We start from the raw sequence: 140,014 nt of genomic DNA on the forward strand, positions 1-140,014 counted from the left end.
GTAGATATTCTCTTCCTGCTAACTCACAGACGTCACCTTTTTCAGCTTATCTAAGACCAGTGTCCCTTAGCTGTGAGTAAGTCTTCGCCATTGCAAGGGAAACCACAAAACTGTGCTCAGAGCAGCAGGAAATAAAAGTTACAGTTAGTACCCCCGTGTAAAAAGCTTTGTACTACACTGAAAAAGACCTAGAAAAGGGAGTGCCCAGATAACATTTACATACACACACTCACACACAGAGAGAGAGAGATAGAGAGAGAGAGTTACTTCCAGCCCTTGCAACATTGGTATCTTTAAGTCTCCTCAGTGCATTTGTCATTGACGTTCACACAGATCTAAACAGCATGCCTTCCATTAATGGTCACCAGCAGAACTGTTTCAGATGTCAGCATAACAACAATGTGACCATCTGAACTGGTGTGCATTTGAATACTTTTTCATACTTTCATGTGCCACAGTATTGTTTAGCAGAAGGTAAAAGCTCATTTGAGCGCTCGCCTGTTAAGAGAACGGAGCTACAAACATGTCTCAGCCTTGCACAGGTATGACTAATAAGACTGAGGTAATGACTAATAAAGGTGAGGGGAAAGGGGATACGGTTTCACTGCTATTTTACAGGTAATCTAAGGCCGTGGAGAGGTATTAATTACTAAGTAATGTGAAAAACAACAACTTAATTTTTTTAACCCAGACTGCCACAGCTTACATGACAAGCTCAGACAGCGGTGTTCTGTGCCTTGTTCAGTTCAGGAAATGCAACTACTGAAACAAAAAAAAAAAGACTGAACAAATCACCTGAATAGTCTGAATTAAGTTGTGACAGCAACTAAGGGTCTGACCAAAATATCCCAAAATTTAAAAGTTTTCAGTGCCACTTTTTCAATGTCTTGTCGGGGCTTTAGCCCTTTGGTTGGTCAGGGTTTGGCATCTGTGTTCAAGGTAAACACCTCAGAGTCACAACGGGGGACACAAACAAGTTGTGACTGTATTATCCCATGCCCCGTCCCTCTGAAAGGATTTACACTTCCAGTCTCTGCACAGTACAACCATCATCATCATCATCCACTCAGCCTTCCGTGAATTTTCAGTTCTTGGAACTCTGATTTTAACGAAATGGTGATATGGCCAGTTTGAGATAAGGTAGGCCCAAGCCCAATGTACTTCCAACCTTTAAAAATCTCATATCATCATGACCTTCCTGGTTAATGATTGAATAGAGCAGAGGAGACGAACGTGACCACATCTACCACACTCGTCATAACTAAATGTCTTTTGGTGATTGAATCACTACCGCTAAAATAGATAGCATTACTAAGCATATCGTGATTTTATGTGAAATGCCAGCTGTGGTTAGTAGCAATCCACTGACCACAGCACCGCAAGGCAAAGCTTTGTCTGCTTTATACAATACAGCTGAAAAGTGCAGAAATGGAGCAAGCACACGTCTGCGTTTCCCCCTCATCTGCTGGACTGTGATGAGAGCTTCTATTGAGAACATTGATCAGTAGGCTGGTTAGAGTGGGATGGTCGGATCTGCCCTGCAGGAACAAGAGAAACATCTCTCTCTTTCTCTCTCTCCATTCAGTTGCATCATATCAGGTGACCAAAATACTTTGCATTTTGGTTGAAATGATGACACAGTGTACAAAGGGCCTCTCCATATTCACCATGCCCCATTTCCTCAGGACGTATGAAAGTATTACCCTATAAACAGGCCTTGAAATCTTTCCCCCTTATCAGCGAAAACACTGATGCCATTTAGTATTCTTCTGGACAACGTCCATGTTTCCATACCATAAGCTACATTTCACACTAACCAAACAGTATGAGCACCTTTTTGATGCAAGGTACTCTATGTAACTTGAAATACTTTGCAGGGTAGATGGTTTAACAGGAGCACAAAAATGTAAACATTTTGCCAAAGAAAAAGTACACCCAAAGGTGGTGGGTATTGTGATTTAAACACCTTTGCAATTATGCTTTTGTAGCAGCAGGGCCATACTGCAGTCAGTTATACTTACAACCAAAATGTGTGAGAACTGCATATAACACTGCAAAATACAGCTACAGTAGTTATGAATGGAAGCAACACCAGCAAAAACAATAAAATTTTGAATGATTATCATTTTGCATATTGACCATTTATCTCATATGCCAACACAGTACACATAAATAAGGATTTTAGATAAGTAAACAACAGGAAACAACAAAGTCTGGAGACATGATCGTATGGCAGTACAACACAACAAACTGTATTAAGGTGGATAATAAACAGGAAGGATCAGCTGTGTCAACAGTACGTTGACTAGCCAACATACCCAACACATACAGTACATATATGTTCATATTTAAATTCACTTGAAACATTAAAAACAGGCAAAAAGCCACAGGTAGCAGCTGTATTTCTGAGTTTAAATCTATTCATTATTCAATATTACTGGTTTCAAAAAAGATTACTCTTGCAGATGTTAACACACAACATCTGTGAGCATTTGTGATTTCATGGCTGTTTTGACCTAAGCTTTCTCCCAGAAGCCATGTCAGAATTAGCCTCCCATGTTAACTGTTGTATGTTTATGTGCAGAATCCCAAAATTCCACACATATGGATCTAACTGAACAGACATTAATCTCATGAGTGGGATTCAAGTACCCCCAGTTTATGCTGTAACATACTGCCTGTGGTTGTGTTATGAGAGTTCAATTTTTTTTCGTTTGTGTTTTAAAATAGAGCTCTCCACACCACACAAGGAACTACATTTGGAGACTACAGTTCAACAGTGCTCTCATCCACGCAAACCCGGAGTTTACTTGCAAGTGTGTGTATGCTGTTATACCCACAAGATAAATATTACTCTTACCGATTTCATACTTGCAGGAATTCTGCCTTATATCACACAATGGACATAACCCAATATCAATCTCTGGACTTTAAACAGTAATACTGGTTTTTATGCAATTCTGGTTGTATTATTGAAAATTCTGCACAAGGAAATATAAATATGTCCTCTTTTAATTCTGCAGCTGTTCAACGTTTGTTATGGTTTCAGGAAGGAATTCATATGGTGCAGGAGGTTGGCCTGTGCACCGAAATTTGGATTTTGTTTTGAACAACATAAATAAGAGCCATGACAATTATTATGACATTAGGTCACATATATGCATGCCAGTAAACCCAAAAATGTTTGTAATACAAATTAAGACAACACAGACCAGGCAGAATTTGCATTCCTTTCACATTTGATCACATATTCTGTAGAAATAGTTTCAGACAAAAAAAACTGTTGTATTTTCTTGTTCGTGAGTACGTGTATTTCAGTAAGTGCTTGGAAAAAAAGGCGAAGTCTGGTCTTCAGCATGAAAACAAACCCTCGTATGCAGCTCACACGGCGCGCGCACATTCCTCGGTGGTTGTTTTGATCCGCGTGCACCGAGTCAGCGGGTTCACAAGTGGGCGAGGCTCGTGCACTGCGCAGCACACCATCCATCTGCAGGAAGACGGAAAACCGAACCGATCTGCGTCTCGCCTATTACCACAAAACTTCTCTCGTGCTGCTTAGGTGCACAACACATGAACAGGCAATCAAAACTCAGGATTCGTGCACGTTTCCCCGCATCGCTGCTGAGTTCAGCGCAACACGAAAAATGTTGTTGATAATGTGTCCTGGAGTGAACCTGCAGCAGAATAGCGTACATCCCGTCCTGTGATATTAATAGTCCCACTTGCGTCACCAAATTGTGCTAGACTGCTGCGCTAGACACGCGATGTTACTCAACACTCGTAGGCTGCAACACGTTATAAGTAAAGTAAACGTGGATAAAGGACAGTCAGCAGTTGTGCAGGTCACACGGACGTGCGTGTCGCCTGCACGGATGAGACGTCGCCCGTGTGTCTCGTGTTTGTGTATCTGCACATTAACAGCCACGGGGCTCTCCTCTCTTAAACAGTTATTGTACGGCAGTGCTATCAGGAGGAGAGCGTTATAATGGCAATATCTGCACTGCACGACTGCGTTTCCGTAATACAAGCATATCTGAATAATTTATCTGGTCACAGCTCCATGATAAATGTGACTTTCTGGAAATTACTGTCTGAAATTATTCGTTGTATGGGTTAAATCAATAACTTTTCTGAGATTTTCACGATTAGCATCAGTTCTGAATTCAGCTAAGTTCTCTCTCGGTGCGGCTCTTCCGAACTGGATCATCCCATCAAACCCTCCATTTCACATTTAGCGTGTGAGAGAATTTGCCCTGGGGATAGGATCTTGCACAACGACTTGATTAAAGCATGCAAATGTTTCATTTAAGCTTAATATTACCACAATACAACCACGTGTAGTAATTATTTGGACAGTTTGCTGACCATATGCTGACCAACAATAAGGCATTATCCATGGTGGCTTCATCCCTTCCCCCATTTACAGGCTTACAGGATAGCTGAACGCTGGACTGCAGTGGGAGCTTGGCCCAACCCTGGGGAAAAGGGGGAGGATGGTGGAAAAAGAGAGGAAGGGAGGGAGAGAGAAAGAGAGACAGACAGACAGTGGAGGAGGAAGCCCTCGACTAGGTTCTGTGTTGTTCTACGGGGTGTGGATTTGATGCATAGACACTGGCTCAGATCTCTGTGTGCATGGTCCCATGTAGAATATCTCAACGTAAAATTCTTTAAATGTACTTAAATCCATGATAATGGTGGTGTGTGTGAAATGCATCTGTACACCAGATTTTTAGTAAGGGGAACAGGGAGTAGTGTGTTGACACATTCCTAACCACTTCCTCTTAAAGTTCAATGTTGTACGGTGGTGGTCTTCAATGTAATCTTCAACTTCAACAGAATCAAGAATCAAGTGAGATTATTTACATGTCCATCTTAGTCCACTTTGGCATCATTTTATAGGAAGAATATCTCATACTGTATATCTGAAAGGACATCTCGTCTCAGTTCTCCGTAGTTTATCAAACCAGCAATTACAGGCCTAAGTGACCCACATCACTGCTTCTGTACGCATGCAGGGCCTCACAGACGACAGGCACCATGCAAATTACAGTACAACCCCAAGCACACCCACCAACAACTATGAGCAAGACACCAACCCCTATGGACAACATTTATTCTGTCTCTGGACCAGACAGGGACATACTGCAGAACTAGTATGACAACTGTGTATGACAAGCTTTTGAGTCATAGCATGAAAGACGTCAAGGACAAGAGCTTTGTACTATCAGTACATGGGTGTGAAATCTATCCTTAGCAGATGCAAAATGCCGATATGTGTTTTTATTTACTTAAAACCCTCATTCTCAAATTGAATGTCCTCAACTAGGTCAGGCTCTTCCCAAGGGTAAAATGTCTGCCCAGAAATCAATGAATGACATAGAGTTGAAAAAGGGAAAAAAAAAATGCAAGACTTTTGTCCTAAATAGCAGTAAGGGTTATTACAGAGAATTATCAGTTTATAAGATAAACAGGACACACCTGGTTTTATGGCTCATGATTAATTACAGAAGTAGTTTCTTAGGAACCAGTCATAAATTCATAACTGTGTACTGGGTACTTGACCTTATCAAATTATAGAGTGAATGATTTTAAAGTGGATGGAAGGTGTGACATGAAATAAAATAGGACTTTTGTCAACCCAACAACACGTTTACAGCAATTCTACAGTGAGTGTTGCCTTCATATGCTACACATAGATAAGTGCCAGTAAATCAACGCAAATCTATTCACGTTTTGCCCAGTGGGTATTCTGGCAAGTTAAGCTAAATCCTGAAGACAATGTTGTAATAGTCAGGTGTATTAGCAAAGCAATATGCTCTCTGACACAGAAAGGCAATTATACCATTCAATTATGATTCATTTAGGAAAACCCTACTTTGTTAAAGTCATTCTAAAGTAGAACTGTTGTTGTTTAGGGGAACAAAATTATATCTATGATCTTTACAACTGTGTTTTTGTTCCAAATACAGCTGGATACTGAACCAGAATGTGAATTTCAAAGCATGTGCCGTTACTAGTTGTTTACTCAGTATAGCGGTAACCAAAAGAGCTCAGTGGCAGAAAAATGTCTAAATGGTTATTTTCATATCAATATTTTGTTTTGCAAACAGGCAGCAATTCCCATCGTGTAGTATTATTTTACATTTAGTGACACTGGTGTTAGCAGAGCAACAGATACCTTCCCGTTAATTTTACAGCTAGACAGACGGGCAAATATACAGTGGTGGACGGAATACACAAATCACTTGAGTAAAAGTACAGATAAGGTAAAACATTACTCCAGTACAGACGTTCTACTTGAGTAAAAGTTCAAAAGTATTGGCCTTCAAATGTAGCTACTGAAGTACTGAAAGTAAAAGTAAAGGCTCTATGTTTAGCACCATGCTCTGCATATAAAACATGTTAAAATAGAATTTGTTTTCTAATGTAAAGTGTTCAAATGTTTATTATTTCACAATATCAATGCATTTCACTAGCTGGAAGCTCCAAACACTATGAACCATGGTTAAATAAGTAACTAGGCAGCTAGCTAACTTAGCTAGCTACATGCAGAGTGTGTTGCTAAGGCAGTTATCAGTTGTGTACTAACAATAGCCCACTTAGCTAGCATATGCTACACAAAGAAATGGTTTGCTGAAAAATATTGTTAGATTTCTCATTAAGTTAAAATACCAGTAGGTCTATGACAATAACTCTCTATGTGTTTCCTTAGTCTGGAAGGTAAATTCATATAAGGACAAATCTCATGGGACTGAGGGTAGCAGAGAATGCACTTGGAAAAAGGAGTCAGTTTTCTTTTCGACTATAATTTCAGTCAGATAAGGCCATGATAAGGGTTTTGTGGTGAGTTAGTTTCTTGGCCATTTTTATGTAGGGATTTGTTCTCCCGCGTTGCCGTTGAACCGAACGCTGATTGGTGCGCGTGCTTCGCGCTTATTTTGTTGTGCCGTTACTTTTTAAATGAACGCATGCGCGTGAAGGAACGACTGATATCACATAATGTAGTGGAGTAAAAAAGTAAAATATTTGACTTTGAAATGTAGTGGAGTTAAAGTAAAAAAAGTTACAAGAATGGAAATACTTGAGTAAAGAAAAAGACAAAAAAAAAAGTACAGTATCGAATTACATTTATTTCATTACTGTTCACCACTGCACAAGTTTGTTCAAAATGGAATCTAGTAATTTGGATTGTTTGGCAATACTAAACCTGCTTGAGCAGGTAGGCCTATAGATCGCCCACTCCCCTGAAGCACAGCCAATTATCTCATCTCCTCCTCATTTGCTGTGGGTCTGTGCACCATCTGTGCTTGAGCACCCACCTCACTTCCAATTAATACAGCCACAGATAAGACCCCATAAATACAGGACAAGACCGCTATCATCAGCAAGATTAGACAGATGCAAATAGACTGTCTTTTACAAGGGCTTTTTCTTAAAGACTAAACATCTTGAGTAATCAATGCCCTGGAAGGAAAAAAAGGTCTCGGGCTGAATGCTGTTTACGAAACAGGGAGCAAACAAAGCCTCAGTCTAATGCAGAACATCAAAAAATGTGACATTATATTATATCAAATGGCTTTGCCCTTGAATATGTCTGAAAGTTCCTGCAGAACCTTCTCTGCAGAACAGGTTATTCAGTTCTGTGCCTTTCTGATGCTTTTTTGTGTTTCTATTCCACTTGTATCTTATCCTTGCATCTTAACTGTGGCCTGTAACCAAATGAGTCAGGAGCACTCCTCTGATAAACAGCAATTGTCCTCAGCCCTATCTCCACCCAAATGTTCCCGCACTGTTCTTCTGTGAGCTGGATAATAACCCTTCTGCGTGATCACACACATATTGGTCCTTGTTTTAAGCTCCTCTGTGCACCCGCAATTATATGCTTCACATTGGAAGTGTATTCATGTCGGGCCTTAAAACTAAAAAAGGTCAGATCCATGTCAGAACATGCTGGTTTCAATATGGCAAATGTAATATATGGCACAGACCGTAAAGATGTACATTAGGTATATTAGAGGGCAGCATTGATGCATTGCATATTTGTTCAATCACTCTTTGACTAAATCTGCTTTATGTCACAAAGCCTTGACACAAATCATCCTTGAGCTTAGCAGAGCTTTGTGACCAAGCACAGCATACAGATAATCCCTCCTTCATTTAGTAGTCAGGATCTAGGGTCCAGTAGGAGCCTGCAAATGAACGTTTATTCATAAATAAAAAACAAGATGTATTTTGATAAATAAAGTTTATTTGTGGGTTCTTTGTCTTATTTTACCAAGCAGAAACAAACTGTATTTAGTGGTTTCTGTTTGTATTACGGTAAAGTGTAGTATCTTAGACCAATGTTAGATCAACCTAAATCTTGACCTATTAAATTTGTAATGCCAAAGATTTTAATCTTGTACATGTCTGCCAGGCAGCTAAACTGACACAGAGATGGATATTGATTTAGTATAATTCATGTTGACATTTGTTAACATTTACAGTATAATTCCAATGCATAACTATCTTGGACCTTGTAGAGAAACACACGTTTTGCTGAACATTGAAATAATGTTCCAAGCTGGTTTGTAAAAGATGTTGTTTTGCTCTGTTCTTATAATAGCTAAGGTTGAGCCTTGTGAATGGACAGAAGTCAGAAAGCGGAGCAACAGGACACAAATCTGCTTTACAAGCTGCTTGTGAGGAACAGACAGCAGACGGCAGAGGCTATTTTAGCCTGGGCTGTACCATTGTCCCTTGCCACAGTTCACTAGTGACACAAACATCCAGCCAACACATTCAACCTAGTGGCGTCTTAACGTGGAAGATAACCGAGAGACATTTGCGCAAGTTTAAATGGCTGTTTCCACTGGCACCCTTTCAACAGGGCCTCTGAGGGAACAGAACAATGAAGCAGAGGCACGTGAACATAAAGCCCTTAATCCTGGCCTCTCAGGTCCACCATCTGCCTCTGGGGACTGGGGACTCTGACCTGATACTGGAAGTTTACAAAGCTGACATGAAGACTAAGTGCATTGAAGTTCTCTCTCCTCTCCCATTTGTGAGGCTAATTTTTCCCAACTGCACCTTGGGAGTACTGTTATTTAGCATATGAGGACCTCCACTTGACAGCAAAGTGGACTCTATAGACATAGAGTTTATTGGGCCCTTCACACTGAGGGGAGATGGTTCTCCTTGGTTTTCTGGACCACTTGTAAAGTTGAGCTGAATGGAGTGGAAACAGGTTAAAGGTCGTGGTCAAATTCTGGATTAATAGCCTGTGGATGCTTTAACCACATGTCCTGAGTTTGCTTTGTTGGGGAAAATTGGATATTTACTTAAAAATTTGACCTGTTTGTGGTTTCCATCAGAGGAGTTCATGTTGGAGTTTCGACAGAGGAAGCCGGCCCCTACATCTGTGCACAAGGACTTATGCAGGGTCAGGTACATGCAAAGAAGGAAGTGACTTCAGAGGGATTTCCCCCTCCCCTCCCGGCATGTCCTGTAAGGTGTGCAACCTTTGTTCATCTGTGCCATCTGAGGAGAAAGGAATGGAAGAAAAGCAACACAGGCTACTCAGTGAGGTTCTCTCTGGCCATTTGCTCTGTTCAAAGGGGATTTGTCATGTTTTTGCACCCTGGAGCAAACCTGCAGTAACTGTCTATTCTAGTTCTATTGGACAGTCCCCAGGACAGAGGACGAGAGAGATGAAGGAAGACTGCACGAAAGGATGAAATGTAGGTTGATCTCTGAGGTGCCAGTTTCCTTGCCGTCCACAAGGTTCCCGGGCCACTCCCACGTTTGTGAGCCCCAGAGAGGAGTCGTGTGCTGGGCTGCTCCTCCCCCGTGTCTCCCTGCTGCTCCCCTGGTAGCCACAGCCCTCCCCCACCGTGTCTGGAGTGGGCGACTGGGGACAGGGCTCCACACCTTTGAAACTATAAAGCCACAGGCTCCACCACAGTATGAGTTTCACTTCATGCAGCACACCTACTTGGTTCAGCTGGTGCAAACCCTTGGGCAAGGGGTTGATAAATGCTGCAGGTCTTCTGGTGTTGTACATATACAGGTTTATATAACTCTCCCCCCTCTCTCTCCTTCTCCCTCTCTCCAGATCAGTCCTCACAGGAAACACTTAGTCATCCTCATCACTGTTGATTTTTACTGCTTGGTTGGGGCTTGTTGAGCTGCAGCAACTCGACAAAAGCAGCTGTTGAAGAGCCTCATCCTGAACACTGGGTCCTCCCTCCTCATTAGCACGACCGCAAAAACTCACAAATACAAATGTGAGGAGAGACCTACCAAACGTTATGTGCAGTCTCACCTCGTTCAGTACGCATGACAAGGAAGTGGTCGTACATGCACAAGGCATCATTTTCCATCATTTTGTGTCTTGCAGGTTGCTTTTTAAAAAACATGAACTTAGTGGTCAGGACATAAAACAAACTGAAGTCTCTAAATAGAAGGCAATGATCTTTTATCTCATTGAAGATTACCACTTCAGCAATGTAGTCATAAGCTCTCTGTCAGACTTTACTTTTTGAGTAAAAAAAACCAACTGTAATAGCATTATGTCTCTCTCTCTCCCTCTCTCTCTCCCTCTCTCTCCGTGTGTGTTGCATAGTTAGTCCTGGTCAGTTCCTTGACAACAGGAAAACACTGCCAAATGTTGATGTCTCACTGTTGCCAAGAATGCAAGAGGAAATGTTTGCAGATGTAAACACTAAAAACTAAAGTGACCGCATACTCATATAAACCTTTCTAAATGTTGCTGTCAAAAATGAAACTGTCTTGATATTTTTCCAGGGAACGCTTTCTTCTCAGGTGAATGCCAGGGAGAGTGTAAAGTGGGCGTGGACTAATCTCCAGAGAAACATGTCTGATGGCTTCACGTTAAAAACCCCAGTGGATGAGGCAAACACTAAAGACACCACAGTAGAAACCTAAACATACATACACACAGTATGTTATGAAAAATGACGTAACTATGTATGATGTATGAATGTATGATAAAAAAAAAACAAATCTGTGTTTCATAGAAAAACCCTGCTGAGTCACTTTGTGGGAACATTATCACAATACTGCCCAGAATGTTTTTCTTGAAAATGTTAACATCATACATTATGTGTATGACACTAGATTTTATCTTAAAAAAAAACAAAAAAAAAACAAAAACAAAAAGCATTTTGCTCTTAACAACCTTTTGACACGCTATGAACTTTGGAACCAGTCACGTTAGCACCACGTGTACGGGTGGATGGAGCCTCATTATTGTGGAGCTGTGTTTTTCAGCCACTCACTGTAACACAAGAATGACTCGCTGAACTAGAGGTGCTGGTTCACGACCTGCACTCTACTTTCTAGACTGGCTGCGCAGTGAAACTTGAAAACACTGTGTGGGTGACGTGTCCTGACATGTCTGACTATCGACTGCGAGCTGAAGGCTTTTCTCTGCTCTGGAGACACTCCAAGTTGTTGCTGCGTGCCTGCTGTCTGACATACATTCTAAATGACCCTACAGAGAAACCCAAACAAATGCCAGCTCAACTGTTACCCACGTGACCACGTCTCTTACCACGTCTGTTTACCACGTGACCATGTCTCCACGTCTGTTACTGAGACGAAAGCCAGAAAAGGTACCCCCCAAAAAACTGGGTCCCTGCCTTTATCGTATAGGATGTTAGGCAGGGTGTTACACTGTTACATTCACTAGTGTGAGGCCCAAGGTTAATGTACATCACATTCTCACATGTGCACGCACACACACACACACACACACACACACACACACACACACACACGAGAGAGAGTGTGAACTAGAGACTGAACTCACTGCACTCATTGTCCCTGCAGGGACTATAGTCTGTCTCCATAGCAACCAGGTGGAGCTGTCGGCTCTCCCAGGTAAGGCAGACACCTGCTGCATTATTGACTAGGCCAGGCGGGCCTACAGCAGAACTTAACCCCACCAAACAGAGCTAGCACTCCTCTGCCTTCTCAGCCTTTAACCACACTGTACTGTGGGCTTTCATCTGAGTGGGGAGCAATAAACTGCTTTTGGATATTTCATATTAGGACAAAAGTCAGTTTCCCCCCTAAATTAGCCCCTTTAACTGTGCTGTTTTTTGTAGTTTATTGCATATGGAGCTAATTTTGCGTTTCAACCTGCATAACAGCTGTTCCCCATTTTCTCTCCTGGATTCAACCATGAGACATGTCACAAGGAAAAACGTTTGCAAATTAACAAGTAAAAAAACACAACAATGATCCATTAACGTGAACTGCAGGCACGAAAGATGACAATACAGGCCTTTAAACACAGGCTTGGGATGCTTGCTGAAAAGTGATAACATTGATCCATCTAAAGCAAATATCAATTTCTGTTAGCATGAATGCTTCACATTCAAAACTGGAAACAGGAAAAGACTTTCCTAAAAGGTTTAGGCCTAATCAATGAAACGTTGAAGTGAACACATTTGTTCATTAAAAGCAAACTTTAGAGTGGAAGACCTGTGTGTGCTAGTGTTGGGACCTATTCTGCAGAATCATCTCCTGGATGGCCTTTTGCACTACACTGACATTTTATTCTGAACCTTGACCTCTAGTTGCATTCTAGGCGATCACTTCACATACCGTGGACTAATTTTATTTATTTACATACTTTGCTTGAAATTAAAACGGACACTGTTCACAAATACAAAAAGGTTCAGTTGGTGTTAATTGCTTAAAATGTGATTTTAAAATCGTTTTATTGTCTTCCGCCAGAATGACCTAACCTGACACTAAAAACATATATAAGTTCTCAGACAAAGGAGGGAAAAGAAATCACGAGCTCACTCCTACTTCTTTGTGAGATTGAACATGCTGACGAGTCGCACCGCATATGCGCCCTCTTGTGGTTAAAGTTAATACAGCATGACCATGACTTGTTGAAAACATCCTGAAGTTCAGCAATATCAATTTTAAATATTTAATATTTAAAATAAAAATATTTAACTACTTATACTCAGATGTCTGAATGAATGCAAGTTTATGTTTTTGTCACATAAAGTCAAATGTTTAAGCGTATTATTATAGTCTGTCTTTACAGTAACTATATTTTATTTCTTGTATCTTTTTCATGTCTTTAACAGCAGTCAGTTACTTGCTTCTGCTGAAATACATTAGGCTTATTTAAGACAATTCTACTCAATAATACTTACTATTTCTCTTATTACAATATTAACTCTTAAGCTATGTAGACTGTTGAGGTCACTTTTGTGTTTTATTACACTGAAGTGACTTCAACAATCTACATAGCTTAAGAGCAGTACAGTAGTGTACATAGCACCTGAAACATAATCAGAACCACAAAAGGCTTATGGATGTTAAGCATCATCAGTAGAAAACAGGTCTGCACATCCAATCAGAAGAATGATGCATTATATACTTCTTGTTACTGTAAGAATTAGCATAATTTGCATAATGTGTAACCCCATGCAGTAGGTGCCATACCATATTCACACTGTACAGTATTTAAACTTGACAATGACAATCAGGCTTGTCCTCTGTTCCTTGTTTATCTGCAAAGTCATTCTGCATGAAAGAAGAAATGGAGGCTTGGGGTGCTGACGCAGCATAAGTAAAGTCTATTTCACCACATGCTGGACTGCAGGGTCACCAAGGACATTCGTGGACATCTGGACATCCAGGAGAAGAGACAGCAGCTTTGTGGAGGTGCTTGGTCTGAGCTGTGTGTGATGCGAGCCCTCGGGTTGCCACGGTGCTCACCATGGCACCCTCACCTCACACAGGGCATGAGCCTGGGAGAGACAACAGTGGAGCCATCTGTAGCTAATACACCCCCTTTGTGTCTGCTTACAGGGAGACATTAAACATCATCAGCTCTTAAGGCAGTGGACATATAGTCATGGGTGGGGACAGAGGGTCTTTTTTCTCCTAGTACAGGACTGCCATTAGGCACACTTGGGTGAAAGCATATCTCTTATTTTTCATGTGATTTTATAATATTCAAGAATCTCCATGTTCTAGTGATCTCTGGAACATCTTAATTGTTGAATTGTTTAATCTAAACAGGTCTCCGTTTCACCTAACCTAAAAATAACAGGCTATAGCAAATAGCAGTAGAGGTAAGCACAAATACCTATCATCTATACCTACATTGTAGCTGCAGTTACTATAATAACCATAAGAGGGTGCACTTGTGTCTCTACAGATTTTTCTGTGCCAATTTCATGGGACTGCGTTCAATATTTTGTATTGAACGTTACTGTAGGTAATCTAGCGAAGTCATTTGAATTAATGCCACAAAGTGTTTACTGGTTTTAAGGCAATACATTTGTTTTAGATTTACGTGTTCTGAATATGCATAAAATGAGGAATAAACATTACAATTGATGTAATTGTAACTTATGTGAAGGTGATAATCTGATAGGGGTGCATGTCAGAGTGCTGCTCATTGCTTCACCTGTAAAGTGAATGATCAGACTGTAAACGATCAGACCTGTAAAGTGAATGATCAGACTGCTCCATGCTGATATGTTTCTCCCATCAGCTGTACTTTGTGCTACCCAACCGTACCCTTAGGCTGAAAGATGCCCACACCATGCGTTTAAGCTCTTTTGTCAGGGCCATGGTCCTCTAAATCTAAACCAGTTTTACCTTCAATAACCATTTATTAAATCCCCGCCCTTAAGGTCTGATACTTCCTGGATGCGGGTGCATTAAGCCTGATTATAGTGTGACAGGAGGGAGAATCAAGTGCTGTTTGTCAAGCTCGTCATCAAATGATTTTATCCCTTGCTGCCATGTATCTTGTCAGTTAAGAGACAGTGAGCTGAGATAGATAGATAGATAGATAGATAGATAGATAGATAGATAGATAGAATTAGAGAAAGAGAGATAAAGAGATAGAGACAGAGAGAGACAAAGCAGAGTTAATCCTGTCAACGTGACATTTGCTATAGCTGTGCTAGTGGCACTGTGCGCTGTGTCTGGGACAGACATGAGTCTATTAAAGACCAGCTTCCCTGAATCAGGACTGAGAAAAGCTGCATCTTTTAAACAGGCCTCCATTAATCGCACCACATCTGGATCACAGAAGGTAAGATTCTCATACTCTCCTTGACATCTTGTTCAGCATCTAGTATGTGACAGTAAGCTTGCAGTCAGTAGGACAAACCTATGAAATTCAGAGGTACACGCTTCAAGCAAACAGAACACGGGCCATTTGAATTGCTTCACTGAATTTTTCTATCCTATTGAAAAATGATTAGCAGTTAGGCAAACAAGTCTACATTAATTAGAATCATGTCCGCCCTGGAGAGCATGACATTGCAGTGGTATTTCTGACATATCAGCCTAATTGTGAGGGGACATGACGTTTACGAGCATTGATGGATTTGAATATTCACAGTAGACTCTTGTTGAGAGAGAAAACAGAGCCCTTTTAACATCAAGAGCATTTGTTGTATTTGTTCGGTTTCATAAAGTTGTGATACAGTATTGTTTTTTCTTTTTTCCATTTCTGAATATATAAAACAAAGAGAAAGCCATAGTTGTTAAGAACTCAGGATGTAAACAAATCAACTTTACACCCGGAACATTGGATTTTGAATCTTACAAAGGTTTAAAGCCATATTAGATCTCTGGCTCGGTGGTTTATTAGATAGAATCGACTTGTTTACTCAAAACTGAAATCTTTATTTGTATGAAAGAGAAAAGGCAAGCTTGTTTGGCACCGTGCTGGGTCTGTGCTTACGGTCTGAGGACTGATGCTGCATACCAAGGCAGGCCATGTCCTAGGACATGTGACCTGCTGCCATGGTGATGGAGAGAAGAGGATCAAAGGGGTTTCATGAGGAAGATGTCCTTTAGATCATCTGTAGGACTCTCGGGCCAGACGTCTGCAGTGCCTCTCGGGCCAGAACAAAATGACGGCCCTTTCCCTGCAGTGCTACAGCAACTCCAGCTGCTCCAAATCCTCTAAACCAAACGCTGGCAGCTGCAGCAGATTAATGGACTGCCCCATTACGATTAACGCTAGAGATCCACCTGCCTGCTCTCAAAATCAACCAAGGAAGTGAACGTTCATAGTGTGATACTAGCAGTGTAGTTATAATTACTCACTACTTGTTCGGAGTTAGTAACTGAATTACTCTATAATAAAAGTAACTCCTTACCAGGGAAAGTAACTATTTGCATTACAGTTAAAAAAAGTTAAAGAATAAGTATTTTTTTTTAAAGCAGTTTTCACAGTCAGTTGAAATGAGTAGATCAGAAAGGTGTTTGTACATAACCTTTGATATTTATTGCACATCCACAGACCAGTGCAGGATAAAATCCTTTAAAATCCCAAATGTTTGTGTAAAAAACAAAAGTAAACACTAAAGTGCATTTACATCGATCAAATTAAATTAAATTCTCTCAACCTGAGACAACTGGTTTGTTCACAACAGAAGTAAACTTAATAAAATCTATTCTTAAATAAATAAATCAAATACCCAGTCTGGTAGACATTCAGAAACTAAAAGTATTTTCTTAAAACTGTTAAATAATGTTTATATCGCCACCTTGAAAATGCTTATTTTCCTTCGTCTTGCTCCTGACTGGCCAGTTCTGCCTCTTCTCCGTTTGTCACTGGTGTGCTTCGGCACACGTGTAACACTGGCTCCGATTGGCTACCATAATGCTGCCTTATCCAATCGCTTACTGACTTGTTAAACAGGTTACACCGAGAACTGTGACCTATTGAGATCATTGACTGTGTGTGTGTGTATATATATATATATATATATATATATATATATATATATATATATATATATATTATACATACATACATACATACATACATATATATACACATATATACACATATATATACATATACACATATATATACATACACACACAGTCAATGATTGAGATCCGTTACTCCTCACTACATAACGCCATTATTTTTAACAACGTTATTCGCAACATGGATACTACACATAAAAATGCATGTCTGGATAACAAAAACTAACGGAACACATAATGAACAATTCAGTTTTCCTCATGACAATGCTTGAGCAAGATTCATAGGTCCATACACAAGTGCACACACAGGCCCAAAACATTTAACTTTTTGTAGCTAAATTATGTCAAGTTTATATCTAATCCTAATCCAAGTTAGCATGTTTTACAGAAAGCATTTTACATGGTTCAACCACAATGAGTTAAAGGAACAGTTACATTTCACAGTTAAAATGTAAAATGGAAGCACCTGGATTCTTCAAAAAGTTACTTGTAAGGACATTCGCTTTATACAAATACAAACAAAATTATAGTGTTTGTACTTTGAATACATGAGTCTGGGTATTTTACTCCAGTGCAGTTCAAATTGGTTCTTATAACCTCTGTAGATTTTACTGTGCAAGTAGTTTTAAAAGGACAAAATAAGCCAGATATTTTTTTTGTAGAAATAACACAGAGCGAGTATGTGCCGGGCTGCTTGAAAGTTTGTGAACCACTCAAACTTGGTCACTGTTTAAATAACCATTCTTATGAAATTAACATCTAAATCTCAAAATTGTAAAGCAGACTTTCCAAATAAGGGACACAATAAATATTTTCATTATTTATTCAACAAAAGTAATCTCTCTCTCCAAAGAGAAAATCGGTCAGGTACAAAAAGTATGTGAACTCTTAGTTTGCAAGTTGTGGCACCTTTTGCAGCTATTACTTCAACATCCTCTATAACCACAAACGAGTATATCAACTACGTTTTGAGAATTTTGCCCACTCCTTCTTGGAGAACTCTGCAAGTTGAGAGGTTGTAGGGACATCTGGCATGTCTCACCCGTTTCAGATATTTCCATAGCATTGCTATTGGATTTGGGTTGTTGTCTTATTGCATAATCCATTTTTGTCCCAGCTTCAGCTCCCTAACTGATGGAAGGAGATTCAGGTCAAGAATTTGTTGATAAGCCTGGGAATTGATATTCCCTAGACAATAGTCATCCAGGTCCAGACCTTCACAGTTCCACCACCACGCCTCACTTTTGTCAGGAGGTTCTTCTCTTTATATGCAGTGTTGTGTTTGGAAAAAAACATGGCACCTATGATTGTGGCCAAATAATTCAATTTTGAACTCATCTGTCCAGAGAATGGACTTCCAGATAGCTTCTGGTTTGTCCTAGTGTTCTCTGGCAAAGTTTAAATGGGCAATGTTTTCTATTGTGAACAGAGGTTTCCTTCTGGCAACACCCCCATGAATGCCATATCCGTGGATATTTTTCTTATAGATGCACGTATAGATGCACGTACATTTATCCCAGATGCTACTAGAGAGGTCTGCAAGTCTCTGGAGGTGATGTGTGGGGTTTGGCCTTTACCTGAATTATTATTTTTCTGGTGTTTCTTGGTGTAAGTTTTGGTGGTCGTCCACTTCTGGGCAGAGTTGTGGTGATGCTGAGTTCCCTCCATTAGTAAATAATTTGTCTTACAGTGGATGGATGGAGCTGTAATCTTTTGGAGATGGTCTTGTAGCTTCCCCCAGACTGTTATGCTATCACCACCTTCTTTCTGATGTCCTCAGATGATTCCTTTCCTCTCAGCATTGTTGATCTGTGTACTTTATGCCTTTCCACCATAGTGGTTTGACTGGTTTCCTCTCCGTTTTAATCAGTGTGGCTCAGGTCTTTTCCCAAGGATGTCTCATTTGATTGGTCTGCTTTATTGTTTCATTTGATTGGTCTGGTTGATTGCTTGGCCACTCACATGTGTTTCACCTGAGCATTTTACCTAATTGACTTTACTGATGGAGTTGTGGCTAATTTACTTTTGCAAAGGTGTAAATGGAATTAATGAGCTTAAACCTGACATTTCATATACAAAAACTGATGATAAAATAAGAGAAACATGGTAAAACAACAGAAAAATCTAAACTCTCAAGCAGTTCACAAACTTTCAAGCAGCACTGTATATGCACACACACACACACACACACACACACACACACACACACACACACACACACACACACACACACACACACACACACACACACACACACAAACAAATCAATACTCTTGTATTCCAAGCTTCCTTGAAAAAAGTCTTATGACTCCATAGAAGCTCTGGGCTAATTAGTGCCACGCTGTGCTCATGTGATAATGGCTGGACTTAACTGGATTTAAACTCACACAATGAGCCCTTTCAGAGGGAGTTTAAGAAAATCACATTTTTAGACATTTTTAGAGTTTAAGCAAATTAAAGGAAATGCACCCTTTGCTGACACTCAGTAGATTCTATAAGGTTCATCAGCATAGAGAGATAGAGAGAAGAGCATAGAGAGATAGAGAGAAGAGCATAGAGAGATAGAGAGAAGAGCATAGAGAGATACTGCAGGTATTTACACAGTGACTCAAGCCCAACGTTACTCCTGAATCATGAGCAAACTCAGTCTGGTCACTGTTTAGTGTGATTCGTAAGGCCAAACGTTTCTCATGGAAGATGATGTTAAGATGAAATTATGACCGATACTTGTCATTTGTAGGTTTAGAGGGAGATTTTCAGCTAAATGTGAAAATACAAGTATGAATAAAAATTAATGATTTCACTAACTTCCTTCTCCAACATCTTGTTGGTATTGTTATTCTTGTGCAAGTAATTCTAACTCTGTTCAGTAGAACTATGTGTTCATCGTTCAGTTCTACTGAAGACCACAGCAGGACAACATAACTGAGCACGTTGATACTGGGCAGGTATGTCGTGGGTCTTGGTCATTTACCTGAAGCCACCAGATCTGATCCTCCTTTGGTGCACTGTCTGAGAAAAGGCCGTGGGTAGTGTGGCTGTGACTTCTTAGAGGATTTGGGGTTTAATTGCTATGGATAACGGGAATATGTAAGCTGAATTAAGTATTACACCAGTAGACGCTCTGCTCGAGCCAGCAGACGTCATTATCTCCAGCTATCATTACCAGCCTTTAGACCACAGCAGTAGCAGACAGTGGTCTGAATGCTGCTGGTATCTGCTCAGCGCCTGTGGTTTTCACACCGTAGACTCTCAGCTCCACTTTTGAATCATAAAAGTGAAACCACAAAGGACGCATGCATCACACTGTGAGAAGTGCAAAATGTACAATCATAGACAATTACAATACAATACAAAATGTCACCAAAAACTTTGCAAACAGCGGCATAAGCCAGTGACCAGGATGGACAGGATACGTGTCAACTGCTCAGTGTTTGTTAGTAATGTGAAACACAAACTGAATAAATTAACATTTTATTATTATATTACGGTGTTGCTTTAAGGTATTGATTCATCTACGCTGAGACAACCTCCTGTACTTAGCTTTCCATGGGCAGAGGAACTGATGAGCTGCAACGTAAAGTAAACGTTGGCAAAGAGCTCCCACATACTTAAGAGGGAAACATTATTCTCTTTTACAAGGAACATTTGCTTAGAGATAGACAGCTGTGGCATTTGTGCCACCACGCCTTGATGGGATGGTCTTACACCAATACAACATGGCTGGTGTGAAGTAGAGATGAACTGAAAATAATATTACCTGACCTCACCCCCACCAAGGTCCCCCTCACACTCTTTGTTTTTAGCAAGGCCTTTACAAAGCAACTGGGGGGGGGGGGGGGGGGGGGGGGGGGGGCAATTCTCTCAATTATGCAAATGGCGGGTGAAGTCGAAGGTGAAAGGGAGACACATTCAGATTGTAAATTCAGGGAATTTCTCTCACACAGGTCATTCATTCTCTTTATGTTTAACCTCCCAACTCTTCTTCAGTACAACACAAGCTCCGCCATTTCAATGACCCAAACACAGACTCTCACTCTGAGGCGCCTGGTAAGATGAAAACCAGAAGAAGAAAAAATGGTTTCTGAGGAATAGGAAGATTAATGTAGCACGAGGGTTGAAGGGTTGAAGCTATTAAGGCAGATTTGCTGTGCTCCTTGTTCTAGTGAGGGATGAAAATACCCCGTGGGCAAGCAGAGAGGGGTCATGGGACTCCCAAAAGGATTACCTTGAACTGGAGTCATGAGACTCACTCTGAACAAAAACCCTGCTCACATGCTCATCATATGAACAGCCCCTCATAAAGTGGGGAGGTTTCATGTCCTGTGGGACTCACTGGGTGTCGGCACGTTGGGAGAGAGCACGTCCCGGACTAGAGAAGTTACGGCAGGACCCAGAGAGCTGCCAGCCGTGATATCACGGGCTGTCTCTCTACCTCCACAGGTAGGACCTGCTTGTTCATGCTGAAGGGCTGAGACGAGATGGGAACGTGTACTGTAGCAACTGGTTTATAGTGGGGGCGCTCAGTACGGGGGTTTTGGTTTTCATGCATCAAAAAGTGAGCCAGCTGAACGTAAAAACTGATTGTGTAGTTTTTCTATGACAGTGTAAGCTGCTTAAAACAATGCTACATTGGCATTCAGAGCTACTGTTTGAAATGAAAGTATATTGTGGTTTTAATTTAGTTCATCCTGATGAAATATGAAATTCACAAACAGTTGATTCCTCTTAGTGATGACCTGGTGCCAGCCACTTTAAATCATGAACTCACTATTGTGCAAGAATAAATTAAAATGGACAAATCTAAATTTTAATCCTAAAAGAGCTCTCTTTTAAAATTAGCATTGCATAATATTGAATGTATTAGATGAATAAATGTAAGAAACTGGCATTCCTGATAAATTACTTCATCATAAGCTGGACCTATGAAAAGAAATTGTATGGTAGAAAATATGCAAAATATAAGGGGGATGCTAAACTAAATATTACTATGGACAGATTTCTCCATATAGAGAAAAGAGGGAGAGTGAGGACTCTGAATAAAGGAATAGCAGGGGGGTAAGTGATGGGCAGGCAGGTTCCGGACCACCTCTCTCTCTCTCTCTCTCTCTCTCGCTCTCTCTCTCTCTCTCTCTCTAGTGCCTTGTTCATTTTCTCTGAGCTTCCTGGTTAGATTTGCTTCAAAAGCATTTGCCTTAATTAGGTCCGAAATGCCAACAAAAGCCCAGACAGATATCACTTTGAATTAAGGTTATTTTTGTCCAGTATTGGAACATGATCAAACAGCTTTCATGGAAGAATCTGATTTAACAATTTACAGAATCCACTTTTTTTTTTTGAGTTTCAATAATACTTTCTCCAAAAAAAAGATGGCGGTAGTGACCGTAGATCTGATTTCCAATTTGTTGGACCAAAAATTTCAGGCAAAAATGAAATATGACCTGGAATAGAATATGATAAATATATATGACACTTATGTCCCTTTTTTGCTCACTAATTGACTATATTTCTCTCATCATCAACGTGAGCCACAGTCAGTTGACTTTATGGCTCTGTATAATTTATAATGAGTGTGGACCTGTGTCTGTACTGGATACTCCTGGATGTGCAGGCATTTGAGAGGAAGAAGAGACAAAAAGAAATAAAAAATGAGCAGGTGTTGAATACCTTATTTCTTCATTTTCAGTGTGCATTTTTACTCGGCCAGACATACCGTGTGAGATGTATATGTGCGGTTACTTTGCTGCTTATACTTTGGTGAGGATTAGCAGTACTAAGAGGATTTAATGCAGCTAGCTGAGCAAAACTTGAGACTAAAATCACTTCTTAGAGTAATTGTTGTAACACAGAGATGTTCTTGACCGAAATTAAAGTGACAGAGAACATTCTGTATTAAAAGTGCACTACATTTTTCTGGTGCAGTCCTGCCTCTGTGATTTGGTAAACAGTGAAATGCCGGTATTTAAAATTACAGTGTAAGTCTTAGTATACATTTTCTATTTTGCATCACAGGGCCAGAGAGTTTGGATTGAAAAGACCTTTCAGAAAAGAGACTGCATTCACATTTTTCCATCCAAGGATCCAACTCGGTAAGGACCTTTATCTCAGTGTCTCACTTTTCACTCAACTTTTTTTGCACAATACTGAACGGTTAAGATAAAAAGTAGCAGTCCACATATCATGGAACAGATTAAGGATGAGGGACAGTAGAAACACAGTTCACAAGCTCCTGCCTGTAAAAGATCATTAGTAACAATTCATCCTGCATGTTCTTTTGCTGGTCCTGTAAGAGCTTTTCAGTCGGTCTTACATAACGCAGGAGAGGCTGCTGAATTCATCATTCCCACTGCATTGTAGCAGCGTATGAGGCAATAGTGTGGGTGTAGAACGCTCCACCGCCCATAGACATGAAGGTGGAGATCCAGCAGGGTCAGTATAACCTCCGTGCGTGGAAGCACGTGCTAAAGACGGACCACAAAGACAAGACCCAACTCTCTTTTCTTTACATCTCAGTATTCCCATAACTCATCATTGTAACAATGATAACAAATAATTTTAAGCAACCTTTGTACAGCTTACAAAAATGTTAAAGCCTTTTCTGATTATCATGTAAATAGAAACTATTTTGAAATTAGTAATTTGTCTAGTATTATTGTCAGCATATTTTTTATGGAGAATCCCAATTTTTAAATCTGTTTACAGGTTATGGTGGCTGTTTTTTTTTTCTATGGATTATCAAACAAGCTATCAGATGAAACTCTGCTCATTCTCAAAAGGGTTGACTCATTAAGCCTCACAGATCATAAGACCTCTCGGTTCTCCCTCAGATGTGCTTGTGGCAATCTGGTGACCCAACATGCAGCTATCCCACCTGGAGCTGCCACCAGCAAACCTGGAGTGGACAACCAGCTGGGACAAGGGGACACTGTGCAGGAGAGGTGGTCAGTGGCCAAGCACACCCAGACCTCCCCAACAGACGCCTACGGCATCATCGAGTTCCAGGGAGGAGGGTTCGTCAACAAGGCCATGGTACAGATGTTATACCATTAGGGTTAGGGTTAAAGTGCTGAAACTGTGCATCATAACATTATGGTTAAAACTGTCCCAGAGTCTAGAATGTATATTACGCTTGATTATTAATGGAAAATCTTTACTGATACTGCCAGTCAATGATTATAATTAAACGCCTGATGCGTCTTGTCACTCACTTTCTTTCAGTATATCAGAGTGTCTTATGACACCAAGCCAGACAACTTGCTGCACCTCATGGTGAAAGACTGGCATCTAGAGCTCCCCACGCTGCTCATATCTGTGCACGGAGGCCTGCAGAACTTTGACCTTCAGCCCAAACTCAAGCAGGTCTTTGGTAAAGGCCTGATTAAGGCTGCGGTGACTACTGGAGCCTGGATCTTTACTGCAGGAATTAGCACAGGTACACCTAGAATTGGCACTAATGCTCTTCACTGTATATCTAATATAACGTCCATTGTGGTTTTGGTAAAAACACAGCATGTCAAATTCACTAGAAAAGTATGGTGAGATGTCTGTCTTACGGATCTTTAAGGACTGGCTTCGTTGCAGTAACTGCCATGTTTAGGATGGTGAACACATCTTCTGCTGTGTGCCCTCATACAGGGGTCATCCGCCATGTCGGAGATGCACTGAAAGACCATTCCTCTAAATCCAGAGGCAAGGTGTGTGCCATAGGGATCGCTCCATGGGGAATTCTGGAGAGCAAAGAGGATCTCATTGGAAAAGACGTGAGACGTCTCAGCACAACATGCTTCCACAGCCCTACATCTATGGAGCTCCAGAGGCTAGCACTTTCGTGGTGGTTACCAAATCCATGTTTGAACTTCCCCAGGTGACCAAACCTTACCAGGCGATGTCCAACCCTCTGAGCAAGCTGGCTGTCCTCAACAGCAGCCACTCACACTTCGTCCTGTGTGATAACGGCACGTGCGGGAAGTATGGCGCCGAGGTGCGTCTGCGGAGACAGTTGGAGAAACACATCTCGCTGCAGAAGATCAACACCCGTGAGTCTGTCTGAATCAGCCACGCCCTCGCGGAGATCTTCAGCCAACGCACCACTCATCTCCACAACATACGTGTTTGATTACGGCTCCATTTTGACAGCGTGAGCATGGTGCTGGTGACGCTGAAGTGGCTTGTAGTTTGATTGATCGCAGTCAGTTGAGCGGGAGCTTTTGGGCAAGAGGGCAGGGGCAGTGTCTGTGTCTGTGACCTGTGGGTTTCCCTTTGTCATCCTATGCCTGGAGTTTGTGACAAGGCAGGGACAGCAAAGGGATACTCAGCTGTCACCACTCACATCCCCCCTGACCAGGGCCTCTGCTACTACAAAATGAGGTTTTACCATGATAGAATAAACAGATTCATAAATGCTCTCTATTTTCACCATCATCATGCAATAATGTTGTATACTGTTGTGTATAATGTTGTGGACGTCCTCTGTGATATGTGCATTTTTGAGCTGTGGTCCATGCAACTTCACTAGTGCTTGACTTTATGCTATTATTGTTCTGTGCTGCATTTTATGATTATATAGATCTGAAAGCAACAGTCAACCGTAGAGTCCAAACTGAGCTTGGTATGTTTTGAGTAGATGTGTATTGTCCCTGTGCCTCAGGGTTAGGTCAGGGGGTGCCACTGCTGTGTCTGATCGTGGAAGGAGGTCCCAACATGATCACCGTAGTCCTGGAGAGCCTCCGAGAGGATCCCCCCATCCCGGTGGTGGTGTGTGACGGCAGCGGGCGTGCCTCAGACATCCTCTCTTTCGCCCACAAGCACTCCGAGAAGGGAGAGTAAGCACTCCGTCCAGTCAAATATTAAGACGGCATTCGTACAAGGCCAGTAGCTCCCGGGCGGTTTAACGGTCACTTCCCTAATACAAAATAAAAGTCCTCTGATGCAGACATTTAACGCTTCTAGAATAGTCAGTGAGGATGCCCGAGACCAGCTGATGGTCACCATACAGAAGACCTTCAGCTACAACAAGAGCCAGTCTCAGCAAATCTACCATATGATAATGGAGTGCATGAAGAAGAGAGAGCTGGTGAGTACACGTCTGAACCATCAGAGAGCAGGATGCAATTATTTCAGGTGCAAAATGCTCAAAAGTGTCTTGAACTTATAAATAAATAACACCTATGCAACCAATATGAAAAGAAAATTGTGTGTAAGAAAATTGTAAAATTGTAATCGTTGTATATGGCTAGGAATAAATTTTAATCCATTTCATTTTACCATGTTAAACCCTTGTGAGATCATTCCATTTGGTTGTATTACATATTACATTCTATAAATAAACACTGTCCTGAGATTCATTGTTGTGCATCATTATCCATGTGGTGTTTCATGTCTTTCTATAGTTCATTAAAGTCATCTCGATTCAGTTGTTAGTAATTAAACTCATCTCCTCTTCCCTAAGACCTTTTCCCTGTTATGTGTCATTCATTTTGAGATCTTTTATGTATGATGAGCTCATTGAGAGACTCACATGCTCACTTCACCATATGGTATAAACTCCCATACATTCATTATTCAGAGTGAGGGACTAATCCATGTGCAGTAAGAATCTTTGCGGTTAGCAGCTCACTAAATTCCAAGGGGCTTTTTTTTCTGCTGTGGCAACCATTTGTGCTACGGCAGCATGTTTGGTAAATGGTAAGTGATGTGTTAAGTAGTGTTTAATACGCCTCGGGACAGGAGATAATCTGTGGTCCCACGCATCTGGACTGGGATCAGTGCACGGCCACCTGCTCCCACCAGAAGGATGGTGTTGGTTTGTCCTGCCCACACATACAGATGGAAGAGGGGTTTCATCTCCCTGTAATCCCCACAGAGTGTCTCCTCCTCTTACTCTAATACCTGAGTCTCTTTTTGTCATAGTAAATTTCACTGTGGTATCTGTGTCATATTAAAACTCATAGCTTTTAATGTAATGCCTATAATGCCTCTTACAATAAGTTAAATTGGAAGTGCATAATACCAACATTTTAAAAAAGATGAAAAAAAATCAGATGGGAAACGTCCTTTTTGATTTTTGATGATTTTTCTAAAGCCTTAAGTTCACAATCTCATTACATTTCATTAAACATTAAAAAAAAAGCTACTTGCAAAAAACAAGACAGACTAAGGACAAACTAAAGATTAACTAAAGACAAACTAAAGATTAACTAAAGTTAAGGCAAAAATAAAGGCAAGTATTTTCCATCTCCACAGAACCTTGACTTGAATGAAAGACAGGAACACAGTACCTTTTTTGGCAGTGTAATTGTGAATTTATACATAACCGTTATAGTTCACTTTGAGCAGCTGCACCAAATTACTTATAAAATATGCACATTAGCACTCTAAAATCTTTGGCCTAGTGCCACATATGCATACCAACTTAATTATACATAACAGAGTTACACATGTGACTGCATCTCTGAAGCAACTGCCATTTCTACAAGTCCTCTGAAACATAGAAAGCTCTTGTTTAAGGAATAATTCATTCAGCTAAATTAAAGAGGAAGTATAAATGCTCAAAGGGAGTGTTTTTGTTCAGTGTCACAAAAATGTTTCGTTGCTGTCACAGAGAGAATCACATTCTTTCATTCTTTCATTCCCATGTTCCTTTGTTCCATCATTGACTTCTTCTTTAATTGGGAACAGGAACGGTGTAAGAATAAAGACTAACAAAACTCCTACCACAGATTACAGTCTTTCGAATGGGTGCAGAGGGGCAGCAGGATATTGAGATGGCCATTCTCACAGCTTTGCTGAAAGGTACATTCCCAGCTTCACACAGAAGAGCTGTTGAACACAGCTATGACCCACACCGGGTGCATACCCCACACATCCCCACACATCATCTCTGCACCATTTCTGTACACACACAGGAACAAACGCCTCTGCCCCGGACCAGCTGAGTTTGGCTCTCGCCTGGAACAGGGTGGACATCGCACGCAACCAAATCTTTGTGTACGGACACAACCTGCCAGTGAGTGACCTCTGACCCTCGTCTTCGGCACGCAAACAAACGCCCCAACGCGCCCCTCCCATATTCAGCGTTCCTGGAGGCAGTGCACAAGCAGGTGTGTTTGATTTCACAGCCTGCAAGTGCTGTAGCCAGCGCTACGTCCATCAAGGAACGTCCTGTGAAGGAGAAGCCGAAGAGCTCTGGAGGGGGAGCGCAGGGCAAGAGCAAAGTCAGAGGAAAGAAGGGCAAAGCCAGCAAGGCCAAGCCAGAAGTGCCAGAGGAGACAGACCCCAGGAAGCTAGCGTTACTCAACTGGGTACGCCTGACAGGCAGTGCTAAGACCTTGTTTCATTAGTTTTGACAAACTAAGACAGTTTTCTAAATCTCAGTAATTACTTTGATTAACTGATAAGAGCGGTGAATAAAAACAATACAACAACCATCAAAAAGACACTACTGCTACCTTAGCAGTGATGGTCACTGACGTGTAATACTGCATAATAGTTTTCTTTTTGGCGCCCCCTACAGGTGAACTCACTGGAGCAGGCCATGATGGACGCTCTGGTGCTGGACAGAGTGGACTTTGTAAAGCTGCTGATAGAAAATGGGGTCAACATTCACCACTTCCTGACCATCCCGCGACTAGAGGAGTTATATAACACAGTGAGGATTCATATCACTGGGGACTTACTGAAGAGACAGCACAGTGAAAGGAATTAATATCTCAATCCTATGAAGGAATATTCACTATTCCTAATGTTACATGGATTAAAATTTTTCTCCTGTTATTTGCATTTCCAGAAACTTGGACCGGCCCACACGCTAAACATTTTAGTCCGAGATGTTAAAAAAGTAAGCTACTCAAATTAGATCTGTTGAAAGAAATACCTAAAAAAAAAAAAAAAAAAAAAAAAAAACTACTACAGAGTCCTCAAAACAAATCAAAATTGGTTTCTTTTATACAGATTTAATGATTGGGATAAAAAAATACTAATACATTTCTGCTCAAAATCTGAGATAAATACTTTTTCATTTATAGATGCACTTGTCATTTTTGCGTAACAGTATGTTTTATCATCTTGAGAAAGCTTAAGTATAACTAGACAAATTAAATAATTCAAACAAAGGTTAACGCTGGTTGCATATTGCTTGTATGTCATAATAACAGTGATATAGACAATACTACTAGACAATAAAAGTTTTTGATGAGTTGTATTTGAGATACTTTGCGCGTCATTTTAATCATATTATATTTTGGTTTGTGCTATAGGATCTCTGACTACAGCATATGTAGTTTATATCACAGCTGTCTTTTATGATGTCCTAGGGGAACCTCCCTCCAGACTATCAAATCACACTGATTGACATAGGTCTGGTGATGGAGTACCTCATGGGTGGAGCCTACCGCTGTAACTACACAAGGAAAGGTTTCCGTTCTCTCTACAACAACCTTTACGGACTTAAAAGGGTAAGACCAACAAGTCTCAGCGAGCATAGGTGGGATATCTGGACTATTACAGTGACATGAAACTAACGTGTCTAACCATCTTCATATCTACAGCCTAAAGCCTTGAAACTTCTTGGCATGGAGGTATGATTGAAGACCCTACCTCTTTATTCTATCTTTCTATTTTACTACTTGTCCTAAAAAGTTGGTACCGACTCCTCTAGGACGATGAACCAAGAACAAAAGGCAAGAAGAGGAAGAAGAAGAAGGAGGAAGAGGTGGAGGTGGATGTGGACGACCCTGAAGTCAGCCGTTTCCAGTACCCATTCCATGAGCTGATGATCTGGGCAGTGCTGATGAGGAGACAGAAGATGGCGCTGTTCCTGTGGCAGAGAGGGGAGGAGGCCATGGCTAAGGCCCTGGTGGCCTGCAAGCTGTATAAGGCCATGGCCCACGAGTCCTCATCCAGTGAGATGGTGGATGACATTTCTCAGGATATGGATAGCAACTCTAAGTGAGTGTGTGTGGTAAACAGCCTGAAGTGGACTGACACACCGTGTCACTGATTCTACTCTTCCTCAGCCAACACAAAAAAGCAAACAAAACAAAACAAAAACAAAACAAATCAAAAACACAGTAGACGTTCTTGGTGTCAGCTGTAAATTATTTTTGGATCAAATGTGATCCATACAGAGATGCGATCCAGAGGCTGTAAAAGTCAAAGCACTGTCACAAACACTAAACATTGTAGAAAAGGTGTCAGCCATTACCACAGCTATTTATCTCACCTTGCATTTGCTGAAAACAAACCATTCGTGGTGTCCATTAAAGAACATGTTCAGCATCACGTTTCACTTCCAGGGAGTTTGGAACTTTGGCCTACGAGCTTCTGGACCAGTCCTACAAGCACGACGAACAGGTGGCCATGAAGCTGCTGACCTATGAGCTGAAGAACTGGAGCAAGTCCACCTGTCTGAAACTAGCAGTGGCTGCCAAACACAGAGACTTCATTGCGCACACCTGCAGTCAAATGCTACTCACAGACATGTGGATGGGCTGTCTGAGGGTGGGCAAAAACCCTGGAATCAAGGTGCGGAAACACCTGCATTCTGACACTTCAAGACGTGTTTGCCTTTAGGATAAACTTTCACTTTGGTTTTGTGTATTTGCCTTAGGTCTTGCGAAAATGCCACGCTAATCTATGCGTATATGTAGTTTCGCTTACTTTAATATATATTGTTTTAATCTTCATAACCTCCTCTGCCTAGGTGATTATTGGTATAATTTTTCCTCCATCAATTCTGCTCCTGGGTTTCCGTCTGGGTGATGAGACACACCAAAACACTGATGACGGTGAGAAAACTCGAGACAAAGAAGAAGACAACAAATCTAGCAAGGTACCTTAATGTTTGTCCCTTAAGAAACATCATAATTAACACCAATACTCATTATTAGCACCAATACTCTTAACTGAACCAGATATATTCATGTGTGTTTTAGTGTTTGTCCCTTAGGAAACATCATAATTAACACCAACACTCATAAATGAACCAGATATATCCATGTGTGTTTCAAAGACAGAATATCATTTATAACTATGCGAAAATAATATATATATATATATATATATATATATATATATATATATATATATAAATAAACATATTCTTTGCACAGGGGTTATTTTTCAATATACATTAACACTATGTATCACTATGGTTCACAAACAAAACAAATGTAATGTAATAGATGACAGAATGCTGAATAGATTAGCTAAGGCAAGATCAACACTTCAAACTGTAAAATAACAATTCACATTACAAACAATTTTAAATCTTCTACAACCCAGGATGCCAACGCAGACACACACTCCAGAAAAGGCGATGAAGAAGAGGGCAGCCAGAAGCAGAAACGTGTGCCCATTGGAAAAAAGTTCTACGAGTTCTACAATGCTCCATTCACCAAATTTTGGTTTAATACGGTCAGTGTTACGTCCAAATTATTCCATAATCAACATTCATGTCAATATCATCTTACTGAGTGTGAGCTCTGCCTTCCTTTTACACCTGCCGTGTGTCTGGTTTAATTCTGGCAGATATCCTACCTCGTGTATCTTATGCTGTACAATTACGTTGTCCTGGTGAAGATGGAGAACTGGCCATGCATACAAGAGTGGGTTGTCATCTCCTACATACTGACCCTGGGCTTGGAGAAAGTTAGACAAGTGAGCTTCAATGAGTTTCAGTGTAACATCTGCAGTGTGCTGTATCGCACCCAATATAACATTAAACAATTAAATGATCTGTTCAAGGTCAAGGGCAACAGTACAAGGTCAAATCAATAAGGTCAAGTGGACACCAAGTTAATAAGACTATGCTGTAAAAGTACAAATGAAGTGTGAAAATTTTAGTGTGAAATAGAATAAAGACATACAGCAATACATATATTTTGGCTCATATTCTAACTGGACTGCAGCAATTAGAACTGAAGCAGCTTTAGTCTGTGCATTTACTCATAGCATCAAGGAACCCACTTAAGGAACAGAATAACACACAAATTCCTTTTTTTAAGTTAGTGTACTTTTTCTCACATTAAGAAAACATGACCCCTGTTCAGGACATCCTAAAGTGAGAAAAAGTAAGATATGTTATGAATTAAGGAGTGTAACTTCACTCCTTAATTAGAAATCTAATTCCATTTTTAGTAATACATCAAATGGTTAAAAGGGTAACATTTAAAAGACAATTTTATACAGGTACAGAGTCAACCAACTTACGATGAGATCTGATTGACCAAGCTCTTTAGTTACTATATAACACACTCTCATTTTGTAGAGCTCATGGATATATCACTCGAGCTAATCTGGCAGTACAGGAGAAATCAAGGAATATAAATACAATGAATGCAAACCTAGTAATGCAAGACTTGTCTGGTGTCCATCAGATCTTGATGTCAGAGCCTGGTAAACTCAGGCAGAAGATTAACGTGTGGCTGGAGGAGTACTGGAACATCACAGACCTGATCGCCATCTCCACGTTCATGCTGGGCCTCCTCCTCAGACTGCAGGAAGCGTATATGGGCTACGGCCGGGTCATCTACTGCGTGGACATCATCTTTTGGTACATTCGCGTGTTGGACATTTTTGGAGTCAACAAGTACCTTGGACCGTACGTCATGATGATTGGAAAGATGGTAAGAAATGGATATTGTCCACAGAAGGTAAAGCAGAATTCATGGGCGTTATGCATGTGTCCATGCAGAGACATGTGGATGAATATCTCTGGCATGTCTCTGTTGTTATTGAACCTCATGCTCATTAGACCTGCGAGAACTAATGTTTATGCTTTAGGATAAAGAGAATTTTACAAAACGTGCAACGGTTTTACGTGTGTGTGTGTGTGTGTGTGTGCGTGCGTGCGTGCGCGTGCGTGTGTGTGCAGTGGCGGATCTAGCCATTTTGGGGCCCTAGGCAAAATATAAACAAGGGGCCCTCATTCTTGAAACACACACATAAACCAAATAGCCATCCCAATACCCTTGCTTTAAACTGAGATTAAAGAATGGCAATAAACCAATAATGCACTGCAACTAACAATGGTCTCAAGTCTCCACAGTAAAATCAGTTTCCGATTGCTCCAGCATTTGCAAAAATGATATGTTTATTATTCAGAGCCATGTTTTAATGAAACAAGTACATGTGAAATCAAATAATATATCCACTGCCAGGGATACAAAATGTTACGCTTAACAGAACTAGAATACAAAATGGATACAAGTCTATGAAATTCACCATTTACATTTAAACAGGACTGATAAAAAGATTTTGTGTGTGGACAGGAGTAACACTTTGTGTGTGAGTGAGAGACAGGCATCGCAGTGGTTGAGTGTGTGAGTGAGTGAGTGGCAAAGCTGAATATGTATATGTGTGTGTGTGTGTGTGTGTGTGTGTGTGTGTGTGTGTGTGTGTGTGTGTGTGTGTGTGTGAGCGAGACAGAAAGCATTTGTAAACACAAAGTCCTACCGTTGTCGTCTTCTCAAAAGCCTCAATACACTGCGTTTCATCCATCTTTTCCCTTGTTGTCTTCTCACTACGACAAAAATCAACACCAGGTGAATCATGGAGCATTATAAATAAATATCCAAGTCAATGTTTTTTTACGATTACTTTCTCTTTGTCCCTCTCTTTATTTTCACTGTCTGTATCCCTGTTATTCTCATCTGTGACCCTGTTTTTCCTTCCCCATTATAAGGTCTCATTCTCTCCTTTTGCCTGTCTTACTAGTCTGTTCTTCTTAGGGCTGTCCACGACCAAGGATTTTTTTTGGTCGACCAATGGTCGTCATTTACTCCGACTAATCGACCAATCGACCCCCTCCCCCCCTAAAAAAAAAATCCCATTTTGACCGGGATACACATTTGTGAAGTTTTATCTTTAATGCCGGGCTGCCGCATCTATGCGCATTTACCACTAACGCCAGGAGTAACCTTGTGTGACTAACAATGTTTCCTGGTTCATCTAAACACTAGGTCTATAGCCTACACAAAAATCCGTTATCTGCTCAGTTCTTCTCCCAGTCGAAGAGTTCGCGGCATTGTCGTGTACAAGAGCGACCCTTTTTTCCGCGGGGATTCTAAACTCTGCCATTACTTCGCTGAGTCTCTCCTATGTTAGCAGCTGTGTGGCTCACTCCCAACTCTAGCTCCCAGCACGAATGAATGCATTCGGCAGTTATCAGAAATAAAATGCGCTGTGACCGTCATGTAACTTTCCATCTGGTTAGTCCATATATCCGTTGTGAAGCTGAGTGCTTTACAGTTTTCGATCTTGCCCTGAAGTGTTTGTTTTGTTTTGCTGTATTTGCTCTTAACCGCGTGCATCACTGTTTCACGTCTTACCAGGCTATATCCGGGCTCGAGGCATTCAATTAGATTTTTAAATCCCTCACCACTGCCGATATTCACAGGTCGCATGTCCAGCGCTGTCCTTGTCAAACAAACCACCAACGGTAAATTCGTGTCACGTCTTCCTTTGTCACGCCGTTGAAATTAAAAGTCCCAGAAGCCCTTTGACGAGACGCAGCTTTTTTTCCCTTCAACCAATCGACCAATGGAATTTGGTCGACTAGTAATTTTTTTGGTCGACCAACGATTAATCGATTATTTGCCATCAGCCCTAGTTCTTCTTGTCCTTGTCTTTGCCAAGTTTCTATTGTTTTTGAACTTTCTAAATTTTGAACTTTTAAAACTTTCTTTTCAAGTCTCATTCTCTCTCATTTGAAGTTGAATCATCTGAAATCAGCTGTGTATAGCTGAGAGGCCTTGTGTACATTCTACAGTCTGACCCTGTGAGCTTTGGCTTCTGCAAATCCTGTGATCACTGAGTCCATGTCCAGTGTTTTTGTGTACAATTGAACAACGCTCAGAGTCTGTCAACTTTTCTGGCCAATGTGCAGGGTCAGGCTATTATTAAATTGTCTCCACTGCTCCTGGTACACCGAAAAAACATTACATTATTGATGCTAAACCGATATAATGTGCAGCCCAAAAAAGATATGTTTATTTGATTTGGTGCATGTATTTGTTTTGCTTAGTGCATGATACAGTAATGTTGGTGCATGTTTTAAGGCCTTACAATAAACATGGTCTTTTACGTTTGTAGTTTTCACTAAAGCAAATGTAGCTTTTGTGTATGGGGAAAAATAAGAAATGTTATTGTCCTTGGTTTAGTAAGTTTTCTGCTTGTGACTAATCAGTGTAGGACTTGCTCACCAAATAATCTTCATCTTCCTCTGCTTCAGCTTCCATAGACACCTCTTCATGTTCCTCAACAGCGCAGCCTGAGCATGTCGCGGGTTTGCACGAGGTGTAAATAAGGAGGTCAATTTTGGCAGTGCATCTGCGATTACTTTGCTCTCTGCCCGTTTCTTTTGTTTAGCAGAACCACTTTCATAACTCCGCTTCATGTTCACTGTGACAGCTTTCACTCTAGTCGCGTACACTTCCCGCTGTTTTGGTTTGAAGTCACGTCGTGTCGCACATTGCTACGTCGTCATATTATGGACTAGTTCAATGCAAGCAACGGAGGGGGGTATGTGTGTTTGGACAATTAGTATTTAGACATTATTTCGGTATTCTACTGATATTTCTGTTGTTTTTTAAATAGAAATATGATTTTCTTTACTTTACATAAGTAACAAATTAACATTGTTTTTTGTGTATTTACTGTTGCTGGGATGGTCAGATTTGGGGGCCCCTATGGAGGACAGATTTGGTCGGGGCCCTAGGCAAATGCCTAGGTTTTAGGGATGTATATCTTCACCACTAAGCTAGATTCGATACACATCTCGATACACTGCCACCGATGCGATATAACTGCGATACTCTGAAACCCCTTGTCGATACGATGCGATACAAATCACTCCTGTTCACGATATGATGCGATTCAAGAATGATTGGTAACGATATGACTTATTATATGAGGATTCGGTTTGATAAGTGATCATTCGATACAGTTAGTTGAGGTTTGAGGATATATTGGCCTAACCCATCAGTTTTCTTAACTCAATAGCACAATTCTACTTTACTCTCTATTAACATAGTGAATATTATGATCTGCAACACTACTGTCTGCTAGACTTACGAGGAGGTAGCGGCCGCAGAGATGTCCACACCGTGCCGTCTTTTCATGTGTGTCGCCAGGTTCGTTGTGCTACTAACGTATTTGCCCCACGGCATTGTTTGCAGATTGCGTCAATCTTGTCAAGTTGACCACCTCGCTTAAAAAACTCGAAATATTGCCACACGTTTGATTTGTGTGTCTTTTGGTGCCTTAAATATCTTTGTTGTTGCTAATGCTCTCGTTTCCCTCCATCTTTGTTGTGTACGTCTGCGTGTTTGCGTCAGTACCTGAGGACACGATGGTGCATTTATGTTGCCTCAAAAAAAAAAAAGAAATCAATAAAAATAAAAAATATGTTGCCTCTGAAAATGTTAGAATAAGGAATAGATACTGGAAAACAAAACACCCAATTTAATCATGGTATTTGCAGATGCAAAAAGTCTAGATGCGATGCATCGTGAATTCGCCCGCAAATTTAACCCGATGCATGTTGAATCTACCGGTGCAGTCGAATCGCAGACATGTGTACCGTCAGAGTCAGGGATGTGAATCGGTGAATCTCCACATCCCTACTAGGTTTGCCTAATTAAAGAACCGCCTCTGTGTGTGTGTGTGTGTGTGTGTGTGTGTGTGTGTGTGTGTGTGTGTGTGTGAGTGTGTGTGTATGTATGTGTGTGTCTGTCTAATAGACACTGCTGCTGTGTTTCAGATGATTGACATGCTGTACTTCGTGGTGATCATGTTGGTGGTCCTCATGAGTTTCGGGGTGGCGCGTCAGGCCATTCTGCACCCTGACGAGGAGCTCACGTGGCGTCTGGCCCGAAACGTCTTCTACATGCCCTACTGGATGATTTATGGAGAGGTGTTTGCGGACTCAATAGACCGTAAGACTAGAATTGATAGTAAGATTCTTTTTGCTGCCTCCAGGGTAGATATTTGGCCTCATTAGTGTTTTCCTATGACATACCCATTGACATAATTATGCAGTCTGTCATGATTTACATATTCATTGATTTCACATTATCCTTTGCAATTTCAGATAATATTCTGTCTGGTATGTCATTGCAACTGAAATGTTTAGAATGAGAGCTTATGGTTCAGTATTTTTAGAGCTCTCAGTAAAAGTTAAAACTGTTATTAATATCACACTACTTGAATTGGAGGTGGATCTGTTATGGTCTATATCTGATATAGACTATATAGCATACACAGACCAGAGTCCAACAACATAAATCAATAACAATGCAGGTTTGACAGGTGTGGGCTGCCTTGGTATTTCTTTTCCTTAAAGTCACACAACTATTACTAAAGTCTAACAATATTTCCTTATAATGTACATAACTGCCCTACCAATTGTTGCAATTTCTGTGCAATTTCTGTAAAGAACTGATATACTTATAGTTGTTGCAAAGTTTTAATTCACATGTGATTTTATGTGTTTAACTTATCAAGTCATTACAAAATATATGAATTAATACATCTTGCATTTAAGTCTCAGAGATTATTGCAAGAACACTAAACCACTGGTGTATAGAACTACTTTTCCAGCCATTCATGACATTTTATGAAAACTAACCAAGGAAATTGCAGATTTGACATGTCCATCAAACTTATAGAAGTATAAACCCACTGATTAAACTATATTCAGAGCTGTACAACAGACTTCATTTAATAACTGTGATTCTTTTGAATACACATTTCTGTTGGTTGATTTTCAATCTCAGTGTCTCTCTCTCTATTTCTCTTTTTTTCTCTCCATGAATTAAATTCTCTGGAATGTTTTGAAGTTTATGCAATGGAAATAAATCGTAAGTAGACTAGATTCTTCACAAAACGTTATGGAACTGAAGTTAGCACTAGAGTGCAGGAGTGAGATGTAAGGTGTCTCCCTCTAGCCCCTTGTGGAGAAAATAAGTATGACGAGGACGGGAAGAAATACCCACCCTGCATCCCCGGGGCTTGGCTCACTCCAGCCATCATGGCCTGCTATTTGCTAGTTGCTAACATCCTCCTCGTCAACTTGCTCATTGCTGTCTTCAAGTAAGTGTATTCATCCTTACCAACGTAAACCCTAGAATACCATGACAAAAAGGTTTGAAAACGTTCTGTAAGACGTACAGATATGCTAACAGCCTAACAGGGTACCCATTACATTTTCTCACCTGACAGCAACACCTTCTTTGAGGTGAAATCCATCTCAAACCAGGTTTGGAAGTTCCAGCGGTATCAGCTGATCATGACTTTCCATGACAGGCCAGTGCTCCCCCCCCCTCTCATCATCTTCAGCCACATCTACATCCTTTTCAGAAGGTTATGCTGCCGCTGCAGCAGGAGAAAGGATGGAGAACTGGACGAGAAGGACCGAGGCTTGAGTGAGTTCGCAAAGTCCATGGCCCGGTTCCTCTGAGCCTTGGATAACGACATTTAAGATGTCTGTGTCTGCAGGGTCATTTCTGCTGCACTAATGTATATGATCGCTTTCACCCATTTGAAACCAAAAATGTTGTACTATATACAAAATATAATAAAACATACATTTGCTGTATTGCACACCCATTATTTGGCAGAATGAAAGGTATTGATCATATTTATTTAAGTCCGATTTGATTTTCAAACAAAATATTCGAGCAAATCATCCATCACGTTAACTTTTGTGTTTATGTCGCTGTGTAACTGGATGATCACAGTTTCAACGTTTTACTCCCAGAGCTTATCCTGAACGCGGAGGAACTCAAGGCTCTGTATGAGTTTGAGGAGCAGTGCGTGGAGGAGTATTTCAGAGGGAAGGAAGATGAGCAGCAGTCTTCCAACAATGAGCGGATAAGGGTGACGTCTGAAAGGTTGTGAAAGAGACATTCCTGAGGCTCTGGTGCCCCTCTTATCATGGCACTGAAAAGCACCTTTAAACCTCGTGTGGTTCTGTTGACAGGGTGGAAAACATGTCCATACGCCTTGAGGAAGTCAACGAGAGAGAGAACACGATGAAGGCCTCCCTGCAGACGGTGGACCTCAGGCTGGCCCAGCTTGAGGACATCCACTCTCGCATGATGAACGCCTTGGAGAAGCTGGCGGGCATCGACCACGCCGAACTGACCCGCACGCGGTCGGGAGCGTCCTCGGTCTGCGGGGCCTCGCTGCTTCGGTCCAGCAGTGTGAACAGCGCTGACGGGTACAGCCTCTATCGCTACTATCTGGATGACTGCTCGCCCTCGGAGGAGAAAGACGGGACCAGGACAGGACAGCTCAGCCCAGCAAGACAGTCTAAATTGGGGAGGGCACCTAATACCAACACGATCCCTTCAAAAGAGCACGGTCAGAGTTTGGAGATGGAGGCGCCAGGCCAGAAGAGCTCATGTGTGGACATATGGATCTCCCCTTGTGAGCAGAAAGCAGATAGTGGAGAGGGTCATGCTGAAACATCCACGCAATCTCTCACAGCTTGTCCAGCTCATCAGGACACGTCCGCATTTAAAAGTGGCAAAACATTTGAGAGGTCCAAGCTGGATTCTGCTATCTCGTTCCCCTTAGAAAAGGTGAGAGCATTCAAACACTATCCAGCAGAAGATCTGAACACTTCACCCACTTTGGCACGGAAGTCTAGGAGCACCATCTTGTACGACCCAGCTGAGAAGGAGACTGATGTTCAGTGGACCACAGACCCCAGCTCTCCTGAACAGATGAGTGGAGGATCACCAACCGCAAGGCGGTGGAGTGATGGCTTTGAGTATAAGGTTCATCCCAGCCTTTTTGGCCAGATGCCTAAAGTATCAATAGTCCAGCCCCCGAATATACACATCAGCAAGGCCAAAGATGAACACAAGGCAGGTGACTATGAGAGGAATCTGAGAATTCATACAAAGAATGATAAACAACCAGAGGGAAGATGCCAGGGAGATACACTTGAGGAAATCCAGAAAAACTGGAATAATGTTAAGCAAGACGGAATTAAGGACAATTGTCCAGAGGAAAGTCAAAAGACAGACACTAATACAGGTAAGAAAGCCAGAATCTCAACTGAAGCACAGAGACACAGTATGGAAGAAGGAAGGATGCACTTATATGAGGACGGACTTGATTTTTGCCACCTTCGTGTACCTGAAGAGAGAAGTTTCCTCCAAACAAGATCCAAGAGCTGGAACAAAAGTCACAAAGCCTTGGGAGAAGGTGTGAACAAGCCCAGGGGCTCCAGCAGTGAGAGAGACCTTTCAGCTGTGGGGTCTACCGAGGATCCTGAAGAAAACTCTGGAAAAGAGTCACACGAGGTGGAACCTGAGAAAGAGCTATATCGGAACATGGTAGTTTAACCAGACTCCGAGACATAATGAGGGCAGATACAGTGACTGATGCTCCTGTAATGTAATAGTCATGCTCACAGTTACAATGTTACCTAAGACTTTATGACTTCAGCTCAGCAGGGCATTAATATACAGCTACAATGCTGTCTTTATTCCCTTCATAATAGATGTTTTGATGTTTTTGTCAATAACCCTTAAAATATTAGTAAAACAAAAATATTGAGGGTTTAGGATTAAGATTTGCTTATATTTTCAGCTGTATATTCTGTAATAAAATGCATACTCATGTTTTTCTTTTGTGTTGCACCAAGTTACTATGTTTCACTGTATATCTGTATATCGCGGGAGTGGCAATAAAACCCCTTTTGACCTCTCTGGACCTTGATATTCACAACACAGCTTTATGGCTCCCCAGTCTACATGCATCAACTGCTTGACATTCTGTTATGAAGTTCAACATTTGATCCCTGCTTATCACAAGATTATAACTGAAGTCAAGCCTGCATTGTTGCTCTAGACAATGATAATAATATATACCAATCTCTTTGCTACTCATTTGAATATTATATCAGCTAAGTAATATTACTGCAATTGTTCCTAATAGTTGTTGTTATATATAGAAAACGTACCTTCAAACATAGTTTAACCACATTTAATATATACCATGGAATATGTGTCTACTCAATCCACACAACTTCAATGTTTAGAACAGATCAGTAATAATCTTAATCAGATCTAAACTAAAGACATGGGGCTTTTTAGAATAATTTACACAGCACTATAGCACCTCTCGTGATTAAATAAGTGAACTGCAGGTATGTATTTTCATGACAGGAAAGCATAAGATAAAGCAAAAAGTACAAAATAAAAGTACAAACAATGATATTATGTAAAGTTTACTTTCATTATATGTAGTATAAAATGTGCACATAAAAAATGACATTTAAAATGACGTTAGGCTTTTATTAAACAATCAGCCTACTAGATGTGCAGTTTTAGAAAGCACTTCATTGTTGAATTGAAACATTGAAACTACAGTGATAGCAATATATCACAACAATTTTAATCAATAAGATCAGTTACAGATAATTGTGCATAGCAATGGTGCCATATGAACCTCAGGGCTGTAATAATATGCTACATTGGCCTTTATTTTATGACAAATTTTTAAACATATTTTCATATCACTGCCACAGCATCTCAGATTGACCTTAAAGATGCAACACCAATGCATGTATAGGCCATGTTTTCAAGGCTTCCACTGAAGAGGTGGCATTTTATTGCTAGCCAACTTATGCATCTCAGTCTTTTTCTTCTTCTGAAAGTCCAGTGCAATCAACATCAACCAAAACAGATCAGTATTGTGAAATAGCAGACTAGGATCAACATCAAATGAACTACACAGTGTCATTTGCTCCTGTGAAATGAATGCTACGACCTGTGCCATGTTAACTGGGTACAGAACACAGACATGAATTCACTCCATAAACACTGACACACAACACCCATATCCTATAATACCCCTTTTGGCAAATGCATTTTCCTTTATGAGTTACTATACATATGACAAGTTATGTAATTTGTTAAAATAAGTACTTAAAGCTTTTGTCACACAACATTATGCACAGGTGGTGCTATCACAATACACAGTAAAAATGGCAACAGACAAAATGAGATATCTCACTGTACAACCATGAATGCATGCATTAGTGATTATCCGATACATTCACATACAGATACCGCATCCCGTGTTGTTTCACAAAAAGATGTAATTCACATGTATTTCTGACTGACTCATTCCCTTACAAGGCATCTCTGAACGTAGCCTATGTGTATTATAAAGTGAGTGATTTGAAATTCAGGTAAAATCCGATACCATGTCCCTATTACGTGTGATATAGGTGTCATGTGTCAGATGACTGTTGCATTCTGGGCACATCGGGCACACTGTGGAGTGTACTTTAACCCATAATGCACTGCAGCTGTCACGTTCTATTTTTGAGTCTCCTCCCAGAGGGGGGGGGGGGGGGCAGTATCTCTGTCAGTGCTCCATCAGTTCTGCGTGTGTGCCTGTGGGTATGAGCCACAAACTTTATCAAATTAGCGAACCCTGAGGCATTCTAAGATCACCCATGGCTGTCTCATTTAAAACTTTCTCAACCCCTCAGGAATATATATTTGGCTGCTAATTCTGTACTTCTGATTTTTACAGATTATCCTCTGCTCTTATTCTGTTTCTTTTAATGTCAGTCCCACAAAAGGGACACTATGTTAGAATGATAGTGAACACAAAATGCACAATAATATATATTCACACACAAACTCTTTACTCAGTAAAATTCAGTTCTTCCATTTATAGATGCAAATATTTAGGACATGTGCTATGTTTATGAAAGATGTAAAAACAAAGTTCTAACAGTTATAAAATGAATAACTAATACTAGCTTTGATTTTTTTAATGGCTCAACTGAGATAAGTCAGCCAAACTCAGAAATTAATCTTGATTATCTCTTTATGGAACAATATGGTCCAAGGGAGCCCAAAGACATTTCACAATACCAGCTAAATGTTTCCAACACTGCCAGCATTCTTTCTGGCCAACTCGCCTTTCGGGCCGTTTCAACCGGAGTCTCCCCGCACCTTGGGAGCCAGAGCTCACAGCCCTCAGGTGAGGGTCACATGACCTCTCTCTCCTATCAGCCACACAGCTCTGCAGGCAGAGGGCGAGAGTTCGTGTACGAGTCCGGCTCTCTGCAGCCCATCATAGCAGCGTGCACCTGAAGAAGCTGTGCTTCTTGGAGCGCTTCTCCGTGAGCTTAACCGCCGCGCCACCCTCAGAGTTATTGCCATCATTCTACAAAAGGCAGCAAAAGAGACGATTCAATAACAACGACACAGCAGGAGATATATTTGCCTTAGCTGTATAGCTAACAGCATGACTCACCATTTTTCGGTTGAGTCTGGCCATAATGTCCCTGGCCAGGGTCAAAAAGGCCTCTTCCACATTTATGCTGGTTTTTGCACTGGTTTCCAAAAATTTTATCCCATAATCTATTGCCAGCTACAAAAAAAAAAAAACACCATAACAACACTATAAATAATCAACACTATAAAAAAAAAAAACATAGAATATAAGAAACGATCTTGGAACCTACTTGAAAGAGGAATCACTGAATAGATGCAATACAGTAAAAGATCATATGTGATGTCAGTATGGTACTGTCATAATAATCACTATGTCTGTCCACGTGATTATCTCAGTGGTGTGCAGTGCGTAAAAGCAGGTGCCTTTACTGCAAACCACCCCCCCTCACACATACAAAAATAAACAAAACAAAGCATACTCGTGTGCTCAAGTTATGTGGGTTCCAATATACAGTTCAGCAGTCCTCAAAATGGAGCACACATACAAATGCAAACATGTATGCCGCAAATGGAACATGTATGCCGCAAGCTAGTTACTAGTTGCTTGCAAGGGTCTGTGACTGTGACATACAGGGGCCTTGAAAATGATTTTGATTAATAGGGGGGAGGGGCCTAATGCACTACCTGTTCCCGAGGCCCAAACTCCCTGCCAGAACCACTGCTTACAGAAGCCTTCCTGACATCAGGAGCCACACACAAACACAGGCATACGTCTGCAAGTCTTCCCTGCAGCCACACCTCTGAGCAGCTTTGATGAATACAACTCTTTGGATAGATTTGTGACATATTTAGTAACCTAGGGTTAGAGTTAGGGTCATTTGGAAAGTGGCCCTTATGAATATGTTGATGTTTGATTTATATTTACCTTTTTAAATTAAATATGTTCATATTTGTTTTTTTCAGTCCACCTGTTAACTCTATCTCTAAAGGCCCTGACTGCACACCACTAGATGATCTTATCTGTTGTGCAATAAGGAATGGAGTGAATGAACAGGAGAAGAGTGTAATGAGTCATGTCGTGAAGCACCACCTTCTCTCCTCTCTCCTTAGACACCTGTCTCCTGTCATTCATGTCACACTTGTTTCCGAGGATCATGCGCTCTACGTCGGACGATGCGTGCTAGCGAAAGAAATAAACGTGCAGCACAAGTTACTGAAGTCATAGATTCCAAAAATCGCACATTCATAGTCTGTCCATAATATGAAACCAATATAAAATGTATGAGAGAAGTGTCAGAGACCACTAATTAACTCAAATTAGCTTAATTCCTATATATACATATTCCGATATAATTCCTATACAAATAACATAACATCATAATTACAACATACAAGATTAACTTTATGATGATTCAAGGTTCGAACTCACCTCCTCAATATTGCGAATCCAGTTTTTGATGTTTTCAAAGGACTTTTCACTAGTGATATCGTACACTAACATAATGCCCTAAGACAAAGAGCATGGACATAATGTAATACAAAAAGTAATCCTAGGGTTAGATAAATGTAATACTATTAATTTAAACAAGCAATGTGATGGAAATGAAGACATGAACTCACCATTGCTCCTCTGTAGTATGCCGTGGTAATGGTTCTGAATCTCTCTTGGCCAGCTGTGTCCCTGTAATCAGGACAAACAGCTTATATTTCCAATCAGCCCGACATGGACTAGACAGAGAGCCCATCCTTCATCCACCCTGACAACACCAGCCCCCACCAACTACCCCACCACCACCACACCCCCCAGACCTCCCCCTCCCTTTCGGGCCATGTCTATCTTGGTTTACAGGGAGGCCAACCCTTCCCAGACCCAACATTCTCCTACACTTCCTGTAAACATAGCAGACTGTCTTCACTGCACGTTTGTGTATGTGTACTTTACTTTACATGAGTCAACTAATGTCAGAGCCCAGTGAGGGGGCTCCATGATCCTCAACAGGAAGAGCAGTCTGATCCCTGACATCACTTCCTTCTTACTTAGAAACTTAACAAGCTTAGAGGGAAGTACCAGGCATGTAATAAACAGCAAAAATGTAGGGCCTTGGGGACAACTGACGCCTTCCTGAACCCTCTACACAATCCAAAGGCAACGCCTACTTCCGCCACTACAGAGTTTTTCAACCAGGATTATATGTGAATTGTGACAAGGTTACTTTAATGGATTTTTATCCTTGAGAATGTGATATAACACAATTCACTGTGTTTAAATGAAAAAATAAAACAATCAAATATTAGGATCATACTTATGTCATTTCTTTATATTTTTTATTTATGTAATTTATGTAATTAAGTAATTTCTTACCATATCTGGAGCTTGATTTTTTTCCCATTCAACTCTACAGTTCTGATTTTAAAGTCAATCCCTAAAATAAACAAACATAATAAAACAAAATTATGCCAGACTTCCTCTGTACTAAATGGATGGGTACAGTTCAATGTTCCTGTATCTTTTGACAGTGATAATGGCACCGAAAATTATTGAAAACACATTCTCCATTGGCCCTATGGAAGACAGTCACTGACAAAGACAAAGCTAAGCTGTCTGACGCCGAGTTAGATTGGTCATGTGTGAAGGCCTATTTTCTGAATGCCCAACACCTCGCAGAGTGGAGATAAAAGTACCTTCCATTACCGGTGCTGTCCTGGACAGACTCATTTCTTTAGGTACAAGAAGATATTACAAAGGCTTTTTTGATGACTCATACCAAGATTGGGGAGTTCCAAGCTGCAGAGAGGTGAGTACAAGTGAAATCTCTACACAGGGTAGTTTTCTTAGCAGTCAAGGCAACCATTACATACACATTTTCTGCTGTATAGAGAAAAGGATGTTTTAGGCCTTCTTTCATCCACTACTTCTTTACAACTCTGGAGCCCAAACCCTCTGCTAAATGCCACTACTGATCCATCATGCTGGCAAACCTTCAGGGCTGACAAAGAAAGCTTGGGGTAGCTCACATATGCTTAGCACAGCCGCCCACAACACTTTCCAAGTTCGTTCTAAGTGTCTTTACAAGAGCACCCAAGAGCACCTCATATGCAACACATGGGACTGTTAAGATGGATGACTGGAAACAGCAGCATAGCTTTTGGGGTATTCGCAAAGCCGAGGAGAGTTTTTTAACCAGTCGTTATGAGGATGCTCAGAGCAGAAGGTTTAAATTGAGAACACGATTACACAACTCCAAAAGACACAGGAAGTGGTAGGCCGGGTAGCTGTTTATCTAGATTTCCTTTCAGTAGAAATGAGTGAAAACTCTTGATGAGTAGATGTAGATGTAGTAAACTACATATTGGCATAGCTGTCCTGCCTCGAGAGACTGGGAACTGGAAGGTGACAAAGTTAATGTGCCCACCATCATACCCGCTAATTTTTGGCAAAGAAGTGCTTGGCGAAGGTGGTGTTAAAAATTTAGTTACGTTCATGCTGCAGCCAACAAATTTTATTTTAATTTTAACTTAATTTGCTGTGTTAAGAGAATCGTTTCAAACACGAATGTATGAAAATCAATAACCATGCTACAACCAGGTTCCGAACAGCATAATCGTGGAGACTGATGTTCAAATAAGTCACAGGAAGCTAAGCTGGTGCTGCAAAGGAGTCTGGGAAGTCTGCAGTGTGGCCACGGTTAGGGTCAGCCACCTCCTGGTACAAGGAAGTAGCTGCCCATCGGGCCCCTGCATACTGGACTGTCAGTAGAATGAAGGCGTAGCTGAATGTCACGAGACCCAGAGGTGGCTTTAAACAGAGTGGCCTCTGTTCGTGGTCAAGCCCGTTTCTGTGGGACAGAAAGCCTCTCCCATCCTAACTGGACTTGAGTAATGACAGAGGAATTAAGAAAACATCCACGGACCATTGTTGTCAAATACTAGTAAAACATCTGACTTACATCTGACTGGTTTAAATGAGAGAAACCAGACAAGCACAATCTTGGGCACATTAAACAATATTAATTCAGAACATCAAGCTAAATAATTAGACCAAAATGGAGGAATGACACATCAACTTAAAACAGGGTCTTTGAAACAGTATAATACGTTTCCCGCACTGTGCGAAACCCTTTCCGTGCTGCTGGAAATTCCAAGGCCAGCAGATGACCCTGGTTCAAGGCAGCATCTCAAAGACCAAGGGGATGCTGACAATTTAAATATGACCTGCTGTAATCAGCTAATCCAGTGGAAATGACCTTCTGCTTGGTGTAAATGTTGGGTCCATACAGACACAAATGCAAGCACTGCACATGTCATGGGCAAACAAAGGTTTTATTATAATGAAGTAAACAGGCAAATGTTTTATGATTGGACTTGCTTCTGTGCTCCAGTTTCCAAGTGTTATTGTAGATACACAAACATCTCTTTATTACTCAGTATTCCTTAGTAGGTTTAGTATACTCAAACTATGTCGCAACATGTGACTATATAAACAGCATCAGTGTCGAGTTTGTCTTATTAAACCATATTTTTCAAAATATTGTTATACACATATACACACATAGCAACCAGAATTCTATAAGAGAATATCCAATAATTTTATGTTCAAGATGTTGTTTGGGCAGGGCAGTCATGGCCTAGCGGTTAGGGAACTGGTCTTGTGACCGGAGGGTCGCAGGTTCGATCCCCAGGCCATGACTGAGGTGCCCCTGAGCAAGGCCCTTAACCCTCAATTGCTCACTTGTATAAAAAATGAGATAAAAATGTAAGTCGCTCTGGATAAGGGCGTCTGCCAAATGCCATAAATGTAAATGTAAATGTTTGATAAGTATGCTAAAATGCACAATTCTGGATGCCCTTTAACATGGTTTAAACTAACATTCCGTTCCCAAAATTTAGTAACATTATGGCTTCCTCATAAGATATAGGCCTGTGAAATGTTCTGCAGTTGAGGTTAAACACTGCAAACTGTGCCCAGATGTTTAATTTATCAGAATCAAACGCCCACGAGCCTATTAGCTAAATCAGCCCATTTCTATAATTAATATAGCAATGCCAAAAACAAGGTGCCGCTTTCGTTAAAGCATTTTAACATGCACAACATGCTGGTCAGATATGTGCTAGCCTATGGAAAGAATCTAAATGAGCCTATGAGCAGTTCCACCCCGAAAACCCGGTAAACTGACCGATTGTAGAAATGAAGGTGGTGTTAAAGGCGTCTTCGCTGAATCTGAACAGAAGACATGTCTTTCCAACTCCGCTGTCTCCTATGAGCAAGAGTTTGAAGAGATAATCGTAGGTTTTAGCCATTTACTGGGACTGTGCGCCTTCCGCGAGCGTCAGTACACGATTCCTTGTTCGTGCCGCTGACACAAATTCATGCGGTGCAGAAACAAGGCTGGGTGTGTGACGTCACGGGCGTTCTACGTCGCGCGCGCCTGGACGTTCGATTCTGTGTTGTGGGACTGCAGAGAGAGTCATGCAGAGAGAGTCATGCAGAGAGAGAGAGAGAGTCATGCAGATATGTTGTGCTTCATCTGAACGAGAGCGTTCAACTCGTAATCGAAAATATGGCTTAAATAATTTATGCACGAGCGTTCTCTGTATGTGTGCATTTTCCGTGCATATGACCTTCCAAGACAAAATCTCATGGCTGCTTTTATGAAGTAGGCTATGTGGAATTTATAAACAAAAATAAAATACTAAAAAAATTTTAAACATTTTTTTTTTAATTAAAATTATTTGTATTTAGCGTTTCATGTTACGTTCTGTTAGGTATCAGCTGAATTACTGTACTGGTTATTTAGTCGCTGTCTTTTGCGTGCAGTTTGATCCCTCAGTGTAGACAAATACTGCGTAGTTCGAGGAAGTGAGGCTTGTCATTGAGGTTGCCAGATATTACATTATCTCTGCATTTCTGGAAATTGTCCCCAGTGGTGGACAGTAACGAAGTAAATGTAATTAGTTACTGTCCTTAAGTCATTTTTTGTGTTTCCTTTCTCAAGTATTTACTTTTTAAAACTTTTTACTTTACTTTTACTTTACTTTTACTTTTTAGCTACATTTCAATGTCAATATTGTACTTTTTTACTCCACTACATTATGCGATATCAGTCGTTATGTGTCAACGGTAACGCAAGAGAACAAATCCCTACATAAAAATGGCATTAGAAATTGTAACTCGCCATAAAACCCATGGCCTTATCTGAGTGAAATTATTTTAAATAGTTTAAAACAAAAATGACTCCTTCGTTTTCAAGTGCATTCTCTGCTTGCCTCCGTCCCATAAGATTTGTCCTTACCTTCCAGTCTAAGGAAACACATAGAGAGTTATTGTCATAGACCTTCTGATATTTTACCTTAATGAGAAATCTAACAATATATTTCAGCAAATGGTTTCAATGTGCATGTTAAACTAAGTCCGACATTAGCATCGTGTGCATGGTTAATTAGCTAGCTAAGTGGGCTATTGTTAATACACAAAAGAAAACTGCCCAAGTTAGATTTTTAACATGTTTTATATGCAGATCATGTTAGAGCCTTTACTTTTACTTTCAGTACTTAAGTACATTTGAAGGCCAATACTTCTATGGAATTCTGAAACCATTACACACACACACACACACACACACACACACACTTCAAGTCACTTTGCAAATCTCTCTCCTCTAGATTAGATAGGTAGATTTGCACATTTGTGCTTATCAATACAGTACACAGACATTCCATTATAAAAATCCTTGTTCGGATAACACACAACATTATCCGTTCAGCATTACTATGCTCTGTACAGCGGTGCATGTCTGGACATGTTTTCACATTGACTTCTATTGTAAGACGCTATCACGAGGAGTTATAAACGCGTCTGGCAACCGGAGAGCGCAGTTCGCTTCAGGTACCAGTAGATCAACCCGACCACGGCGTGGAAACCCGTCTGCTTGTGAAAATGCCTGTGAGTACACACGTTTTTGTGAACATACGGTTCTGACAGTCGCATTCACTAATATTTTTCTCCTTCCCGATCTTAATCATCGACCGATGTAATTCATTTGGGTGAATAAGAGCTTTTGCCCCCTGCACATGGCGTGTTTGAAAGAGCTTTGTTGGGCGGCCTTGTTTGCACATTTACTTTAGATAACTAGCCTTAGGTATTAAATACATGCGATTTATCTTTGAAGGGATCTGTGTTTTGTTCAATTTGAAAACAAAAAAATATTGTTACTGTTGAACTAGTACGTCCAATAAAAACGAATAATTTGATAAATATTTGTGTTATTTTGATTATTATCATTATATTCATTATACGAAAATTCTCAGCCTCACTTCAAAAGTCGTAATAATTGTCAAAGTAACAATTGTAATTCTTTTTGTCGTTTTGATATGTTTTGGTTTTCTTTTGTTTAACTGTTGCATTGCCAACCGAGGAGGGTTATGCTGTACTAACGTAGCTTTAATGACAAGGGTTGGACTTAGGAAACGTTTTAAATATTTTACTTGGACGTTCTGACGTTCACATGTTTTTTTTTTATTAATTTATATATCTTATTTTTTTAAGATAATAAATTGTGATACAATTGTGATTTTAAATGGCAACATAGCGTTGAGTTTAATCAGTTTGATTCGTCGAATCTTTTGTGTGCAACAGCTGGCCAGAGATTTACTTCACCCTACCTTTGATTTTGAGAGAAGGCAGCATAAGAAAAAGAGACTTGTGCAGAGCCCAAGCTCTTACTTCATGGATGTGAAATGTCCAGGTATAGACACTCTTTAAAGTCGACACATTTGTTATGAATAATGCGAATCAGGGCCAGTGCTGGATGGGGGGGGGGGGGGGGTTGATTTTCTCTCTGCCCCCTCAAGCACAAATCTTCCCTCTCCCCCAAACACCCCACTGTTACCCTGTTACACCCCACATACACATTGGCTTCCAGAATATGATGTTTCCGAAACGCAGTGTAGAACAGGGACTGCTGTGAATGATGGCATATGAAAGATTTATTTTCTGTCTGCAGGTTGTTATAAAATCACAACCGTGTTCAGCCATGCACAGACTGTGGTTTTGTGTGTTGGGTGCTCAACAGTACTCTGTCAGCCCACAGGTGGGAAGGCCAGGCTAACTGAAGGTGAGTACCATTGTATGTAAGCAGTTTCTAGTTCACTCAGTCTTGTGACTCAGTTGAATGTACAGCTGCAGATGTCATTCATGGTACTGAAACCAAATTGACAAAAATGTTCCTTCTTTTTCATTAACAGGGTGTTCTTTCAGAAGGAAGCAACACTGATGGGAGAAATTGAACCTGACCATTACAATTAAATTAAATGGTCAGTTTTTTTCTTCATTGATTGCAATGAGTACTGTTATGATGATCAAGTGAAAGAGAATTTTCCATAAAATTCCAGCAGTGTACCTCTTTTGGTAGACACTCTTTTTTGGAAATATATGCAAGGCAGGTAAATTTATGCACTCAGAAAAAAAAATTCCCTACTTGTTTATAGTGTACAGGGCAAAAAATGCTGCTTATATGGTTTAATCATATTTGTAAGTATGTTTTGTCTATCACAGTTTTTTCTTTTCTGCATTTAATCAGATGTCTGTTCATTAACTCCTCCTTTATGAATATTCAAGTATGAAAATAATTCTGAATGCACATCCCTAATACAAGAATGGGCAGTCTAGGACTTTTAGAATAGGTACTCCTTAAATATTAATATTAAAAGTTTTGCACAGGAAATACACTGCATATACACTTATTAACAAGTTGTTGCAATAAACAGCCTGTAAAGTAAGCCTTATCTTAAAGTGCAACATTGTAGGTCTGTCAGTGCATGGAACAAAGTCATAAAAGCATATGTAAAAGGCAGATGCTTTTTAATGCAAGTGCAATTACAAAACCCTTCACATTTGTGGTTATGGGAGGCATAATGATTTAAAAGGTTAAAAAAAGAATATGTGACAAATTGGTGAGCCTAATGCCAACATATGAAAATGTCAGCTTAAATGGTTTTAAGAATAAATATAATTTTTATTTATTGCACAAAAGGTATAACCTATTTGGGGGGAAAAATGAATCAATGTATACCTCGACTACTCGAAATTAGCAGTCAAATCAAATGTGGGCAATACATAAAACAGTAAAACTAGGGCATCTTTGGCATTGTTTGGTTTTGACCTTAGAGAGAAATTGCAAATGAGTAAATAAAAGCATTAATAACAATTCTCTTAATTGGTTGATATGAATGTAAAATATGCTTTCCTGTTTTTTGTTGTGACTTGAAATGTTGTATTTTTTAGCATCGTACTGCTATAGTTCTTGAATGTTGTGGTTCAGGACATGCTCATCAAACTCTTGTCCTTCATCCACTTAACCACTTTATTCGGCATGTTGTAGGTCTTCTAGTTCCTGTGTACATGTTATTTGTACAATTACAGACTGTAGCCCTTCTCTTATACAATTTTGGCAGTGTTGATTAAAAGTGGTCCACCACCCAAAAACTATCCAACTGTCCAAAAACATAACAGCTCCATGTTCATAAATGGACTATTGATGCTAGATGACCAACACAATTTGTACATGGCAAGTACAGTTAACATCCAAATAAAAAAAAACCATACTAATTGGTGCATTCTGTGCCTTTATTCTTACAAGTTTAGGCATTTATGTCCTTTTAAATGAACATAACCATAATGCATCATGTACAAAGGAGGAATTAAGAGTTGAGAAACCATTTTGTTTTACCTTCATAGAAAGCATACAAGTTACCCATCTTAAGTATTGTTTTTTTTTGTGTGTACAAGAACAAAAAGTGAACAAAAATGTGCACACAAACTATTAGGACTATGAAATCAACTTCAGGAAATAAAATGGATGGAACGTTCATCTGAAGGAGCTTTAGCTTTAAAAGCAATACTTATTACAGTATGTGCCAGCTAAGCTTTGAAATTTCAATATACAGAAAATCCCAGTTCCTCTATTGTGCCTCAGTAAAGGTCATTCAAGTGGATAGTGCATTTATTAATGAACATCCAATGAAGTACCAGATCTCTTCAGACCTGGATATTACCTTACATTTCGACAGCTTTAAAAAATATAACAATTATAGTACAGAAAACGGAGCACAAACAGTCGAAAAATAGGGTTACACTTTACTGAGTCTGGCACTGTACTCCATGGCTTCTGTGACCTTCATCCTCCTCATATGCTTCTCCACTATATTTCCTCCTCTGGGATTGAGTGTCCATCTCACACAGGTCCACCTCTTCCATATCATCAGTCACCATTACATCATCCCTTTTAGGAAGCAGACACTCCAGGCGGGGAAACATATTCTCAGGGAGCCAGTAGTTCTCAGGGAACTCAACCTATGGAAAAACAACTTCTTGTGAGGCAAAGTACTCCTCATTTAAACACAGTAATAGGACAGGCAAGCATGTAATGTTGATATCCAGGCTGAATACTCACTTCAAATTGAATGATGAGCAGTCCTTTCTCATATGGATCTCTGAACACAGGCATCCCCTCATTCTGAACACACTTGAAATCATTCTGTTTGACCACTTTCCCTTATAAAACAGAAGAAAAGCATGTTGATTTCATTACACAACTAGCCATCATTCACTAGAACTTTACCAAATATAATTTCACTAGAAATGAATTGGTAATGTACCAGGAGGTGAGTTGATGACGAGGGTCCTGTTGTCTAGTGTGCGTATGGTCTTCCTGAACCCACACAGTGCTTCAACCAGTTTTATCTGCATCTTCACAATCAAGTTGTCTTCCTGTCTCTTAAATACAGGATGGTCCTTTTGGTCCAGGACAATCACAACATCTCCAGGTTCCAGACCTGGTTCCTGATCACCTTCTCCGTGGAATGTGATTTTCTGGCCATCTTTCATACCTATGGAAAACGATTGGAGAATTGCACAACACTGCTACTGAACTACAGCTCATTTGATATAGCCAGTGTTAACTGATTAATAAAACGAGACAGATTGGCTTGTTAATAAATCATAATGCAGACCTTTGTCAATGTGGACCTCGAGAATCTTCTTTTTGCGCTCCACTTTGTGTCCATTACAGCTTTTGCAGCGATCCTTGGCACTAAACCTCTCACCCTGTCCCTGGCATTCGGAGCACATGCTCTGGATCTGCTGAATCATTCCTGGTCCAATCTGTTGCACCTGGATTTGAACTCCTCTGCCTTTGCAGTTGGAGCATTTTTCAAGAGTCCCCTTCTTCCCTCCATAGCCTGTGGGAAAATATGCAATTCAAAGTTGAGATTATTTTCTTCCGATTGTAGCTCCCATCATAAAATTCCAGTGCCAAAATAGTTACAAAGTCGCTCAACAGATTTTGTTCTGCCTCTAGACAATATTTCCATACTGGTCCACCTCTGGGCAATGTCTATTGAACATAAGAGTACTTACCGTCACATTTCTCACAAATTACATTCTTCTGCAGGCCAAGTTTCCGTGTTGAACCATTGTACATTTCTTCAAGAGTGACACCTAGCTGGTGGACTACATTCTTACCTAATTTAAAGGAATAAAAACGTGTTCAATATTGAAATTATTTGAACAGTTAATAATGTTCTGTATTTTACTTTGGTAAGGTCAAAGAGGATAATCATGTTTTTATTTTATGTAAAATCTTCACATTTATCATTAGTCTATCATATTTACTGTAAGCTGATACTCTGCATAGCTTAATGCCGTTGTGCTCATGTAAAAGTGTGAAATGTGTAAATTGTTAAGCTACCTCTTCTTTCCCTCTGTGTTCTGCCTCCACCACCAAAGAACATGTTGAAGATGTCCATGGGAGAAGAGAACTCTCCTCCACCCATCCCCCCTTCCTTGATGGCTTGTTCCCCTCCTTGGTCATACAAGTCTCTCTTCTTGGGATCCGACAGTACTTCATATGCTTGCGATATGTGCTTGAACTGTGGAAATAGTGCAAACGTGAGCTAACTTGGGCTACAAATAAAATGTGATTATTACATAGTTAGTAATTATAGTAGTAGTAGTATAGTATAGTAATGGTCATACAACTGTTGGCAAAACATTCATTCAACAATTCACATACACTGCTCAAAAAAATTAAGGGAACACTTAAACAACACAATGTAACCCCAAGTCATCCACACTTCGTGTTCAGATAGGAAGCAACACTGATTGTGAATCAATTTCAACTGCTCTTGTGCAAATGGAACAGACAACAGGTAGAAATGAGAGATTTTCAACTGATTTCAAAGATTTTTATTAATTGAGATCTAGGATGTGTTATTTTAGTGTTCCCTTTATTTTTTTGAACATATATACATACACATATATACATACATACACATACTACCAGCACCCTACCTAACCACATTTAAATTGAGTACAGATGCTACAGTACAAAATAACACATTTTAAATGTGCACAGTGGCCCGTGTTTAATGGTAATATCTGCCCCACTGGTGAGGAGTGTCTACAGGTTCATGTGAGCCTGCAGCTGCCTGAACCCTCCAGAACATTCCAGAAAGTTCCTCACGTTTCTGTCACTCACCCGGCGACGTGTGCTCGCTAAAAACGGGGCGACACGGACACTCACCTTCTCCCCTTCGTTGGGGTTTTTATCGGGGTGGTATTTCAGAGCCAGTTTTCTGTACGCCTTCTTGATCTCCTCGGGAGAAGCTGCGGGGCTCACCCCGAGAGTGTCGTAGTACCCGGTCTCTCGAACCATCTCTGAGGAGACCTGGAGCCTACCAAACACCACTAAACGGAGAACTACCCGCCTGTCTCGTCAGATACGAGAAAATGCAGACTTATCAAAACAGATAACTAGCTAAATGGCCGTTTTAGGCAGCAAATACGACAAAAAGAATGAGCTAGCTAGCTGGATAGGTCGGTCAGTCGGTCGGTCCGATCAGACTGTGCGGCTCCGGCTGCTACTAGCGAGTAAATAACGTTGCCGGAGAGATGGCGGGTCTATTTATACGCGCACGCGCTGCAGAACTTTCTGGACCTTCGCGCGGAAGACGCGAGAGAAAGTTCCACGGACCGCCTCGCGCAGTCTAGAAGCGTCTGAACGAGTTCACGCGCCGGGTCTTTAAAGGAAGTGCTAGCTAAAGTGTGTTTGTCCTGACATAATAAACATGATATTGCAGTAGAATTAGCAGGCTGCATTTTTATATCACCGCACGATGGGTGTGGACATAAATCCTAGACAGGCCAACTTAGTTCAGCAGTTGTAAGTTTTATTTATTCATTAGTACAAATCTGGATCCACTGTTATATTTAAAAGTTACTGGATTGGCCAGTGTGTATATAGAAAGGCATGCACTGTATAGACAAATATCTACAAACATAGTTGAAACATGAACTGTGTTTACTTTTAAATCCTAGCCTTTGCATGGATCCATATAACAACTGAGCTTAATGGTTGAGTGAAGGATTTCCATTTCTAACATATAGGTTTATGTATTTATATCACCAGTTATATCACTGAAAAATCTGATGTATTGCATTGCTTGTCCATAGTGTAGATACGCAATTCTAGCATGCAGCTGCACCATGGGTTATAAACCACTGACAACGTGGCAAGAATACATATGGCACAAGACTTGATTTTATCATTGAACTAATGTGGATAAGCTACATCTAAATATGCACAGTTCTAGAGTAGGTCTACCTAAAAGCGACTACCTTTATAACTTAATAAATTTACCTTTACAAAGTATAGTACAATATAACCTGTTCCAGTTTAAATTTAGCAAGTTGAAAAAAAAAATCACTGCATAGCTCAGAGACTGTAAGCAGTTTGTGGCATACAAAAATGGCCCCAAACTCATTAATATGCACAAAGTAACACCCCACCAATTCCTTGACAACAAGCTGCAGAACAAACTTCAATACAGTAATCTATACATATTCACAAAAAAATAATAAGGTATTGTGATAGCTTTTTTAATCATTTAGAAACGTGATTATCTCTTGGGTATAACAATTAAAAAACTAATAATTAATTTGCTGGAGACTGGATTGTGACTCTATTCATTGGTGCCTCATGACTTTTCTGTAAGGGGAGGGAGTGTATTCGTTTTTCCATCATTATGCCAAGAACTGGAAGGTGTCTGAGCAGCACAGACCATCGTAGCAGCCAGCATGAGCGGTAATGGAATATCTGAACAAACAACCTGCAACAAAGAGAAACTTCAAAACAGGTATGAAGATTTAGTAGGGGGTTATTTAACCTATACTAGCTGGCTAAGTTTAAAGTCATTGTAGTGGTACTATTTATTGCAATAATACAAAAAATAAGACTAGTGATTAAATAATTGCATTAAGTGCTTTTCAACAACTACCTGTAATTACATTTTAAAAGAACTTGTATTTATGGATACAAGTTGGGAAAGCTTAACTGATTGTGTTTAGATTTCAAATTGGTATCTAATTACGTAAATCTAACTGTGGGAAAGTAGTGGGCTCTATAAATTGCAAGTACTGAAGTGTCCCAATTAAATTGATTCAGAGATCAGTAGCTACAATGGATGAGAAAATAACATCTTTAAAGAGAACGTGTCAGTATCATTCAGTCAGAAAATCACTGGACACTTTAGTGTGTATGTAGGCATTCATTAAAGAAGTGCCAGGAATGCTGGTCCTGCATATAAAGAGAAAAGAGCGTGTCAAATAAGAATGGAATTGTTTTCAAATGTGTGTGTGTGTGTGTGTGTGTGTGTGTGTGTGTATTTTAATTAATAGCTGATAACATATTTAAGGGAAAATGTTTCCACAGCTGATGGGAACGAATATTTCTCATGTATTCTGTGAACTACATAGTATAGCAAAGCCACGGGGGCTTTGGCACTTAATAACTCAAATCCAACATTGTGTGAGCTTACAATGCTGCACTGAAGCCATGTGATGCCCTGGTGCAGCAGTGGCACTGTGCTGTGGGGCTGGGTCACCAATCCTCCAACAATGTCCCCCCCCCCCCCCCCCCCCCCTCCTCTCTCTCTCTCTCCTGCAGTTTGGAGCTTCCGTCTCCAGGGCTCATGACAGACTTAAGAAAAGAAGGAGAGGATCAGGCTACGAATAATGAAGCACGTGAGTAAACCAGCTTCAGTCTGCACACCATTTTAGCTACTGGTGTCTACGTTCAGCAACTTTTTAAAAAATAAAAAGCCTGTTGGTTGGTTACACTCCTAATTGGATTAGTGTTTTCATGGTATGTTGTACATCAGGTCTGAGGAATTCTCCCTTTCACATGACTGAAAGAACATGAAGCCTTTGGTTGTCGTTGTGTTGTGTTCTGTATAGCAGAGACACAGTGTGTTAACGAGGTTCTGGGGAGGAGCACTTCAGCACCGGCCCATTCTCTTTGGAGCACGGAGGCGAGTGGATCAGTGCGACTCAGAATTGATGAACTTTGCCCACAGGAACCCATCACAGTACATCAGATGTTCATGACCTCAGTTCAGAAATATGGGAATTTGTCTGCCCTGGCAACTAAAAGAAATGACAAATGGGAGATGATTACATTCTCAGAATACTACTATTTATGCAGGATGGCAGCCAAGAGCTTTCTAAAGGTGATCTGAATGAAAACACAATCTGCTTTAATTATGTTCTGTTGAAGCTGATTATTTTCAAAAACGTATTCCTGGATTCAAGTGATTCAAAGATCTTCAATCTAACTTATAACAACACCAACTAATGTTTATTTTCACACATCTCTAGTTGGGCCTAGAACGTTTTCACAGTGTGGCCATTTTAGGATTTAATTCCGCAGAATGGTTCTTTTCTGCTGTAGGAGCAGTTTTTGCAGGGTAAGAGAAATACACTTCTGTATTCTGTTTAAAGGGAAATAAAATGTTTTTTAACTGCTATCTTTATATATTTATTATTATTTCTGACTTACAATTCCATTAGGGGTTTAATGACAGGGATCTATGCCACAAACTCACCAGAAGCCTGCTATTATGTGGCTAGAGACTCAAGAGCAAATGTCATTGTAGTGGAGAATCAAAACCAGTTGGATAAAATTTTGCAGGTAATGCAAATGTTTTCCTCTCTTTGTCAGTATGTAAATGCTTTCTCTAATCTCACCTCCTTTTTATACAGATAAAAGAGAATCTACCACATTTAAAAGCAATTGTGCAGTATTCTGGACAACTGCAGATAAAAATGCCCAACCTCTATTCAGTGAGTAAGATGATATGGTCTGCACACACATTTGTACATACAGTACAGAGAGCAGAGGTGTATAATCCAGGTTCAGAAAGTAAAAGTCCTCACCAGGATTTTGCTCAAGCTTGCTAGATTTTCTAATTAGTGCAGTCCAGGTAAAATGAGTGGAATCAACACAGTCCAGGAAGCCTGAGCAAAGTCCTGGTGAGGACTTTTACTTTGTGAACCTGGATGATACACCTCTGACAGAGAGCACCTCAGAGTAACTATTGCTGTGTTTGTGATAGTGGGAGGAGTTCATGGGTCTGGGCGTGGACATTTCTGACAAAACACTTGATGAGGTCATCAGCAGTCAGAAACCCAACCAATGCTGTGTGCTCATCTACACCTCTGGAACGACAGACACGCCTAAAGGAGCCATGCTCAACCATGACAATGTAGGTGTACTGTGATGAACGTGAAACATGGAAATAATACAGAAAATATTTTAGAAACCTTCTTTATTACAGTAATTCACAGTACTAGGCATAACCGTTCTGTTACACTTTACATTTAGGAAGTTGTTATAAAAGCAATTTTTTATATTATGTTTTGTCATAGATTTGTCATATACCATTTGGTTAACCACTAAACCTGTCTAGTACTTCTGTCTTAAAAACTATCGCCTATGTCTAGATCTGGAGAAAAGGATTACTATTTTAAAATATTAGCATTATTATTTTAATAGCCTAATTGCTATTAGAAATAACTCTTTTTGAGCAATGTTTTTATATTAAATGTCTTATTTGCATTCTTTTATACTGCGGATGTTGGTAGATCACATGGACAGCTCACCATGCCAGTCGGGCTGGTGACATGCAGCCTGCTGAGGTGAAACAGGAGTCAATAGTCAGCTACCTCCCATTGAGCCACATAGCTGCACAGATCTATGATCTATGGACAGGCATCCAATGGGGGGAGCTGGTCTACTTTGCCCAGCCAGATGCTTTGAAGGTAAAGGGGAAGGAATTATCGTACAATTTTTTGTAAGGGACTGTTCAATAAACATGCCTTGGTATGCTTATGCAGGCATTTAAAAATGTTAGTGTCATTAAGTAGCACTTGTGTAGTTCTCTGGTAATATCAGTATAATGGCATTCTGCTCCAGGGAAGCTTAATAAGAACACTGAGAGAGGCCAACCCTTCATCACATATGGGAGTTCCTCGTGTTTGGGAAAAAATAATGGAGAAAATAAAAGAAGAGATTTCTCACTGCACATACATTAAAAAGAAACTTGTGACCTGGGCCATGTCAATCATCTTGGAGGAAAATCAAAGGTCCCCAAAGTAAGATGAGCCCTTTAACAACGCAAAATATACAGTTATTACTGTGTTATTATCAGTTACCCTTAAGTTATTGGTCTCTGTGTTTGTGTTTTTGGAACAGGCATGAGGAGAAGTCATTTCTCTTCACGTTAGCAGATGCCCTAGTTATGGAGAAACTTTGTGCTGAGATGGGCTTCTCTTGTTGTCAGAAGTTCTTCTCTGGTGCAGCTCCTATTGGAAGTGATACTGTCATGTTCTTCCTTGGCCTCAATATCTGGTTATATGAGGCCTACGGGATGACTGAGAGTGCGGGACCTCACTTCATGTCTGGCCCTAAGGCCTACAAACTCCCAAGGTACATTTAACTCAACATTAACTTAACGTTTATACAGGGTTTAATATGTTCTATTTTTGAGTATTGTTCACTGTTTTACTTTTAACTTCTAGTTGTGGGAGAGTAGTTCCTGGCTGCAGATGCAAACTAGCAAATATAGACGCGGATGGCGTTGGGGAAGTGTGCTTTTGGGGCCGTAACGTTTTCATGGGGTATCTCAACATGGAGGAGAAGACAATGGAGTCCTTGGACGAGGACGGCTGGCTACGTTCTGGAGACTTCGCAAAGATGGATGAGGAAGGCTTCCTTTACATCACTGGAAGGTTAAAAGGTGAAATAAGCTGCATACCAGTATTATACACATTTTTGATATTTCTACTCATAGTTCAGATATCATAACACTGTCTTAAATAATTGTTACACATTTTTTTCCTGTAAAGCATTGTTACTGTACAGTCCTCTCTCTATTCAGAGTTAATAATTACTGCTGGTGGAGAGAATATCCCTCCACTTCCCATAGAGGAAGCTGTGAAGAAGGTGGTGCCCATCATCAGCAATGCAATGCTAATAGGAGACAGGAGAAAGTTTCTATGTATGCTTCTCACGCTGAAGGTAATCTTAGAACAGGAACACCTAAACTGTAGAACACATCAGAAGACTTTGGAAATGTCTTGGACACAACTAGTAATTTTTCCTCCCTTGACCAGTGCGTCATCAATCTCGACACCATGGAGCCCACTGATGACCTTAGTCTGGAGGCTGTAGAATACTGTCAGCAGCTTGGAAGCCAAGCAACAAATGTTTCAGATATAACTGATGGGAGAGACAAGGTGGTGAACCAGGCCATTCAAGCAGGCATTGCTCGGGTCAACGCTAAAGCCACGTCCAACGCCCAGCACATTCAGAAATGGACCATCTTAAAGAAAGATTTTTCAGTCTCTGGAGGAGAGTTAGGTAAGTATAATTTTTGTATTGGATAATTTTGGTCTGTTTAAGGTAAGATAAGTGGAGCTCATATTTTTGTGTTTCAGGACCAACAATGAAACTGCGACGACCCATTGTTTTAAATATGTACCACAGTGAGATTGAAGCCTTCTACAAAGAATGAAGAAAAATGGAGCTTATTAATCTTGAAGGGTCTGCTGGTTGTTAACAGGCCAAACATCTTTTTCCCCCCTTACCATAAACTTCTTGAAGTAGCATTAACCTTTAAACTAATGTTAATACCATGTGCCTTTTTTGTTTTGTAGTCTATTTCAGGATTCAGAAAATGTTTGTTGGATGTACTTGCATATGTAGAATATTAGTTTTTTACCCAAGATGACCAAGCTTTTACTCTTCTACCTACATCAAATAATCAGGGTGCATATAAGGGCGGGTTTTGTGGGTATGTCTTTAGCTGTGGTCACATCTGATACATGTGGTCCCCAACATCACTGGTAACTATCTGCAATAGAACAATGTCCGTGTCCCTGTGAGATTTAGCAACATGTGTTCCTAATACACTTGTCAGAGAATTACTCTGTGCTTTGAAACACAGGAATGGCTATTTGAATCATTGTAAGATTTGTGGCAGATTCATTGATTTTTATATACATCATTTAACATTCAACACAAAACAAGACCAACAAGTGCTTACATTCAAAATATGATAACTTTAATGAATTTGATCTTTTATATTGAATGGCAATATGCCTGCTATTAACCAAATTACAAATTGGTACAGTATTTTAAAAAGCAGACAAGAAACACTTTAAGTAAATAAATAAAAGCTATTTTACCAGTGCAATTAGAGACAAGAAAGAGTACACCATAAATGAATATATCATACGACATGAAGACACATTACCCAAGAACCGAAAATCAAAACAGTAAAAGCATCATTCCCCAAATAAACCATTTTTGCTTTCATGGATACATATAGTAATACAGTAATAGTAGAATTGTGCGTAAATATTATAATGATATGAATGATTTTTTGGTATGTGTCCTCTGGTATAGGAACCCATAGACCGTTAACCGCTGACATCATCTCAGTCCATATCTTGTACTCGTCGACAGATCTCTGCTGTGAATTCCGAACATTTTGAATTTCCACCAAGGTCTTTAGTCAAAACCTATAACAATAAAGTAACACTAGCATGAGGTTGACAGTTATTTTAATTTATACACTTTAGCCGAGATTAAATATAGCATTAAAATGCTAACCCTAAGCCTTTTCTTATACCCAGATAATTGCATTCTCCATTCAAGAGTCACATTACTATAGGGGCTAATTCATTAGGAGACTTAATCTCACCTTCTTGTCTCGGATGGTGTCATAGCAGGCCGTCTCGATTTTCTTGGCGTGTGTGTGCAGCCCCATGTGACGTAGCATCATCACAGCACTGAGCAGAAGGGCGGTGGGGTTGGCCATGTCCTGGCCTGCAATGTCAGGTGCAGTTCCATGTACCTGTTAAAAAGACACAAATCCATATCAGTGTCCCTGAGACAGTGTAAATCTGTATTGGGTGAGCATGTAGTTTATTATTCTGTTGGGAGCAACAGAACATCTCACATACCGATTCAAATATGGCAACACCATGGGCACCGATGTTGCCACTAGGAGTCACTCCAAGACCTCCGATCAGACCCGCACAAAGATCACTGAAATGAAAAGATCACGCATCATGACACTGTTGGCCATTATTCAGAGTAACAGAGTATCCACGGTCGTCACATCACTAGGAAATAATTTAGGCTGGCAGTTCTGAACCGACCTCAGAATATCACCATAAAGGTTGGGCATGACCAGTACGTCAAACTGAGTGGGATCCTGTACCATCTGGAATAGTGACACAAGACCACAAAATCCTCAAACGCCGACACTACTAACCAAAATTCCATTCACATTTACAATCCTGCTGATAACCATCAAACAGTAAAGAATTTGTCTAAAAGGTTTATTAGATGTGGGACAGCAAATCTAAAACCAATCATCTTCCTGCAGGCTTACATATAGGAAAATCATAAGTAATAAATCTATTACTATTATTATTTTGTACTATTATTATTATAATTATTAATAATAAATGCATTTTGCATGATTCTGGCTGGTAGTCCTAAAGTTACATTAACTATGCTCTATAGTAATTATTCCAAATGAAGTTATTAATTTTGCCTTGGCTGATTGGCCAAGTGTGAGATTTGTGTAACTAAGGGCTTTTAAATGAAGAATACATACATTGAGACAAACGGTATCTAGGTACATTTCAGTGAATTTCACATCCTTGTAGTTCTCGGCCACCTCTCTGCACTTCCTGAGGAACAGGCCGTCAGACATACGCCTATAGCACAGACAAGAAGACACAGCAAGATCCTATAATATGATACAGGTGACCTCGTATAAAGCTGAAAGATTTACAGTCATCTAAAAGTATTTAGCCGTTCACAAAAACAAAACAGTTAGCTTACTGAAAATACCAAATAAAAATTGAGCTTCCAAAAAGGTGCCCAACGTCCATTAAAAGGTTCCGTCTACTCCCAAGTAAATGAAAACTACATGTGATTAACAGGTAGAATATAGCAGTTTTGGGTTTAATGAATATTGACAAAAGATGCAAATGCCACTGACATGATGTTGGCCTTGTGAACCGCCGTTACGCTACTTCTTTGGTTATTCCTGGCGTACTCAAAGGCATACTCGGCGATGCGATGGCTGGCCTGCTCTGTGATCAGCTTAATACTCTGCACGACACCATCCACAATCTGGTACAGAGAAACAGATGAACAAAGGCTACTGCTACTGGCTAGCCACACGATACAGACATCACAAACAGCCCTCGACATCCACGCATCCAGAAGGTCCTACAGTCCTTCACCAAAACCAAAGGTGTCAGAAGTATTCACATTCATTACTCGGGTAGAAGTATAGATACTAGGGTTTAAAAATACTTCTGTAGAAGTTGAAGTATCAACTCAAGCTTTTCACTCAAGTGTAAAAGTACTGCTTTCAAAACTACTTAAAGTATAAAAGTAAAAGTAATGTAAGGGAAAAAAGCCTTTAAGGACAAAAGCTTAAGTCACACCACAGGGGTCTATAGTGCACTAGCCCACCTCCCCAAAAACCCCATTCTTCTAAAAGCCATAATGACTATAATGAAATATTAAAATGTTAATGTTGAAAAATGGGCACATATGCCCATTGAAAAGGAATGCATTTTAGTACAAGGGTTGGTTGGTCTTCCTGGCTACCAACCTCCTCGCTGGTGCTTAGTTGGGACACTTCGCTCGAATTCTCTCGAGTCTCTGCCACGGACATCTTTATACTAAGCTACATACGTCTGCTACGTCCTCGCTGGAGTGTGACGTGACGTGTGCAGGTGCGATGGATCACGTACAAACCAATAGGGTGTCGGAATATTATATGTTTATACTTCTCATCCAACCACAATCAAATTCACTCTATCCAGATGGCGTGATTAGGATAGGGTTTTTTTTAAACGATGACACGCCGGAATGAAAACAAGTCAAAATGAAATAGCAGTAACGAGGCAATTTAAAAAATGTAAGGAGTAGAAAGTACAGATAATGGTGTGAAAATATAAGGAGTAGAAGTAAAAAGTCAGCTGAAAAATAATTACTCCAGTAAAGTATAAATAACCAAAATTTCTACTCAAGTAAGGTAACAAAGTATTTATACTTCTTTACTTGACACCTCGGACCAAAACTAGGACATCTACAGTGTTGAGAGCTGCTCCACTCTGGCTGAGGTAGAATTAAGACTCAGGGGTTGGCACACTGTTTTAAAAGAAGCCTGGCAATGTGCAGATACAAGTGCACACACACTGCTAAACTAGAGCGGACAGAGTAGGGGCAGAGGGATGAGCTCAGGTGTCACGCATGACCAACATACGGTGACGCTAGAATACGTCCGATTTAAAGCAGGTGAACTTTACCTGCCTAGTGAAAAACCTGCACTGAAAAATGTTGTCTGTGTGTGCGCTCACCAAAATCTGGCTCACAGCGTGTGGAAAACTGACGAGGAGAGAATATTAGAGAAAGAGTACAAGTGCAGCGCGTAGTAAGACAAGCCTTGGTCCAATGAGGTGAAACGTATAACATTTCAGCTGCTAGTCAGAGGAGCCAGTGAAGCATGCCAAAAAACAGGGTTATACACCACCGCACAAAGAGGAAGAACGAAGAGGCCGATCCTGTATTGAAGAAACACGCAGAAGCAAGATGTGTACAACTTCCATTATCTAGAAATGAAAGGCAGCCACATACCTACACACACATAGTGAAATTAATGGTTTCATGGTAAAAAAAAAAGAATAAATAAAAAAATATATATATTGAAAATCATAGCTCTTTCAAAGGGGAAAAAACTCTTTAAAATGATGACTAAGAATGAATGTTAAAGGCACAAATATTCAGTTACATACCACATGTTCAATCCCACTGTACTCTCCTTCTGTGTTTTCTCTAATGGTAACCAGGTCAACGTCTGTGTAAGGGGTTTTATAACCCTCAATTGACACACATGGGCGCACATTGGCATACAGGTCAAAGGTCTTCCTAAGAAGAAGGTTCATGGAGGGATGGCCTGCAGCAATAGGCGTCTTCAGGGGACCTGAGTATTAGCAATCACGATATGAACAACATAGAATGCAATTAGGATTCAAGATAACTACATATATGGTAAAGGGAGGGGAGGACAAACCCTTTAGCCCTATTTTGCTTCTGTCCATCGACTCTTTGGCTTCAGGAGGGATCATCCATTTGCCTCCTGGTCCTTGGATGGCTGTAACGTTTCTCTCCTCCCACTGTACAGGGGCCTGTTGATGGAGAGAGAGACCACCTGCTGCTAAATGGAAGTCTCACTTACTGCAAGGCTCACAGGAGGGAATTTTTATTTAGGTTTTCATAGTTACGCTTTGACAGATGTTCTCATCCAACAGGACCAACATATTTTAATTAGCAAAATAGTCACAATTTACTGATTGTACTGTACAAATCAGAATGCAGGTGGTGTTGGTTTAGAATTAAATCCAGATTACGTGTAGTTGCATGTAGTAGCACACCTCCAATTTGGTAACTAGGGATTTAAATGAACCTCCAGTTTGATTCTTACTTTAGCTGCTTCAAAAATCTTCACTACAGCAGTGGAGATCTCTGGACCAATTCCATCTCCTGGAATTAATGTTACAGTTTGCACCTGGAAAACAAAAGAAATCCAGAGAATTAGCTGGTCTAAGCCTTTATATTCTGATCACCTGAGTATCCCAACCAATCAGTATTACAATGAAAATTAAATCCAAAAACGCTCTCATAAAACTCAAACTAGCCTTGCTTTTGATACAGAGTAAATGTTGATGTCTTTATCACAATTAACCTAAGCACTCTGATCCATCCAGGCCAGGGTATGAAATAATATGTATATAAATAATATCAAATGACACTACAGCCACCCCACTTATTCTGCGCTGTCACACAATACAGTGGCCACTCACGGTGTGTTTGTTTGTTTTGGATGAATGCAAGACATTAAACATTTGAAACACTTATTTTTGTTTCCAAATAAATATTCCTAAGTGAACTTTTCAGTGTGGCTGGGTTTACATCAAGGACAATAATAATGTACTTACTCCTCTGGAAAAGGTCCTGGGCTGTGTTTGGCTCTTCACAGCACCTATGACACGGGAAAACTGAAGGAAGAACCAGAAGGGGAAAAAATTAAATCTGCATAGAAACAAAACAGATGCCATAGGCCACATGGACTGTTAAGGTTTCAACAGGGTAGTGCAGGCCCAGGCAAGACACCGAGCATGTCTGATGCTGAAAGCCGACTTGTCTGTACTGTCAGAGTCCATCTGCATTTTTAAAATCCTTTTTCAAAAGAAACGCCATTTATCTGACTCAGATCATCAGGACTCTGGTTGTGCTAGGACACCATCAACAACCATTTACTATGCATTGTCCACTCACTAGTACTGTTAGGATGGCAACAAAGACCATAATGAATACGGGAAAAAAGGCTTTTTGGCTTTGGTGCTTCCATAAAAGAAAGATCATACCAGTGTCACCATACAAAATGTTAGGACTGGGACCCTGGCTTCTGATCTAAACCATGCCACCAGGCTCAAAACACACCACGACAAACCTGAGGTCTAGACACTGAAACATCAGAACCATCTTAGAAGCCCTAAGGCACTATGGGGAAGAGATAATGGACATCCTGGCATGCATGATTAAACCCCAAATTTGGAAATAGCTAATACCCTAGTAAACAAGTAGCTAATAGCAAAGCATTTAGGTATTTATATGTTTGCTTAAGATTTCAGTTCAAGTTCAAAAGCATGGCACATGCAGCTATGAAATGCAAAAAAGGCACTCTCAAGACAAGTATTGTGGACATACTTTTGTTCGTAGTGAACATTAAACACCTCAGAAATGTTTAGTTAATCCCTCGTATTGAGTTGGATGACTTCAGAGATCATGGAAGCAGGTTGTGTGTCAATTTATAGAACAGTAGGAGCCAATTGTGCAGGTATAGACCAAATTAAAAACAGACTTTTAAAAATTTCCAATGGTGACTCAGCACTGCCACTGCAGTTTAGACCAAGTCTAGGCTTAAACAGTAAGTCTGGTCATTGTGACAAATCCACACTCCCTGGATCTCTTCATGAGAGGATAGTGGCAAAGCTTTTGCTAATCCTGGATAATCCTCTCATTCCCTCCTTGTCTACCTAACCAAACAGCATTGCACTGTCAGATCCAGACTTATCGAGCCATGCTGTAGGAGGGGGCAGTAGAGAAAATCTTTCACATGTGTCACACGACACCTTACCACCTATTGCCTGGCACCTCTGTGTCTCTGTGGTATCTTGTGTTTATAGTGTCTTCTGTTCTGTATCTTGTATGCTGCTGTAACAAACCTTTTCTCAGGGATCCATGGATGGATGGACCTATTTACATATTTATTTCACGTCTGAGAAAAAGGCCTGGAATTATAAGGCTACTGGTCTGGATTATTATAGATGACTAATAAATTCTACCTCTGCTAAAAAGCTAATTTTGTGAGCCCAATCCAAAAAGGACCAGATGTGTGAGGGTGTAAAACACATACTTCTTAAAACATAAATGCAACTGATGCAACATGACAAAATGTAAGCATTTAAGAGCTATAAATCAATGCTCATAATAACAGCTATATTAAAGGGCTTTCCGCTCTATGCAGTACCATCTTTGCACAGCAGATCTGTGCATGATCTCCGTCAGTTCGAGGAGCAGGTCTTGTGCTTGAAAGAAATGTAATTAAACCTACAGACCATAAACGTCTGCCAACACAAAATGTTACCAAATTAAGAGGAAGTCTGAGCATCATCATCCTCCCTTAGATCTGCCAGACATTTACATGTTAAGATATTAAGCGTGAAGATATACCGCGGTGAAGTTAGTTTCAAGTTGGATATTGGATATTCAAGCTCCGCGGAGATTGCGGCATCTAGCTCACGGTTGATCCGAATCAGGCACTATGAACTCGGCCAGCCGCTCTCTGTCGCTCCCTCCTCTCACGCGCGGAGGTTCACTTAGGGACCATCAATAAATTTCCCAACTAGACACTCTTGAGAAACCAAAATAATTATAAATCATTGTCTTATGACCACCTGAGTGGAAAATGATATCAAATCATGCCAAAAATATTACATCAGTGAGGGACACTCATTTAAATGCCATTTTAGGCTTTTTTCTATTTTTAGCGATTTTTTTATTTGAAAATATCGCGATTTATCTTCAATAGCTTCAAGGTCATGTGACTCACGGACTCAAAATTAGACTGAAAATATTCTGCTACACTGGACAGATGAGGCACACTCACTTATATGCCATTTTAGGCTGTTTTCCATTTTTTACCAAATTTTTATATGGAAATATCACGATTTTTCTTCAATAGCTTTCAGGTCATGTGACCCACTGACTCAGAATCAGAGTGAAAATATTCAGCTACACTGGACAGATGAGGCACACTCATTTATATACCATTTTAGGCTTTTTTCCATTTTTAGCAATTTTTTATAATAAAATATCGCGATTTTTCTTCAATAGCTTCAAGGTCATGTGACCCACTGACTCAAAATCAGAGTGAAAATATTCTGCTACACTGGACAGATGTGGCACACTCACTTATATGCCATTTTAGGCTTTTTTCCATTTTTTACCAAATTTTTATATGGAAATATTGCGATTTTTCTTCAATAGCTTTCAGGTCATATGACCCACTGACTCAGAATCAGAGTGAAAATATTCTGCTACACTGGACAGATGAGGCACACTCATTTATATTGCATTTTAGGCTTTTTTCCATTTTTAGCAATTTTTTATTTGAAAATATCACGATTTTTCTTCAACAGCTTCAAGGTCATGTGACCCACTGACTCAAAATCAGAGTGAAAATATTCAGCTACACTGGACAGATGAGGCACACTCATTTATATACCATTTTAGGCTTTTTTCCATTTTTAGCAATTTTTTATAAGAAAATATCGCGATTTTTCTTCAATAGCTTCAAGGTCATGTGACCCACTGACTCAAAATCAGAGTGAAAATATTCTGCTACACTGGACAGATGAGGCACACTCATTTATATGGCATGTCAGGCTTTTTTCCATTTTTAGCAATTTTTTTTTTGAAAATATCGTGATTTTTCTTCAATAGCTTCAAGGTCGTGTGACACACTGACTCAAAATCGGAATGAAAACATTCTGCTACAATGAACAGATGAGGCACACTCATTTATATGCCATATTAAACTTTATTGAACAAAAAATATACAAAACAAACAGGTTTTGCATTAAAGAACAGCGCAATCAAAATCAAAAAGAATCAAAAGCAATGGCAAGATATAATATACACTGCTCAAAAAAATAAAGGGAACACTCAAATAACACATCCTAGATCTGAATGAATGAAATATTCTCATTGAATACTTTGCTCTGTACAAAATTGAATGTGCTGACAACAAAATCACACAAAAATCATCAATGGAAATCAAATTTATTAACCAATGGAGGCCTGGATTTGGAGCCACACACAAAATTAAAGTGGAAAAAACACACTACAGGCTGCTCCAACTTTGATGTAATGTCCTTAAAACAAGTCAAAATGAGGCTCAGTATTGTGTGTGGCCTCCACGTGCCTGTATGACCTCCCTACAACGCTTGGGCATGCTCCTGATGAGGTGGCGGATGGTCTCCTGAGGGATCTCCTCCCAGAACTGGACTAAAGCATACGCCAACTCCTGGACAGTCTGTGGTGCAATGTGACGTTGGTGGATGGAGCGAGACATGATGTCCCAGATGTGCTCAATCGGATTCAGGTCTGGGGAACGGGCGGGCCAGTCCATAGCTTCAATGCCTTCATCTTGCAGGAACTGCTGACACACTCCAGCCACATGAGGTTTAGCATTGTCCTGCATTAGGAGGAACCCAGGGCCAACCGCACCAGCATATGGTCTCACAAGGGGTCTGAGGATCTCATCTCCGTACCTAATGGCAGTCAGGCTACCTCTGGTGAGCACATGGGCTGTGCGGCCCTCCAAAGAAATGCCACCCCACACCATTACTGACCCACTGCCAAACCGGTCATGCTGAAGGATGTTGCAGGCAGCAGATCGCTCTCCACGGCGTCTCCAGACTCTGTCACGTCTGTCACATGTGCTCAGTGTGAACCTGCTTTTATCTGTGAAGAGCACAAGGCGCCAGTGGCGAATTTGCCAATCCTGGTGTTCTCTGGCAAATGCCAAGCATCCTGCACGGTGTTGGGCTGAGCACAACCCCCATCTGTGGACGTCGGGCCCTCATACCATCCTCGTGGAGTCGGTTTCTAACCGTTTGTGCAGACACATTTGTGGCCTGCTGGAGGTCATTTTGCAGGGCTCTGGCAGTGCTCCTCCTGTTCCTTCTTGCACAAAGGCGGAGGTAGCGGTCCTGCTGCTGGGTTGTTGCCCTCCTACGGCCTCCTCCACGTCTCCTGGTGTACTGGCCTGTCTCCTGGTAGCACCTCCAGCCTCTGGACACTACGCTGACAGACACAGCAAACCTTCTTGCCACAGCTTGCATTGATGTGCCACAGACTGTCCAGGAGTTGGCGTATGCTTTAGTCCAGGTCTGGGAGGAGATCCCTCAGGAGACCATCCACCACCTCATCAGGAGCATGCCCAGGCGTTGTAGGAAGGTCATACAGGCACGTGGAGGCCACACACAATACTGAGCCTCATTTTGACTTGTTTTAAGGACATTACATCAAAGTTGGAGCAGCCTGTAGTGTGTTTTTTCCACTTTAATTTTGTGTGTGGCTCCAAATCCAGGCCTCCATTGGTTAATAAATTTGATTTCCATTGATGATTTTTGTGTGATTTTGTTGTCAGCACATTCAACTTTGTACAGAGCAAAGTATTCAATGAGAATATTTCATTCATTCAGATCTAGGATGTGTTATTTGAGTGTTCCCTTTATTTTTTTGAGCAGTGTATATTATATCTTGCCATTGCTTTTGATGCGCTGTTCTTTAATGCAAAACCTGTTTGTTTTGTATATTTTTTGTTCAATAAAGTTTAATATGGCATATAAATGAGTGTGCCTCATCTGTTCATTGTAGCAGAATGTTTTCATTCCGATTTTGAGTCAGTGTGTCACACGACCTTGAAGCTATTGAAGAAAAATCACGATATTTTCAAATAAAAAATTGCTAAAAATGGAAAAAAGCCTGACATGCCATATAAATGAGTGTGCCTCATCTGTCCAGTGTAGCAGAATATTTTCACTCTGATTCTGAGTCAGTGGGTCACATGACCTGAAAGCTATTGAAGAAAAATCGCGATATTTCCATATAAAAATTTGGTAAAAAATGGAAAAAAGCCTAAAATGGCATATAAGTGAGTGTGCACATCTGTCCAGTGTAGCAGAATATTTTCACTCTGATTTTGAGTCAGTGGGTCACATGTCCTTGAAGCTATTGAAGAAAAATCGCAATATTTTCTTATAAAATATAGCTAAAAATGGAAAAAAGCCTAAAATGGTATATAAATGAGTGTGCCTCATCTGTCCAGTGTAGCTGAATATTTTCACTCTGATTTTGAGTCAGTGGGTCACATGACCTTGAAGCTATTGAAGAAAAATCGCGATATTTTCATATTAAAAAATGCTAAAAATTGAAAAAAGCCTAAAATGCAATATAAATGAGTGTGCCTCATCTGTCCAGTGTAGCAGAATATTTTCAGTCTACTTTTGAGTCAGTGGGTCACATGACCTGAAAGTTATTAAAGAAAAATCTCGATATTTTCAAATAAAAAATTGCTAAAAATGGAAAAAAGCCTAAAATGGCATATAAGTGAGTGTGCCTCATCTGTCCAATGTAGCAGAATATTTTCAGTCCAATTTTGAGTCAGTGGGTCAAATGACCTGGAAGCTATTGAAGGAAAATCACTATTTTTCCATATAAAAAATTGGTAAAAATGGAAAAAAGCTGAAAATGCCATATAAATGAGTGTGCCTCATCTGTCCAGTGTAGCAGAATATTTTCAGTCTAATTTTGAGTCAGTGGGTCACATGACCTTGAAGCTATCGAAGAAAAGTCGCGATATTTCCATATAAAAATTTGGTAAAAAATTGAAAAAAGCCTAAAATGGCATATAAGTGAGTGTGCCTCATCTGTCCAGTGTAGCTGAATATTTTCACTCTGATTTTGAGTCAGTGGATCACATGACCTTGAAGCTATTGAAGAAAAATCGCAATATTTTCAAATAAAAAATCGTTAAAAACAGAAAAAAGCCTAAAATGGCATTTAAATGTGTGTGCCTCACCGATGTAATCTTTTAGGCATGATTTGATATCGTTTTCCACTCAGGTGGTCATAAGACAATGATTTCTAATTATTTTGGTTTCTCAAGAGTGTCTAGTTGGGAAATTTATTGATGGTCCCTAAGTGAACCTCCGCGCGTGAGAGGAGGGAGCGACAGAGAGCGGCTGGCCGAGTTCGTAGTGCCTGATTCGGATCAACCGTGAGCTAGATGCCGCAATCTCCGCGGAGCTTGAATATCCAATATCCAACTTGAAACTAACTTCACCGCGGTTGAAGATATTAGAGGATGCTGGACTAACCTTCCTACATCATCCTCATCCTCACCACTCAGGGACTTAATGATCGCACCTCCCATATTTCACTCACTCATATGTGTCCAGTAGATGAAACACCTGCAGGAGCAGCTCCATGTGTAACACACGTGAGTCTAACGTTAGTTGGAGTAACACTGCTGTCATTACCAGCTGAACACGCCGCTACATGAAACGCCCAGTCAGGTAAAGGTCATGCTAACTAGCTAGCTCTGCAATCATAGTCAAGAACTGCATACACTGTAATACTTCACTAATACTCTATAATGTTGAAGTTATTATCTACTTTATTAGCCCCATACTATGTTGTATAGGATGAACAAATTCACCATTACGAGTGAAGCATCCCATCAAGAGCTGACTGGGACTCTTTACCGCCCTAAACCTTTAACTCTTGCCTATTACAGCCAACATGTTATCAGTCGGCACACCTTGAAGACCAGCATTATTATTCGTATCATTAAATATGCACAACTATATCTACTACACAGTGTTCCTTACCGTGGACCTTATAGCGTGTGCGGCCATGATCGTCTTCCTGCTGTAGAAGAGCAAATCAGAGTCACGTGTCAGAGCGACACCGACGACCCTAATGCTGTCGCGGACTGATGACGTAGCGCGTCTGACTTTTCCAAATCACCTGATCTTGTTATGCCATAAAATTAATCCAGGCAAGGAAATAATCCAGAATACAAACACTAAATACACAATGCAGCAACACATCTACCCACAAAGGACCAGCACGACTCTAAGAGCACCACATACTGACAAGAATCCCAACATTACACTTTTCACTCAAAAGAGGACCTGTCTTTGATTGTACATTGACCTCAGTGGCATTACCCTAAAGTCCTTGTGCATGCCCACTATAACTGTTAATACCTCCCCCCACTATTTTACCTTGCAAAAAGTTCCACTTTACTTGTGACATCTTTCCCCACAAATGCTAACTTGATAATTTCCTTTATGTTGCATTTCAATTCCCTGTCTGGAAGTATGAGTGAGTGAGAGAAAAGAGCTCACAAAAATAAGTTTAAGCATACTTCAAGTAGGCAGGGATTATGCCCACACTGGCAACCCTACAGAAACAATACTTTTTCTACAAGTTGGGTTTCAGGACTGGCATCACCTGCTGGATTAGATGTTACTGTGCAAGAATAGTGTGTTGAAATCAGGTAATAAATTCATCATCATTTTAGGTTTGCAATAGTCATGCCTGAGAAATAACTTTTGGAAAAGTTAGGGCAGTCATGGCCCTAACCGGTAGGGAACTGGTCTTGTGACCGGAGGGTCGTGGGTTTGATCCCCAGACCTGAGGCAATGACTGAGGTGCCCCTGAGCATGGCCCTTAACCCTCAACTGCTCACTTGTATATATAAAAAAAAAAAAAAAAAAAAAAAAAAAAGATAAAAATGTAAGTCGCTCTGGATAAGGGTGTCTGCCAAATGCCATAAATGTAAATGGAGAACAAATTACAATTTAAAAGGTTTGGATTTGCTAGTTGCTTTATAAAGATAAGCAAATACAAAGAAAATCCCACAAGACAGCCATGTAGAACCATAATACACAACAGAAGCAAAAAAGTAAAATGCTAAGACTACAAAAACTCCTGTATTTCCATTCATATAAAGCACACAATAAAAAAAAAAAGTCCAAAATGCCATTAAGAAGTTTAGCACTGGAAAACCATCAATGGTCAATAAAGAAAAGCATCAAAAGGGATTCACAAGCACATCTTGTTTGAATAGCAGCATTGTTCAAACTGCTTGTACAGTTTTGTGTTACAAGTCCAGCAATACCTCATTTGGAACAGCTTAATATGACACTCAAAACTGAACTCAATTTATGATGCCTCCATTTTGAATAACAATAAAAAACAAAATCATAGTTAACTAAACTTTCACAATGCAGTAAACAGAGTTGAGAATTCTGGCACTGGTGATGTCTCAAGCACGAGTCTTTAAAAGCATACAGTCAAATGAGTTAAAAAGCAAAACATTTAAAAAGAGCTAAACTTTCAATTCAAAATATTCAGTGTGTTTATATTAAACGGCGTACTGCTTCGCTTGGTTCTTGATGCAAAGTGTTCTTTCTGTCTGTGAGACGGCATACGATGCTCTGCTGTTCAGCAGCCTGCATTCATGAAGAACATCTGAGGAACAGCAGAATAAAATAACAAAATGAAGGTAAAGAAACCCTAAAGTTAAACTTGGGAAAGAAATAAGAAAAATGTGATTTTAAATTCACAAAATGTTACCATTAAATTGTTTGTATGCTTCATCGACAATGGCATTATTTGATCTCTTTATCTCCCAAAAACCATCTTCTACCCAGGGCTTACAGTCTGGCACCTCTGGCAGTTGGCCATTTTTAAATATGTTCGCTGAAAAAACAAGGTGAAAATACTAACAAATGAATAGCAAGATTTGACTTCTATTGCTGTAAACAATGACAAAATGCAGTATTATCATTTGTGCGCTCAATTTATGGATAGAAATCTTCAACATGCTTTTGCACATTTGAACAAAAACATTTAAAACTCTGGTTTATAGAAAAATTACATTTAAATTATTTACAAGTTTCGAATATGACACACAAGACATGCTGGAAAGCTAGAGGTACCTTTTATTGTATCATCAATATCTTTACATAGTTGGTATAGATCACTGCCACGACCAACCACCCGTTCGCCTACAGCAACACATAAAATGCATTATTTGCCACATTGTTTGGCTGACTGCTTACATTTTCAGTTAGTTGCTGCAATCATAGGCAAAAAGGCTCTCACCATCCAACACCTTGATGTGTGGAAACATTTCAAGTAGCATGTTTCTGTATGAGGAATTCTTGCAAACTGAAGGAAATAAGTGAGGTATTGTTTAAATCAAAAGCAAAACAAACAAAAAAACACCCACATTTAAAATAAAAAGTAGAGTTCCTGTGAAAGACCAACCTGGATTAGTATAATTGTGTGTGTTGTCTTTCAGTCTAATACTCTCTAATGTCCTTAAAGACTTCAGAGGATGGAGGTTATCAGGGCTGTAGATTTAATCAAATGTAATAGTACACTTACATACAGAGGCATAAGAGCAATAGATAAATAAACAATGCAGAGCACACAATGAAATGCAGAGCACACAATGTTTGAACTTGCTCTTTATGTTAGGAACACAGAAATTACCTGGATATAAGATTTCCAGCCAAATTTAGACTCTGCAGGCTTTCACAGCTAGAGATGGGATCTAAATAAAAGGTTTTTGGTTATGAAAACCATATTTAGTCATTACTTATTTGTTAAATTATTTTAATTTTCACTTACCTAAGTTAGATATTCTGTTAGAGGACAAGTTAAGCACAACTAGAACCCTGAGTGATGCTATAGGTGCTACATTTGTAATATTATTCCCAGAGAGGTCCAGTCTCTCCAGGTTTATACATTCGCCAATACATCCAAGGTCATAAATTCCTGCAAAATGCACATATATTGCAACCGTTTAAAACAAGGCCTACTTGATGCAGCTACCTCAAAACATTCAAACTCAATACCCACCTAGACTCCTTAGTTTAAGAAATAAAATGGACTCTAAATCAAATTCACCCGTTCGGGATTTCAGGAGCCCAGGGGTGATCTTTGCACACTCTGGTTCTGAAAAACATACAAAAAAAATGTAATTCTGCATACAAGACAAAGCAAAAAAGCACTACCGATTCATGATTTAAATCTTTCTTTTTGCACAAGGAGTAATATTTTATTTTAATGCTTTATAATACGATTTGTCTGTTTAGTGTTTGTCTAGGAGACACAAATCTTTGTCTTTTTGTTTGCTTTTACGTAAAACAGTTTACAATGTTCACTGTTATTGGCATATTTAATATATTTGTATGCAGGACATGGCCTTCTAAATGGGCCTGAGAAACAGCCTAGCGCTCCCTTTTAATACATGTGTATATGTAATGGGCACCCAACTACAAAAGATGAGCTAGAAATGTTACACAGCGAGCTATTAACCTAAATATTATAATCCTGCGATAAATCACATCATTGCGCAATGTAGCCGGATGGAAAGACATTTGTAGTGTTGGAGCTACTAAAACAACGGGGTGTTCAAGGCACAGAACAAGATAAATGGAAACCAACATGTTTCCGTGAGATGTCGTTAAACCACCGAAAGAAAAAAAGCAAACGTGTTTTTTTTATTAAACTGCATGAGTTAAAGCCCTTTTCTTGAGAAACGAGCTGAATTTGTGCAATATTAGCTAGCTGATGTTAGCTACATGGCTAGCTAGCCTAGATTTGTTTTTGTTTAGTAACCGTAAACAAAGTCTCGGCAGAAACAAAAACAACCCGATATCAGCGCCACTGCAGGAGGACAGATAAACATGTTCACTATAACCACACAAACACACAGAAACACCGTAGAAAAACATCACAGGTACCATAGTGGTTATGCAATCCAGTCCGACAGACCAGACTTAGTTAAACACGTACCGTGGTCTTTGTCCTTCTTGGGCTCCATTTGTTATAAATGTATCAAGTCATTGGAAATACACGGAGATGTTGTCCGGGACTCCAGGTGAAGGTAGTCGGACTCTCATCTGTCGCCTCTAACCAGGTGAAGGTGATCGGACTCTCATCGGACTCTCACCAGGACTGCAGCAGCAGCTCCGGTTAGATGGCTGGGCAGCTACAGCCTTTATGTGGGTCATTCATTAGTTTGGGGGTGTTTTCATTTTAGACACGTAACGTTATTTGCATCACCAGTCTTTTTGGGATGGGAATTGTATCTGCATTTTTGTACTGCGATTTGTTGAACTGCTTTGTTACATCGAAGTTCAGCACACCAGGAAGTTATGTGTCTGTCTGAAGGAAGACTACAGTGGTGCCAGAGCTGATCCTGCAGACGATTTATTCATCCCATCCACTGGTTAAAACCCATATGCCACGAATTGCTTAACTTCTAAGTGCTGAATACGACGAGCAAATATGTCAAGAAAAAAAAGAAAAATTGACAATATTAATTTTGTTTTGGCATTATTTTAAATGTGGACATTCGGACAAGATGCCTTTATTAACATCTGTCCGAAATATCCTGTTTCTCAAAAAAAAAAACCTTGTATACCACATCGAACTTTTGACTGCCTTCTATATTTTACTACAGTTACTCCTTCCTCAATTTAGCAGCTGCCGAGCGGCTTGGCCATTGTATCATCAGTACCACCTAGTGGTACCAACGTTGAATCTTCCTCGGAGCCCGTCGGAACCACCTTTGAGATTGGTAGTACGGGCAGAAATGGACAGCGGTCGGTGCTGAAACGGGAGTGAGTGAGCGGGCTGTGGGCTATTGTGCTATTCATGAAGCTCTACGTTTGAGCGGCGCAGCAACATCGATCACGTTGCACTCAAGTATTTATGGAGAGTGTTATCTGCATTACAAACATCCATAAGTAAGTCGGAGTTCTGAAATTCTATACGTGGTCAGTTTTCTCGATTGGCCACACCGTATATGTGCCATAAATGCCTAGAAAACAGAGGATTCCTCTAACTTCCAATGTGATGCATCTGTCCAAGAGGAAAATTACTCGACTAAGATGGGTAATAAGCAAACGATATTTACTGATGAACAGTTAGACGCCTACCAGGTAAGAGCTTTTTTCTAAATATTCTACCTTTTCTACCAGTTAATTAATCTTAGTGGTAACGCGCGGAAAGAACTGCTGACCATCGCAAAATCGAATAAACCAAAGAACAAGATTGCAAGTTTACATGTTTTCCACGTGCGTAGCGTGTATATGTTTAAATGCAAACACTTGCTATCAAAAACGTTCTCACAATTCACTTTTACGTAAGGTTTGCGGTTTCATGGGGCAAAAAAATTACAAAAGGCAGCAATTTCAGATATAGGTAATGCTGTTGCTAGTAACCACATTTCCTCTGCATGACAATGTACAAATGAAACTATGTGCAATATGTATACATGATTACCAAATTTCCAAGTAGCATAGCAAATAGCTAGATCTCTCTCTCTCTCTCTCTCTCTCTCTCTCTCTCTCTCTCATATATATAACCTAGCTATATAAAATGTACATAATTCATTATATAGAGAGAAAAAAACTGAAAAAATTTGTCCACCTACCAGTTTTGCTGATGAGGATTTTTACAATGAGTGAACCATTCATTTTTTTAATGAATAAGGGATAATTCATGCCTTGGAATGGTAATTAACTCTCTTTCTTGACATGTAGTACATAGCCTAAGATTTAACGTGAACGAACCTGATAAAAGTGTGTCCAGTAAAGACGATGAAGCACCAGTCCAAACTGGGGCAAAATCATCCCAGTTGTTTTCAGTGGTTGTATGACGACGCATTCATTACATAAGACATTTAAGCTTCATCTTTAAAAATGTCTGCAACATAAGACTTTCATAGCATTGTGATGGTGCACACCTCTCACTGTCACTTGTGTTCCCTTAAGGCATGAAATATCAAGGTTAAAACGTGAGACTTTAGAGTGTGAATGTTTTTAGTTTATAAGTTGTGAGAACAATACCACCTTGAGCAGATTGGACAAGGGGTAATGTCTCATGTTTTGACTTACTCATGTGCACTTGTGATGACTAAAGATCTTTCTTTCTTTCTATATAACAAAATCTATTGGAGACTAATTTATTCTTTCTGGTAACATCTTTAAATATATCATTCTCCTAATTTCATTGTTTTTACCACAGAAGTGAAAACTTTTAAAGTGACCAGTCAAGATCACTGGGGGAAATTGAACCGAGTGATTCACAGCAGAGACAGTTAAATAACTTTGTCATTATAGTCCTTTAATTTTGTATTAAAGGCCATGGAACATGTTAGTGTACTTAGCAAGATTGAATTCTTGTTGGACTAGTGGAGTTTATCCATTTAGCTGAAAGGATTATTTAGTTGGCCTTTAGTTCTGTTACCCCTTCATGGGAGCATTATAAGAAACTATACCTTTGCCAGGCGGCCATTTTCTGCCCTGTGCAAGAAATCATTATGTGGGTTGTGTTCTGAACCTGGCAGTAATTTTGCTCTTGGTCATCTATCCAGTGTGCTAATAATTCTCAGCTCTGTGACCTTATTTCACATCACACAGATTCAAGATCCAATATTTCAAATTAACGAGCAGTTGACAATATTCAAAGGCTAAATGTCCATAAATCCTTATTGCTGGGATTGTTCTTAGCATAAGCCATGTGTGCAGGAGAAAGCGGAGTAAACATCAGAAAGAAGTGATAAATCACTAGCTTGTAAACCTGTCAGATCTTGTTGGCACTTGTACATTGAATAGGGATGGGTACATATGGGGCCACAAGGCCAAGAACAAAAGGGCCGTGTATTGGTGGGATTATGTCGGGCAAAAGATCTGATGGTATGTAGACAGGCACAGCCATGCCCCATATAATTTAGCTTGGTTTCATATCACATGTACGTGATAGATAGCAGCTCACAGACACAACATCGTTGTCTATGTGAAACATTAAACCCTACCACTTCCATAGATGAAACGTGCCCACTGTATTCATTTGTGTGTAGTAATGCAATATAAATACAGCCTTCACACTTTACTACATAGTTAGCATAGATTAAAGATCAGACAATGTTTATTTAGAGCAGTGAGGTAGTAAATATTCTTTCAGTAAGCATATTTTTAAATAAATGTTCTTCCTGTCTGCAGGACTGCACCTTTTTCACGCGTAAGGAAATCCTTCGGTAAGTTGTGTGTGTGAATGTGTGTCATGGCACTGTTACAGTCTTCATTTGCCTCATTTCCAGTACACAGTTACACTGTTTTGGCCTAATGTCATTTACCTGTGCTTTTCTGATAGACTAACTCGATCCTATGTAGCCCTAACATATTTACCAGTTTACCAATGGTGAATGAGATCACTGTGACATGGGAGTGTTTTCACGCAGGGGGGAAAGTGTTGATCTGCACTTATGACTCATAAATGTACGAGCTTTGAAAGTGTGATATCCGAACATATGACCAAAGAACATATGAGTTATGAATGTGTGAGCTGTGAATGTGTGAGCTATGAATGTGTGAGCTACGAGTGTGTGAGTTATGATTGTGTGAGTTATGAATGTGTAAACATATGAACATATGATCCAGGAATGTATGAGCTATGATGTCACTTACTTGAGTCTTCATAGCTTGCCGAGTCTGGTGTGTTTTGTTATCAGTATGTTTATGGAATTTTTTCAGAAATTACTTTTGTTTTAGAGTGGGTATGACCGTGTGCTAGTAAAGGGAAACAGAGATATTGCATCCCATCATAATTTATCGCCCCTCCCTTTCTGCATGTCGTTTTTGCACGTGTCACTATGAAAATCTCCACAAGAGCAGGACAGGCAGCAAGCAGCAAAGCGTGTAATTGGTCGAACCACAAACACGACGCTACCTCAGTTACAAGGCACTGTGTCATTGTAAATTCACACATGTCCACCCATATCTGTGCTTTAGCCTCTTGCTACCTTCAGCAGTTGCTGTGGGGGGTGTATGCGTTATAAGTTTTTATCCTAAATGTCATACTGCTGCTAAGTCAGATGTAGCAAAGCCTTTTCATTCAGAAATGTTCCAAAATTTCCAGCAAGATAAATGGGGATCTGCAGCAAACACTGATTTAGAGCCAATCTTTAATTTTCTCTGCCAGGGAAACTCAGACGGGTGTCTGCTCTCCAGAAGTGGATGTTGTTTTATATGGGCATCCTGGACAGTGGTGTGGATGTGTTGTCGTTAGCCACTGTACCTGCTGACATTGTTACATGCATCTCATTTGTCTTGTGGTAGACCCAGTGCTGTTTTGTCGTAGACCTAATTTGGTTATTTTTTTGTGACTTTGTTTACAAAGCTTTTTCCATACTAAAGAAATAGCAGTTTGTCTTGGTGATGAGCAAACCTGACAGCATACCTTTATCATAGACAAAAGCGGATAGAAATACACACACACACACACACACACACACACACACTCACAAATATATAGACATGAACATAGTCATAGCTTGCAAAGATATATTTTAAAGATGTTTTCTGATACTGCTTAAGTAATCAATTTATATGAGTGGGTTTGATATCAGTGTCTTTGCAGTTGCTAATGGATTTATTAGTCATAAAATAATCTTATCTTGGTGACCAACACTGCAACTAGAAAATGTCATCGTTATTTTATTTACAGCTTCAAATTCAAAGATAATTAAAATCTGAGTAATCTGAGTTCCCATGTTTTTTTGTTGTTGTTGTACACTGGTGTTATTGACTTTCCTTCTTGTCCTCCCCTTCGGTGTATCAGGTCTGTCACGGTTATTGATTCAGCGATATTTTACAGCATCCAGAATTAAACAAGACAATCATTAGTTATAGCCTCCGAGACTCCGGGCCAAGCTATCCTCATTCTGCAATTCTTACTGTTCTCACTCTCATTCTTTCACATTTACCGGTGTACAAGAAAGGCACAGAACTAGAGTGTTCTAGAAAGACCGTGTGTGTGTGTGTGTGTGTGTGTATTCTGAGAAAAGTGGTTCAATTTTCACTGAAACCCTTTAACCCATGCAGTGGTCTTCTCACCTGTACAGGTATTGCTTTGTATGCCTTTCAACAGAAATGGAACCCAATCTTCTGGGTAGGGACAGATATTCACACCCTCCCCACCACACCCTCATTACCACACCCTCCCTACCACACCCTCCCCACCACACCCTTCCTACCACACCCTCCCTACCACACCCTCCCCACCACACCCTCATTACCACACCCTCCCTACCACACCCTCCCTACCACACCCTTCCTACCACACCCTCCCTACCACACCCTCCCTACCACACCCTTCCTACCACACCCTCCCTACCACACCCTCCCCACCACACCCTCATTACCACACCCTCCCCACCACACCCTCCCTACCACACCCTCATTACCACACCCTCCCCACCACACCCTCCCTACCACACCCTCCCCACCACACCCTCCCCACCACACCCTCATTACCACACCCTCCCCACCACACCCTCCCTACCACACCCTCCCTACCACACCCTCCCCACCACACCCTTCCTACCACACCCTCCCTACCACACCCTCCCTACCACACCCTTCCTACCACACCCTCCCTACCACACCCTCCCTACCACACCCTCCCCACCACACCCTCCCCACCACACCCTCCCTACCACACCCTCCCTACCACACCCTCCCTACCACACCCTCCCCACCACACCCTCCCCACCACACCCTCATTACCACACCCTTCCTACCACACCCTTCCTACCACACCCTCCCCACCACACCCTCCCTACCACACCCTTCCTACCACACCCTCCCCACCACACCCTCCCCACCACACCCTCATTACCACACCCTCCCCACCACACCCTTCCTACCACACCCTCCCTACCACACCCTTCCTACCACACCCTCCCTACCACACCCTCCCTACCACACCCTCCCCACCACACCCTCATTACCACACCCTCCCTACCACACCCTCCCCACCACACCCTTCCCACCACACCCTTCCTACCACACCCTTCCTACCACACCCTCATTACCACACCCTCATTACCACACCCTCCCTACCACACCCTTCCTACCACACCCTCCCTACCACACCCTTCCCACCACACCCTTCCTACCACACCCTCCCCACCACACCCTTCCTACCACACCCTCCCTACCACACCCTCCCCACCACACCCTTCCTACCACACCCTCCCTACCACACCCTCATTACCACACCCTCCCCACCACACCCTCATTACCACACCCTCCCCACCACTCCCTCCCTACCACACCCTCCCTACCACACCCTCCCTACCACACCCTCCCTACCACACCCTTCCTACCACACCCTCCCTACCACACCCTCCCCACCACACCCTCCCCACCACACCCTCCCTACCACACCCTCCCCACCACACCCTTCCTACCACACCCTCCCTACCACACCCTCCCTACCACACCCTCCCTACCACACCCTCCCCACCACACCCTCCCCACCACACCCTTCCTACCACACCCTCCCTACCACACCCTCATTACCACACCCTCCCCACCACACCCTCCCTACCACACCCTCCCTACCACACCCTCCCCACCACACCCTTCCTACCACACCCTCCCTACCACACCCTCCCTACCACACCCTCCCTACCACACCCTTCCTACCACACCCTCCCTACCACACCCTCCCCACCACACCCTCCCTACCACACCCTCCCTACCACACCCTCCCCACCACACCCTTCCTACCACACCCTCCCTACCACACCCTCCCTACCACACCCTCCCCACCACACCCTCCCCACCACACCCTTCCTACCACACCCTCCCTACCACACCCTCCCTACCACACCCTCCCTACCACACCCTTCCTACCACACCCTCCCCACCACACCCTTCCTACCACACCCTCCCTACCACACCCTCCCCACCACACCCTTCCTACCACACCCTCCCTACCACACCCTCCCTACCACACCCTTCCTACCACACCCTCCCTACCACACCCTCCCTACCACACCCTCCCCACCACACCCTCATTACCACACCCTTCCTACCACACCCTCCCCACCACACCCTCATTACCACACCCTCCCTACCACACCCTCCCCACCACACCCTTCCTACCACACCCTCCCCTCCCTCATGCAAAGCCTAGAGTCAGGGATAAAACTCACTACCTTTTCCATACATACTTAAGATTGAACAGCAAGATATGAGGTGACAGTTGTTTGTGTGTTCAGTCTGACTGTCTAATCGCTCTCTATAATATATAGAGAGAGCAATTAGAGAGAGAGAGAGGGAGAGAGATTTTAAATTGTAGTAAAGTACACAAAGTTTCCAGAGAAACAGGATGTTTCGGACAGACAGAAGTCCTTCATCAGTTGTGCAAGCAAAGGGCTCCTGAATTAATAGAATTAATTTAAAATGTACCAGGTTGTATGTCTTCATGGCAGATTCAACAAGGTACTGGAAACATTCCTCAGAGAGTCTGGTCCATATTGACATGATAACATCACACAGTTGCTGCAGATTTGTCTGCTGTACATCCATGATGTGAATCTCCCGTTCCACCACATCCCAAAGGTGCTCTATTGGACTGAGATCTGGTGACTGTGGAGGCCATTCGAGTACAAAGAAACCCACTCATGTTCAAGAAACCAGATGTTTTTCCTATCTTCTATTCTCCAATTTTGGTGAGCCTGTGTGAATTGTAGTCTCAGTTTCCTGTTCTTAGCTGACAGGAGTGGCACCCGGTGTGTCTTCTGCTGCTGTAGCCCATCCGCCTCAAGGTTTGACGTGTTGTGCGTTCAGAGATACTCTTCTGTTTGCCTTAGTTGTAACGACTGGTTATTTGAGTTACTGTTGCCATTTTATCAGCTCAAACCAGTTTGGCCATTCTCCTCTGACCTCAGGCATCAACAAGATATTTGTGCCCACAGAACTGCCCGTCTTGCACCAACATCCATGCCACGTTTAAAGTCACTTAAATCACCTTTCTTCCCCATTCTTATACTCTGTTTGCCCTGCAGCAGATCGTCTTGGCCATGTCTACGTGCCTAAATGCATTGAGTTGCTGCCATGTGATTGGCTGATTTCTACATTTTTGTTAATGAACAATTGGATAGTTAGCTAATAAAGGGGCCGGGGAGTGTGTGTGTGTGTGTGTGTGTGTGTGTGTGTGTGTGTGTGTGTATGTGGTGTCGTGCCTCTCTTACACTCTCAGGTTTCAGTATATGCTAATGATTGGCGTTGTTTGAAGATGAAGTGACTTCTCAAAGTGACTTCTCAAAGGAATTAAAGTACATGTGTATGGAGCAGAGCACTGGGTTACAGTCAAATGTCTGAATTACAGTCATACAGACTCTGGGCCTTGATGAGTTGGAACAGTATAAAATCAGATTAATACACTGTAGGGAAGTGTAGTGTCTGTGGCCTATGTAGTATTGTATGTAGTTATTTAGGTGATTATAGCGGGTTGCCTATACATGCCTATATGTGGATCACTAAGGGAGAGACGGGGACATGGTGATCTGTGGAGTGTTGGGGTCATCCACATATGGTAGTGAAGATGAGGCTCCATTTCACTCTCCTTCTCCTGGTTGTCATTTTTAGCTTGTGCATTGATTACCATGGACGGACAACTGTGCTGGATGGCTATAGGGTTACAGGGACCGGGTCTCTATATAAGAAGGAGGCTTGGAACTGTTAGAGAGAGGAAGATTCACATTTGCCCGAGACCTCTCTCAAACAAGACCTAGGTGCTTGATTTGATGCTGCTCTTTTTTGTAATAAATAAATGTATATGTAATGTAATACATGTATTATCTTATTATCTTCATCATCACATCATTGCCACAGAAGAAATACACCACATGAGCTTGTGAAGGAATGGTCTACAGAATGTTTTTACCTTATTTTGGTTGATAAAAAAAAACTTAAATATGTCAGTGGCTGTTGAATGATTGATTTGGCAATTTGAGGTTGTGCAGTTGATTTTGTGTCGGGGTGTGCTTTACGTTGTGCAGGGCAGTATCCAAGTTTGGTTTTTTTTTTGTTTGTTTTTTAAAAGTCACACTTTTCAGGAATAAGAGACATTTCTTTAATTAAATTCTTTACATGAGCTCACTTTGCTGCCCGGGTTTCAAACTACAATTATTTTGATCACTGTTTCAGTGAGATACTGTTTCAATTAGGTATAATGGTATAATGGTCTGGTATAATGAATTCTATAGGAAGGCATTTCCTATGAGAGCTTTGACAGGTCGTCTGGATATGGCACAGACACTTGTATAAATAGTTTTTCTCAAGTTCCCACTCAGTAACAGCTATATGAGTTTTTACTGGAACTGTGAAGTGGAGTTACCTGTAGAGTTGAGGTGATGCAGACATCAGCAGTGTAGCATTAGACAGAGGACTAACTGAACTCTGAGGTCAGCCCCAGACCTGACGCTGCTTATGAACGTGTTGTTTTCACAAGTTTCCCTCCTTATTTGATATAATTTGAATGATTTAAAAAATATGCATTGGAAAATCTGTAGTAAAATACCGTAGTAAAAGACTGCCTAATGTGATGGCATTAAGCACACAGTTAAAAAATCCCCGGGTGACTCATTGTGTGACTAATTATTTATAATATCAAACCTCTGGGGGAAGGTTATGAAGTATGATATGAAGTCTCCTTCCTGGGTAGGCAGAACAATCTCACTCCTGCTATCACTGGCATCTTACCATATACGCCCTCATTTCACTTTGTATATAAACACTTTAAGGGATCACATATTGCATAGATTATAGTAGATACAGAGCAGACATTAACCTTGCAAATTAAAATCATGGAGGCTGCAGTGCACCGACAGTTTTTAGCGACAATTAAGAGGTTGTAGGCATAAACTTGGCTACCTGTGAACATGCCAAGCAGTACACCAGCTAAGTGTATGTTTGTGAAAATAGGTAGCATTTGTTTCCAATGTATAAAGGTTAATGAGATGTTTAATATATTAACTGCTAATGGCCACTAAAGCTTCAGCTTATTCCCCACCACTGAACCATTAGGGGCTTTTATCTCCCGGCTTCAGAACGCTGCATCACTGCTTTCATTACTCCTCAGATGGAGCTGTCCACAGGGAACGCTGTCATGCACTGAGGCATTGTGGGTAATCCTCTGCAGCTTCTCTATTGTTTTCTTGCTAAGCTGCGTTTCTCCGTCTCTGTGGTGTAGCTGTGTGAAATCCCAGGGCTGAGCTCCTGTGACTTGGTGAAAGAGGGCTGGCGTAACACGGACTAGAGCCCCGCCCCCTCTTTCATTGATGCTGAGCTGTCCGCAGGTGTTTTAAAGCTGTTCATAGCGCTTATGCAAGAAAAGACACGCCTCCCTTGATTCATGTGAATGAACTGTCCATCCACAGTGACACCGAGATTGGGTTTGATAACAGGGTCAGTGGAGCACAGGAAACAAAATGGACAATCACCTCCCAACCTAATGGAGTCCTATGTTTTATGCCCTTCATAAAACACACTCTTCCTCTTATCCAGGCTCCACAATCGCTAGCTGGGTGACACTATCATGGCGGGCTAGAGAAGGGTTATCACCAATCATTATGGTTTGTCCATCTTTCTCTAGCGTGTTGATTTGGTTCTGATTTGATTTCAGAACATGCTTCTGGCTTCTGTCCTCAGTACAGATTTGCTTAGGTTCTGTGTGTCTAAGGTCATGTGTCAAGATGCTCTTATATGTTTAAAGACATGATGGATCACTTTCCTCAATACTGGAGAGCTGTCCCTTTAGCATTAGCATACTCCATGATCAATGGTTTATGTAGTGCTGCTGTGGCGACAGTGTAAGGCTATGAATGAACAGGATTTGACAGAGTAGAGAACCATCAGAGACCTGAACTGATTTGAACTGATTTTGCTAAATATAAACGAATCAGACGGGACCTTTTGGTATTCCGGCTTTTGGTTTTTGTTTGGCATATTCTTGCTTTGTAACCTTTTGGGTTTTTTACTAGCATCCACATATATATCCTCTTTCAGAGCATCAAAATATCCATTATTCATATGTGGCATATATAGCCATTACTTACATACTATGTTTTTAGATAAGCATAGTTTTCTTTGTGATGTGACAATGAGACACATGTGCATACCTGTTTATGCTGCTGTGTTCTGGCCAGACCGATTGTTATAAAACATCTGTGTGTGTGTGTGTGTGTGTGTGTGTGTGTGTGTGTGTGTGTGTGTGGGTGCGTGTGTGTTATATTTTCCATATCTCATTAAAGTAGGAGCCCCTCTCTTTCTCACCAGTAGCCAGGCTCAGAATGAGTCATCAGATCAGAGCTCTGGAAAGGCTCCAAGTCTCACTGTGAGAAATGGACAAAACAGCCTTGTGAAATCTGCCAGGCACATTATTATTATATTCCCTCCTGTCCAGTGAAATATTATATTAGATCGGAATCATTGATAATTGAATTTCCCAAATGTATGAGAAAAGCATTTTTACAGGTATCCATGAGACATCTGAGTGTAAATGTGAAATTATAGTTGATAGTGTATATACCACATCACAAGATCATAAATCAATAAAACCTATATGTATATTTGTATATATTTTATATTATTAAGCATGCTTCCAGAATGCATTAGTGTTATGGATTCTTCCTGAGAACACTATTGCCTACATCTGTCTTCTTGTAATAATTAGAAAAACTATTTGATAATTTATAGCACCCTGATTGAAGTCCAAAACACAGTGCTGTAAGGCATAAATGGCCTTGTCAATATGTGGCAGCCTGGTTTCCTTTAACTTTGGTGATGTATACCTTATTTATTTTCTGGCAAACCATAAGTTGAGTATATCCAGAGGAGACTAAATAACATCTGATTTATGCTAAAAATGTGGCAATTAGTTGAATCTTATATGCAAAGAAAATCAAAACCAGGGTGTAACAATTGCGTGAAAACATTTCATAAATGTGTAGCTTCTGTTAATGACAATAAAGTGGTTGACAAAAACTTATGGGGCAAAGTCAGACAATGACTAAGAATATAGACAACATGTACACTTAAATACGTAAAAGACAGGAGATACAAATAACAGATAAAACACACACGGACGTGTCCACGTACACCAGCAGGAGGGAGGAGTCTGGGCGCACCATGACGCATGCAAACCTTGTGTTCTCGTCTTTGCAGGTTACATGGACGGTTCCATGAACTGGCTCCACATTTAGTCCCCATGGACTACACGGATGACCCCGATGTTAAAATCCCTTTAGCTCTCATAGTCAACATGCCAGAACTGAAGGTATTTCACCACAACACAGCAACCAGTTCAGCTGCACACTTATCTGAAGACAAATCTGAAGTTTAGATGTAAAAACAAAAGGAATAGACACTTTTTTTTAGAGTGAAATTGATGTTTAATAGGTATACTGCTACATTGCTGTTTATATGATGAAGCACAGGCCATGGATAGAAGGGATGATTACTCCACTGTGCTTGTGAAAGTTAATGCTCCACAACATGATGGTGTTTTAGCATATTATGCTGGCACTTTAGATTCGCTCTGGTTGACGAGAGGCATACTGCTAATCTGAAAATCTGTGACTTCAGTGCAAAGCTTATTTATTTGCAAATAGATTGGTTGTACTGTCCAGTAAAGGGGGATTTATCTGTAAAGCATTATATTTTCACATTAGTGTTTTGTCTAAGCCTGAATTTTGCTGAATGCCATATGAGGAGCAAAGGTTGCTGTAGAATACACGTTTACATTTGGACATTTAGTAATCTTTGTGCAAAACCTGCAACAGCGGGGGCAACCCCCGAGATGAGTCACACGACGAGAACGAATCTCACGTAGCTTCCTGCCCCTGCGTTGTCCTTACACTTTGCACTGCACTCTGGGTAAACTGCCACGAGTGTTTTGCCATATTCATCAGCTGTTACATCTTCAGACCACCATAACATAGTGTCCTTACACGTAAAATAATTGCTCCTCCCTATAAAGATGTCTCATGGGTAGAGGGATATCTGGAGCGGCCTGTATTGATGGAGTCCACTCAAAGTGGAATTTATGAGCTCCTGACAGCACCTGGTCTCCAAAAGTCCCCCTAGACTTCATAAACATAATTCACGGATTCTTTCTCGGGCCTGGCTGCTAATTAGGCTCTTCGTGCTGAAGTGATGTGATTCGCCACACACCGCTGAGTCAAAAGCAGATGCAGTTCACTGGCCCTTCAGCGTCGACCTACAAACACGTGCCCCTTCACCAGATTTTAACCACTTTTTTAAAAATCGTAAAATCTGGTTGAATTGAATGCGTGCTTATTGTAGTAAAGTTCACGAAGCTTTGTTGTGAATGTAATGTGAATGGACAACACTTGTAAATGGGTCAGGGTTTGTCAGGCATCCCTTCTGTGGTCAAAGGAATGCCGTTGGAATAATTTTGAACATTGCATCAAATGCAGTGGTCTAGGTAGGTCCGTGCACGAGGTGCTGTACAACGTTCGTGCCAGGGCTCAGACTGGAAGCTTGACCTCTCTGTGTTGTGCTCACGGCACTGTGCTCAGAGGTGTGGAGTCAGCCAGTTGTGTGGAGCATAAAAATTCTTTGCGGCCATTGGAGAGTTCACTGGCAGAGTAAATATATGGCCGCTAGCATGGAGAGTCAGCCTTTCTCCACTTCACATGCTCTCACTCAGCAGAACTGGATGTGTTATGGCCCGGACCCTGTAAGGGTACATGCAGTACTGTTCAGGCGTCCCGCAGAGCTGCAGGTCTACCTCCTGCGGGGTCTCAGACTCTGCGTTTGGCATCCATTGTCCCGCAGGGGCAAATGTCTGGAGCTCAATGTTGTGTCGGTGCTTTTACCTGGATGTTTTCTGCACTGATTCTCCTCCATGTTCCACAGGAAAACCCATTCAGGGACAGGATCGTAGAGTCCTTCTCTGAGGATGGTCTGGGTAACCTCAGCTTCAATGACTTTGTGGACATGTTCTCAGTTCTGAGCGAGATGGCCCCCAGAGAGCTAAAGGCTATTTACGCTTTCAAAATATATGGTAAAAAATATTCATTTTATTAGCCTGTTCCTACAAATTCCATAATGCCTTTCCTTACAGAAGTGTAACTGCTCAATATTGTGTTTTTTAGTGGCCCTAAAAACTGACATTTATTTTACAGTTTTTTCAAACTGTTTTATTTCATAATAATGCTGTAACATTATAACAGTATAAGAAAAAGCAACCATTAATTCCATATTCCTAATTGCATTTTCTTTGTAGATTTCAATGTGGATAATTATATCTGCAAGGAGGACCTTGAGAAGACCCTGAACAAGCTGACCAAGGAGGAGTTGACTCCAGAGGAGGTGACCCTGGTGTGTGAGAAGGCCATCGAGGAAGCCGACCTGGACGGAGACAGCAAGCTCTCCTTTGCTGACTTTGAGAACATGATCTCCAGGGCTCCTGACTTTTTAAGGTATAGAACATTAGTTACTAAAAGACTTGGCGTGTGGTGTCGAGCTTAACGTGTGGGTTTATCTGTCCATGTGAGAGAGGATCTATAGAACAGAGGGCTGGAATCGAGGGGTGGAGTCTTTTCTCTCCCTCTGTCCTGTCATTACTGCCTCTCCCTGGCGTGATGATGAACACGGCTTGTTAATCTGGCTACTGGTGATGTTAATCCTATCATTTGCACCTTGCCTTCATCAGAATGTAGTCACTGTAGTCACTCATTAGAATGCAGCCAGGCTGCCAGAGCTGCCCTATACACAGTGCACATTCATCACCAGACACGCTAATGTTGGTGTAATGCGAGCCATAGATTAGTATTTAAACCTGCTCTTGCAAGTCTATGTCAGCTATTAAAGTAATACATCACTTAAACATGTTAATGTTGATAATAATGTGTGAAACTTAGTGGCTGCCAGTTAACATTATGCAAATGAGGTGATTCTAACTGCTGCCTGTTTGTTGTTTGTTTGTATTTATTCTTATGCACATTCTGGGGGTTTGCTGACAGTCGCATCATCACTACAGTGTTGAAAACGAGTTGTGAGATATTTGAAACTGTTCCTCTTATTTTGAATGCTCTCCTGCCTTGTTATAGGATAACAAGACATTTTTGCCAAAAAGATTTGTCAATTTAATTGTCCTTAAATACATAGCTAACATTATTAACTGGTAAGAGAATAGTCAGCCCGCTGTCTTTAATCAGCCTGTTTGTGCTGAAGCTTCAAGCACTGTCTGAATTGTATGCCTCCTACTGTAATTTGACTGTGAAGCGTTCCAGTGCGTTTTATGGACCAGCCATTCCTCTGCACGACATTTACAAGCTGCTGGGACTACACAGCTGTGCCTGAGCACCACGGAGGGAGGGACAGTGGCAGAAGGCTGATGGGCCATCGCTCTGTGATGCTAAATCCATGTCTCTGTATCTGAGACACAGGAGCATCACCAAGATTAAATGAGCCAGAGTTAAAATTACTCATGTGGAGGACTTTTATTCTGCTCTCTTTAGGGTATTTAACTCAGATCTAGTAATTTTAGTAAGTACTGACAATTAAATAAAAGGCATTTTTTCATATATTTCGTATTGTCTTGCTGCTAGCATATAGTTTAAAATGAGAAGTTTGTAATGAGGAAAATCACCTCATTTGTTTATTGTGCCTGTACGTGTGGTTGGCAGTAAGGTGACAACTAAGACAGAGAGAGAACAATCTAGAACAGGCGTACTCAACTAACTTTGTCCGCGGTCCAATTTTGGCAGATACCTGTGCCCTGAGGTCCGGTGCGGCGGGGGTGGCGAACGTTAGTTGTTTGGGGGGGGGGGGGGGGGGGGGGGGGGGGGGACGAACGGTGCGCGTTCGGTGGAGGCGTTTATACTTTCGCGAGCGTCACTGCAGTGTTCTCCGAAACGATAGGCGTTTTGTCCGAAACGATATGTGGTAGAAACACCCCTCAAAACAGGGGAATGAACATTTACCTGACCAATTTTAATGTTGCTATATGTTTCAAGTTTGAAAAGTGCTGGAATTTAGGTTAAAGTACTTTAAAATGCTTGAAATTGTAACTACTTGGTTTCACAACAAATATCTGTCTGACTGAATAGTTCTCTTGTATTAGGTTAACAAATACGAGCCTCTTGTAATTCCAGGACGAAACATGAGAGAACGTGAAGACGTGAAGATTGGGCGTTTTTAAAATAAACAACCATTAAATAATGTGATAAAAAGCGAATTATTTCGAGTATATGTATAAATATTTAACTTAATTATGTTTAACATGCTGGGAAATATTGAAATGGACCTTGAAAGTGACGTACAAGTGCTTTAATTCCACCTTATAAAGGTGTATGAACCCTGAAAACGTGACTTTGTTCATTGCGCTGAAGCGCGGCGCGAAGTTACAAAATTCGAGAGGTGCACGACCTCTCGAACCGACAGCGCGCGAGGCACTCGCGCACACGCGGAGCCACAGCGATTACGTCATTTTCGCCGCGCGGACCCTCGCGCCGCTCGCGAAGCGTCAACCAGGCATTCTTGTTGTTGAGGGTTGGTGGCGAACGTAAGTTGTTGAGCGGGGGTGGCAAACGTAACACTCGTGACGGAGTGTTTTTTCAATAGCCCTGAAATAAATGCTACGGTTTTGTTTTGGTCCGTATCCAGTTAATCAGGAATGAGATTGGGTCCGGACAGGACTGCGTTCGGGTCCGGATCCGGACCGCGGTCCGCCAGTTGAGTACCCCTGATCTAGAATGTTCTATAAAAGCGCTTTGCTATGTCTCGTGAAGTATAGCACACTTGTGTATGTGAGATGGCTCGTGGTTACTATGACAGTGCTATACCAAAACCTCTTAGAGAATCCAGCCAGGTAGACAAATATGAGGGTCAAGTAATGTATTACCAAATCAAGACTGAAATAGAAGAATCCATTTTACATGAACTTGTTCTACTATTTATGCCTGGTCGTTTGAACACAATGTATAATTCACAGTGAAATAGTAATTGAAATCCATCTGTTCCTCTTTTAATTTACTTAGAATTTATCTTTATATTACATTGTACGTATGCTGCCAATAGGCATATGGACAACTGCAGTCAGCTGAGTCAGACAGCATTAATGATGCTCTTTTGCAAGGTTATGACTCAGAATATAGCATTTCCTTCACTGTTTTAATGCTTTCACTACTGTTTCAAAACTCGTGACTCGTGACATATACTTCAGCACAACCCTGTTCTAGTTTACTTGGGTCAAGACATGCCATGCCAAATTATTCACCATAAACAAAGTCTTACACACGTCTCTGATTTTTCTTTTTTCTCACTCTCATATGCAGCACCTTCCATATACGGATCTGAGAGAGCCCTCGTGTCCACTGAAGGATTACTCATTTGGAATCCAACTTGACAACCTGAATCCCTCCTGCAAACCTTGGAAACAGAGGCCATAGTAGTGCCTGAGTGCTACAGCTCTGAAGAAGGTCCTGGTCCTGTCAAACAGAGCAGGATTACGGATCTCTTTGACTGCATCTACCTTTTTTTGCTGTTTTCTGTGGAAACCCATTTTACATGGAGGAGGGCTAACAAAACAATAAAACGCATGACTATCTTCTTCCCACTGGAAAAGCTCCGCCAATAGCTCAGATTTTCAGAGTGGAAGACAAAGTTTGTCTGATGGACCTGCCACATGTCTGATGAACCCGTGTGGTGTTTTGCGGAAGGCTGCACTACAATGAAGACCACTTCAATGGTCGTACACTTCTGTATTGGTCAGTCTTACGATACCCATGGCACCAACAGACACACTTCAGATCGTCTCTTCTCCTGATGTCTCCTCTCATTCAGCACTGCTAAAGACATGGTGTGGAGATGAACTGAGGATGGACAGATGAGAGAGAGAGAAAGAAAGAGGGCTAAAAGCACAGCACTGGCATCACAGTCAAAAAATAAACTTTTATACAGCTATGCAATCTTTCACTATGAAATGCATGAGTTAGGTCTACATTAGATTCACCCCGCTATAAATTGCTTTTGCTATATCTAACTCTGTTATTTCTTTTATTGCTTATAGGACTGGAGCATGACAATCACATCAAACTGTTCTCCAGTTGAACGAAGGGCTCTGTCATCTTGTCTTATATTCAGCTATTCGTAATCCTTGCATTTTACTGCACTCTTATTCCTCTTGTCCTGTAGAAATTTCACGTTAGCGTACCTCACCTATTAACGTCAGCCTTTTCCAGTATTTGATGTCATAGAGGGCATTTGACTTAACTTTGAATAAATTATTTTATTGTTTGTCAGCTGGGTGCAGGAGTGTTTCATGCCAACTGAATTAATTTATCCCTCATGCATGAATTTGAAAATATACAATCTCATTTGTTTATCATTGATTTATTTTTTATCTGCAATACCAGGCTTCAGAATTTATAACAAATATCATTATATGGATGGTCTCAATGGCTTTCACAGAAGAAAACCCAAAGAATGCTAATGACGATGTCTCAAGATCATGCATTATGTATCAGAATTTGTCATGCACTACTGAAAAACCTTGTTCTGGTCTGCTACAGCTGCACTAATATTAGTGCACATAATAGCTACGAATAGTACCTGAATTTCTTGTCAAAGCCACGGGTAAAATACACTCTCTCTACTGCTCACGAGGGGCCCCAAGCCTCTCCCAGCCCAAACCCCCAGATCCCACGGCTAACAGCGTCCGGCCGTCCCAATAAAGACAGACCAGTGATTATTCCTGCTCGCCTCCTGTCGTATAGCCCGTAATGACTTTTTAAGTTGGATGAGATCGTAAGGAGGCCCGCTGCCTCAGCACCCACAGAACGATAATACCCGCCGAGCGGAGCGTGGTAAATCTGCAGGCCACTGTCCTTGGCCATATTAGCTGGGCAGATGATTTGTAGGGAGACCCTGCATCCCTGCCCCCTGCAACAAGAACAGGGCAGAGATTGGACCCAACATGAAGTCGCGGGGTTTTTTTTCTCGGTTTGTAGATAAGAGTAAGATTTGTATGTGTGAGACCACAAAAAGCACGGTTAATTGTGGATGATCCAAACGGAGCGACTGGACTGGTGCCTTTCGTGGTCTAGGAAGCTTCTGGTATCGTCGTTAAGGTTTTCATGCTTCTGTCAAAATGGATTTCACAGGAATGTAAAATGTTCTCATTAGGTCAAGTTACAAATTGGATAGCAAAGATGTGGTTTATGTTTACATTCTCGTTTTTTGCCAGGAGATGTACCTCCTAAAGTAAGTAATGCATAGCTAACAGCATTTCCACCTTGAAGATCTAGAAAAAGATCACATTGAAGGTGCTGTCAGGTATATATGACTGAGATGTGAGAAGAACCATTCTGGAGGCAGCGTGCAGCGGTGGGCCGTCATTGGGGGAAGGCAGCCCGTGCTAATATGCAGTTAATTCCTCCACCGCTACCTCCAGCTCCCTTTACGAGGCCCGTGTTCGGACCCGCAGGGCGATGTAAGTGCTGATGATGCTGCTTCATTAATTACGCTCCTCAGCCGGAGCAGCTGCTGATTTAGATCCCGATAGGAAGGCTTCTGTTCGGGTCTGATACAGCCACCGGGCCTGCTGAACTGTAAAGTAGTCATTAAGCCATTGATTCTCCAGCTCCTAGTGCAAAGTGGGCCATCAGCGACTCCACTCAGATGAAGACAGACAGACAGACACACACACACACACTCTCTCTTTCTCTCTCTCGCTCTCTCTCTCTCTCTCTCTGGTCAGAATTGCTGGCCTTGGTTGCCCTCTAATCTTATCTGACCGCGGTATGCACCTCCACTAGGCTGTATAACATTCTGTTTTGGCGTTTGGTGGTTTTTAAAAGCAGCTCAATAGCACTTAGAATTGAGAGCATTTGGTAAGGACACAGTTTCCATTTGTGGGTCAGTGGTGTCTTTCTGTTTGTAATATAAACAACCTGTTGATTTTTTTGTCCTGTTCCTGGTTTTCTTGGTTGTAATGTAAGCAAGAACCATTAGTAAGAATACAATAGCAGCTTAGTTTCCTCTAGTTATCACATGATTAATACAAAACGCGAAAACGAATACGTGTTACTGATCCACATTTACATATTAACAAGTATTTACATGTTCTCATTTGTATCACAGTGCCAGACTTCTACATCTCCCCCCCCCCCCCCCCCCCCCCCCCCCCCACACACACACACACACACACACACACACACACACACACACATGCAAACAGAATTTGGAAGGCTGCAATTGTTACAGCAGCTCGTACTTGGCCTATTATTTATGAGTTCTGCTTCTCACAAAACAAGGATCAGTCATTACAGACAGCTTTACTGCCCTTTACATGAAGGTCTTGTCCAACACAATTTTGTCTCTCGAGTTTGTGCATAACTGTGCAAATCATGTAGTCTTGCATTTCACACAGGACAGAAAGGACACAGTAAATCTCCTTTACCCATATATCACGTGTGGAAATCAGCATGCATGTTCTAGCAGACAAGGTTTCATAAAAAATTGTGGAAGATGTGCCTACTGATTAAGCCTTAAAGTTCTAGTGCATGTTGTGTATATGCATTCAAATAAATCTTTGTGTGTAGACTGAATGGTACTCAGACTTTAGGGATCTCGACCCCTGTTTTTTGATTATGATTCATTTTGACCTCAAATCAACTGGTTTGAATGAGTATAAGTGCAGAACTGGAGAAATCGTGTACATGTGAACTAGTCACATCCTTTAATCCTCCCCTCAGAGCATCAGATGTGACCTTAAATCTACTACACCACTACTAACTCAGTACTACATGAGTCATGCTGTGTGGAAGAATAGCGTCGGGTTTCAATTGATCTAGCAGTGACTGCTACACTTGTTTGTGTTGTTGTTTTGCTGTTTGGTCCCTGCAGGTATCAGTGAATGAATCTCTCTCTCAGTGCCCATCTTACTGACCCTGGTTTGACTTTTTGTATTGTATTTTGTATTTTATTACCATGATTCTATGTATCAAACGCATGGTGAGGGTCTGCTGGGAACGTCTGGCTGAGCACTCTGTCAGAGAGGTCTACAACTGCCACCTCCGGGAAAGCTTTTCCCAGCTTTCGAGGGAGTCGGGGGACATGGAGTCTGAGTGGACCATGTTCTCCGACTCTATTGTTGAAGCTGCTGTACTGAGTTGTGGCCGAAAGATCACTGGTGCCTGTCGGACACCAGAAGTACGGGATGCCGTCAAGCTGAAGAAGGAGTCCTATCGGGCCATGTTGGCCACTGGGACTCCCGAGGCAGCTGATATTATTGGCAGGCCAGGCGTGCGGCGGCTCAGGCAGTGGTAGAAGCAAAAACTTGGAGCTGGGAAGAGTTTGGTGAGGCCATGGAGGAGGACTATCGGTCGGCCTCAAAGAAATTCTGGCAAACCGTCCGGCACCTCAGAAGGGATAAGCAGTACTCTGTCAACACTGTTTACAGTGCGGGTGGGGAGCTGTTGACCTCGACTGAGGATATTGTCGCACGGTGGAAGGAATACTTTGAGGATCTCCTAAATCCCTCTGTCATGTCTTCCATGGAGGAAGTGGAGACTGACGACTCAGTGGTGGACCCGTCCATTACCCAAGCCGAAGTCACTGAGGTGGTTCGCAAACTCCCCAGTGGCAAGGCAGCGGGAGTGGATGAGATTCGTCCTGAGTATCTTAAGTCTCTGGATGTGGTGGGGTTGTCTTGGCTGACACGCCTCTGCAACATCGCATGGCAATCTGGGACAGTTCCTCTGGAGTGGCAGAATGGGGTGGTGGTTCCGCTTTTTAAAAAAGGGGACCGGAGAGTGTGCCCCAATTATCGGGGTATCACACTTCTTAGCCTTCCTGGTAAGGTCTACTCTAGGGTACTGGAAAGGAGAGTTCGGCTGATAGTCGAACCTCGGATCCAAGAGGAACAATGCGGTTTTCGTCCTGGTTTTATACCCTTCATAGGGTGCTCGAGGGTTCATGGGAGTATGCCCAACCAGTCCACATGTGTTTTGTGGATCTGGAGAAGGCATTCGATCGTGTTCCTCGTGGTATTCTGTGGGGAGTGCTCCAGGAGTATGGAATCGGGGGTCCTCTACTAAGGGCTGTCCGGTCTCTGTATGATCGGAGCAGGAGTTTGGTTCGCATGGCCGGCAGTAAGTCAGACCTGTTTCCGGTGCATGTTGGACTCCGTCAGGGCTGCCCCTTGTCACCGGTCCTGTTCATAATTTTTATGGACAGGATCTCAAGGCGCAGCCAAGGGCCGGAGGGAGTCCTGTTTAGAGGCCACAGGATCTCATCTCTGCTATTTGCAGATGATGTTGTTCTGTTAGCAGCTTCGGGCCAGGACCTTCAGCATGCATTGGGGCGGTTTGCAGCCGAGTGTGAAGCAGCTGGGATGAGAATCAGCACCTCTAAGTCCGTGGCCATGGTTCTCGACCGGAAAAGGGTAGCTTGCTCCCTTCAGGTGGGTGGGGAAGTCCTGCCTCAAGTGGAGGAGTTTAAGTATCTCGGGATCTTGTTCACGAGTGAGGGAAGAATGGAGCGTGAGATCGACAGACGGATTGGTGCAGCTTCCTCAGTAATGCGGTCGCTGTACCGGTCCGTTGTGGTGAAGAAGGAGCTGAGCCAAAAGGCAAAGCTCTCGATTTACCGGTCGATTTACGTTCCTACTCTCACCTATGGTCATGAGCTTTGGGTAATGACCGAAAGAACGAGATCGCGGATACAAGCGGCCGAAATGAGTTTCCTCCGCAGAGTGGCTGGGCGCACCCTTAGAGATAGGGTGAGAAGCGCGGTCACTCGGGAGGAGCTCGGAGTAGAACCACTGCTCCTCCACATCGAGAGGAGTCAGTTGAGGTGGCTTGGGCACCTGTTTCGGATGCCCCCTGGGCGCCTTCCTAGGGAGGTGTTCCAGGCATGTCCCAGGGGAGGATGCCCAGAGGAAGACCCAGGACACGTTGGCGAGACTATGTCTCTCGACTGGCCTGGGAACGTCTCGGTGTTCCACCCGAGGAGCTGGCTGAGGTGTCTGGGGAGAGGGAGGTTTGGGTTTCCCTGCTCAGACTGCTACCTCCGCGACCCGGCTCCGGATAAGCGGTAGATAATGGATGGATGGATGGATGGATGGATGGATTCTATGTAATTATAAGTTCTAATTTTGCCTAATGGTTGACACAGACATGCAGTGCTGTTTCATTTGCTCTCGGCGTAGTTTCATGGTTAAGATTCCACTGTACTTGCCCATACATTGACTCAACGTTTCATTACCATGTCAATGTATGTGTATTTACTGGTGAGAACTGAGTTGTAAATCTTGAAACAGGTCATTCTTCATGACCCCTGACAGGAGTGCATGAGGGCACACATCTGTATGGGCCCGGAGCCCGGTGTACACACGGCACTTGTACGTTTACACTTGCTGCACTAGGTTTTTACAGGCATTTTCCAGGCCTGTTTACAAACATAGGCCACAATAGGTGCCTACAGCGCCACCAGCTGGAAAGAGTGCCATAGGGCAGGGAAAAGGCCAGGCATTTAATTTGAAATAGCCCTCAAAGTAGTGCCCAGTGAACCCAGGTGTCCTATAAACAAACCTGAGCTCACCCTGTTCTTATAGACCTCTGGGCCATTACCAATAGAGCTGGCTGCCAACAGCACCACTGACCTTAAAGAGAGACATGGAGGGGGCAGACCTTTTTTAAACTGACTGAACTGAAATTGGCTTACTTTACATTTTTTTATTAAAAAAATAATGTTTCAGAAAGTGATTCACTTATCATTATGAATTCACAAATCATCCAGTGAAATCACAACTGATAATCTCTAAAGGAAAAGGTCATATATTAAAGCAGTGGTACTGTGCCATGTGAGAACATTTAGCTTCAAAGGCCCCGCTATGTTACAGAAGGACACCATAACCTTTAAAGGTTTTGCTTAAAAAGTAAAATTATTAATTAATACACAGAAATCACTTTTTTCACAGACTTCTACCTGTTCAAAAATTGCTTTGTTTTATATTTGACATGCTACTAGTTACAAATTGTAGAGGAGACATACACACACAACATAATCCGTATGAGATATCACCTTGGTTATCCTATGACCTATGACTTCTTGTAAAAAAATTGTGTAGCCAATTAGGGAAAGAAGGTATCTTTTTTTTCGTCATTTTGAACTATATTGCCTGATGGAAAGTTTGAGGACTCCCTGTGCTCTTATTACACCACACCTCCACAGACAGACTCTGGAAAGTACAGTTAAGATTATTTGGTAGACTGTTAACTCCTACAACTTTCAATTCTCAACTTTTGAGATTGAAATCAGCATTTTTATTGTGTAATTATATAAACCTGATGATACAATATTTTGACATGAGCGACACAAAAGTACATTAAAACGTGCAGAAAAAAAGGCTTTTTGTGACCTTTAGAATTGGACGTGTTAACCACTTGTGCAAGCTGCTTCTTTTGTACTATTATCTATTATCTTATAATCTCAACAGACACTTGCAAAAATGTATTCAGCCCTCATTTATTCAGTGTTTCCACATAGTATTGGCCTCATTTAAGACAAGCAGTCTAACTTTAAGATACACAGATTAAGAAGTTTACGATACCACCAGGATAAGATGGAAAGTGTTTTTGTAACATGCTCACAGATACATACTTTCACACACAGTGAAAATGAAAGGGTAATGCCTACGCTATGGGTGAGTCTATCACCGCTACACCTTGAGACATTTCATCTCTGCAGGGGCCCATCAGCCTGTTCGGCCCACATGGTGTTATCATGAGTGATAGGATCATCCATCTGGTGGCTTACATTGAGATGCAAGACAACCCACTGAAATCCACCAGCTAGCGAAATCGTGCTAATGTATGCAGGAAGCAGTGTGAGACACACGTGAATGTCACTGACTACACCAGACAGGCAGAATCGCCTTAAACCTCAGATTTCAGAGCAGAAAGAAACCATTAAGGCCATCAGTTAAAATGAGCTCTGTTAACCTCATCAGTTTTATTTCTTTGAGGTTAAGGTATAAATTGCCGGGAAGCTTCTCACAGATAGGTGGAAAACTGCAGTTATAATTTTAGTATGTATTGTTTACACATTGTCTTGATTATCACCAGTTTGGTTCTTTTTGATTGTGAGATTCTGAGATTGTTTCTTTTTCTTTGTCTATAAGTAGTCTCTAAGTTCTTTACTAAGCTCTTTTAACATTCACATGCAAGCAGCTGGTAAAGATTTCAGGCAATGTTCAGAAAAATATAGAGATAACAGAAAATATTAGTCAAACAGAAAATGTTAGTCATTAAGAGATGACAAGTAAATGTGTATTTTAGGATATATGAATGATTTAAATATATAATGTCATAGCAATATATATGGTGTCACAAAACTGTGAAGATAATAGGAGACAAGGTATCAAAATGCAGCAACAAGGTTCTCTACACAACTATAATTTTATTAAGTTAATAAATAACAAGGAATATTATTATTAAACTAAACTAAATGTAAAATATTTACACACCATAAAAAGCCTGCAGATTTAGATACAATATTAGAGACCCATATAGGTTTTTGAATGAAAAGGATCAGAAATAGCCCCGCTATAAAGTCTTTGTTTCACCCATTTTAGTGTAATCTTCATTTTGCGTGTGTTGTGTAACAGCTGAAGGTGAGGATCAGGTCATTTTTTCCACTGTTCTGGGAGAAACCGTTTCCATTTATCACCCTGCAGGAAACAAGACGTCAGTTATTACACTTCATTAGGTAATTATCACTCCCTGGCCATGTTAGTCTGTTGTGTCAAGTTTCAACCCAAAATGCAGATTTTTGTAGATAGTGAAGGTGAAAAGTTAACATTTAGGCACGGCAATATGCAATAGCTGAGTTTATTTTAAAACACCCACAAAGACATCATTACAAGGCAGGTTGTGTTTGCCAGTAAGATATGATTGTATATAGAATTCTCACCTTAATACCCAGCAAGGACTCAGTCTGCTTTGGTTTGAAGTTCTCTACCATCTCATAGGTGTTCGTATGTCCAGAAGGCCCCTTGCAGCTGTGAGTGGGCCACGGTTCAGGAATCTGCTCATAAGTATTCTCCACAAGGAAACCGCTCGCCGAGGGTTCGCAAGGCACTTCAGCGTACATGTCGTTATCCTGTCCCGTGGTTTTTGACTTGGCTTTCTTAGTGTCTTTAGGATTGAAGGGCTGGCCAGCCAGCTGATAGAAGGAGTTTTCACATAGCTTATCCAGACTGTGGCTGTAGGAGGGCTGGACGCTGGCACCCTTGGTGTGCCCTTTCAGCAGGTTAGAACACCGCTGAGGCGGGCTAGGAGTGGGTGTGGAGAGCTTGTAAGAACAATCTCCACTGGTGGTGTCATCCAGATGGGGCAGAGATTTACTTCTACACTCTGATAGGGCAAGTTCTGAATACACAATTCCTGGGATGGCGCTCTGTTGAGGTCTGACCCTGTGTGGTTCAGAGTCTTGGCTTGTAAATCCATGGCTCACCTGTGGAGCTCTGGGTTCATTCCTCCTACTCTCCAGAGGGGGCGCTGTTTTGTCCCTGAGCCTCGGCTGATCCAACTTTGCGTATAGCACCTTCACCTCACAGCCGCTATTCTCCTCAAGGGAGTGTGATTTGTTCGGGGAGCTTCTTTTAGGAATTGGAGGTGCTGCCTGTGCAATACAAACGAGACCATCAAGACAAAACCGTCAAATAACTTGTGCAGCATTTTCATTTCATTCTTATTTGCTTTTTGACAAATTATGTTTACATTATTATGATACAGTGAAATATTTGAATATCTGAATGGTTGATGTTTGTTTGTTTGGTTTGTTTATGGTATACCTGGCTCTGTCTCTTGGGTGGCAGACTCGGTGGCAGCTGAAGCCGGTTTGGCGGATCGATATGCTGATCCCAGATGTTTCTCGCTGCTTTCACACTCACTCCTGGCTTCCCCTTTGGTTCGAACTGCACCACATCATATAGCTCACTTGTAGACACCTGTAAGGAAAACAAAGAACTAAATGACTAACTACTTATTGCATATCATTTTGCATATTTATATATACAAATTATTTAAAAAAAAACACTTTTTGTGTTTTAATATATACATGATTGTTGTACTGTACCTCATAACAAGACACAGTTAGGTACTCCCCAAATGGCTCAATAGCGTTAGTCTTATAATGCTCAATGAGGCTGGTAAGAGAGTCATGCATCTCTGTGTCTCCTGTCACGATAAACTGGCCTTTCTTATTCTGGTTGATGACAAAGTGTCGACACCGGTCACGTCCCCTGGAACAGAATAATGAAAATCATTTCCTGCACAAGATTTTAGATTTCACTTGAAGACCCATTACTGCTGTTTCCACGTTTGCATAAAGGAAATGCAAATTATATTGATTATTAAAAAACAGTCAAAGTACAGAGAAGGAGACAGATGAAATCTGTCAGTGTTTTCTACTAGGTAAAATGAGTAGGAAACGTCAGACTCACTTATATGAGAGGATGTATCCTGGTGCTCTTTCACTAAGTCTGATGAGGAAACAACCCAGATCTTTATCTCGTAGGTGATCTTCTGCATGTCTGTGTAATACATTACATATTACATACACATAGTATTTGTAACATCTGTGTAATATACATGTATTAATATATTAATATATAAAATAGGTATTTTATATATTTAATTTATATATAAAATAAATCTATAAAAATACCTATATATATATATATATATATATACATATATATATATATATATATATATATATATACACATATATATACATATATATACAGATAAATAGTTTTTTATTAAAACTTTAAATTATTGCACATTTACATGTTATATTTAACAGGTACATATTTCTAATTTATTGGTGTCACTATTCTCTCTCTCTCTCTCTCTCTCTCTCTCTCTCTCTCTCTCTCTCCATGGTTCTTACTTTCTGCTGATGCAGCCTTGGAACCAAGCAGGGAAGTTGCCTTCGTGGAGGATGAGAGGGGCCTGGGTCTCGGTGAACCATCGGAGGGCCAGCTCTCTCAGTCTGTCCCCTGTGCTGTCCTCCGGCCTCTCGGTGGCGGGCTGAATCGGCTCCATCCTCACGCGTTTCTGGGCAGCCGGAGAGGAGAAGGTCGTGTTAGCGGACCTGAGCTCACACTGCCTGCAGCGGGTCACCCGTGACGGTGTGGATCCTCTCTGTCTCCCTCATTTGCCTGTTTTCCGCCTGGCGTCATTAAAAGCCTGCGGCAGGCTGAACTCGTCCATTGTTCCTGTTTATCTTGCTTGCGCTGGCCAAGGCAATGTGGTTACATTTTACTAATGCTGCCCAGAGTCCCAGTCCCAGAGTGCAAAAGTCCGGCCCTATGTAAATCTCATGTAATCATTACTTTTTTTGAAGTGTTACTGTAAGTGTTATGACTGTTACCGCCTTGGCATATGTTTCTCAGAAAGTACAGTAGTGTAAAAATTTTGCTAAAAGGAAGCATCATATCAAACACCATTAGAAAAAATGCATAAATGCTTTTGGAACTTCATCCAATTAAATCATAAAAATACACGTTACATCAGATACAAACAGTATTAAATGTATATAATGCACTAAATGTTAAGTCATATTTAGGCACCAACATGACTAGTTATATTGATTATAAAATCAGTTATATCAAAAGTCAAATTATATTGATTACAAAATCAATTCACCCTCATGCAGAACTTCAAGCAGGACTGGAACCGGTGCTGTTTCAGTCTCTTCTGCTCCATTACATGTGCTCCACCGAGGTTTCCCAGCTGGGATTTAATGCTACTTTGTCCGAGGCAATATAGATTGTGCCATAGAGTTTCTGAGCCACACAAACGTAAAGAAAATCATAATTACAACACTACATTAATTAATGTAAGGGTCTGTTGTTTCATCTGTCTTACAACAAATATATTACAAATATTATATATATTAGTGCTGTCAATTCCAGGTACCGCGATTAATAGTCCTCACCAGGATTTTGCTCAGGCTTCCTGGATTGTGTTGATTCCACCAATTTTACCTGGATTGCTAATTAGAAAATTTAGCAAGCTTGAGCAAAATCCTGGTGAGGACTTTTAATTGCGGCACCTGGAATTGACAGCACTAATATATATATATATATATATATATATATATATATATATATATATATATATATATATATATATATATATATATATATATAACAAAAGAAGGAAACACAAAACTGCTATCCAGTATCAAATGCTTTAGTAGCATGAAGAAACACAAGTCAGCCAATCTCAAAATCCTGTAAGCAGTGGGGTTACTAGAGACATACCTGGTGTGGCGTGTAGTTGCATATGATGTGATTTGAGCTTCATGGTGCTCAAGGCACGAGTTCTCCTCATCTACTTCAGAAGAAGGCAAAGGTGTTCTGAGGGTGTGCGCACAGTACAGGACGCATATACGCCGCTGACATTTACACTACACGTCGTTCCATGGGGCCTGGAACAATTTGTGCAATGTGAGGGGCAAAGTGAGCAGCTCATGTCTGTGTATGGAGAGGAAAAAAGTACACACACACACACACACACACACACACACACACACACACACACACACACACACACACACACACACACAATCTAAGAGTTTTCACCAGCTGAGAATTTCCTGAAGAGAAATGGAACTAAACAGGCAGAGGAAAATAAATGTGGTCTCTGTGCTCACACACACACAGTGAAACTTTTGCAAGTGATGGATGAGGTAAGAACACAAATCGGCTGTAACATAATGTGAGTAATTTACAGTAATGCTGTTTATACTTAAAGTCGAAACCAGAAATTGTTGTAAGTAGCAGGTAGATAGCTGAAATAACAACAACTCAGGGGGACTAGTGAAAACCCCATGTACACTCCATGTACATTTTCTGTGCTTGAAACAACAAACAACCAACCACAAAAGACACTGAAACAAATATACTAATTAGATCTATTGTTTTGTCCCATTCAGGTATTTAGCAAGACACAAAGAAATCTCCCCTTTTTATTTACAATTATTATAAAATATCCTTTCATCTGCTTAGTAAATTCTTCCTTACTATGTTCCTCTGTTGAAATTCCCACTTGGACTCAGAATCTAGCACCCTTGGAATGAGAGGGTGTTTTTACTGTAATCCCACATCATGGTAAATGTGCGTTTGCTATTGACGTGTGGTGATCTGACCCTTTTTTCCTCAGTGTGAGTGGGCCGGCAGCCTCTTCAGAGCTAATGCGTCACACGTTTCACTCCGAGACCGACCAGCACCAAGACACAAGCTTTTGCTTTTTGTATTTCTATGATGAGTCATATTTAGCTCATGACTTACCAGTGGTTCTTGTTGGAGCAATTCAATGGGTTGTCTAATCATATTGTACCTGGGATGTGTTTGTAAAGTACCGAAAGAGGCAGTATATGACTAACGTGGGATACCTGAGGTTTTATACTATGTCAGTTTTGCTGTGGAGGGGTCAGCATCAGTAATCTGGTTGTTCATGGGGATTATGTGTTCATGGGGATTAACTGAACAACTGAAAGACATAGTTTGGTGAATCACAGGCTAGTTCTACCTGAGCAGTATATCATTTACCAGTACATCATTTATACACTTTTATAACGGTATATTTTATAAGTTAGTTTTCCAACAGTACATCGTTCTTAAATGTTTTGTGTGGACAGTAGGCTATATCATTGTTGAAAGGTCACATTTCAGGTGAGACTGAAGATGTTTCAATATTGTGAGTTAGTGGTCCAGAGTAGAACAGAATTACACTTGAGGCATCTGGACTTAAACATGTCATGTAAAACAAAAGGATGGACCGAGAATACAGTATAATACAAATCAATATGTTTGTGTAATCAAGACAAGACTTACAGTATTGCTTTAGCAAAGCAAATGTGCATAATTTGCTTTTACTTCTACAGGATGCTAGTTATCTGTATAGAAAAAACCTTCAAATTATTTGGTTTTATATTTGTCAGATAACACTTGACACATTTCATGTTATAACGTTGAAAAGGGTTTTGCAGTTATGTCAACATCAAACAGGTGTTTTCACAGAGTCGTCTGTGGTACAGGAAACCAGTGTGTTTCCCTCCTAAACGTCTCTTCACTCAAATAAACAGCTCCTGCCGTAGCTACGGCAACATGAGATTGACGTTAGAGTTAGTGGTGTTCTGGAAACAAACAGTTTAACTTAACATCATGGGGGGAAAGTTCATGTTCTTCTGATGGGCTCTTGCAAGACATCACTTTTTTCACTCGCTCTACAGGAACAGTCTAGTTCATAAATATCAATCCAGAACCAAAATATACATGATTGCATTATAATATGTAGCTTGGTAATAGGACTGGTTAGGATGTGGGGAGATGCATCTTTGTTATTGACTCATGCACACATGTACACAAGTATTTATTGTTATATAACAAACTTATAATAATAGAAATTCCAATAAACATTCTTCTAGAACACTAGAAAACGCAGGTCTCCCAAAAATGTAATACTGATAATCCCAACAGTTATGGGAATGTAGTAAATGTAAAAATTTGCATTTTGCACTTCCATTCCCAGTACGTATATTATAATAAATAGGCCTACTTGTATTTTCCCTGTGTAATGCTTAACCTACACTTCACGCTCTCTAGGACCATAATAAAAAAATAATAATAATAATGCTGAACTATACGTTGATTATAAACTGTAACGCAGCAGTCATTTAAAATGCAAATAAATAACGGAGAACGACAGCATTTGAGTTAATATTTCCGTCATTGTTGTCTGACGCCATCAGTGTTTACATGTCGGTGCTCTTTTGCGCCCCCTAATGGTGGGGATGGTGTACTGAAACTGGCAGCTCCGCATACACACGCATACGTGTTTATTCTTCATAATAAATATCGAGGATTAAAAAAAAGACGAAATATTTTTTATAATGATGTGTCAATGTTAGTGACGACAATTTCACTAACTTTGCGTAATTATAACCACGTCTGTGCAAAAGATACGGCATTTTGCGTTAAATCTACCCCTGTATTTCCGGTGTTACGGTCAATTCAGTTCCCCCTGTTCCCCCAAAAACGCGCATGCGCGAAATTTCAAGGCAGCTTAATAGTAGTTAAAAAAATTATTTAAAAATAAATAAATAAAAATGTTAGATCCGACGCATTAAATCTAGCTAGCAAGCAAGTTAACTAAAACAGACAGAGGCTGAAAAGTAGCGTAAACAACTAAATATCCAACAATTTTTTTGTACATTCAATCCTCTGCTAAAACACCTGATCATTACAGCACAGTTGGTCACAAGCACACAAAGTTTCACAAGCACGCAAAGTTAAATTTAGCTAGATAAACAAAACCAAAACCCAAATAATAACGTATACACACCGAGTAAAGGCGATAACCCAGAAGCAAACTAACGCGTGATGATTTCGCGCATGCGCGGTTTTGAGGGAACCAGATGGGGCGGACTGAATTGACCGTAACACCGGACTACATTTCCCGTGAGCGCTTGCGACCCCGCAGGAATGGACGCCAAGTCATGTGGATGAAAACAGAGGCGTGTGTGTGCGCGCCGAGGCGAAGTTAGAAGAAAGATGCACGGAGAGGATGACAGCACCTGCAGCCCGCCCGGGAGCCCGGCGGGTTTAGCGGGCAGGTCCGTGGGCGAGAGCGACGAGGCGACGCCGCCCAAACTGTGCGGCTACCTGAACAAGCTGGAGGGGAAAGGGCCGCTGCGGGGGTTCCGACCCCGCTGGTTCGTCTACGACCCACGGACGTGTCACCTGTACTACTTCAAGACCCCGCAGGACGCGCTTCCCCTCGGGCACGTCGAGGTGGCGGACGCGTCCTTCACCTACGACCTGGAGGGGGAAGAGGGGCAGTTTGAGATCCGCACCACCGGGAAGGAGTTTTTACTCAAGGTACTGCAGACGTGTAGCCTTGCTAACTAGCTAACTTAACTCACTAACTTGACTCACTAACTTGACTCACTAACTTGACTCACTACCTAAAATCACTGACTTAACTCACTGACTTAACTCACTACCTAAAATCACTGACTTAACTCACTGACTTAACTCACTAACTTACTACCTAAAATCACAGACTTAACTCACTACCTAAAATCACTGACTTGACTCACTGACTTGACTCACTACCTAAAATCACTGACTTAACTCACTGACTTAACTCACAGACTTAACTCACAGACTTAACTCACTGACTTAACTCACTAACAAATCACTGACTTGACTCACTAACTAAAATCACTGACTTGACTCACTAACTAAAATCACTGACTTGACTCACTAACTAAAATCACTGACTTGACTCACTAACTAAAATCACTGACTTGACTCACTAACTAAAATCACTGACTTGACTCACTAACTAAAATCACTGACTTGACTCACTAACTAAAATCACTGACTTGACTCACTAACTAAAATCACTGACTTGACTCACTAACTAAAATCACTGACTTGACTCACTAACTAAAATCACTGACTTGACTCACTAACTAAAATCACTGACTTAACTCACTGACTTAACTCACTGACTTAACTCACTGACTAAAATCACTAATGTAACTCACTAACTGCATTTCTGTGCTGGAATATCTTAAAAGTAGCATTAGATGGACACGCAATTTACATGCATCAACATTGATTTATCCTGGCAGTTAAATATATATATATATATATATATATATATATATATATATATATATATATATATATATATATATAGTTTTTTACATAAATATATATATAGGCTAGTCAGAAGTTTTTGTCGTATACGTTCACATTACTGGCTTAACCTAAATAGTAGATAGTAGGCAAAACTAAGCTTCAATTATCCTGTTCCTCACTGTGCATGTACACACACCAGTGCACCGTTACGCTGATATATGGCTTCAATTCTCGTGTTCCTCACTGTGCATGTACACGCACCAGTGCACCGTTACGCTGATATATGGCTTAAGTTCAACGACACCGAAACGATTATTATCACAGATTTTGTTGTGGGAATCTTCTGTTAACATGGGCTCTCCTTAAAATGTTGCAATGAAAATGTTGAAATCTGAAAGCTTTGCTTTGCCGCACGGGCATGTAGAAAGTTCTTGAATTTGGAACAGGTCTCTGTCTTGGCGTTGGAGTTGAGTGTGTTTTCCTGGTTCACCATGCCATATTCAGTTAGTGGGCTTGTAATTTCACTTTACATTAAGTATGTTTGAACATAGAATTACAGAGCTGTACAGTACACTACTCCAAGAGTGGGACGCAAAGCTGGTGTATCTGACCATTACTAAAGTTATTCTTTAGTTATGTAAATGTATATAAACGTTCTTTCTGGTGCTGAAATGTCTTCACATTATTGTTTTGAGCATATGAGAGACATTTCTACACTATATGTTACATTAAATGTATTTGGGTACATCATGCCAGTGGTCATAAATTTTATCATTACAGCTACGCTATGTATTAGTGCAGCTGAGGTGTGTGATTTTAACAACCCTCAGAGGCCTAGGTCTGCCAACATGCTTATCCTGCCTTCAGAACCACCGTTTCATTGTATACGTCACTTACCTACACTGAAATTAAGGTGCATGTGTAACACGGTTTGATATTGTAGCCTTTTGTTGAGGTTCTAATGAGGCGGGTTTGAATTTATCAAATGGATGGTTTTGTTTGAGCTTTTTTTTTTTTTTTTTTTTTTTAGCATCAAGCAAATCATGTGCTAAAGGCACAAAAAGGTACTTTGTTGTTTCATTACACCAGATACCACCTAGACACTGGCCAATGTGGAACTGGTACTGAAACTAACATGATCATACTCAAAGAGCATGATCACACACACACCTAACCGTCTTCCTCTAAAGGAGACACTCAGACAGACACTTAATTCTCCTACCTGTGTTGTATCGTATAACATCTGTGTCTGTGCACTTCACGGCTCTATGGTCTGTTTCTTTCTAAGAATAAAGCCTCATTCCACAAAACATTTAGAGGAAGTACACAAACCCAAACCAGAACACGAATGATATCTGCCTTGTGAACTGAAGCTAACTTCTGAATCTCTGGTGAAGGCTCAGGCCTGTGAAATGACAGTTCTCTGAGGGACGTTTTGGAATGGCTCGTGTGATTCTGCGTGCGTGCGTGCGTGTGTGCTTGTGCGTGCGTGTACGTGCATGTGTGTGACTTTTGCAGGCCCCGAACAGGCAGGTGATGCAGTACTGGCTTCAACAACTGCAACAGAAGCGATGGGAGTTCAGCAACACGCGAAGATCTGGCAACCGGGACAGCTGCTCGGCCGTCCCGCACCACCCTCACACGGGACTGGTGGCCAAGGACGTGGGTAAGGGCTTCAGCAGAGCGTTTGACAGGACTGTAAGCAGACGTGACACCTCTCTGTGGCGGGGCGTTCTGGGACTGATTCATCTCTTCTTAAGGAGTTCCTAGCACGCTGTTGGAGCAGAGGGAGGTTCCCTGCGTCCAGTTAGGATGTGATATCGTATGGAGATCACCTAAAATACATTTGTTCTTGGATAAAGCAGCTTAATATTTAACCCATTAGCAAGTTTGCTTGGACCAAGAAACACCTTAGCCACACCAGTGTCATGAAAAAGTTACGTAATTTTTTTTGTTCTTTTTACGTAACTTTTTGTGTTCTTGTACAATCTTGTGTAAATACTAACATGAGAGCTTATCATGATGGAATCATCCTCCATCTTTAGAGTTTAGTTTTTGCTTTTTAGTCAGATGTCGGTAGTAAATTTTCAGGCTACTGGGTACTGAAGCCGGGTGGTTCACATGTGTGTACAGTGTGAAATGTGTTAAACACATCAATTCCACCAAAACGTGCTGAAATTGTGAAGTGGCAGTTGACTCATATATTTTTAGTTCCTTTACAGGGCACTAAGCCTAACAACTGAAAAACTAAACTTACCTAAATGTACCTAAAAACCAGGCACATTAAGAAAAGACTGCTCTGCCACTCTTTAGGTGAGTAGCAGTTATGGCTAGCGTGCTACTGTTCCTACGTGACAGACCTCAAAGTTTAAAGTTTGTCAGTTACTTATGTCAGCATTGTTAAAGCTACTGTTGACGTTGGTTAGACCGTGGTGCTGTTTACATTGTTGAGGAGGATCTAACTAGTGTAAATTCTGTTTACCACTGTATATTTACCTCACACCTCGGGGCAAAAACGCCCCCCCCCAGTGTTTGCGGCTCTATAAGTGATGCTGACTCGTGTCAGTGTTAGTCAGGAGGCCTGCTCCTTTAATGCAGAACACAGGCTTGTGATGAGCTCTGGACATGAGCGCGTGTCAGTGACTCTGTTCGTCTGCTCTCCAGAAGGTCCGATCCTCGAGCAGCCCAACGAAAGCATGGAGAGCGTGCGCAGCGATTTCGCCGTGGAGGCAGACGCCAACGGCTTGGTCGGAGCCCAGTCTGCAAGAAACCCCACCGCCCTCAACTTCTCCCTTAGACTCTGGGGCACGGAGCTGAGGTAAGAGGCCACGCTGAGGTGAGGGGCCACGCTGAGGTGAGGGGCCACGCTGAGGTGAGGGGCCACGCTGAGGTGAGGGGCCACGCTGAGGTGAGGGTCCACGCTGAGGTGAGGGTCCACGCTGAGGTGAGGGTCCACGCTGAGGTGAGGGCCCACGCTGAGGGCCCACGCTGAGGTGAGGGGCCACGCTGAGGTAAGAGGCCACGCTGAGGTGAGGGGCCACGCTGAGGTGAGGGGCCACGCTGAGGTGAGGGGCCACGCTGAGGTGAGGGTCCACGCTGAGGTGAGGGTCCACGCTGAGGTGAGGGCCCACGCTGAGGTGAGGGCCCACGCTGAGGTGAGGGCCCACGCTGAGGTGAGGGTCCACGCTGAGGTGAGGGGCCACGCTGAGGTGAGGGGCCACGCTGAGGTGAGGGCCCACGCTGAGGTGAGGGCCCACGCTGAGGTGAGGGCCCACGCTGAGGTGAGGGCCCACGCTGAGGTGAGGGTCCACGCTGAGGTGAGGTGCCACGCTGAGGTGAGGGGCCACGCTGAGGTGAGGGTCCACGCTGAGCGATGGGTAAGCGTTTTTTTTTTTAGCAGGCCATGACAACCAAGCTGGAGAAACGCAGCTGTGGTTTCAGTGTGCTTATAGAGAATGTAACCAGCTTGTGCTGACCTGTCGGTCACGCCCTGCTCAGGCAGACCGTGTGAAGTGCTGGTCAGAACACGCAGACCCAGCAGAGTGGAGACGAGCAGAGCGAATCACGCATGCACACAGAACCTGCTCTTTATGGTCGGGTCCAAACGATGCCCTCGTCCCAGCAGGTACCCTGCTGCACCATTGTCTGTTGGCATGTTATGAGGAGCACAACCTTCCCCTAACCATATCTCCTCTTTTTCAACGCAAGGACACTTGTGTATTTTCATTGCTTTAGTGTGTCCAGCCAGTCATGGATCTGTTCAAATCCGCACAAGGCCAGACCACTGAAATTCATTGTTTTTCTGATCTCGCCGGGCTGCTTTTTTGCCCCTGGCACACAGACTCGCCTTGAACTCCGTGAATACGAATCTAAGCTTTCTTTCCTGCTCTTACTATTCATAGTAAAGTCATGCTTGCAGTAGTAGAGCCACTAGTTAGAGTTTTAGTTCTAATGTCATCAGACAGCCTAGATGTAAACGTGGCGGCCCAATCTCTGCTCACAGTTGCCTACCAGCACTGCTCTGTGTGAGTTTGTACTTTTCAATGTCTTGGTCATTTTTATGCTTGTTGCTTCTGGCAAATTTAGGACACTGAGCAAAATGGCTAGTCTCCAAAATTCTGGTGCATGTTGCTTGTGGGGTATGACGGCGTGGGCTGGGTGGGTTAGCCACGTGCTGAACCAGTGACTGTAAGAGACTGGTGAGGGCAAATCCACTACTGTACATGTCTCTCCATCCCTGGATTGCATCCTCCAGCAGCAAAGACTAACTGACCACTGGTTCCTAAACTCATTCTTCTGTCATAACCCCCCTCTGCAGAGCCCTGCTCAGACCTGTCTGTCTGCTGCTGCTCTGACTTGTCTCTGTGAGGCCTGTCTCTGTGAGGCCTGTCTCTCTGCTGCTGTAGGTCAGTCGGTCGTGGCAGGTTTTTGCGTTCCAAGCCTGTCTATGGTTGGAACAGCCTGCCAGGTCCCTTAGTGACATCAGTTATGAGTCCTCAGACGTTCACATGCTTAAATGCACAGCCACCCCCTTATAGAAAGGTTCTTCTTAGCCCTGAGCTAAGACGTGATTGGACAGTGTCTGTTCGCTTTCATATTTTTAATTTATATTATATTTTCTTTTTTTGTGTTTTTGTCTTTTGCATTTGAGTTTTAATTTGGTTCATTTCTTTCTACTTCATCCTCCATTATTCACACCCATCTTCACACCCATTATACATGTCAGCTTGTATCAGTGTGAGCTGTAACTTCCCTTGTCAAGGCGACTGAAGTGCTCGTTGAAGTCTCTCCGAATGCTCACCCGTCTCACCTCCTCTCGTTGCTCTCTGCTCACTCCCCCCCATCAGGAACAGCATGTCTCACTTGCGGCCAGGGCGGGGCGGTGAGAGCAGACGTAGTGTGTTTTACACAGCCAGCAACGAGGAGTGGGAGATGGTGGACCCCCCCACCAAGGACACGCCGGACAAACCGGCAGCCGAGAGCCAACGCCGCGAAAGCCCCTCCAACTTCCACAGACGTGAGACAGCCGTCATTTCTGTCATCCTCTCTTTCCACTACCGGGGAATAAGAACCCGTACAATGACTGTAGCCTTGTAGAAATGCCAGGATGTGTCCAAATGTCCTGCCCACTGTCCCCGTCACTTTGCCCAGATTCCATTGGCTCGGCGTTCACGTTCGACTTCCGGAGCTCGTCCCGCGTCAAGCGCTCGATCAAGTCGAGCCGGAGCGTGGAGGTGTCGCCCGTGGAGCCCTCGGAGTTGCAGCTACGCCTGGTGACCCAGCAGGAGGAGCTCAGCCGTATGCAGGAGGAGCAGACCCACCTCCGACAGGAGGAGACACGCCTCCAGGAGGAACTCACCAGTCAGAAGGTGCAGGGGGCGGGGTGAGGGTTGTGTGACGTGTCTGACAGGTGCTTAGGTCCTGACGTATTTGGAGTTGTGTGTTGACATGTTCTTAACTGTGCTGCAACACAATGTCTGTTCCTTATCCAGCCCTTTCCTGTGTGATGACAATAAAACCAGTGTGTACCCAGCAGTGGTTGTAGTGACCAAGACGCTGCTGTTTCTGATTCTTGGCTGCTTCTGTTGTAGTCTTTAGTGCCTGACTGGTACCGTCAGCTACCCAGTAGGAGAGGGTGTGTGTCTGACCCATGGACTGCACTGCTGAGGTTCTGACACCTTTACTGAGAGCAGTTCCGTGCTAAAGTAATGTCAGTACTGCGGTTAAGACACACTTTTCAGACACTTCCTCTTTTGTTTCGCTATTGCACGTAGATGGGGGAATCCCAGTAAATGTATGTATGGGGGGGGGTCAGTCTCCAGCCACTGCTGTGTTTCTTCATTCTCAGGTTTCAGCAGAGGTGCTTAGCGGGTGTCTAGTGACCCACAGGACGGGTAGTGTGGATTCATTTACTCTTCTGTTGCACTACTTACAGGTGTTTCTAAGCAGATAGTCTGCTGTTTAACTCTAAAGATGCTTTTCTACCTCTGCTTTAAAATAACCATGAGTGGCTCAGACAGACTAACCTGACCCTAACAGGCTTGATTTACATACATTTGCCTGATTCCAAACACTGGGACATGAAGCATTAGGAATTTGGATGGAAATTAGTTTGAAATTGTCCATTAATGGAAATTCCTGAAATGGATTTTACTTGTTCACTGTTATTAACTGATGTACTGATTTAAGTGGATGTTATTTGTTTGTGCTGGGTGTTCATATAGAGTCTATACATTATGTATTACACGTATCTGTCTGTCTAGTCCAGAGCCTCAAATACAAACAGTAAGAGGAGAGATATATTGGTTGGAAGGGAATCTGTGCATAACTTCAGTTTGGCTACATACTCAGTAAAAAACCTTGCAAGTCACTGCTGATGGCAGTCGAGCTAGGAAAACAAACACGCCTCAGCCAGGGTTTTTATGTCACTCGTAGGATAAAATATATTCACAAAATACTTTTATTTCACTTTTGTTTTCCAAAATTAACTCGCATAAATCAAATATTAAATTGGACTTGAACACTTGCAGCTTTGCTCTGACATTTTCCAAGTAGCTCCCTCTACTGGAAAATGACCCGACGTTTTCTTCAGACCATCGTGATGTGTATAATGTCCGTTGGATTCTAGACTGGTGTGTTCGATCAGGCAGAGTCTAATCTAAGTCTTAAGTTCCCACAGTCCAACACGCTGACTAGGAAAACATGCATTTCTTCTTCTTCCTTTTATCGTCCCATTTTTACAAAGACGCCGGTCAGGACGCCTTAAGTGAAGGGGCCAGCAGTTCCCTAACTAAATGAACTGTGTTCTCGTGAACTTTGGCCCTTTAAGACCCTGATGAGAAAGCACAGAGGAACCTGTACAGTGTTTATGTCCGTCCTGGAGGGTCGGCGTGTGACGTAGCTGTGCTTGCATCTCCGCTAGGAGCTGGTGCGTCTCCTCCAGCAGACGCTACGGAGCGCGCAGTGCGAGCGGCACCTGCTGGCGGGCCCCGGCGGGTCGGAGGCGGCCCTGGCCGAGCGAGACGCTCAGATACACCAGCTCTGTGTTCACATGGAGCGTCTGGCCCTGGAGAAGGAGAGCCTGCGTCTGGAGCTCAAGGCCCTCAAGGTGAAGGTGGGCGACATCAACGATCAGCTGGGCATGCTGATGGAGACCATCCAGGCCAAAGACCAGGTCATCATGAAGCTGTCGCAGCAAGACCAGGATGGAGGTGGAGAAACGGCAGAGTGCAGCTCCCCCCTGGCGAGAGAGAGGGAGGAGCTGCACAGTCTGAGGGTAACGACACCAACATGTGTGCAGGGTTGTTCTCATATTACACCCAGCACTGTCACACTGCTGAATGTGTGTATATTTAAACAGTAGTTTAAGAAAACAAACAGTGGACTGTGTGAAAGTCGTTGGGGAGATGTGAGACTAACGTTATTGTCTTTTATACATTTTAGTGTGTGTTTTATGTGCTTGCCGTGGAATTGTCCTGTGGGGATAATTAAAGTTTTATTGATTGCCTGATTGATTGATGGATAAACAGCACCTACCATTCTGCAGTGTGTGTTGTACAGACGTGTGTGTGCAGGCAAGTGTTAACTTTGCTCAGTGGCACATTTTTAAATACGTGTCCTTGTGGTATTCCAGGACAGCCTTCAAGGCTACAAATCCCAAAATAATTTCCTGAACAAAGAAATCCTTGAATTAACCGTCTTACGGAGGAATGCTGAGAACAGAGAGAAGGCCCTGGAGGCAAAGGTGAGGAACGGAGGAACGGAGGAACGGAGGGCACAAAACAGACGTTTAGGAGGAAGAACTGTAACTCCTCCCTCGTTCCTTCGCCGGTTCGTATGTTTTCTCACGCCTCTCTCTCTCTCTCTCTCTCTCTCTCTCTCTCTCTCTCTCTCGCCCCAGTACATTGCTCTGGAAGCCAAGTTGTGCCAGGTGGAGAGTAAGTACCTGGTCCTGCTACAGGAGGTCAAGACCCCAGTGTGCTCCACGTCCGACCAGGGCCCGGCCCGAGAGGTCATATCCAGGCTGCTGGAGGACGCCCTGCAGGTGGAGAGTTGCGACCACCAGGAGCACGCTGTTCTCAAACCCCACCCGGTCAGGTAGGACAACCCCTCCTGCTCCACACGAGTGAAGAGCGAGGCCAAAACCCAGTCAGATCATGTTTTCTTCCCCCTCTAACACGCTCACCCCTTTAACTGCAAAAGGAGCTGTAATTTAATAAATGTTCACTTGCAAAATGAGTGACGCCTGTGTGTTGCCTGTATTGAGTTGAGAACACTGGAGAGAGGGAGGATGCCGGGATGCACATGTGTTGTGTTTTGAGTATGATAGCAGTGCATTACATTATTTTAGAACAATATGAATGTGTCTGTTTTCCTGGGTTCAGTGTTTTTTAATGAATAAGATGTGCAGGTCAGTGCTGGTTTTGAAGCTCTCTATTCTTCTTCTCAGTGAATATGATATTTATGGCTTCAAAACTGTCCCGGAGGAAGAGGATGAGGAAGAGAAGCTGGTGGCCAAAGTCCGAGCTCTGGAGCTGCGCTCTCTGTCCCTCACGGACCAGGAGGTGTCCGTGGGCGTGAAGTGGGAGAACTTCCTGGCTAGCACCGTGAACAGAGAGCTCGTCCGCTCCCCGGAGCTGAAGGCCCTTATCCGCAGCGGCGTTCCTCACGTGCACCGCTCCAAGATCTGGAGCTGGTGCGTGAACCTCCACGTGAAGAAGATCCGCGAGTGCCAGCCGGCCGACTACTACGAGAACCTGCTGTGCTTGGCGAGGGAGAAGCCCAACCCGGCGTCCAAGCAGATCGAGCTGGACCTGCTGCGCACGCTGCCCAACAACAAGCACTACGCCTCCCCGTCAGCCGAGGGCGTCCAAAAGCTCCGGAACGTTCTGCTGGCGTTCTCCTGGAGGAACCCCGACATTGGCTACTGCCAGGGCCTCAACAGGTAACTGGGCTCCGACAGAGCTCCACCACTGTGAAGAACTTCACTGTGAATGAGACTTATCTGCTTTTTGTTTATTGGCGTGTTCACTTATTTGGCTTTGCTGAAACTCAACTAAGGCTGCTAAGACTGCAGTAGCCGATCACAGCTGGACTGTTTCAGGTAGCGTTGGGTAATAAATCCCTCATTGCAGGAATCTCTTCACATTTCTTCTCGTTTTAGGCTTGCGGCCATAGCTCTTCTGTATCTGGAGCAGGAAGAGGCCTTCTGGTGTCTGATTACCATCGTGGAAGTGTTCATGCCACGCGATTATTACACCAAAACACTGCTGGGCTCGCAGGTACTATTTAAAGCTTCCTCCACGGTTTTTTTCCTGTTTCCACTAGGGGAAGGGTCAAAGTCCCTGATGTACTTCCCAGGTCTGTTGCCAGGATTGTAACATTGGCCACATGGAGTGAGTGTTTTCAGCATGTGACTGAGTGTGATTCACTAGTAGTTGTGTCCACTTACAGAATGTTGTCCCTCATTCATGGGGACTCAGTTGTGCTGTTCTAACATGGGTGCCGGGGTATCAGAACAGTGGTGCAGAGGCAGTATTGAGCAAGGTGCTGAATCATGTGTAACTGTACTTAATTGACTCCTAGTCCTGGTCTTGGCACTAACCCAAACCTCTTCACACATGCTGTATTAACAATCACAGTTAAACTACCCTTATAACGGATTTATGAATGGTTTAAAAAAAAAAAAAAGAAGATTATTAAACAATTGTTAATTAAGTTTTAAAAAACTTAAAAATCAAGCCATAACACAATAAAGGCAACAGTGACCTGTATAATGAGTGTTATTTCATCTCTGATTAATAAGGCTGTGATTAATACTGAATAACAAATATTTAATGAAGTCGGTGAGTGTAGATGGACAACGTAAGCAGCAAGAGCTGAAGTTTACCAGTATACCAGTTTACCAGTTTACCAGTATACTTGAATGTGGGATCAATAGGAAGCAACTAGCCACTGTTGCACATTAATTATTGTAATGTATTTATTACTACAATAATAATAAAGCACTCTGAAGCTTTACTGTTGTGCTGTAACACGTCTGTATTGGGTTTGAGGAAGTGAGGAAGGGTGTGTGTGTGTGTGTGTGTGTGTGTGTGTGTGTGTGTGTGTGTGTGTGTGTGTGTGTGTGTGTGTGTCTGCAGGTGGATCAGCGTGTCTTTAAGGACCTGATGAATGAGAAACTACCCCGTCTTCATGCCCATTTTGAGCAGTATAAGGTGGACTTCTCCCTCATCACCTTTAACTGGTTCCTGGTGGTGTTTGTAGACAGCGTGGTCAGCGATATCCTCTTCAAGATATGGGATGCATTTCTCTACGAAGGACCCAAGGTGAGATTGAAAATCTCAGTGTGAGTCTTTCGTAATTTAGATTTAGCCGTGCTGAGGCATTTGATGAGGCATAAAGGATAATTTGATCATTAATCATTTGAATCTGTGTGAGTGATAATCATCGTAATCTGCTGTTAGGGCATGTTTATGTGGACACTCTTATGTGAGGGTTGCGACTGGCTGACTGAGTTGGTCAGTGGGGCACATTTGCATTAGTGGTATCGCTCATTGACCTGCTCCAAGGCAAAAGTTAAATCTAAACAGTTGAGATTTCTGCACTCTTTAGAATGCCCCAGTGTAGTTCAGGCACATGGTCAGTAAAGGTGAGTCAGTTCAGCAGGACTGTAGCAGGACTAGCAGGACTGTAGCAGGACAGGTGCTTCAGTGCAGTGCCATAGCCAGCCAAAAACCACCAAGCAACCCACTTTCCAATCTCTTTTGTTCACCTAAAACGGTCTGTAGTTTCACTTCTTCGCTATTGTTTCAGTCCTGCCATGTGGCACCACAGTACAGAGCCACATAAAAGCATTGGCCACAATCTTAAGGCTTGACACTGAGTGCACCTAATGCATTGTGGGGTATTAGTTCTTGACCACATAATGACTGTGGATCAGCTGTTCACCTAGAACAAACACAGCGGCCGGTAAACTGATGACGGGTGAAACGTGATCTTCTACATGTCCTTAGTCAAAAGTCTTTTCAGTGAAAGAACACCGTTCATCCTCCTCTTGTTTAAAGAGAGCTTGCTTTGGTTTAAAAACAAGTTTCTCTTGTCTCAGGAGAACACTTCATCGAGATCTCGGAATACAGTTTTATGACTTCATTTATTTTCTTCTGCAGATCATATTTCGTTTTGCACTTGCGCTCTTCAAGTGCAAAGAGGAGGAGTTTTTGAAGTTGCAGGACGCCATGGGTATTTTTAAGTATCTCCGATATTTCACACGTACAATCCTGGATGCAAGGTAACATTTTTATTATTATTAGCTTTTTAATCCGTAATGTAATGAATTATTGACCTGGTGCCTTATCAGGTATCACAATAAGATTCTCATCTTCAGTTCAGTACTTGGATGTCAGTACTCCCCGGATGTAGAAACCTTGAAGTACAATTCCTCTGTATCTGTCTCCTACAGGAAGCTGATGAATATGGCCTTTGTGGACATGAACCCTTTCCCCATGCGGCAAATCCAGAATCGACGCACGTTTCACCTGGAGAAGGTTCGTCTGGAGCTCACAGAGCTGGAGGCCATTAGACAGACGTTCCTACGGGAGCGGGAGACCAGCCAAGAGGGGCGCGCCGTCATCAGTGATGACGAGGAAGACAACTGAGTCCCCACCAATCAGAGCTCAGACCATAGAACTGAGAAGCCAATAGAACACTCATGCATTCCTATATGTTTTTGTCTTGTGTTTTATATTTGTTTCCTTCGGTCATACACCATGCTGTACCCAGCTCACTGTCTTCGGAGTGACTGGTTCAAAGATCAGTCGTTACTGCAAGTAAGGCCCAAAGAACATCAAGTAGCCATTTTGAGCTTTTCAGCAACTTTGAATCCTTTTATTTCTTTGAGTTGTGAATAATGATTTCATATTCTGTATTTTCATTGGTCTCACATATCAGTATTAGAGTCCAGTGTAATGGTATATGTTACATGTGTACAGTAGCAGGTGCTTCTGAGCAGAATGAAGGTTCAGGATCATTTCATGTAATGCTACGCATAGTGCTACAACAGCATTGGTCAATCATTGTATTTCACCTATCAGAACATTACACAGAAGACTCTTGTGTAAATCAGAGCGTGTTTACTATCACTTGTTTACTAGTTTATGCAATGTTTATTTAGCATTGCGAATGAATTTCTGTCTTTTGAAATATATGTAATTTCTGGTTTGAGCTCTTCGAAATTCCATATTCTTGGTACTCCTAATTCTGTTTTCATTGTGTTCTGAGGCACTTAAATCACTTTAAATTACAGATGTACTATTTTATGACATTACCTTTTATTGTAAATTGAGCAGTAGTGAATTCATTCCTTCATAAGTGTCTGCAGAGGCGCAGTTAAAAATTCCTTTTCAGTCATGAGATGACACTTAGCTGCTGAAAAACTATTGTTGTATAATGCAGATCATTCAGTCTGTCAGAGCAAACCACTTATCTTCTGCTTGAATGGTTTTCCATTGTTGGCAATCAGCTGGATTTGGAACTGTGTGATTTCAGAGTTGTCAGGGTTTTGCCATAAATCTAGTGCTGTCTGTGTCATGCATGTTGTCAGTTTGACAGCCAGGCAAGCTGTATTTCACGACTTATTACCAACTGTGGCCTTGAATTCCAGACTAGGTCAATTGATGTGGGTTTGTTCCCCGTGTAGCTGTATTTTATATAATTGTATAAATAGTAATAGCTTTCCTTCATTTTGGTACATTATTTGCAGAATAAAAAGTTAGTTTACCTGGTTAATGTACTTTCATCAGCTGTAAACAGTATTATCTCACTTTTATAGTAATCTAACCTTAAAGTGTGCCAGTGGTCAATGTTCCATTTATTAGAAGTTTCGACTTCTGTTATTTTTATATACTTCAGTAAAATCCAGAGTGCAGTTTGACGTGAAGGGCCCATTTTAATGAGGGACTTTGTACTTTTTTCAGTTTATTGCACATTTCATAGTTCTAGAGTTTCACTCTGCCATTTTAATATCCTCATTTCAGCAGATGTACTTGTATTTGTAATACAATAACTCTCATGTATTTTCATCACTCACAGCATTTTCAAGTAGCTTCGTTTGATTATTTCCCCCCCCTTTTTGTACTATTTACATCAGAAACTCACCAGTACTCACAGTTGTCTATGCATGTTAGCTTGTTTCACATTCCCATCTGTGTTTACTGATGTATGGTTCCCGACAAAGCAAAAAATGTTTTTAAATTGACTAATAATCTCAAACTGTGAATTTTCTCTTGGAGAGCTGGTCTCTCAGATGACCACATGAATTATAGGATAATCATGCTTTGTTGTATCTGAAGTTTCTTCGATATAGGTCAGTGTGCTTGTGATCAGTGCTGTAATACAAATTGGATGGAGAACTATTTCTGTATACTTTCTTTTGTCTCTCAGTATGTTTTATATTATATAAGGGGTTTTTTTGGACACCATATATAGCGAGCCTGCTTCACAATGATCCAGTCCAGATTTTGATTTTGCTGTATTTTAATATTTAAGATGGTGTTTTAAGTTTGCAATGGTTCATCAGTGAAAGCCACTGCACACATCTTCCCTTATACAAAACCATGTAGACACAATGTAATCAGTTTGAATGTTCCCACAGACTGATACACAATGTAATCTCATGTTCCACACTAGTGTCGTGATCGCTCAATAAATTGCATATAGCACAAAGGTTGAGATTAATGTGTAGTTTCACTTATTGTGCTCTGGGTTTTGTTCTCATTAGAGGAAGTCCGTCAAAATCAAAACAAAAAGGCCTTTTCTACACAGAATGGCCTTGAAAATCTTTGACAGGAAACTGAAGATAGGATGCTGGACAATAGAGACTCACCTTTACTTCCTTCCTGTTGTTTTTTCTTCACTAAATCTGTGCTACCCATTTGGACAGCGCTTGTATTATGTGTCATCGTTCTGAGTTTAAATTGGTGAGAGAAAAGCTAGCTATTTAAGAAAATATTTCAGTATGGTTTTTATAGGGGACTCGCGTGTGCCCTTGTTTCTCCAGCAGGTGGCAGTGTTGCTTGCTGTGTTTAAAACAGATAGGCACTTAAATAATAAAAGTTATTTTAATGTGATTTGCCAATTTGGTCTGAAGGTGGCCTGTATATATGAATCAATATCCTGCTAACTTGTGGAGACTGCTTATGTCTCAAACGTTCATTCTAAATTATACTTCAAATCACGAATTCCACGGCCGTTATTAAATATTAGTCTTTAACTATAACCTGACCTAAATAGTATTGATATGACTTGTACCGGCGTCTTGCAACACAAAATCTTGAACATGATCAACAGGTGGCGCGTGCGCGTGTCCGGGGGGTGAAGACGCGCTCGTGCTGAATAAGTCATCAGTGCTTCAGTGTGCAGAGCGATCAGTAATATAGACCCTATAAATGTGCTGCCAGCAGCCGCCTCCAGTTGCGCACCAATATACTTACACTTACAACGTATTCTTACTTGAGCAAATAAGGTAAGTCATTTGTTTTAAGATTGAGAATCCGTAGCATAAATTACGTCCATAAGTTTTCTGACTTAAGTTACATCCATATCGTTTCCACTAGTGATGCGTTCCGACAGAAGCATTAGTTGGTGTTTTGTTAATTGCGTAAACGTCATGTCACGTTAATTATTTCATATGCTACTTACTGCCTGAAAGGTAAAGACTTATACTGTTACGCATGTACGTGTTTGTGTCTGCACACGTAAAATAACGACACAGCGACGGGTCTATTAAGGGTCTTAGGAAGTTAAGTGAAGGGGACGTATGCATGATCTCGGTTTGACGTTTTGAAGCTGTAATTGTTTCATGTATTAAAAAGTCCTGGAGACACCGTTTCTCCTGCTGCTGTCACTGAGTTGCGTGACTTTGTTCTGTTCTGTTTCGTGATGCATAATATTCAGAAACACTGGCTCTGTCATCATACTTCAAAAAAACGTGTCAACCATAATTGTTCAGAACAGGAAACCGTTCAAACTAACTGAGCTTTCTAACATACAGTATTAAGAAAGACAGAGGCATCCCTACATAAGAGCCCAGTGGAGGTTTTGTCTCCCAGATGTGATGGAATGCGTGTGGCGTGCTGAGACATGCGTAGGCTGGATGAGTTGAACTTCACAGCCCTGTTTCTGAAGCGCATGAAAACACCCCCCAGACATAAATACATGTTTTTTCACAGCATCTCTGGGATTGTCTATGCTACCCTGAAGGAATACCAGCCAGACCCCTAGATGTGTTTGTGCTGAACTCTTACCAAGACTGCGCTGTCATCGATGAGGACACTGGGCATGGCTGTGTTCAAGCAACAGAAAGTGGAAGATTTTTATGAAGCTGGGGAGGAGCTTGGAAGGTGAGTAACAGGAGAAATGACTATGGAATTGCAGGCATCTACAACAACCCAGCAGGCGAAGCACAAGTCCTCATGAACCTTTATCGTATGGTTTAATGATGGTTCCTAAGAGAGCACTCCAAGTCTTTCTGTGATGTTTGAGAAGGGAGCGGCTGTGAGGAGTCATCGTTGGAAGAGCACGAGACGTTTGGCACCATCTAGTTTGTAGTCTCTGCTCAACAACAAGCAAATGTCTGCTTGGTTGTTTTCTTTTAGTGGTCATCATCCTAAATTGTAGTGTAACTGTGACATGAAAATTCAAAAGAGATCTGAACATTAATACGTGAGTTCTCATATCCGGTTATTCATGATAAGGTCAAAGACTCACTGCAGTCGGGAAAAACTCACTGCAGGTGTTTTCTTGTTCTCTTGACTTGGCAGTTGACCTCACTCCTCAGTGACTTTTCTCTCTTTTTCAAAGCACACTCCATCACAAAGCACAACTATCACCACTAAACTCAACTGAACTAACGAATATCAACTGTAAAAACACAATTCCTACCACTCTTTCAGCAGAAGGAAGTTATAAATCTATCCACAAGGGAAGAGAGGTTATAGTGTTCAATTGCTTGTTAGCTTCCAGGAAAGGTGTATATTACCACCCAGGTGGGTGTCCTGTCCTCCTGACCTGGGCATGACGGCTGCATGGGGTGGAGCTAAGCTGGAATACACCGATTCTGTCCAAAGTCAATTTATCTACATTTGAATCATTAACAACACATCAGAATAACTTCTGTTCTAAAAGATAGGCTGTTAGCATAAAACACAGAAGCTAAGCTGGTGGTTGTTTGTTGTTATTTTGATCATTTAAAGCGCCACCACCATCTGCCCGACTGGTTAGGTCTCCTGTTTTCCCTCCCTCGTTTACATGGAGTGTTTGACACACCCAGGCTCATGTAGGGGTGATAACACACTAGACTGTGATGGTAACTTCTAGAGTTTAGAGTCAAATCTTAAAATGTTAACATTTGTGAGATAAACCATGCACCGTTAATCATTACAGCATTGTCAATGTGATTTCAGATCAACACCTACAGTAAAGCAGACACGCTTGCATTTCCATTCAAGGGCAGAACGTGTAGTTGCCAGTAATGTTTGCCTGGCGTATTATTGAATCCCTAAGTGTAATGGGGGGTCAGCTATCTTTGTGGTGGAAACATGATTGTACACAAATACAAGTTAAAGAGGAAACAGCACATTTCTATGGTTTCACAGAACCATCTGTGGCAATCAGGCAGCAGCATTACAGAGAGAGCAAGAGACAGACATCAGACAGAGAGAATGAGAAAATGTAAGGCTCACAAATGGAAAAGCTCAGACTGAATGAAGAATAAGAATTATAAATAGGGGGTGTGTGATGTAGTAATGCACAGCCAGGCACTCTGCCTTGAGCAAGTCTTCCAATTTGTTGCTTGTGCATGTGAGTTGGGGCTACTTGTCATGAATCACATTTAAGCAAAGTTTTGGGGGTGGGGGGGTTGTTACACAACTCCTAAAAGCAAACTGCAGACATGACATGCAGAGTCTTTCTGAAGGCCTGCTCGTGTGCTGCATGAGACCTTTTGCTATTAATAAACTCCCCTTGAGATCTTGTTTTCATTCATTCTGTTTGCGCTGTGTTTAAGGCTTAAGGCAATGTGTTTTAAGCAGGTTATCTGCATAAAAGTTCCTTCTGTGTGTTTCATGAGAGAAAAATACTTGTGCTTTTTTTACTTGTGGTTTAGCAGTGGCAGCTAGTGAGATGGAAGAGACAGATCACTGATATCAGTCATTTTACTTCTTCAGTGTCGTCTCCTGGAGTCTTGGCTTGGGTACCTTGAGACATGCTGTCACCTGTACCCAGTGCTGATGGTTTGCTAAAGGAAGTTTTGCCATATCAGAGTCCCACTAACCCCATTTTCTTAGTTTTTTTTTTTAAGAACAAGAGGTTTGTATGCTGTAGTTTATGAGTACATAAATGCTTTGTACATGTGATTTCTCCTCAGAGTTTCCTCAGCAAGTCTGTGGTGCATTTTGTGAGTGTGTCACAACATAAGCAGCACGATGACGAATTAACACAGCATTCGTAGGCTGGATGTGGTCACCTTATCTTACTGCAGGGCTGCAGTGCTATTGCACAGTTCTAATAAGGCACTTTGAAGTAACACACTTGATTCTGTTTTAACATGGAGAATCCTCAAGGTGTTTGATAGTTAAAGCAGAGGATGAGCACTACCAGTGGATGAGGAGAGAGCTGCTGCTTTTCACCCAGTGCTACTTGTGACAGGACTTCTATTCATAACACTTTCATTTCATCAAATCACCATTAGGCAGTTATTGTTTGTGTTTCTGATGGACCAGGCTGTTTATTTATAGCGAATGAGTACATTGAGCTCGGTTCAAATCTCAAAGAACAGTCAATTTCAATTTCAATAAGCTTTATTGGCATGACCATATTCAGTTACAGTATTGCCAAAGCAGTGTTATCATTCAACATGAATAACTCATTGAAAAATATGAACAATTCTAATTATGATGAACTTGAACATGAATTTAAAGTTGAAAAAGTGAAAAGAAAGGAAAGCAAATAAATAACAAAAGTAGAGGAGAAAAAAAATAAATAAATAGATCAACATAAATCAGTGTTTACAAACAGGGTATGTGTCTTTGAGTAGTTCTTTCACACGGCTGCTCTGTCCGTACAACATTATGGTGTAACTGGACTTCCAACTTGTTAGTTTTATGGTCTAATAATGTTATTTATAAATGCCCCTGTATAAGACCTTCAGGTTGTGTTACAATGATATGACGAAACATAATGGTTGAATATTAAACAGCTGCAGAAGTCAGTGAGAGGGAGTCATGTTTGATTTCTGTACAGGCCAAAGTGAAGTACTTCTGCGTAGGTGGGATAATGACCTGCGTGGGTTGGTGGCCCCCTCTGGAAAATCTAGTTCTTCAGCAGTGGTGACAGCCAGAGTGAAGCAGTGTTGTAGTCTACACTTGTTATGCCTGAACTCACTGTCTCTGTGAAGCATTATAACAGCCTTTAGGTAAAATTAAAGATATAGTTACACATATATTAATTTTATTTCTGATTTGCAGTTTTATGCACAAAAATGTTTAGACATATCTGTTTAGATAACATTGTTTTTATATATTGGTCTCACTGTGTGAGTCAGCTGGTCTATTTTTTTAAGCTCAGACAAATTTTTGCAGTTTGCCCACTTTATAGTGTGTGACATGCAATGTTCTCTTCTGTTATACTTGGGCTCCCTCTCATACATCCGTGTATCTATGGACTTACAAAAGAGGGAACTTGCGTTAGTAACAGTGACAGTGGATCTTGTAGTGTTGAGGGTTTCCCTCAGGCTGTGTTACCGAGAGCTGCATCTCAACGTTGGGCTGGAACCACAGGCAACCACACAGCCACTGCCGGGCCTCAGCAAAGCTAATACCCAGCAGCTGTTGGGAGTGGAGGGTCCAGTGAGACCCAGAGCTGTCACAGCTACAGGCAGACTCAGACTGAAGCTAGCCGGCACGCACACTGTGGGAGGACTCACTCCCCCTCCATCCACTCATAGAATCACGCCATCAACAAAGCACTTGAGGAGATCTTGTGTTCTTGTAAGAGAGGTGGGTCTAAATGTCCAGGTCAATTTGTTACAGCACAGGGAGGCTTTTTTTTTCTTGGTGTTTGAATTATGTGATTTACAATGAAAGAGTTTATAGTGTAAAGGGAGGGTCAGGTTCATTGGTCCCTATGGCCGCTTTTCTTAGAAAAGCATGAAATGGCTCATGTTGTTAGCTCATTGCGGGTTTTCTGAAGATGTGTTATGACTCAGTGCTTGAGACCCCATTAATTTTACCCCTTTTGTTACACAGAGTAAGACCCCTCATACATGGCCATGTAGGAGTGATTTGTGTGAGAGTGGTCCTTGGGGTGAAACTGAGTTGCAGATATAATGGATGAAAAGAACATTTGAGATGCATGGCCCCTCTGACCCCCCAGGTTTGTGTTCTCCCCAGACCCGTTCAGAGAAGGCCAGCCCTACGGCAGTGCATTCCTGCCTAGCCTGTTTAGCTTTTCTTTACTGGGTGTGCTTGTGGGTGGATCTTATCATACGTTTCACTCTCAACACTTTCTATACCACTGGGGAAAGAGAGGGATGGCCAACCCCACCCCATGTTTCCCCTCAAGACCCCTGTAGGTAGATTGCTCTGAGCTGTGGTATAAAGTTCACAGTGGTGTGTGTGTGTGTGTGTGTGTGTGTGTGTGTGTGTGTGTGTGTGTGTGTGTGTGTGTGTGTGTGTCTGCAGGTGGATCAGCGTGTCTTTAAGGACCTGATGAATGAGAAACTACCCCGTCTTCATGCCCATTTTGAGCAGTATAAGGTGGACTTCTCCCTCATCACCTTTAACTGGTTCCTGGTGGTGTTTGTAGACAGCGTGGTCAGCGATATCCTCTTCAAGATATGGGATGCATTTCTCTACGAAGGACCCAAGGTGAGATTGAAAATCTCAGTGTGAGTCTTTCGTAATTTAGATTTAGCCGTGCTGAGGCATTTGATGAGGCATAAAGGATAATTTGATCATTAATCATTTGAATCTGTGTGAGTGATAATCATCGTAATCTGCTGTTAGGGCATGTTTATGTGGACACTCTTATGTGAGGGTTGCGACTGGCTGACTGAGTTGGTCAGTGGGGCACATTTGCATTAGTGGTATCGCTCATTGACCTGCTCCAAGGCAAAAGTTAAATCTAAACAGTTGAGATTTCTGCACTCTTTAGAATGCCCCAGTGTAGTTCAGGCACATGGTCAGTAAAGGTGAGTCAGTTCAGCAGGACTGTAGCAGGACTAGCAGGACTGTAGCAGGACAGGTGCTTCAGTGCAGTGCCATAGCCAGCCAAAAACCACCAAGCAACCCACTTTCCAATCTCTTTTGTTCACCTAAAACGGTCTGTAGTTTCACTTCTTCGCTATTGTTTCAGTCCTGCCATGTGGCACCACAGTACAGAGCCACATAAAAGCATTGGCCACAATCTTAAGGCTTGACACTGAGTGCACCTAATGCATTGTGGGGTATTAGTTCTTGACCACATAATGACTGTGGATCAGCTGTTCACCTAGAACAAACACAGCGGCCGGTAAACTGATGACGGGTGAAACGTGATCTTCTACATGTCCTTAGTCAAAAGTCTTTTCAGTGAAAGAACACCGTTCATCCTCCTCTTGTTTAAAGAGAGCTTGCTTTGGTTTAAAAACAAGTTTCTCTTGTCTCAGGAGAACACTTCATCGAGATCTCGGAATACAGTTTTATGACTTCATTTATTTTCTTCTGCAGATCATATTTCGTTTTGCACTTGCGCTCTTCAAGTGCAAAGAGGAGGAGTTTTTGAAGTTGCAGGACGCCATGGGTATTTTTAAGTATCTCCGATATTTCACACGTACAATCCTGGATGCAAGGTAACATTTTTATTATTATTAGCTTTTTAATCCGTAATGTAATGAATTATTGACCTGGTGCCTTATCAGGTATCACAATAAGATTCTCATCTTCAGTTCAGTACTTGGATGTCAGTACTCCCCGGATGTAGAAACCTTGAAGTACAATTCCTCTGTATCTGTCTCCTACAGGAAGCTGATGAATATGGCCTTTGTGGACATGAACCCTTTCCCCATGCGGCAAATCCAGAATCGACGCACGTTTCACCTGGAGAAGGTTCGTCTGGAGCTCACAGAGCTGGAGGCCATTAGACAGACGTTCCTACGGGAGCGGGAGACCAGCCAAGAGGGGCGCGCCGTCATCAGTGATGACGAGGAAGACAACTGAGTCCCCACCAATCAGAGCTCAGACCATAGAACTGAGAAGCCAATAGAACACTCATGCATTCCTATATGTTTTTGTCTTGTGTTTTATATTTGTTTCCTTCGGTCATACACCATGCTGTACCCAGCTCACTGTCTTCGGAGTGACTGGTTCAAAGATCAGTCGTTACTGCAAGTAAGGCCCAAAGAACATCAAGTAGCCATTTTGAGCTTTTCAGCAACTTTGAATCCTTTTATTTCTTTGAGTTGTGAATAATGATTTCATATTCTGTATTTTCATTGGTCTCACATATCAGTATTAGAGTCCAGTGTAATGGTATATGTTACATGTGTACAGTAGCAGGTGCTTCTGAGCAGAATGAAGGTTCAGGATCATTTCATGTAATGCTACGCATAGTGCTACAACAGCATTGGTCAATCATTGTATTTCACCTATCAGAACATTACACAGAAGACTCTTGTGTAAATCAGAGCGTGTTTACTATCACTTGTTTACTAGTTTATGCAATGTTTATTTAGCATTGCGAATGAATTTCTGTCTTTTGAAATATATGTAATTTCTGGTTTGAGCTCTTCGAAATTCCATATTCTTGGTACTCCTAATTCTGTTTTCATTGTGTTCTGAGGCACTTAAATCACTTTAAATTACAGATGTACTATTTTATGACATTACCTTTTATTGTAAATTGAGCAGTAGTGAATTCATTCCTTCATAAGTGTCTGCAGAGGCGCAGTTAAAAATTCCTTTTCAGTCATGAGATGACACTTAGCTGCTGAAAAACTATTGTTGTATAATGCAGATCATTCAGTCTGTCAGAGCAAACCACTTATCTTCTGCTTGAATGGTTTTCCATTGTTGGCAATCAGCTGGATTTGGAACTGTGTGATTTCAGAGTTGTCAGGGTTTTGCCATAAATCTAGTGCTGTCTGTGTCATGCATGTTGTCAGTTTGACAGCCAGGCAAGCTGTATTTCACGACTTATTACCAACTGTGGCCTTGAATTCCAGACTAGGTCAATTGATGTGGGTTTGTTCCCCGTGTAGCTGTATTTTATATAATTGTATAAATAGTAATAGCTTTCCTTCATTTTGGTACATTATTTGCAGAATAAAAAGTTAGTTTACCTGGTTAATGTACTTTCATCAGCTGTAAACAGTATTATCTCACTTTTATAGTAATCTAACCTTAAAGTGTGCCAGTGGTCAATGTTCCATTTATTAGAAGTTTCGACTTCTGTTATTTTTATATACTTCAGTAAAATCCAGAGTGCAGTTTGACGTGAAGGGCCCATTTTAATGAGGGACTTTGTACTTTTTTCAGTTTATTGCACATTTCATAGTTCTAGAGTTTCACTCTGCCATTTTAATATCCTCATTTCAGCAGATGTACTTGTATTTGTAATACAATAACTCTCATGTATTTTCATCACTCACAGCATTTTCAAGTAGCTTCGTTTGATTATTTCCCCCCCCTTTTTGTACTATTTACATCAGAAACTCACCAGTACTCACAGTTGTCTATGCATGTTAGCTTGTTTCACATTCCCATCTGTGTTTACTGATGTATGGTTCCCGACAAAGCAAAAAATGTTTTTAAATTGACTAATAATCTCAAACTGTGAATTTTCTCTTGGAGAGCTGGTCTCTCAGATGACCACATGAATTATAGGATAATCATGCTTTGTTGTATCTGAAGTTTCTTCGATATAGGTCAGTGTGCTTGTGATCAGTGCTGTAATACAAATTGGATGGAGAACTATTTCTGTATACTTTCTTTTGTCTCTCAGTATGTTTTATATTATATAAGGGGTTTTTTTGGACACCATATATAGCGAGCCTGCTTCACAATGATCCAGTCCAGATTTTGATTTTGCTGTATTTTAATATTTAAGATGGTGTTTTAAGTTTGCAATGGTTCATCAGTGAAAGCCACTGCACACATCTTCCCTTATACAAAACCATGTAGACACAATGTAATCAGTTTGAATGTTCCCACAGACTGATACACAATGTAATCTCATGTTCCACACTAGTGTCGTGATCGCTCAATAAATTGCATATAGCACAAAGGTTGAGATTAATGTGTAGTTTCACTTATTGTGCTCTGGGTTTTGTTCTCATTAGAGGAAGTCCGTCAAAATCAAAACAAAAAGGCCTTTTCTACACAGAATGGCCTTGAAAATCTTTGACAGGAAACTGAAGATAGGATGCTGGACAATAGAGACTCACCTTTACTTCCTTCCTGTTGTTTTTTCTTCACTAAATCTGTGCTACCCATTTGGACAGCGCTTGTATTATGTGTCATCGTTCTGAGTTTAAATTGGTGAGAGAAAAGCTAGCTATTTAAGAAAATATTTCAGTATGGTTTTTATAGGGGACTCGCGTGTGCCCTTGTTTCTCCAGCAGGTGGCAGTGTTGCTTGCTGTGTTTAAAACAGATAGGCACTTAAATAATAAAAGTTATTTTAATGTGATTTGCCAATTTGGTCTGAAGGTGGCCTGTATATATGAATCAATATCCTGCTAACTTGTGGAGACTGCTTATGTCTCAAACGTTCATTCTAAATTATACTTCAAATCACGAATTCCACGGCCGTTATTAAATATTAGTCTTTAACTATAACCTGACCTAAATAGTATTGATATGACTTGTACCGGCGTCTTGCAACACAAAATCTTGAACATGATCAACAGGTGGCGCGTGCGCGTGTCCGGGGGGTGAAGACGCGCTCGTGCTGAATAAGTCATCAGTGCTTCAGTGTGCAGAGCGATCAGTAATATAGACCCTATAAATGTGCTGCCAGCAGCCGCCTCCAGTTGCGCACCAATATACTTACACTTACAACGTATTCTTACTTGAGCAAATAAGGTAAGTCATTTGTTTTAAGATTGAGAATCCGTAGCATAAATTACGTCCATAAGTTTTCTGACTTAAGTTACATCCATATCGTTTCCACTAGTGATGCGTTCCGACAGAAGCATTAGTTGGTGTTTTGTTAATTGCGTAAACGTCATGTCACGTTAATTATTTCATATGCTACTTACTGCCTGAAAGGTAAAGACTTATACTGTTACGCATGTACGTGTTTGTGTCTGCACACGTAAAATAACGACACAGCGACGGGTCTATTAAGGGTCTTAGGAAGTTAAGTGAAGGGGACGTATGCATGATCTCGGTTTGACGTTTTGAAGCTGTAATTGTTTCATGTATTAAAAAGTCCTGGAGACACCGTTTCTCCTGCTGCTGTCACTGAGTTGCGTGACTTTGTTCTGTTCTGTTTCGTGATGCATAATATTCAGAAACACTGGCTCTGTCATCATACTTCAAAAAAACGTGTCAACCATAATTGTTCAGAACAGGAAACCGTTCAAACTAACTGAGCTTTCTAACATACAGTATTAAGAAAGACAGAGGCATCCCTACATAAGAGCCCAGTGGAGGTTTTGTCTCCCAGATGTGATGGAATGCGTGTGGCGTGCTGAGACATGCGTAGGCTGGATGAGTTGAACTTCACAGCCCTGTTTCTGAAGCGCATGAAAACACCCCCCAGACATAAATACATGTTTTTTCACAGCATCTCTGGGATTGTCTATGCTACCCTGAAGGAATACCAGCCAGACCCCTAGATGTGTTTGTGCTGAACTCTTACCAAGACTGCGCTGTCATCGATGAGGACACTGGGCATGGCTGTGTTCAAGCAACAGAAAGTGGAAGATTTTTATGAAGCTGGGGAGGAGCTTGGAAGGTGAGTAACAGGAGAAATGACTATGGAATTGCAGGCATCTACAACAACCCAGCAGGCGAAGCACAAGTCCTCATGAACCTTTATCGTATGGTTTAATGATGGTTCCTAAGAGAGCACTCCAAGTCTTTCTGTGATGTTTGAGAAGGGAGCGGCTGTGAGGAGTCATCGTTGGAAGAGCACGAGACGTTTGGCACCATCTAGTTTGTAGTCTCTGCTCAACAACAAGCAAATGTCTGCTTGGTTGTTTTCTTTTAGTGGTCATCATCCTAAATTGTAGTGTAACTGTGACATGAAAATTCAAAAGAGATCTGAACATTAATACGTGAGTTCTCATATCCGGTTATTCATGATAAGGTCAAAGACTCACTGCAGTCGGGAAAAACTCACTGCAGGTGTTTTCTTGTTCTCTTGACTTGGCAGTTGACCTCACTCCTCAGTGACTTTTCTCTCTTTTTCAAAGCACACTCCATCACAAAGCACAACTATCACCACTAAACTCAACTGAACTAACGAATATCAACTGTAAAAACACAATTCCTACCACTCTTTCAGCAGAAGGAAGTTATAAATCTATCCACAAGGGAAGAGAGGTTATAGTGTTCAATTGCTTGTTAGCTTCCAGGAAAGGTGTATATTACCACCCAGGTGGGTGTCCTGTCCTCCTGACCTGGGCATGACGGCTGCATGGGGTGGAGCTAAGCTGGAATACACCGATTCTGTCCAAAGTCAATTTATCTACATTTGAATCATTAACAACACATCAGAATAACTTCTGTTCTAAAAGATAGGCTGTTAGCATAAAACACAGAAGCTAAGCTGGTGGTTGTTTGTTGTTATTTTGATCATTTAAAGCGCCACCACCATCTGCCCGACTGGTTAGGTCTCCTGTTTTCCCTCCCTCGTTTACATGGAGTGTTTGACACACCCAGGCTCATGTAGGGGTGATAACACACTAGACTGTGATGGTAACTTCTAGAGTTTAGAGTCAAATCTTAAAATGTTAACATTTGTGAGATAAACCATGCACCGTTAATCATTACAGCATTGTCAATGTGATTTCAGATCAACACCTACAGTAAAGCAGACACGCTTGCATTTCCATTCAAGGGCAGAACGTGTAGTTGCCAGTAATGTTTGCCTGGCGTATTATTGAATCCCTAAGTGTAATGGGGGGTCAGCTATCTTTGTGGTGGAAACATGATTGTACACAAATACAAGTTAAAGAGGAAACAGCACATTTCTATGGTTTCACAGAACCATCTGTGGCAATCAGGCAGCAGCATTACAGAGAGAGCAAGAGACAGACATCAGACAGAGAGAATGAGAAAATGTAAGGCTCACAAATGGAAAAGCTCAGACTGAATGAAGAATAAGAATTATAAATAGGGGGTGTGTGATGTAGTAATGCACAGCCAGGCACTCTGCCTTGAGCAAGTCTTCCAATTTGTTGCTTGTGCATGTGAGTTGGGGCTACTTGTCATGAATCACATTTAAGCAAAGTTTTGGGGGTGGGGGGGTTGTTACACAACTCCTAAAAGCAAACTGCAGACATGACATGCAGAGTCTTTCTGAAGGCCTGCTCGTGTGCTGCATGAGACCTTTTGCTATTAATAAACTCCCCTTGAGATCTTGTTTTCATTCATTCTGTTTGCGCTGTGTTTAAGGCTTAAGGCAATGTGTTTTAAGCAGGTTATCTGCATAAAAGTTCCTTCTGTGTGTTTCATGAGAGAAAAATACTTGTGCTTTTTTTACTTGTGGTTTAGCAGTGGCAGCTAGTGAGATGGAAGAGACAGATCACTGATATCAGTCATTTTACTTCTTCAGTGTCGTCTCCTGGAGTCTTGGCTTGGGTACCTTGAGACATGCTGTCACCTGTACCCAGTGCTGATGGTTTGCTAAAGGAAGTTTTGCCATATCAGAGTCCCACTAACCCCATTTTCTTAGTTTTTTTTTTTAAGAACAAGAGGTTTGTATGCTGTAGTTTATGAGTACATAAATGCTTTGTACATGTGATTTCTCCTCAGAGTTTCCTCAGCAAGTCTGTGGTGCATTTTGTGAGTGTGTCACAACATAAGCAGCACGATGACGAATTAACACAGCATTCGTAGGCTGGATGTGGTCACCTTATCTTACTGCAGGGCTGCAGTGCTATTGCACAGTTCTAATAAGGCACTTTGAAGTAACACACTTGATTCTGTTTTAACATGGAGAATCCTCAAGGTGTTTGATAGTTAAAGCAGAGGATGAGCACTACCAGTGGATGAGGAGAGAGCTGCTGCTTTTCACCCAGTGCTACTTGTGACAGGACTTCTATTCATAACACTTTCATTTCATCAAATCACCATTAGGCAGTTATTGTTTGTGTTTCTGATGGACCAGGCTGTTTATTTATAGCGAATGAGTACATTGAGCTCGGTTCAAATCTCAAAGAACAGTCAATTTCAATTTCAATAAGCTTTATTGGCATGACCATATTCAGTTACAGTATTGCCAAAGCAGTGTTATCATTCAACATGAATAACTCATTGAAAAATATGAACAATTCTAATTATGATGAACTTGAACATGAATTTAAAGTTGAAAAAGTGAAAAGAAAGGAAAGCAAATAAATAACAAAAGTAGAGGAGAAAAAAAATAAATAAATAGATCAACATAAATCAGTGTTTACAAACAGGGTATGTGTCTTTGAGTAGTTCTTTCACACGGCTGCTCTGTCCGTACAACATTATGGTGTAACTGGACTTCCAACTTGTTAGTTTTATGGTCTAATAATGTTATTTATAAATGCCCCTGTATAAGACCTTCAGGTTGTGTTACAATGATA

General features: G+C 41.5%; 14 protein-coding genes and 1 long non-coding RNA gene across 22 annotated transcripts in view; 9 read left to right on the forward strand and 6 right to left on the reverse strand.

The window, feature by feature from the left end:
- Window positions 1-23,674: 23,674 nt before the first annotated feature.
- Window positions 23,675-26,123, forward strand: LOC143515296 (transient receptor potential cation channel subfamily M member 1-like). The gene is made up of 6 exons (XM_077007484.1): window positions 23,675-23,808; window positions 23,998-24,211; window positions 24,415-24,539; window positions 24,644-24,815; window positions 25,427-25,601; window positions 25,729-26,123. The coding sequence occupies exons 1-6, from the start codon at window positions 23,806-23,808 to the stop codon at window positions 25,931-25,933; spliced, it is 894 nt and encodes a 297-aa protein (XP_076863599.1). The 5' UTR covers window positions 23,675-23,805; the 3' UTR covers window positions 25,934-26,123.
- Window positions 26,124-27,398: 1,275 nt separating this feature from the next.
- On the forward strand, window positions 27,399-29,813 carry LOC143515295 (transient receptor potential cation channel subfamily M member 1-like). The gene is made up of 8 exons (XM_077007483.1): window positions 27,399-27,570; window positions 27,684-27,784; window positions 27,897-28,079; window positions 28,292-28,426; window positions 28,565-28,615; window positions 29,091-29,231; window positions 29,325-29,354; window positions 29,435-29,813. The coding sequence occupies exons 1-8, from the start codon at window positions 27,513-27,515 to the stop codon at window positions 29,726-29,728; spliced, it is 993 nt and encodes a 330-aa protein (XP_076863598.1). The 5' UTR covers window positions 27,399-27,512; the 3' UTR covers window positions 29,729-29,813.
- Window positions 29,814-29,973: 160 nt separating this feature from the next.
- LOC143515294 (transient receptor potential cation channel subfamily M member 1-like) lies at window positions 29,974-40,302 on the forward strand. Its single transcript, XM_077007482.1, has 11 exons — window positions 29,974-30,300; window positions 30,479-30,607; window positions 31,060-31,191; window positions 31,306-31,434; window positions 32,154-32,402; window positions 36,539-36,713; window positions 37,617-37,637; window positions 37,725-37,869; window positions 37,999-38,201; window positions 38,537-38,669; window positions 38,759-40,302. Exons 1-11 carry the CDS (start codon window positions 30,136-30,138, stop codon window positions 40,131-40,133), a joined length of 2,856 nt encoding a protein of 951 aa, XP_076863597.1. The 5' UTR covers window positions 29,974-30,135; the 3' UTR covers window positions 40,134-40,302.
- Window positions 30,989-34,301, reverse strand: LOC143515298 (uncharacterized). Its single transcript, XR_013131088.1, has 3 exons — window positions 34,157-34,301; window positions 32,121-33,298; window positions 30,989-31,415 (listed from the first exon to the last, which is right to left on the reverse strand). It is a non-coding gene; the product is annotated as an uncharacterized LOC143515298 (long non-coding RNA).
- Window positions 40,303-41,004: 702 nt separating the features above from the next.
- LOC143515297 (ras-related protein Rab-8B) lies at window positions 41,005-48,461 on the reverse strand. Its single transcript, XM_077007486.1, has 7 exons — window positions 48,164-48,461; window positions 45,352-45,412; window positions 44,610-44,670; window positions 44,419-44,496; window positions 44,080-44,169; window positions 43,069-43,185; window positions 41,005-42,978 (listed from the first exon to the last, which is right to left on the reverse strand). The coding sequence occupies exons 1-7, from the start codon at window positions 48,285-48,287 to the stop codon at window positions 42,886-42,888; spliced, it is 624 nt and encodes a 207-aa protein (XP_076863601.1). The 5' UTR covers window positions 48,288-48,461; the 3' UTR covers window positions 41,005-42,885.
- Window positions 48,462-49,800: 1,339 nt separating this feature from the next.
- On the forward strand, window positions 49,801-52,593 carry rps27l (ribosomal protein S27 like). Its single transcript, XM_077007496.1, has 4 exons — window positions 49,801-49,929; window positions 50,623-50,731; window positions 50,990-51,100; window positions 51,231-52,593. The coding sequence occupies exons 1-4, from the start codon at window positions 49,924-49,926 to the stop codon at window positions 51,257-51,259; spliced, it is 255 nt and encodes an 84-aa protein (XP_076863611.1). The 5' UTR covers window positions 49,801-49,923; the 3' UTR covers window positions 51,260-52,593.
- Window positions 52,594-55,912, reverse strand: dnaja (DnaJ heat shock protein family (Hsp40) member A). The gene is made up of 7 exons (XM_077007489.1): window positions 55,568-55,912; window positions 54,734-54,914; window positions 54,403-54,507; window positions 53,997-54,224; window positions 53,643-53,873; window positions 53,438-53,538; window positions 52,594-53,337 (listed from the first exon to the last, which is right to left on the reverse strand). The coding sequence occupies exons 1-7, from the start codon at window positions 55,697-55,699 to the stop codon at window positions 53,122-53,124; spliced, it is 1,194 nt and encodes a 397-aa protein (XP_076863604.1). The 5' UTR covers window positions 55,700-55,912; the 3' UTR covers window positions 52,594-53,121.
- Window positions 55,913-56,048: 136 nt separating this feature from the next.
- Window positions 56,049-62,889, forward strand: acsbg1 (acyl-CoA synthetase bubblegum family member 1). 2 transcript variants are annotated; one of them, XM_077007487.1, is made up of 15 exons: window positions 56,049-56,206; window positions 57,039-57,179; window positions 57,989-58,065; window positions 58,279-58,550; window positions 58,699-58,787; window positions 58,891-59,011; window positions 59,083-59,163; window positions 59,436-59,585; window positions 59,965-60,141; window positions 60,296-60,474; window positions 60,575-60,808; window positions 60,901-61,118; window positions 61,260-61,399; window positions 61,495-61,741; window positions 61,819-62,889. In XM_077007487.1, the coding sequence occupies exons 2-15, from the start codon at window positions 57,121-57,123 to the stop codon at window positions 61,893-61,895; spliced, it is 2,121 nt and encodes a 706-aa protein (XP_076863602.1). In that variant the 5' UTR covers window positions 56,049-56,206; window positions 57,039-57,120; the 3' UTR covers window positions 61,896-62,889. The 2 variants fall into 2 exon arrangements, with proteins under 2 accessions (XP_076863602.1, XP_076863603.1); XM_077007488.1 differs by lacking the exon at window positions 56,049-56,206 and having other exon boundaries at window positions 57,109-57,179; window positions 58,398-58,550.
- Window positions 62,423-74,544, reverse strand: idh3a (isocitrate dehydrogenase (NAD(+)) 3 catalytic subunit alpha). The gene is made up of 11 exons (XM_077007490.1): window positions 74,440-74,544; window positions 67,414-67,473; window positions 66,900-66,983; window positions 66,489-66,603; window positions 66,211-66,398; window positions 64,401-64,534; window positions 64,011-64,113; window positions 63,547-63,611; window positions 63,349-63,433; window positions 63,087-63,239; window positions 62,423-62,904 (listed from the first exon to the last, which is right to left on the reverse strand). The coding sequence occupies exons 1-11, from the start codon at window positions 74,464-74,466 to the stop codon at window positions 62,821-62,823; spliced, it is 1,098 nt and encodes a 365-aa protein (XP_076863605.1). The 5' UTR covers window positions 74,467-74,544; the 3' UTR covers window positions 62,423-62,820.
- cib2 (calcium and integrin binding family member 2) lies at window positions 73,768-96,767 on the forward strand. 3 transcript variants are annotated; one of them, XM_077007493.1, is made up of 7 exons: window positions 79,008-79,383; window positions 79,508-79,578; window positions 81,643-81,677; window positions 90,661-90,772; window positions 92,377-92,524; window positions 92,747-92,942; window positions 95,802-96,767. In XM_077007493.1, exons 2-7 carry the CDS (start codon window positions 79,528-79,530, stop codon window positions 95,821-95,823), a joined length of 564 nt encoding a protein of 187 aa, XP_076863608.1. In that variant the 5' UTR covers window positions 79,008-79,383; window positions 79,508-79,527; the 3' UTR covers window positions 95,824-96,767. The 3 variants fall into 3 exon arrangements, with proteins under 3 accessions (XP_076863610.1, XP_076863608.1, XP_076863609.1); XM_077007495.1 differs by lacking the exons at window positions 79,008-79,383; window positions 79,508-79,578 and adding an exon at window positions 73,768-74,124; XM_077007494.1 differs by lacking the exon at window positions 79,508-79,578.
- lrrc61 (leucine rich repeat containing 61) lies at window positions 75,438-78,568 on the reverse strand. Its single transcript, XM_077007491.1, has 9 exons — window positions 78,428-78,568; window positions 77,489-77,584; window positions 77,258-77,404; window positions 77,120-77,180; window positions 76,892-76,977; window positions 76,727-76,792; window positions 76,561-76,629; window positions 76,196-76,321; window positions 75,438-76,090 (listed from the first exon to the last, which is right to left on the reverse strand). The coding sequence occupies exons 1-9, from the start codon at window positions 78,453-78,455 to the stop codon at window positions 75,984-75,986; spliced, it is 786 nt and encodes a 261-aa protein (XP_076863606.1). The 5' UTR covers window positions 78,456-78,568; the 3' UTR covers window positions 75,438-75,983.
- Window positions 96,768-103,909: 7,142 nt separating the features above from the next.
- On the reverse strand, window positions 103,910-110,940 carry LOC143515306 (uncharacterized). The gene is made up of 9 exons (XM_077007500.1): window positions 110,892-110,940; window positions 107,807-108,019; window positions 107,187-107,326; window positions 106,429-106,595; window positions 105,977-106,066; window positions 105,610-105,775; window positions 105,326-105,481; window positions 104,443-105,153; window positions 103,910-104,200 (listed from the first exon to the last, which is right to left on the reverse strand). Exons 2-9 carry the CDS (start codon window positions 107,874-107,876, stop codon window positions 104,156-104,158), a joined length of 1,545 nt encoding a protein of 514 aa, XP_076863615.1. The 5' UTR covers window positions 107,877-108,019; window positions 110,892-110,940; the 3' UTR covers window positions 103,910-104,155.
- A 55-nt stretch (window positions 110,941-110,995) lies between these two features.
- On the forward strand, window positions 110,996-125,926 carry tbc1d2b (TBC1 domain family, member 2B). 3 transcript variants are annotated; one of them, XM_077007499.1, is made up of 14 exons: window positions 111,336-111,427; window positions 113,229-113,262; window positions 113,717-113,864; window positions 114,863-115,016; window positions 117,046-117,215; window positions 117,350-117,567; window positions 119,121-119,474; window positions 119,832-119,942; window positions 120,099-120,295; window positions 120,648-121,142; window positions 121,362-121,479; window positions 122,341-122,526; window positions 123,367-123,488; window positions 123,660-125,926. In XM_077007499.1, exons 3-14 carry the CDS (start codon window positions 113,735-113,737, stop codon window positions 123,853-123,855), a joined length of 2,451 nt encoding a protein of 816 aa, XP_076863614.1. In that variant the 5' UTR covers window positions 111,336-111,427; window positions 113,229-113,262; window positions 113,717-113,734; the 3' UTR covers window positions 123,856-125,926. The 3 variants fall into 3 exon arrangements, with proteins under 3 accessions (XP_076863612.1, XP_076863613.1, XP_076863614.1); XM_077007497.1 differs by lacking the exon at window positions 113,229-113,262 and having other exon boundaries at window positions 110,996-111,427; XM_077007498.1 differs by lacking the exon at window positions 113,229-113,262 and having other exon boundaries at window positions 110,996-111,427; window positions 114,866-115,016.
- A 633-nt stretch (window positions 125,927-126,559) lies between these two features.
- LOC143515307 (TBC1 domain family member 2B-like) lies at window positions 126,560-135,520 on the forward strand. Of its 2 annotated transcripts, XM_077007503.1 has the most exons (5): window positions 126,560-126,719; window positions 127,426-127,596; window positions 131,935-132,120; window positions 132,961-133,082; window positions 133,254-135,520. In XM_077007503.1, exons 3-5 carry the CDS (start codon window positions 131,962-131,964, stop codon window positions 133,447-133,449), a joined length of 477 nt encoding a protein of 158 aa, XP_076863618.1. In that variant the 5' UTR covers window positions 126,560-126,719; window positions 127,426-127,596; window positions 131,935-131,961; the 3' UTR covers window positions 133,450-135,520. The 2 variants fall into 2 exon arrangements, with proteins under 2 accessions (XP_076863618.1, XP_076863617.1); XM_077007502.1 differs by lacking the exons at window positions 126,560-126,719; window positions 127,426-127,596 and adding an exon at window positions 131,591-131,626.
- Window positions 135,521-136,153: 633 nt separating this feature from the next.
- The window catches only part of dapk2b (death-associated protein kinase 2b), a 15,408-nt gene continuing 11,547 nt past the window's right edge, over window positions 136,154-140,014 (forward strand). For both annotated transcript variants that reach the window (XM_077007504.1, XM_077007505.1), the window contains exons 1-2: window positions 136,154-136,313; window positions 137,020-137,190. In XM_077007504.1, coding sequence (XP_076863619.1) covers window positions 137,114-137,190 — 77 coding nt within the window. In that variant the 5' untranslated portion in view covers window positions 136,154-136,313; window positions 137,020-137,113. The remainder of the gene's footprint in view (window positions 136,314-137,019; window positions 137,191-140,014) is intronic.

Source organism: Brachyhypopomus gauderio, chromosome 5, assembly GCF_052324685.1.
Source record: "Brachyhypopomus gauderio isolate BG-103 chromosome 5, BGAUD_0.2, whole genome shotgun sequence".
Classification (NCBI taxonomy): domain Eukaryota; kingdom Metazoa; phylum Chordata; class Actinopteri; order Gymnotiformes; family Hypopomidae; genus Brachyhypopomus; species Brachyhypopomus gauderio.

Coding starts and splice junctions, on each gene's coding strand:
- lrrc61 (XM_077007491.1), bottom strand. CDS start 78,455: ATGGAGCCCAAGAAGGACAAAGACCACG. Junction 76,793..76,891: donor ACACAATTATACTAATCCAG/GTTGGTCTTTCA, acceptor TATTTCCTTCAG/TTTGCAAGAATTCCTCATAC. Junction 76,091..76,195: donor AGCATACAAACAATTTAATG/GTAACATTTTGT, acceptor GCTGTTCCTCAG/ATGTTCTTCATGAATGCAGG.
- LOC143515295 (XM_077007483.1), top strand. CDS start 27,513: ATGGGTGCAGAGGGGCAGCAGGATATTGAGATGGCCATTCTCACAGCT. Junction 27,571..27,683: donor TCTCACAGCTTTGCTGAAAG/GTACATTCCCAG, acceptor GTACACACACAG/GAACAAACGCCTCTGCCCCG. Junction 27,785..27,896: donor TGTACGGACACAACCTGCCA/GTGAGTGACCTC, acceptor TTGATTTCACAG/CCTGCAAGTGCTGTAGCCAG.
- tbc1d2b (XM_077007497.1), top strand. CDS start 111,101: ATGCACGGAGAGGATGACAGCACCTGCAGCCCGCCCGGGAGCCCGGCG. Junction 113,865..114,862: donor ACTGGTGGCCAAGGACGTGG/GTAAGGGCTTCA, acceptor TCTGCTCTCCAG/AAGGTCCGATCCTCGAGCAG. Junction 123,489..123,659: donor CGTACAATCCTGGATGCAAG/GTAACATTTTTA, acceptor TGTCTCCTACAG/GAAGCTGATGAATATGGCCT.
- LOC143515296 (XM_077007484.1), top strand. Junction 24,540..24,643: donor AGGATCTCATTGGAAAAGAC/GTGAGACGTCTC, acceptor GAACTTCCCCAG/GTGACCAAACCTTACCAGGC. Junction 25,602..25,728: donor AAGCACTCCGAGAAGGGAGA/GTAAGCACTCCG, acceptor TAACGCTTCTAG/AATAGTCAGTGAGGATGCCC.
- LOC143515297 (XM_077007486.1), bottom strand. CDS start 48,287: ATGGCTAAAACCTACGATTATCTCTTCAAACTCTTGCTCATAGGAGAC. Junction 45,413..48,163: donor CACCTTCATTTCTACAATCG/GTCAGTTTACCG, acceptor TGTTTATTTTAG/GGATTGACTTTAAAATCAGA. Junction 43,186..44,079: donor CTAAGGAGAGAGGAGAGAAG/GTGGTGCTTCAC, acceptor TTTTTTTTGTAG/CTGGCAATAGATTATGGGAT.
- LOC143515294 (XM_077007482.1), top strand. CDS start 30,136: ATGAAGCTGCTGACCTATGAGCTGAAGAACTGGAGCAAGTCCACCTGT. Junction 32,403..36,538: donor TCATGATGATTGGAAAGATG/GTAAGAAATGGA, acceptor GCTGTGTTTCAG/ATGATTGACATGCTGTACTT. Junction 38,670..38,758: donor ATAAGGGTGACGTCTGAAAG/GTTGTGAAAGAG, acceptor TTCTGTTGACAG/GGTGGAAAACATGTCCATAC.
- LOC143515306 (XM_077007500.1), bottom strand. CDS start 107,876: ATGAGGAGAACTCGTGCCTTGAGCACCATGAAGCTCAAATCACATCAT. Junction 105,482..105,609: donor TAACTGTGTCTTGTTATGAG/GTACAGTACAAC, acceptor TTTTCCTTACAG/GTGTCTACAAGTGAGCTATA. Junction 104,201..104,442: donor AGTCCTTGCTGGGTATTAAG/GTGAGAATTCTA, acceptor TGTTTCCTGCAG/GGTGATAAATGGAAACGGTT.
- acsbg1 (XM_077007487.1), top strand. CDS start 57,121: ATGAGCGGTAATGGAATATCTGAACAAACAACCTGCAACAAAGAGAAA. Junction 60,142..60,295: donor CCCAGCCAGATGCTTTGAAG/GTAAAGGGGAAG, acceptor ATTCTGCTCCAG/GGAAGCTTAATAAGAACACT. Junction 60,809..60,900: donor AAGGCCTACAAACTCCCAAG/GTACATTTAACT, acceptor TTTAACTTCTAG/TTGTGGGAGAGTAGTTCCTG.
- rps27l (XM_077007496.1), top strand. Junction 50,732..50,989: donor CATGGATGTGAAATGTCCAG/GTATAGACACTC, acceptor TTCTGTCTGCAG/GTTGTTATAAAATCACAACC. Junction 51,101..51,230: donor GAAGGCCAGGCTAACTGAAG/GTGAGTACCATT, acceptor TTTCATTAACAG/GGTGTTCTTTCAGAAGGAAG.
- LOC143515307 (XM_077007502.1), top strand. CDS start 131,606: ATGGCCCCTCTGACCCCCCAG. Junction 131,627..131,934: donor TGGCCCCTCTGACCCCCCAG/GTTTGTGTTCTC, acceptor GTGTGTCTGCAG/GTGGATCAGCGTGTCTTTAA. Junction 133,083..133,253: donor CGTACAATCCTGGATGCAAG/GTAACATTTTTA, acceptor TGTCTCCTACAG/GAAGCTGATGAATATGGCCT.
- idh3a (XM_077007490.1), bottom strand. CDS start 74,466: ATGGCCGCACACGCTATAAGGTCCACG. Junction 66,984..67,413: donor CCAGGACCTTTTCCAGAGGA/GTAAGTACATTA, acceptor TTTGTTTTCCAG/GTGCAAACTGTAACATTAAT. Junction 66,604..66,899: donor AGATTTTTGAAGCAGCTAAA/GTAAGAATCAAA, acceptor CTCCATCAACAG/GCCCCTGTACAGTGGGAGGA.
- cib2 (XM_077007493.1), top strand. CDS start 79,528: ATGGGTAATAAGCAAACGATATTTACTGATGAACAGTTAGACGCCTAC. Junction 81,678..90,660: donor ACGCGTAAGGAAATCCTTCG/GTAAGTTGTGTG, acceptor TCGTCTTTGCAG/GTTACATGGACGGTTCCATG. Junction 90,773..92,376: donor TCAACATGCCAGAACTGAAG/GTATTTCACCAC, acceptor CATGTTCCACAG/GAAAACCCATTCAGGGACAG.
- dnaja (XM_077007489.1), bottom strand. CDS start 55,699: ATGGTTCGAGAGACCGGGTACTACGACACTCTCGGGGTGAGCCCCGCA. Junction 54,508..54,733: donor AACACAGAGGGAAAGAAGAG/GTAGCTTAACAA, acceptor CCTTTAAATTAG/GTAAGAATGTAGTCCACCAG. Junction 53,539..53,642: donor CGTCATCAACTCACCTCCTG/GTACATTACCAA, acceptor CTGTTTTATAAG/GGAAAGTGGTCAAACAGAAT.